The 103,025-nt window shown below is 59.8% G+C and overlaps 1 protein-coding gene across 5 annotated transcripts; it reads left to right on the forward strand.

The window, feature by feature from the left end:
• Positions 1-4,290: 4,290 nt before the first annotated feature.
• On the forward strand, positions 4,291-96,578 carry KIF1A (kinesin family member 1A). Of its 5 annotated transcripts, XM_082396470.1 has the most exons (50): positions 4,291-4,429; positions 27,419-27,586; positions 34,849-34,925; positions 36,024-36,203; positions 36,894-36,959; positions 37,360-37,538; positions 38,610-38,721; positions 40,031-40,108; positions 40,405-40,470; positions 40,943-40,960; positions 43,298-43,373; positions 44,610-44,688; positions 45,338-45,480; positions 45,857-45,883; positions 47,032-47,243; positions 48,165-48,244; positions 48,486-48,561; positions 50,838-50,917; positions 51,199-51,305; positions 52,203-52,286; positions 54,044-54,224; positions 54,307-54,379; positions 54,577-54,670; positions 55,422-55,570; positions 55,933-56,111; positions 57,509-57,646; positions 58,345-58,608; positions 65,149-65,267; positions 67,517-67,602; positions 68,321-68,459; positions 68,649-68,817; positions 68,952-69,042; positions 70,400-70,518; positions 71,498-71,553; positions 73,030-73,138; positions 73,406-73,472; positions 73,572-73,656; positions 76,293-76,398; positions 78,809-78,835; positions 85,730-85,844; positions 86,798-86,931; positions 87,956-88,017; positions 88,326-88,471; positions 89,008-89,202; positions 89,691-89,768; positions 90,468-90,592; positions 91,463-91,615; positions 91,894-92,086; positions 93,007-93,125; positions 93,501-96,578. In XM_082396470.1, the coding sequence occupies exons 2-50, from the start codon at positions 27,481-27,483 to the stop codon at positions 93,541-93,543; spliced, it is 5,460 nt and encodes a 1,819-aa protein (XP_082252596.1). In that variant the 5' UTR covers positions 4,291-4,429; positions 27,419-27,480; the 3' UTR covers positions 93,544-96,578. The 5 variants fall into 5 exon arrangements, with proteins under 5 accessions (XP_082252596.1, XP_082252597.1, XP_082252598.1 ...); XM_082396471.1 differs by lacking the exon at positions 45,857-45,883 and having other exon boundaries at positions 47,110-47,243; XM_082396472.1 differs by lacking the exons at positions 45,857-45,883; positions 78,809-78,835 and having other exon boundaries at positions 47,110-47,243.
• Positions 96,579-103,025: the final 6,447 nt, after the last annotated feature.

Raw genomic sequence — 103,025 nt, forward strand, 5'->3', positions numbered from 1 at the left:
TAGGATCATTTTAATGTCATTTAGATTACAAGCCATGTGTGGCTCCCAGTCTCTGAGTGTGGCCTCCTTTCCACACTGCAATGAGGTGAAAGCAAGAAGGTTTGTTATGCTGTGGACATTTCTGCAGCATAGGTCTTATCATCTTTTCAGGACCTGTCTGCAGGAAGAAAGAAGGGCAGCAGCCCCCAGCCAGAAGCAGGGAGACTCCTTGACCTCAGTTCTGAACCTGTCAAATTTACTGGTTTTCCTTTATCCATGAAAAAAAAAAATCCACAATTTCACCTGCTGCCCCCATCTTTCCAGAAGCTGTTTCGAGTCCATAGCGGAGTGACGCCCTTGAGTTGATACATTTGAAATGCAACCTACGTGGACATTTTCAAACCAGAAAGCATCAAGATGAGTGGTGACGGCGTGGAGCCCACAACTGAAGGCAGATGCCGACATGCACCTCAGAAGGGGGTCAGAGCGTGATTTGGAAAAGCACAGGGAAGTGTGCTGTGGCAGGGCTACAACATGAAGGGTTTGATTGTCAAGCTGGCCATTTTAATGGTGGGGAGGGGCACTGATGCTAGGCATTGCAAAAGAAGGAAAGATGTTAAAACAGAGAAGAGTAAATATCTGAAAAACAAAGGAAATGAATTTTCCAGAATTCAAGAAAAATAAACAACTTCAGATTGAAGGACTCACAGACTGTCAAACAGGAGACACAAAAAATCCACACCATAAGAAAATTCTAGAAGCATCCTGAGAGAAAGAACATGGAACTAGAACCCAACAAGTGTTGGACTTCTCAAAAGCATACAAGGGGACCACAAAGTCATATTTTTAAAGTATTGAAGGAAACAAACTTTGCACCTTGACTTTTACATCCAGTGAAATTGAAAGTATTATAAAAAATATTCTCAGAAATACAAGGTTTCAGAATGTTTCCACCCATGACCCACATTAAAAATACTTTGTATTTCATAAGTAACACAAATGAAGAAGACTCTTCAAGAGGTATGGACAATAAGGATGACCAAGTTTCTTAGAATGTGTATTAATTGTCTTAAAAGTGAGGACAAAAGAAAAGAAATAGAGTATATCCACAATAACTCAGAACTGTGTAATTCCACACAATCTCATTATTGCCAGGGAGTGAGGAATAAGTGACCAAACAGATGGGAGTAGGGAAAAAAGAAAAAAGAAAAAGAAAAAGAAAAAAAAAGAAAGAAAGAAACAGGGTTTTAAATTAAGGGCAATTGCCATAAAAATAAAAATAAGAAAAAGGATGAACCACCAGAAGAATATATACTCAAAGAATATATACTCAAAGAGAAACAGGAAACAATATATATAATAAATGGAAATTTTTAATAAGATGGCAAAACTAAGTCTCAATATAACAGTTCTATAAATGTGAGTGGGTTAAATTCCAAGTAAAAGGTGGAAGCAGTCTAGATTTTGAAATCCTCACAATGGGTTGCCTAAAAGATATACACTTAAAGATACAAAAAGTTTAGAATAAAAAAGTTGGCAGAAGACATACTAGCCAATATGGACCAAAGGAAACTGGGTTGACCTCTTCATATATGACATTCAAATTTAAAGCAAAAACAAGCAAACAAACAGAAAAAAAAACAACAACAGATGAAGGACATTACATGCATGCTGATGAAAGGGGCTGCAGAATGATAATGCACATCCATCAGAATCATTTAAATACCTAAGAGTATGCCTCAGTGTCCATCAAGCAACACCTGCCAGATTTGCATGGAGAAGTAGGTATTTCAACAATTGTAACTGGAGACTTTAACTTAAAAATAATAATTTAACAGCTCAAGCAGACAAAAATGAGCAGAAATCTCCAAATTCTGATCAATACAATTAATAATTCTGAACTTTTAAATACATACAGAACTTTACACCCATCATACAGAGAACACAACCTTTTGAGCACACGTAGAATATTTACAGAAATACACGATGTGTTAGGACATAAAGAAGCCTCAATAAGTTCCAGAGGAGAAATACACGCAGCCTGGGCTGCTGTCCTCCATTTGTGCTTCTAAATCCCCTTTGCCCGATGCTCTAAGAGACTGTCCTACATAGACCATGTCAGTGGGTGGGTTCAGCCAAAGGGAGCACCGACAGATAGCGGAGAGTGAGGTTCAGGGTCTTTTTCCCAAGTCCCTTCTGACGGGTGCTCAGGCTGGCTGCATTCCTCAACTAAGGCCTCTGCTCCCAGCCAGGGCACCTCCACCGCCCACCCCCGGGGCAATCAGGAGACAGTGTCACTCAGCTCTGTGGCTTCCGTACTTCCTACCCACACCTTTGTAAGTACTCCCTTTACCAAGCCCTGCTCAGTTTGAGTGTGCCATCTGCCTCCTGCCAGGATCCTTATAGAACACAGACTATGTTCTCAGACAATAATGCAATTAAATTAGAAATTGGTAACAAAAGTTTATCATAAAAGAAACACTATTGGAAAACAAATAACATTATTAAGTAATCCATGGGTTTGGGTTTAAAAGGAGATCACCAGGAATATTAAGAAATATTTAGATCTGAACGATAATGAAAACATTGCATGTTCAAATTTTGTGAGACCCAGCTAAGGCAGTGCTATAGAAGGAATTTTGTGGCTTTAAATAGATCAGAAATTTAGAAGAGTTACAAGTAAATGAGCTAAGAATTTACCTCGAGATGGAGCAACGGATCAAATCCAAAGAACCAAGAAGGAAGGAAATAATAGATAAGGACAGAAATAAATGAAATAAAGGGAAAGGTGAGAAGATTAACAAAGTACAAGTTTGTCCTTTGAAAATATTAAAAAAGAGAAAAATGCAAATAAGCAAAATACAGAATAAAAAGGAGAAATAAGTACAGAAACAGTAGGTATAAGAATAAATATGCTAGTATTTATTCTAAAACCTCAGTGAAATGGATTAATTCCTAGAAACATGTAAAATGTCAAACTTGGCTCAAGAAATAGAGAATTTGACCAGAGGGATAACTATGATGGAAATAGAAAGGATAAAAGACCCACCCTCCCTGGGGGGTCCACATAGTTTTATTGTTTCTACCAAAAGTTTGGAAGAACAATAACTTCTCTTTTATGCAGGTGGTGCCAGGGAATAGAAAAACAGAAGCTACCTAGGGGGCTTTGGAGGGTAGGGTGGTCTCCTTTGCAGAAGTGTATGTGTCTGTGCCCTTGCTACTTTCAAGGCACCAGCCCCACGGATGCTGCAAACTGAGGTGAAGCACCTCCCTTACTGCACAGTGTGAGGAGTAAATGGTTAACCGGGTAAACCTTGGGGGCAGCGCCTGGCACCCGCCCGACGCCACCGAGGCCCTGGGGATGCGGAGGAGGCTGACGCAGGCGCTGCGTGGGAAGGGGGTCCCGGCGCCCCGGCTTCCGGGCGGCAGGACGTCACCGCACCCACCGCAGTTCCGGTGGGTGAGCTGGCCAGAGGCTTTGTCAAAGTCGCCCAGCAATGGGGTATGCGGATGGACGTCGGTGGCACGCAAAGATGCCAGTCCGTCCCTGGTGGCCTGCTTTCCGGCTGGGCGATTGACAAAGGCTGGGGTTTGCCAGTGTGGACAGAGAGCCGCGTGTGGCTTGGTCCAAGGAAGTTAAGCTGGAGAAACAGGGTGTGAGGACGGGGGCGCTGACGACCTGCAGGAGTGGGGCGAGAGGATGGCGGGGGTCTCCACCCGAGGCATGACGGGAGGAGAAGCGGCAGGTCCACTGGCCGGCCGGGAGCATCATCCCTGCCAGGAGGGCTGTCTGCGATGCTCTGGGCTCCCTCCAGGGCTCTGGCCCAGACGCCAGGCGCGATTGCAAAACTCACCTGTTACACCTAGAAGTCAGTATCCCTACCACCCCCGACAGCCCCTCCATGGTGCAAGGAAGGAGGCCACCCGAGTTTTGTCCCTCCGCGTCGATGCGTTTGTACTGCTGGCATCGCGGGTGGGGCAGGTGAAGCTTTAGTGGTTTCACTTAAAAGAGGTCCAAGTCGGGGAGGGCCCGGCGCGCGGGATCCGTGGGTAAATTCGGGGGCGGTGGGGGGGGGCCCGGGGCTGCGCCAGGGGAGGGGGCGGCGCGTCCGGGCCCGGGTGTCGGTCCCCCACTCCCCCACCTATCGCACCGCGGTGTCAGCGGTGATGTCACAGCCCGGCCCCAGCCCCATCCCCGCCGCAGCCGCGACGCCCGTCCCTCTCCCCGCGCGACAAACCAGCTGGCGGCTGGGGCTTGGGCGCCGCGCGCAGCCAACCAGCGAGGCGGGAGGGGCGCGGGGCGGGCCGGGCCGGGCCGGGGGCCCGCAGCCGTCACGCGGTGCCGCCGTCAGAGCGCCGAGAGCAGCCCGGGAGCGGCAGCAGCTCCGCGCTCGGGGACCCGCGCCCATGCCCGTGCTCATGCCGGGCCGCCGCCAGTGACGCCGGAGAGGTAGGGCAGCGGCTCTCCCGGCCTCCCGAGCCCCGCGTCCCGAACCTGCACCCCGCATCCTGCACCTGCATCGACTGCGCCCCGGGGCGGGGAGCTCGCGCCCTGCGCTGGCGTCCTCTTCTCGGCCAGAGGCGCTGGCGCCGCGCGGCCCCTTCCCTTCCCCCGACCCTCCCCCGTCCCCGCGGAGAACAATGGTGCAGATTCAGGGGTGTCCGCCCTTCTTTAGCAGCTGAGCAGGGCCCTCTGGAAAGGCCCCTCCGTTGCAGCCCCGGCTGCAGGGGGACTCTCGTCTGGGATGGGCGGGGGTCGTTACGGGGAGGGCGCAGGCAGCTGGCTGCATCTCGAGCCGCCCTCCCGCCTTCCCCGATCTTCCCCGCGCCTGGAGTGGAGCCATTCCTAGGGATGCGGCCGGGATTGCGACCGGACCGGCGGGGGGAGGGGAAGGATGGAGAAAAGGCGAGAGGATGCGGATGGGGCATCCGAGAGGGGGCGCGACTGCAGCGGCCGGGCCGGAGGGGAGGGCACTCAGGGCGGCCGGGCACGAGCAGAGGCCCTGGTCCCCGGGGTGGGGGAGGGCGGATGCTGGAGCCAAGAGCCAAACAGGCGGGCGGGCGCTGCGGCGGGAGGGCTGGGCCGCCAGCTTGGTGCGCACCTCCGAGACTGCCCATCGCCCCACCCCAAGTCGCGTCCTCCTCCCAAGAGACCCCTTCTCCCTTCCAGAAAGACCCACGGTTTGGGAGGGGCCGCCTTCGGACGCGGCCTGCGTCCACGCAGCCAGCGCCCCAGTAACAGGTGTGGCCTGCAGGAGGGGAGGGGGCTGCGGGGCCGCGACGTCTCGGCTGGCGGCGCTCCCCAGGCGCCTGGGCTCGGATGACAGGGACACTGCAGCTTAGACCCTTTCGCTAGTCCTTTAAGCTGCCTCTCGCCCTTACTTGCCCTCCAAACCCACCGCGCAGCCCTCGCGGCGGGCAGGGAGGGTCCGCAGTCTGCCTGGCGCTGGGTGGGCTGGGGGATCGCGGGCCGCAGGGGCGGAGGGGGGAGGGGAAGGAGGGAATGCCAAGTCATGGGGCCTGCCTGGCGCGGGCGCGACATCGCCCCGGCGCGGACCCGATGCGCGCCCACGTTCCCGGGAAGAGGGACTTTCCCACAGAGACCCGCGGACCCCTCCCCAAGCGGCCGCCCCCTCCAGGGGATGCCTGCCTTGCTGGGATAAAGGCCTGTTAGAGCAAAGGATTGGCTCTTGCGGCTGCGGAGAGGAGGTGGTGCGGAGGGGCCCCTGCGGCGCAGGGCTGTCCCTGTCCTAACCCTGGGGAGTCAGCGCGACACCCAGCGCGCGCTTCTGCAGGACAGTCACACCTAACCCACCCTCCCCCTGCTCCCGAGCTGGCTGAGGGCCCTTTACCGGGGCAACCGTGCCCATCCCCCTCTCGGTCTGAGAAAGCTGCTGCAGGTTTGCAGGGAAGCTCTGGGGTCTGGAGTGGGGGCTTCGGGCTGTACCTGCGGCGGCCATTTTGCAGGTGTGGTCGGCCGGCCGCCTTGGCTGAGCCTGAGGGATGGGGGGAGTCAGGAATGAAGCAGGTGTGGCACTCGCCGTGGGTTGCAGTGTCTGCAGTGTAGGGTGAAGGGTGCTGCCGGGCCAGGGCCAGGTCTCAGGGCTGCACTTGGTTGGGGTCGAGATCCAGGAACCTTCAGGGGCTGATGCTTGCAAGGAGGCCACTGGCTGAGAGACCCAGACGGGGTGGAGGGGACAGTCAGTCTCCACCCGGGTGTGAAGTCTGGTGAGGGTACTGGGTCAAAGCCAGGGAAGGGACTAGAAACTCCATCCCATGCTCTGCCCGGATCTGAAGCTGAGCAGGGAGTTGCCTGTGGGGTGCGGTCCACAGGACAGAGGGAGGGTCAGGTGTGCAGTCAGGGCCCCTCAACCCCAAGGCTCCCAGCGAGGGCCCCTTTGAGGAGGGCCTGCCAGAGGCCTGCTGTATGTCCACCCACTGGGTGCTACCCCTACCGAGTGTCCTCCCTTCCGCCTGCCCCCGCTGGAGTGGCCCATAGACTGCCCGTCCTGGGGCCCCCACGGCCGGGTGGAAGCTGAGGCTGTGCCTAAAGCCCGGAGGTGGTGCGTAGCCGGGATTCACACCCAGACTCACTGGGCGCAGGGGGCGCAGCCACCCGGCCTTGTCCCCCTTCAGTCCCCCTGGTGTCACCACTGCTGACCCAGGGCTGACCACGTCCTTTGGACGCAGAGCAGCGAAGTCCTCCCATGGGCTCTGTGGAGGGTGGGATGGGGTTGGGGGAGGGACCGGGAGTGGGGGGACAGACATGGGTGGGAAGTGGAGATGGGGGGCGTAGCCTCAGGAGAAGGCCAGGAAGGGGTGGGGCAGTCTTCATAGGCCCATTCAGCTCAAATAGTCCAGCCAGGTTGGGTGAGCTGGGCGTGGCAGGGTGGGGGGACATTCTCATGGGGTCCTGCTATCACAGGATTGGGGCCCGTGGAAGGGTTACCAGCACCGGGAACCCCACCCTGGACTTTAGGATTGACTGACCAGGGCCTGTGCTCAGGCCTGCCAAGCCCTTCAGACCTGAGACCCTCCTGAGTCTGGAGCGGCCTGGGCTGCCTCCCCTGGGATGGAGAGTGGCTGGCCAGGGGTCACTCTGCAGCGAGTGACCCCCAGGACGAGTGCATGGCTGCCCTCCTGCCCAGTCCCACGTGCTCCCTAGAGCACTCCCCGTTCAGTGTTCTTAGGCCCAAAGGACCGGGCTCACCACCCCTACCCAGGTGTGCCACTCCCGCTGTCTCCCCTGCCCATACCCCGGAGCTCCTCGGAGAGTGCTGGAGGGGCTGGGCCATGCCCTCCCCCAAACCTCTCGGCTCTGCCAGGGTGCCCAGGGGCACCGCCAGGCTGCTGGGCCTGCTCGGTACTCTGTTCTGTCTAGTTAGCTGATGGAACTCTCCCCACCTGGCCTCACCCTGCACAGGCAGGCCCAGGGCAGGGGGCGGGGATGGGGTTGATGGCAGGTGTGCTTCACCGTCCCACCTGTTCTAGCAGGTTTGCTGAGCACCACCGGGGTCCTGGCTTCGGGCCGAGGGGCGCTGGCTGACCCCAGGCTCCCCCAGCGCCCCAGCCCAGAGTAATGGAGACGTTGGAAGGGTGGAGGGTACGGTCAAGGTCAGCTGAGGCTGAGCCTCCTGACCCCTCTGGGTTTTTTCCCAGCCCCTCCTGCGGGCTTTGCCCTCCCCGGACACACACCACCCTGAGACTGCTCCCTCCCAGCTGTCCCCCTGCTTGCCGGAAGCCGCTCCCCTTGCAGCCTCCTAGGTGTCACCCCTGGGATCGGGAAGGACACACCGCCTGGGTGGCTGGGCCTCGCTTCTGCCTGCTGCCTCTCTAATGCCTCTGCTGGATTTAATCTCCTAATCCTGTCCTTGTGTCTGGGCCGGCTGAGCCCTGGTTCCCCCGCCCCCGCCTCATCCCCTGCTCAGGAGCCCCAGGGTGGGGAAATGCCCCCCCTGTCCCTCCCTCTACCTGGGTTTCAGGGCTCCCTGGGGTCTGGGGAGGACAAGCCAGGACCCCCCAGCCCTGGCCTCCTGTTCTCACTCCTCACCCTTCCCCACTTGGCCCTTGGGCTGACTGGAGCCGCTACTCGGCTACACACTCACACAGACACACGCAGACACACACGCTCACACATTCACACACACACACATTCACAATCACACACATTCACACCCACAATCACACCCACTCACACATTCACACACACGCTCTCACACGCACTCACACATTCACATACACATACACATTCACAATCACACTCACACATTCACACACTCACACATTCACACACACGCTCTCACACTCACACATTCACATACACACACATTCACAATCACACATTCACACACACACACACTCACCCATTCACACACACGCTCCCACACACACTCACACACACAGATTCTGCAGCCCTCGCCCGGCTTGTTCCCGCCTGGTCCTCTCTCCCCTGGAGCACTCCACATGACCCCCCACTGTGAGGTTCCAGCCCCGCTCCAGTGCTGCCAGCACCTTGAAGCCTGCCGTAAGCACCCCTGAGGGCCACCCCACCCCACGTAGGTAGTTTGGGGGTCAGTGAGGCGGAGGTGAACCCTGATTAGGGGCAGAATGCATTGCACACCTCCGTGTGCCCCCTTGTCCGCGCTCCCAACCCCTCAACACGCAGGTGGCATTGCCCCCATTTTTCAGATTTGGAGGCTGAGGCTCCTGAGAAAGCATGTGACTTGTCACAGAGGACCTGGGATTCCACCCCAGCTGCCTCTGACTCCAGAAACGTTGCTCTTCTAGCACTTTCTGCTCCCCCCACCCCACCCCATTGCCACCCCATCCCGTGCCAGCACAGTGCCTTACAGGCAGTGGCCACTCAGTCAATGCCGGTTCCTTGTTGGGCCGGTGGCTTTAGCCCAGGGAGTTGGTTTCCTGTGGCCCCAGGGCGGGCAGCCGCCTCTCTGTCAGGGGCGGGAGTGTCTGTGCGTCTCTGTGCTTCCATCAGGGCTTCCGAAATGCAGCTCTGGGATCAGGGTGGGGACGCCCCAACTGCTCCTGTAGGCCCAGCTCCCTGCAGGCCCCCTCCCCTAGCCCAGCCTCTGGCCTGTCCTCAGGGGTGTCAGGAGCCCTGGCCCCCCACCCCAGTCTCAGCCCTGCAAGTAACACTCAGGTGGCCCTCAGTTTCCTTCCCCATCTGTCATCAGCTCAAGCCAGGATGGTGAGGGGCAGGGCTTGGTCATCAAGGCCCAAGGCCTGTGGGTCAGTGGGGACCATGCTTCTGGGGGGCCGTCATGGGGCTGGGGCAGAGGGTCACTCAGCTGCTAGTGTCATCTGGTCTTCACTCTCCACCTGCTTCTGGGGCCAGGGCTATACCACGGCCGAGGCTGCGCCCAGGAGGGTGGCAGCTCCAGGACGAGCAGTGATGCGGTGGGCCAGGCCCAGATCAGGGGCGATCTCAGCTGTCCCTTTCTTGTACTGAATGCATTTCTTTCATCCTCACCTTCCCCCAGCTTCTCAATCACATTCTCTCTTCTGCTGCGTCCCCTCTTTCCTGGCACTCGCACCCCCGGAAGCCACCTCCCTCCTGCTGCTCGCCGCATCCCCTGGGCTGGATTCTCTGTTCTCTGGGCCCCGGAGCAGCTTCTCTCTTAGTTTCCTGTCTTGTTTGGCTCAAGCACATCCTTGTGTGACATCCTAAAAAGGGTGACGAGTCCTTGGCTTCTTGAGAGTGTCTCAGCTCTGTCCTCACGCTGGGTCGATGCTTCGTCTGGGGGCACTTTTTGTTGGTAAATCACTCTGAAGCCTTTGTCATCATCACTTTCTGCATCCAGTCACCTATGAGAAGTCTTTGTCAGCAGCTCGACTTTCCTCCCTGAAATCTTTTAGGATCCTTTCTTCATCCGTGGACTCCTGACCATCCATGCAGTTGGGTTACGTGTAGGTTTATGTTTTTATTGGTGCTCAGTGGGACCTTTCAACTGAAGACAAGCTCTTTCTTTCATCTGTTCATGTTTTTTCCCTTTCATTTTTTCTGTTTTCCTCCTTGAGTTCAGGCATTGGTCTTCTGTGTCTCTCATTCTGTCTCCTCGTTTATGTCCTATTTTCTGGACAAGTTTTGGACTTCATTTTCGAGTTCTTTGGGGAAGATTTGTGTTTCAGCATTTACACTGTTTATCTCTAAAAGAACCATCTTCCTTGTCTCTAAGTGTTCCCGTTTCTTAGCATCCTGTTCTTGTTTTGAGAATGTAGCATCTTCTTGAAACATTCTGAGTAAGTTTATAAAGGCTTTTTGTTGGTTTGCTTTTTTTTGATTGTGGTTTAACTCTTTCTCACAGGGCTTGTTTTCTGCTGGTTTACTGGTCTTTCACTTTGAAGCCGTTGGGAGGTCTGCTGGGTAGTGGAAGGGTTCCTGCGATCTGGGTGGGATTCCAACTGGAGCCGAGTGTGGGGTGGGGGGGTGCCCAGTAGCAGGTTTGCTTTAGGCGAAGGTGTGGGAGCCGGATGCCAAGCTGTGCCCCCAGTGCCAGAGTGCAGGGGCCAGCGTCCACATTGAGGACCTCACTCTTGCTTGGTGTTTTCTTCCATTTCTGTAGGGAAGAGCCTCCTATCTTTTGCCTGAGGATTTGGAAGCCACGGCCCTCTGTGAAGAGGGGGCAGGGAAAGGGGTGAGGGTTTCACCATCAAAGTGGTGGTTCCACAGGCAGACTTGCACCCAGGGCCCCCTCTTCAGTCTCACTCCCCACTCCTGCCCACCGCTGGGTCCATGAGCCCTCAGCCTAGAGCCCCCGGAGGCCCCCGCTATTGTACTACAGAGGACCGCTCCCCTAATCCTCATGGAGTCGGGGGAGGGCCTGTCTTACCCACTTTGCACATGGGGCCACAGAAGCATGCAGAGTTCCGTCCGCGCTGCTGACATCCTGGAGGTCCACGTCGAGGCCTTGGCCCCAGTCGGTTGGACCCCTGACCAGGGGTCTCCCCGCCACCCTGAATTCGGCGTCAGCATTCTCAGAACTCCATTGCTTACCCCTGGGCTCTCAGTAGTGTTGCCAGGAGTGTGAGGCTTTACTGGCTAATCTCACCGTGTCCACTTGTCTGCACGTTGCTGCCTGAACCATGTTTGTGAGATTCCCTAGGATGCTTCATTCACTTTTATGTCTGGATGGAGCTCCTGTATGACTGACTGGTCTCCAGCTGGGGGGCATTTAGGCGTCTCCATTCCCTCCCTCCCAACTCCTGGGCTCATGCACAACATCTCTAGTTGCCAGCTGCTGGCCACGTGGTCTGCAGCCTTACTAGAAAATTGCCGTGTTGTTTTCAAAGCGGTTGAACCAATGAACTTTTCCCAGGTGATCTGTAAGTTCCTGTTGCTGTATCCTTATAACAGTTGGGGTTGTCAGAAGTTTTAATGTTGTGATCTGTCGGGTATGGTTTAGACAACACTTTGTTAATTACTATTGTGGTTCAGTATCTTGTCCTGTAATTTGCCTGTTCATATCTTTTTGCCCATTTTTTCTTTTGTGTCTCTTTTCTTTGATTTTGTCTGTTCTTTATATGTTCTGCACATGAATCCTTGTTGATCATATGTGCTACAGACATCTCTAGGTGGGTGGGCTTCTCTTCACCCTTTCAATGGTATCTTGATGCCTGGACTTTTCCTTTTGGTGTCTTCCATGGGCTTAGAAATCCTTCTTAAAGGTGAGCATGGAGATAAGTGTTCAGTTTCTTCCAAAACTTTGTTGTTCACATTTAGGCCTTCAGTCTGCATGGAATTTGTTTTGGAATGAAAAGGGATCTAATTTTGTATGACTGGCCAGTTGTGTTAGTCTGTCTTAGTCTGTTATAACAGAATACCACAGACTGGGCGGCTTAAAAACAACAGAAACTAATTCTCACAGCTCTGAGGCTGGAAGTGCAAGATCAGGGCACGAGCTTGGTCCGGGCGCAGCATGGTCACGGTACCAGTATGGCCAGGTTCTGGTGAGAGCCTTCTTCTAGGTTGCAGATGGCTGACTCAATTGTGTTTTCACATGGCTGAGAGCAGAGAGAAGGAGCAAGTTCTCTTGGGACCTTTATAAGGGCACTAATCCCATTCATGAGGCTCCATCCTCATGACATATAACCTCCCAAATGCCCCGCCTCCTAACACCATCACACTGGAGGGTAGGGTTTCAACATAGGAATTTGGGGGGGACACGGACATTCAGTCCATGACACCTGTTTTCTCAGCATCACTGGTTCAGCACCCCTTTCTCTTCTCATCAGCCTGTAAAGCCTCCTTGTCAGATGTCAGAAGGGCTGTGTGTGCAGATCTGTTTCTGGGGTCCCTTCTGCTACAATGGTGATGACTTACTTGTCCCAACCACCTTGTCTTAATTACTACAGCTTTATATTAAGTCTTGTTATTGGTGGGGCCTGTTGCCTTCTACCTCTTGTGTTTCTTCAAGCTTGTTATTGATATTTGTAGTATCTTATGCCATATAAATTTTTGGAAGCAATCTGTCCAGTTTCACAAAAAGACTTGTTTGTGATTTCATTTGAAATTACATTGAATGTTTTGATTCATTTGGGTGAAAATAAACATTTTTAAGACATTTAAATTTCATTTTCATGAACAGGTTGTAGTTCTTCATTTATTTAGATTTTCTATAATGTTTTTGTAAAGTTTAAAAGTTTTCTTCATAAAAGTTGTATGTATCCTTTGTGACATTTATTTCTATGAAGGTCCTTTGTATTTTTGGTTATTTTTTAAATGCCACCTTAAAAAATATTTTTAAACTCTTGTCTCTAGTGCATACTCACGTGGTTGGTTCCTAGCAACTGTGCTGGCCCTTCCCACTAATTCAAATAATATGTCTCTGGATCCTCTTGATTCCTGTGTAGATAAGCAAGTAGTCTGCAAATAATGACAATTTGTTTTATTCTTTTCCAACCCATATTTTGCCGATGTTATTCCTTTTTCTTGCCTTATCACTCTGGCAAGAACCTCTGCTACAGTGTTAAATACAAGTGGTGACAGCAGGCATCTGGAACTTGTTCCTGAATTTAAAGGAAATGTTCCTACTATTTCACCATTAAGTGTGGTATTTGGGTAGATTTTTACTAGATACCTATTATGAGATTAAAGAAGTTTTATCCTCCTATTGCCAAGAGTTTTATCACAAATGGATTTTGAAAATGACTGAATGCTTCTTCAGTATCTATGGAGGACCTCATTTGGCCTTTTTCTCCTTTAATCTGATATGTGGTGAATTGTATTAATAGATACCCTAATGTTAAACCATGCATTATATTACCATACTGGTATTCCTGAAATAAACCTACTACATTATCTTTTTTATTTTCTGCTGGACTGTCTTGCTGATATTTTGAACTTTTCTATCTATGTTCGTCAGTGAAATTGGTCATTTCTCAAATGTTCTTTGTCTAATTTGATGCCAAGGTCATATTAGCCTCAGTGAATGAGTTGGGGATATAATCTTTCTCCCTCTGTTTCCCTCTCTTTTTCCTGTTCTCTTAAAAAGTTTGTATAAGATTGGAAATATCTGTTTTTTTGTATATATGGTAGAACTCATAAAAAGTATCTAAGTCTTCTACTTTTTCCGTGGTTAATATTTTAAACTATTGAATCAATTTATTTAATGATTGTAGGAAAATTCAAGTTCCTACTGACAAATTTTTCTCCTGGTTATAGGTCATCTTTTCTGGCTTCTCGGCATGTGTAGTAATTTTTTAAATTGAATTCTAGACATTTCTACATTGTGGAGCGTCTGAATTGTGCTTTCTTCCTGTAAAGAATGTTGGGCTTTGTTTTGGCAGGCAGTTAAATTACTTGAGGACTTATTTGATCCTTCAAGGCCTGATTTTAAGCTTTTTTAGAGTTGCTCTAGGGTAGATTACACTTTGGGAATAGTTAAGCCCACCCTAAAGTATGATTTCTTTGGGGTCTCTACTGAATGTCTGGGGGCCTGGGGTGGAGGGATCAAGAGAACTGTATTCTGGCTGGTGGAAGCACAGATGCCTTCTGACTTTGTGTAGCTTTGGGAATTCTTCAGTCTTCAGTCTTCTTTGTCCAGTCCGTGGGCATGGGCTAGGAGTCTACAAAGATGCCAGGGTATCCCTATGCAGATTTCTGGAGCTCTGTTACTGAGCAACTGTTTCCTTTCCAGAACTCTGACCCACAGATTCCAGCAGCTGCAACCTACCCAAACTCTGACTTCCATCTCCCCAACTCATCAGAGTTGCTGAGCTGTTTGGGTCCCACCTCCCAGTGCCTGAGGTCTGTAAATTGCCTCTGGGAAGATGTGGAGTGATTGGAGGGAAGGGAGACTCATATGTTTCCCTTCTCTCAGTGCCTTTTGTGCCATGTCTGAAAACAGTCATTTTCATCTATTTTGTCCAGTTTGCTAGTTGTTGTTTACAGTGGGAGGTTAAGTATGGTCCTTGTAACTCCTTCATGGCTGGATGTGGACGTGCTGTAAATTTTGCTGGTAGTATTTGCATGATCATTTACTACTAAGTTTATTTATAACTCTATAGTGATTTTTTGTTTTTTGTGTGTTGGTTATTTAGCAGTTTATTTTTTAAAATTTCTAAACATATGGGTTTTAGTGATCTTTTATTGATTTTTAATTTAATTGTGTTCAAATTACATGATCATTTAATTACATGAACACAATTAATTGTGTTCACATTACATGATCATTACAGAGTCTTTGAAATTTATTAGGAGTTTCTTTATGGCCTACTACAAGGTAAAATAATTGAAAATGTTCCCTATGTGTTAGAAAAGTGTGTGTTTCTCTAAATTTTGAGGGCAAGGGAGCACATATGTTCATTAGTTCATGATAATTATGTTGTTCAAATCTTCTACATCCTTATTAATTATATGTCTGCTTGATCTGTCAGTTAGTGAGAGGTGTGTTAAAACTGCCATGGTAAATTAATGAATTATTCCTTGTTGCATGACTCCTAACCTTTGTTTTATGGTTTCATCATTTTGTCTCTCTGGGGCCATTCTGGGTAACTTTTTCTGACATATCTTCCAGTTCATTAATTCTCTGCTCAGCTCCATTTAATTTGCTGATTAACGTGTCTGCTAAGTTTTAAAATTTAAAGGATTACATTTTTAAATCTAAAAGTTCTGCATGGTTTTTCCCTCATATTTTACTGCATTATTTCCCATTCCTGCTTATTTCTGTAAACACTTTTTTTAAATAAATTTATTTATTTATTTATTTATATGTATTTTTTGGCTGTGTTGGGTCTTCGTTTCTGTGCGAGGGTTTTCTCCAGTTGCGGCGAGCAGGGGCCACTCTTCATCGCGGTGCGCGGGCCTCTCATTGTCACGGCCTCTCCCGTTTCGGAGCACAGGCTCCAGACACGCAGGCTCAGTAGTTGTGGCTCACGGGCTTAGTTGCTCCGCGGCATGTGGGATCTTCCCCGACCAGGGCTCAAACCCGTGTCCCCTGCATTGCCAGGCAGATTCTTAACCACTGCGCCACCAGGGAAGCCCCGTAAACATTTTCAGTGCACTTATTTTATAATCTGTATGTGACAATTGTAACATCTGAGGTCCTTGAGGATCTAATTCTGGTTTTCTTTTCCTTTTTTTTTTTCCTGATTCTCGTGGTGAATTTCATCTCTTGTGTTGGGTAATATTTCACCATCAGCTCCTATGTGACTGATCTTCATCTCTGGGAATACTGGGACCCCAAGGGTAGGAAGCTATTTCCAAGGAGGATTTGTATCTGCCTTTGTGAGGTGCTTTGGGTGCAAACACCCGAGACCTACTCTGAGCTAATTTCTCAACCTTGGGCTTCCCTGATCGTGCAGGTGAATTTTAGACCCAAACCTGCATGAGGTCAGGTCTGTGGCCTCAGATTCTCAGAAGCACTGGCTTGTTCACCACATGGAGCTGAGAATCATTCAGACCAATGCCCACATCCCTCTGATGGCAGATGGCTTTCCCCAGCCTTCCACTGCACGGGGGCTGTGACTTTGCAGGATCCAACTTTCTGTGATATTTGGTTCCAGTCCCGACTGCCTGTGTTTGAGGCTGTGTCTCCCATCCCCCCACTCAGCAGGTGAAACCCAATTCTCTGCGTTTCTGGCATCAGCAAACGCCTGCAGCTTCCTTCTGGGTGGGCTTGTGGGATGGGCTCCCCACTTTCATTTCAGCTCCTCCTTCCTCTTTTCCCCCCTTTTCCAGAATTCTCCTCTTTTATTCTTTTTTTTAAAGGAACTCCTTTATTTATTTATTTATTTATGGCTGTGTTGGGTCTTCGTTTCTGTGCGAGGGCTTTCTCTAGTTGCGGCAAGCGGGGCCCACTCTTCATCGCGGTGCGCGCGCCTCTCACTATCGCGGCCTCTCTTGTTGCAGAGCACAGGCTCCAGACGCGCAGGCTCAGTAGTTGTGGCTCACGGGCCTAGTCGCTCCGCGGCATGTGGGATCTTCCCAGACCAGGGCTCGAACCCGCGTCCCCTGCATTGGCAGGCAGATTCTCAACCACTGCGTCACCAGGGAAGCCCTCCTCTTTTATTCTGATGCTTGTTATCTATCCCAAATTTCTAGGTGATTTCTAATGGGAGGATATCTCATCCATCATATTGCCAGAAATGGGAGTCTCTCAATCACCTTTCTCCCCCCATCCGTTTTGAAATATTAATTTTAATGAGCAAAACTGATTTTTGTGTTCATGCACACCAGCGCTTGTCAACTGAAAGTGAGCTAGCTTTCTCTCTCCCTCTTTCCCTGAACCGTTTGGTAATTATTTTAAAAATAATTTTTTTTAGGTAAAATATGAACATTATTTAGAAGAGTCGAATGTATCTACAGAACTCATTTAGAAAATCAGCAGGTTTTGCTCTCTATCCGCAACCTCTTTCAACTCCCTTTAGCTGTTTGTTGTTACTTTTTTGTTGTTGTTACTGTTGTTATTTAGCTCTAGATTGGTAAATAATGTGCTATGCTGCTCATTTTTGGCCTGTTTCAGAAGTTACATAAATAGAATTATATAGAATTTAGTGTTTGGTTCATCATTTCTAATTTATCTTCTCTCTCTCCTTAAATGCCACTGAAATAACAGTAGAGGTAAACTAAGGAAAGACCTAAATGCTTCCATAAGGATAAAAAAACAGAAGACAAGGCTCAGCACCCACATTTTGGAAAATGAAAAGCAGAACCCATGTGGTAACTGACAGCAGGTCCAGGAAAGCCAAAGGCACGGAGGGAAATTGGGAAGCAGCAGGCGGACGTCCTCACAAGGCTCAGGAACTGGGCCCCCACCTGCCCTGGGCAGACGGGTCCAAAGTCTGCTAGAGAAGCAGCTAGATTCCTGAGAATTCTCCCCACCTGCTCCTTCCGCATTTCTTTCTTCCTTTCTAACCCTTCTCCCTCCTTGATCTCGTCCATCTCCATGACTTAAAGAGTCAGTGCTCACAAGCGACTGATGCATGTTTCCTGCCCTGACGCCTCCTCAAATGCTCACATCCAGCCTCCTCCCTGACATCTCCAGGCATCTCCTGCCGGCGCCAGGGTTAAGGGGTGAACAAGAGGACAATCCTGCTCTGGCAGAGCCTCAGCTGCTGGTTCACGTGCACCGGGTCCTTCTCAAGGCAAACCTTCAAGTCCCGAAGGTCCGCCTGGCAAACCCATGGCTCCCTGGGGGACGGTGGGTTCTGGATCGACCTGGGACTGCTGTGAAGGACTCCCCACCTCGACCCCCATGACTTAAAGCTATACATTTCCTCGTGAGTTCTGCGCGAACTGCACTCCACAGCTTTGATATGTTGTATCATCATTATTCAGTTCAAAATATTTTCTAATAGTCAATGAGTTTTTTTTCCTTTGACCCATAGGTTATTTAGAATTGTATTGCTTTATGTCCAAACAGTCGAGAGGTTGTAGGTTTTTGGGGGTTTTTAAAAATTAATTAATTTATTTTTGGCTGCGTTGGGTCTTCGTTGCTGCGTGAGGGCTTTCTCTAGTTGTGGCGAGCGGGGACTACTCTTCGTTGCCTTGCGTGGGCTTCTCGTTGTGGTGGCTTCTCTTGTTGCGGAGCACGGGCTCTAGGGTGCACAGGCTTCAGTAGTTGTGGCACGCGGGCTCAGTAGTTGTGGATCGCGGGCTCTAGAGCGCAGGCTCAGTAGTTGTGGCGCACAGGCTTAGTTGCTCCACGGCATGTGGCATCTTCCCAGACCAGGGCTCAAACCCATGTCCCCTGCATTGGCAGGCGGATTCTTAACCACTGCGCCACCAGGGAAGTCCTGGTTGTAGGTTTTTTTATTGCTTTTTTGTTTGGTATTGATGTATAGCCTAATTCTACTGTGGTCAGAGAACATATGAATTTAATTTTATGAATGTAATCAATTTAATTTTAAATTGAAATTCGTTAGCGTTTACTTTATGACCAGCATATGGCTAATTTTAGTAAATGTTCCATGGGCGCTTTAAAAGAATGTGCATGATAGACATTTTTCCTTTTCAGTAGCTGATAGAATAGGCAAACTAGGGACTTCCCTAGCAGTCCAGTAGTTAAGACTTCGCCTTCCAATGCAAGGGGTGTAGGTTCGATCCCTGGTCGGGGAGCTAAGATCCCACATGCCTCGTGGCCAATAAAGACAATAAAACAAAAAACATAAAACAGAAGCAATATTGTAACAAATTCAATAAAGACTTTGAAAATGGTCCATTTCAAAAAAAAAAGAATAGGAAAACCAAAAAATTTTATCTTTTTATTTTCAGCCTCTCTGTGTCTTTTTATTTAAAGATGTCTCTTGTCAACAGACTATAACTTTAAAAAAAAATCTGTTCTGACAACTGTAACATTTGACTTGGAGTAATGGTCCGTACTAATTGACTTGAGCTTTTATCTAGGGTCTTAAATCTTCATTTTCCATTTGACACTTTTTTTTTGTTCTGTTTTTCCTCCTTTATTGCCTTCTATTGGATTAATAAAAATATTTAAAATTTTTTCTGTTTATCTTGCTATTAATCTGTTAGTTATACATTCTTTCTCTGCTGTTTTGATGGTTACCCTAGCAATTGAAACAAGTATCCTTGACAGTCTAATATAAATGATTACTTTTCTACTTAACGTTGAAACCTTAGAACGTATCTTTTGGCTTCCATCATTTCTGTTGAGAAGTCAATTGTCAATCTTTTTTTTTTATATACATTTATTTATTTTATTTTTGGCTGCGTTGGGTCTTCAGTTGCTGCACACGGGCTTTCTCTGGTTGCAGTGAGCGGGGGCTGCTCTTCCTTGTGGTGTGCAGGCTTCTCATTGCGGTGGCTTCTCTTGTTGCGGAGCACAGGCTCTAGGCACGCGGGCTTCAGTAGTTGTGGTGCATGGGCTCAGTAGTTGTGGCTTGCGGGCTCTAGAGCACAGGCTCAGTAGTTGTGGTGCATGGGCTTAATTGCTCTGTGGCATGTGGGATCTTCCCGGACCAGGGCTTGAACCCTTGTCCCCTGCATTGGCAGACGGATTCTTAACCACTGTGCCACCAGGGAAGTCCTCAATTGTCAATCTTATTCTTGTTCCTTTAAAGGTTTTCTTTTTCCTGCCAGCTTTTAAGATTTTTCTTTTCATCTTTGGTACTCGACAGTGTTATTATGATGTGCATTGGTGTAGTTTTCTTTGTGTTTGCAGAGCTTCTTGAATCTGGATGGATATATATACTTCAGTAGTTTTAGACAATTAATGGTCATTATCTTTTAAAGTATTGCTTCTCTCCTATTCCATTATTCTCCTTTTAGATTTCAGTTACATGCATGTTCGACCATTTCACTGTGTCCTGTATTTCTCTGACTCTCATTTTTATATTTTCCATTCTTTGTTTTCTCTGTTCTTTAACATTCTGTTGACCTGTTCTCCAGTTCATGAACACTGTCTTCAGATGTGTCTAATCTCTTCAGTTCTTAATTTCAGTTATTGTGTTTTCAGTTCTAACATTTCCATTTGATTCTTTTTTACAGTTTCAAATCCTCTTGCAAAATTCTCCATTTTCCATTTATTTTCTCCATCCTTTTCTCTCTTATTTTGAACATATAAGTCGTGATTATTTTTTTTTATAAATATATACGTATCTAGCATTTTTAAAAAATTTTTGTTTATTTATTTATGGCTGTGTTGGGTCTTCGTTTCTGTGTGAGAGCTTTCTCTAGTTGCAGCAAGTGGGGGCCACTCTTCATCGCGGTGCGTGGGCCTCTCACTATCGCGGCCGCTCTTGTTGCGGAGCACAGGCTCCAGACGCGCAGGCTCAGTAATTGTGGCTCATGGGCCTAGTTGCTCTGCGGCATGTGGGATCTTCCCAGACCAGGGCTCGAACCCGTGTCCCCTGCATTGGCAGGCAGATTCTCAACCACTGCGCCACCAGGGAAGCCCCAGTCATGATTATTTTAAAGTCCTTGTTTGATAAGTCCTAGATCTGGATCATATGTAGGTTTGTTTCTTTTTTTCTTTTTACCTTTCTTTCCCAATTTGTTTTGAGTCATATAGCCCTGTCTCTTTTCATGCCTTGTGAGTTTTGATTAGTCTCAGATGTTGCCTCTGAATGCATATTCGAGGCTCCAGATGGCTCAGATTTTCTCTTCCAGGCAGATGGAGTGAAGGTCATCCCTCATTCAGTCAGAGACCAAGCTGAGTCAGGGCTGGCTGCAGTTTGATAAGGTGTAGCCTACGTGTGGTTCTGCCCTGCTTTTAGATTCTGTGCCTTTCAGGGCTTTCAAATAAGACCCTGGCGTGATTGCTGTGGCCCCTCCTCCCAGTGGACCCTGAACTCTAACCTCTGACTCCTTGGCACCTGAGACCGTGGAAGACTTCTCTTTGATTTCCAGAGGCTTCTACTTGAGTTTTAAACTTCCGCCCCTCATGCCCTCGGAGTTTGGCAGATGTCTTAAGGGGAGAACTGACCATTTGTTCAGCTTAAGTCTCTGCTTCTTTCTCCTGGGATCTTGACCTCTCAAGTTTTGTTTTTCTCGACCAAAAAGCTCTGCAGGTTCTCCATCCCTCAGCAATGGCTTTCTGCCTGGGAAAACTCTAGATTCCCAGCCTCGAGCCCGTGACCAGAATGCAAAACACTCAGGGAGAAAGTGCTGGGGAAAGTCCTCCCCTGCCCCGGTAGCCCCATCTCTGGAATCTTGGCCTGCCTGTCTGCGTGGCTTCTGTAGCTCTTAGACCTTCAAACAGATTTAAAAATTGTATGCAGCTCCTCTAGTTGTGCACAGAGGGGAGGGAGCAACCCTCTGCCGCCAGCCTTTCTGCCATCTGGACGCACAAGTCCTCCTTTGTTTTTCATGCTTGGTGTCAATGCAGAGTTTCTATCCAGAGCCATAAGCAGAGTCTCCTATATGTTCTTGTAACACATTCCAAGATAAAGTTCTAGCTCGATTTTTCAACATGGGATAGCCAATTGTCCGATACCAATCTTACCCAATCCCTGCAATGCTGCTTTATCATCTGTTGGATTTGTCTGTGTGTGTGTTTGTCTGTCTGTCTGTGGCCAAGCTTCATCTTTTCCATTGATCTCTCTGTTCTGGTGTCACTACTAGACTTTGTAAATTATTGTAGCTTTAGAGTAAATATGATAGCTGGTAGGGGATGCGCCCCTCTTTGTTCTTATTTTTCAAAACTCTCTTCCAAATACTTGCCAAATTCCACTGAAAATCCTGTTGGAATATTTTGCTTATTGGAATTGCGCTGAATTAATATAGCTAAATCTGAGGAGAACTGAAAATTTTGCAATGTCAAATTGAACATCTTTCATAAATATTTTCTTCGTTTCTAATTATTACCTATTTCGGCACTTGGGAATCACGTATTCAAAGGATACGGCCTTTATTTTTAAGACATACGGCCTGTTGCTAAAGGCTTGCTGGAAACCTCACCCCAGTTTGCGTTCTCACCAAGAATTCCTGACCTTGTTCCTGCTCTTCCCACTCCAGCCAGAATGGCCTAAGGCTTTTCTCAGTTTCGAAAGGGCAGAGATTTTCCCGCATAAGGAAACATGGATGCTCAGAGAGGTACATCCTCCACCCCACCCTGGATGGTCATTCATGGATGTAAGAAGGTGAAACAGTGTTGGAGAAAACATTCATGGTGTGTAGATGAGGGCGCATTCGTGACTGTGAGGGGCTGTGGGGTGGAGCTGGGTATGATTCCAGCCCCTGAATTCTGCCCCCACCCACCTGGGCTTTTGCTCGTGTCCTGAACCCGTTGGCCCTCAGTCGTTGGCTGGTCTGGCACTTCCCTCTCTCCCTGTGGCCTCTGGAAGAGCTGTGTTGCTTGAGGGGACGGTCCTGCTCCGCGCCAGCCTGCTCTGGGGAGTTCTTGGGAGCCTAGGAGCTGGCCCTGGGACTTTACAGCATTGACCTCAGCCCTGGCCATGTCCTCCCCCATCTGTAGAGAGAGGGGCCCCAGGGTCTCTGCAGGCCCCTCCTGCTCTTGGTCCTGGGGTCCATGCACAGAGGTCCCTGCCCCATTCTAGAAGGGGGTCTTTTGGCCAGATTCTCCTGAGGGTGTCAATTACAGGCAGGGAGACTGAGGCAGAAGATTCCCTGTTCAGAAGGGGAGATGTCATGGAACCTCAGTGTGGGAGAGTCTCCCCCCAGCCTCTGCTCTACTTGGGTGCCTCTGGTGACAGGGGGCTCACCACTTAACCGGCATCCAAGTTCATTTTAGACAGCAGTAGGGGGAAGCCCCGAGAGCTCCTGGCTGAATTCTGTTTCCTGTGACCAACAGCTCTCTGCCCTGAGCCTGTCCCCCTCCCTGTTCCCAGGAGCCCCTCCTGAGCCCCGAGTCCCCGTGGGTGAGCAGCTGTGGCATTGGCCGGTGCCCTGCAGCCCTGGGGAAGGCAGCGTCACAGTTTGCAGAGGCTGCAGACATTCCCCAGAGGCCCAGGACCCCAGAGGCGAAATCACTTTGGGACCAACCTCCTCAACCCTGTCATTTTGCAGATGGGTAAACCGAGGCCCAAGGGCTGAGTCACACAGCTGAGATAAAGGCAGGACCAGGACTGGTCCCCTGACCCCAGGCTTGCACCCGAGTCTCTGTGACACGGTTTGCTCCCCTCAAGGTGACCTGGGTGTGGTCTCAGGACTCGGACCCCGGGATCTGGCGTGAGTTAGGACAGGGGGATGTTGTGTAGACTTCTGTCCCATTGGTTAGGGCTGTCTGCCCTATCCTTTTGGTTTGCTGAATAAATCATCCCTTTTCCTGATGGCTTGGAGACCATATCAAGTTGTGGCCGCCAGCTAGACCCCAGGGGGACGGTGCGCATGGACATTCTACGGTAAACGTCCTTGACACGTTGGTGATTTAAAGGCCTGGCTGTGCCAAGGTCATGTTTCCCTTCACAGAGAGCCCGTCTGGTCACTGCCCCTTGTCGCAGGGGAGGGCACGTGCTCTGGGTCTCAGGCGGGGCTGGACGGCTGGGCTGGGGCTCAGGAGAGGGAGTCACAGGGCGGTTCCGGGCCCGGCTGAGCCCCTGTGGGACTGGCCCCATGTGGTCCCTCACAGCCCTCAGCCCGGGGCTGCCTGACCCTCTTCCTTCTGTGCCACGGAGGCTGCCTGGGCCACGGCCGTTGGGTACCGGCCTTTCTTGGGAGTCGCTGTGGCCCTGCCTGGGGCGGGGGCACCGTCGGGGCTCGAGGTGCTCAGGGAGGAGTGGAAACAGCTCTGCAGAGGCCGAGCCTCAGGACACACAGGACGGTGTTTTTCTGTGGACACGAGGGCTTGAGGAGCGCTCTGATCCAAGGACGCTAAAACCTTCCCTTGATAGGCAAGGCCCCGCAGTGGCCCCGCGGGGACAGGAGCCTGAACGCAGGAAGGGGCCTCTCAGCAGACCCCACCCAGCTGTGTGGTTCCGGGCTGCGGGCCGCCTGCAGGGCAGGGCGGGCTCAGCCTGCTGGGTCACGGGTTGTAGGTCGGCCGTGGCCGCTCAGGCAACATATCACCTGGTCTTCAGCAGCGGCAGCTTTGGTGGAAACAAGATTTTCTTTTACTTTTTTTTTTTTAATTTTTATTTTATATTGGAGTATAGCCGATTAACAGTGTTGTGATAGTTTCATGTGCACATGGACCCAGCCATACATATACATGTATCCATTCTCCCCCAGACTCCCCTCCATCCAGGCTGCCACATAACATTGAGCAGAGTTTCCTGTGCTCTACAGTAGGTCCTTCTTGGTCATCCGGAAACAAGATTTTCCAAGCCTTTTCGATTCCCATGGATTTTACCTTTCTGCCAGGTGAGGGTTGAGGCTCTGTGTGCCCCCGCGTTATGGACTGTCCCCTGTGCCTGTGACTGGGCTGGGCTGCTGCCCACGGGGACACTCAGCCCCCGTGTGTCCTTGCCTTGGAGCCACGGGTGGCACCTCGCCACGCCTCCCCTCCCCCTGGCCCTCCTGGGCCCCTCAGGCCGCTGCCCCTGGACATACCCCTGCCCTGATCTTGACACGTGAGGGGGTGGACCACTGCCCGCTGTACTGGGTGGAGCTTACTGTCCTTGCTGGACTCCGGGGCCCGCCTGGAGCCGGCTGGGAGAGGCGGGTGCCCTGTGCTCCAGGCCCTGCCCCAAGGCGGGAGGAGGGCTGCCACCTAGGCCTGCCCCTCTCCCCAGGGTTCCCTCTCCTGGGAGTCCAGGAGCTGCCCCACGCGTAGGGTAGGCAGGTGGATGCCCAGGGGCCACCCCTCTAAAGGGGAGGATGGGGTGTCATGTGGGCACCCCCTTGCCCGATGCAGGCCTTGCTGCCTGAGTCCCCACTTCCTTGGCCTGGATACCCCCCTGCTCCACCCCAGGGAAACCAACCCCCTCCTGCCCTGCCCGCCCTCCCGGCTCATCCGAGTCTCGTGGGCACTGCTCTGTCCATTCATCTTGGGCCCGTGGGCTTCCAGCCCAGGGAGGGACAGTCCTCTCGAGCCGGCACAGACCTGGCCTGGAGCCTGCCCGGGGCCTGCGTCCTCGGGGTGGGGGGGTGCCTCCTCCGTGTGAGTGTGACCTTCAAGTGGACGTGAGGGTCAGCTTCACATTCACCCCCGGGTGGTGGCCAAGCAGGCCCAGGGAGTGGCAGCCGCGTGCAGAGGCTCACTCCGTGGTGGCCGACAGCGGCCGCGCCCTCGCCCTCCTTCCTCAGGCATTTGCCCCGAGCCTGGCCGCACCGTGGGTTCCCCCTTGGCTTTTCCCTTTTGTTTGTTCTTAAAGTTTTGCCAAAGTAACATATGGAGACGTGGCATCGAGGTCCGTCAGGGCTGCGAGTCTCCCCGGGAGAAGCAGCCCCGCCCGGGCCTCACCCTCCCCAGTCCATTTTTGGTTTTCTCTGATCCGTTTAGATCCCACTGGGACAGAGTCAGCTTTTCTGCCCCATCGCACTGCTAACGACCCCGCCACATGCAACACCTCTCCCGGTCTTCCTGCTGTGTTTCCTGTGTGTTGATGTTTTGTGTTTACACCAGCAGAACGAGTGAGCATTCTTTCCTGCTGCTCTCAGGAGTGCACTCTGCTTGTATTTTCTTTCTTTGAAGAACATTGTATCAGGAATAAGTGATGACATAATGCCTGGGGTCATCACTGATCTCTCCTCAAACCCTCTGACGGATGCTTCTCCACGTGGGGAGACCACCTCCCGCCTCGCAGCCCGGTCTTCTCCCCGGCTGGTTCCCCTCCATTGCCCCCCAATGAGGGGCGTCCCCCCCTCGAGGCAGCCCCAGGGTCCTGCTGGGACCCCTTCACCATCCTCCGGGCTGGGCCCGCACCCATGTCTGCCCCACCAGCTACCTGCTTGGAGCTCAGGTTCTAGCCTCCTGCACAGTCTTCCTGGGTCTTCCTCTCACCCTCCCTCCCGGTTGTGGTGTGGCTGAGCTCAGAGTTCTAGGCTGAAAGTCGCCGTTCCTCCGCAATTTGAAAGTGTTTCTTCATCTGGTATCCATGAGATGCTGATGGCCATTCTGAGTCTCCATCCTTTCTCTCTGGAAGCTTCTGGAATCGTCCCTTTAGCCCTGAGGTTCTGAAATTTCACAGTTTGCTGTGGTTTCTGACTTTTTATAGCAGGTGGGGTAGGTAGACCCTTTGAATTTGGAAACTCATGACTGGCTGTGCTGGGAAGTTTTCTTGAATTATTTCTTTAATAGTTTCTTTTCATTGATCCCCAAGTTTTATTTCTCTCCTCACACAGAAAATTACTTAATTGTATTTCCAACCTTTTAATTTACTTTTGAAGGTTCTGTTTTCATAGTCTTAATTTCCAAGGACTCTTTCTTATTCATTAAATGGTCCTTTTAAAAAAAGCATCCTTCACTTGCTCATGGGTGAGTAAATTTTCTTTCTGAGGATATTAATTACAAGGTATTTAAACATTTTTTTCCTTCTCTTCCTGCTTTGTCTCTTTCTGTTGTGTTCCTTTTCTATTTGTTTTAGTCTCTGTATTGCTTGCTAGAGGGTGTGGTCCTGTTCAGTTTCCCCAGCAGAGAACCCTGCCCTCTTCCCTGGCAGCCAGCAGGTGGGGGCCCTGCAGCAGGAGGAGGAGGCTGGGGTCCCACTACTGGGCATCTTCACTGGGCTTTTCACACCCACCTTCAGCTGGTCCTCAGAACTCCAGGCTGGACGGAGCCTCACTCTCCCAGAGGGTAGCCTCTGGCCTCCTGCCTGATGGTGGCATGGGGCAGGGGGCAGGTCCTGGATGTTCACTAGGTGGGGTAGGTGGTCTCGGGGTCTTCATTACTCTGCTGGGGCTGCCGTAACAAAGTACCGCAGACTGAGGGCTTAGACAACAGAAATGTATCGTCTCACAGTGTGGAGGCTGGAAGTCCCAGGTCTGCAGGGTGGTTCCCTCCGAGGCCATGGGGGAGAACCACTGCCTGCCTCTCTCCTGCCTTTCGGCAGTTTACCCCCAGTCCTTGGCTTGTAGACCTCTGTCTTTGTCTTCACGTGGTACTCTCCCTGTGCGCATCTCCTTTTATAAGGACACTGGCCACCCTGGGCAGGGCCCACCTCACTCCAGTGGGACCTCATCTTAACCAGCTACAGTGCCAGGACCCTGTCTCCAAATAAGGTCACGTTCTGAGGTCCCGGGGTTTAGGACTCAGCATGTGAATTTCAAGGGATACAATTTAACCCATGACATGGCCTGACACTCCCTCTGCTAACTTTCCACAAACACACGTTTTCAGTCCCACACAGCCTCTGACCTTCAGAGGCACCTGGAGTCTTTCCGGGTCCCAGAGAGCGAATTGGCTATTTCCTGTTAGGTTCCAGCTTTCCTAGGCTCCTCTCATCCGGTTGGCTTTCTTTCCCAAAACTCGTGGCATTTCTCACCTGCAGCTGCCCTGCTCTGTTCCCCTTCCTTGCGGACTGGTTATCCGAGCAGGTGTCATTTAGCCCCTGTCATTGCCAGCCAGAAACATCTGTTCTGCCTTTTTGGATATTGTTTCTAACTCACGTCTCCCTTTTTCCCAAGGTGTCTCCTGTGCCTGCTGGGGCTCCTGCCGCTACTAGGAGTGACCCACAAAGGCCGCAGAGATGGCTGGGGCCTCGGTGAAGGTGGCGGTGCGTGTCCGCCCCTTCAATTCCCGAGAAATGAGCCGCGACTCCAAGTGCATCATCCAGATGTCCGGAAGCACCACCAGTGAGTATTGCGATGGGATTGCCGTTGCTGCTGGTCCCTCGGGGCCATGGCTCCTGGGCCTCCCGGCCCTGGCTCCCTCCTTGTCCACCCCGGGTGCTGGTTTCCTGGGACTGCGGTAACAAATGACCACAAACTGGGTGGCTTAAAACAACAGAAATTTATCCTCTCACAGTTGTAGAGGCCAGAGTTCAAAACCAAGGTGTTGACAGGGCCACACTCCTCTGGAGGAAGATCCTTCCTGCCTCTTGTGGCTTCCAGTTGCGGCCGCCAGCTTGGCCTGCAGCTGCATCACCCCAATCTCTGCTCTGTCGTCACGTGGCTTCTTCCCTGAATGTCTGTGTCTTTGTGTGGCCTGATAAGGACACTGACCATTGGGCATACCCTAATCCAGTATGACCTCATTTCAACAACTGATTACATCTTCAAAGACCCTGTTTCTTACATTCTGAGGTTCGGGGTAGACAGGAATTTTGGCGGAGGCCACTTTTCAACCCAGGGCACAAGGTTCCTGATTTCTTGTCTTGTTTCAGCTGCTTTTTACTTTGTCTGCTCTTTTGTTTTGTTTCTAATTGTAAGTCATCTCAAGCCTTGCTGAGAAGTAGGAGGCCTGGGGTCAACAGGATGAACAAGGAGTAGTAAGAGACAGAATGGCAATTTCGAGAAGGTCCGAAGGACAGGCATGGCCTCCAGGGCCGCTCTAGCGCACAGGACCTGGCTGCCGGGGCAGAAGGGACTTGGCCCCGAGCCTCCCCTTGCTCTTTCTGGTGCCGCAGACTTTGTCCTGAGTTGGGACACGTTTGCAGAAGAGTGGACAGAGCCCAGTGTGCAGCTCAGGGAGTTCTCAGCAGCACCCCGCTGCTGAGAACAGAGCGATGCGGCACCCGGAAGCCCCCCTCCCCGGCCCCACCCACCCACCCTTACCCGCAAAGGGAGCCAGCATCCTTGCTTCTAACACTGTAGGTTAGAGGGCTTGTTTGGGGTCCCCTGGAAGTCAAACCAGTGTTTGGGTCATCTCCTGCTGGTCAAGAGCCCACCTCCACGCTTGGTGACTTAGAGCAAGAATTCGCCGTCCTCTCTCCCAGCTGTGGGGTTGGCGGGGCTCAGCCGGGAGGTTTGCACTTAGAGCTGCTGCCGTCACCGCAGGCTCCGGTGGTGTGAGCCGCACCGAGCGGACCTCGGGGTGTAGGAGGAGGATAGGCCTCGCCCGCACCTGAGTAACGCCACCCCTTCTGTTATCTGCCAGGTTGGAGGGAGGGGCTGCCCCAGGGGAAGGGCGCTCAGCGCTGATGGCGGCTGCCTCCCTAGGCCTGTTGAGGGGCTGAGGCTTCGGGCGTGGCTGGGGGTCTCTGCAGGAGCCCCTGGGGCAGGTTGTGGAGGCCCCACTCAGAGCCTGTGGGGGTCTGTTGGGCATATCTGGGGGCTCACAGTGACTCTTGTGAATGGTGCTGCCTCGGCTTGGTCCCGGAAGCAGAACTGAGATGAGGATTTGGGTGCCGAGGGCTTATGTGGGAGGTGGTCCCTGGATGCACTGCGGGGGTGCAGAAGCCGCGAGGGGCCGTCGGCGAGCAGGTGGCCGCCACGGGCAGCAGGGGCTCAGCTCGCTGGGACCCTCTGAATACAGAGTGCACCTCTGGGGTGTCCGCCCCAGGAGGCTGGGGGTCTTGTTCAGCTGCTGCCCAACGCGGGCGGAGGGTCCGTCCAGGTCCTGGCTTTCTTGTATCTCCAGCCTGGCCCCCTCGAGGCTGGAGAAAGTGCTCAGGAGGTGTGACTCAAGCCTTAAGGTGGGAAGCCAGGGGCTGTGACCCCGGGCGGGAACGTGACCCTGAGTGGGAACGTGACCCTGGGTGGGCAGGGGGCATCCGCACGAGGAGCTGATAGGGTTGGCCACGTCACTGTTGGGTGACCCAGGACATCAGGAATGGCTGTGAGAATCGCCGTCCATGCTGGGCCAGGCCCCAGCGGCACAGTCGCCACCTTAGACAGTAGCTGGGGGTCTCGGCTTGAGGGGCTCACAGGTGACCAAACCCTACGGGAGCCTGTAGAATGGACAGAAAGAACAAAGGATCAGAGGCAGACCCCGTGTCTCCCCTGGGACTTGGGGGCGGCCCAGAACAGGGTGGGGCTCATGTCACGGAAGCAAAACAGCTGGAGGTGACGGTGGGCTGCACTCAGGGGGGCTTGTACCCCGCCTGGGGCCTGAGGGACAGAGAGAGACAGAGAGAGACAGAGACAGAGAGAGACAGAGAGACAGAGATACAGAGAGAGATATAGAGACAGAGACAGAGACAGAGAGAGACAGAGACAGAGAGAGACAGAGATAGAGACAGAGAGAGATAGAGACAGAGAGAGACAGAGACAGAGATACAGAGAGAGATATAGAGACAGAGAGACAGACAGACAGACAGACAGACAGAGACAGAAACAGAGACAGAGATACAGAGAGATATAGAGACAGAGAGAGACAGAGACAGAGAGAGAGACAGAGATAGAGACAGAGACAGACAGAGATAGAGGCAGAGATACAGAGAGAGATAGAGACAGACAGAGAGAGACAGAGAGAGATATAGAGAGAGAGACAGAGACAGAGAGACAGAGAGAGAAACAGAGATAGAGATAGGGACAGAAAGAGATAGAGAGAGAGACAGAAAAACAGAGAGACAGAGACAGAGAGAGACAGAGACAGAAAGACAGAGACTGAAAGACAGAGAGAGACAGAGACAAAGAGAGACAGACAGAGACAGACAGACACAGAGAGAGAGGCAGCCCTCAGCACAGGGAAGCCTGCCTGAGGAGTGGCGTCGGAGGGCAGGGTGAGCTTTATTCCTGGAGGTCCTGGGACAGGGGCTAGGGCAGGGCAGGCGGCTCCAGAGCCGACCTGAGGCAGATGCTCATAGGAGCTGGGTTTGGGCAGCAGCTCGTGGCCGTTTTGTCCGGGTGGGAGATGATCTGGCCAGCCCGGCCAGCGGGGGTGGTGACATACTCCTTGAATCTCAAAACGAGGGGCACAGCAGGAGACCCCAGTTCTCTGAACATGCCACCTGGACTCTCCACTGGGACACAGAAATTAGAAACACTTAAAAGTCAATTTAAATTCTTATCCTGTAATCATGGCCTGGATAACAGCACTCTTCATCTGAAACACAGCAAATCTAGCAATTCTGTGAGCCAACCAAATTGTACGTGACGTGTGCTTCTGTCCCTACAGCGGGGACCCTATTTCCAAATAAGGTCACAGTGTGAGGTTCCAGGGGACACTGTTCAACCCAGGACAGTGCCTGGAGGGGAGGGACCCGCCCAAAGCCACAGGGTGACGCCTTCAGGGCCGGGCCGCCAGCCTTCCTCCTGGACCCTGGCAAGCTGGGCCCGGTGTGTGCTTTCAGGGAATGGACCACCATCCTGGAAGGTCCACCGGGATCCGCCTGACCAGCAGCCCCCGTGCGGTCTCAACACTTAACCCATCCGAGAAGTCGGCCCCATTTGCCATCACTCTTCTAGAATGATCTGGGCTCCAAATACAGTGAGATTGGGCCTGGGAGTCCACAGAAGGGAGCTTGGTTTTGCCAGGAGGTGGTGACGCGGTGCAGGCCTTTCTAATAGAGGAATGGCTCTGCACACGTGTCAAAGGAGGGACCCTGGGGGCCAGCGGAGTCCTCGTCGGCAGCCTCGGCCGAGGGTGCTGGGGGCCTGCCGTCACTGGCTGGCCCCAGGCCAGGATGCCCCTGGCGCTCCCTGCCTTGAGCTGCCTCTCCCCGGGGGTCACCCGTGAGAGTCGCAGCGGGCTCTCCACTTGCAGGGTTAGGGTTAGGGTTAGGGTTAGGGCTGCCTGAGCCCCTCAGGGCTGAGGACGCTCCCACGGCCCAGGTGGGGAAACGAGGCTTGGTGGGGTCAGGTCAGCACATGTCACCACACGGGAGGAGAAGGTGGGGGTCCCTCCACGTCCACGTCTCACACATCACTGAGCTCCAGCCTGCGCCAGGCTCCACTGCTGGCATCGGGCCCCGGGGAGCAGGACAGAGGCTCTCACTGCCCTGGGGGTGACGTTCCAGTGGGGACACGGAGATGGAACTAGACGGGCTGGTGACAAGGGCCACCGATCGCAGTCAGGCAGGCAGTGACGGGCGTGGGGGGCCTTGCTGGGGGCACGGGGGCCCTGCCAGGGGCGTGGAGCATGGGAGCCAAGCCAGGTCAGTGGGAGGAGCCGTGCCATTCTCCGAGAGCCCCCACTGACGGTTCATGAGGACTGGCACGTACCCCGTGTTGGGAGAACGTCCCCGAAACTCCTGACACTGATGTCTTGGTCTCCATTTTAGCGAGGCCCCTCACTTGCTCTCTTACACACACACACACACACACACACGCACCCCTGTTCGCCGGTTTCCGTGGTGTCAGTGCTCTCCCCATGGACAGTTGCAAGCTACGCAGGGTTTAACCACAGAGCCGTGGAATTCCTCAGAGCTGGGCCACGGCGCCCGGAAGGAGCGGGCACGGCACACGGCTGTGGGGCTTCAGACCCTGAGAACACGGCTTCCCTTGCTTAGCGCCGTCCCTGCTGTGCCCGCCCCCCATGCAAGCTGGCCCCTCACAGCTGTCGCCTTTGTCCCTGTGTGCTCCTGCAGCAGGGGCGGAGGGCACGGAACCCCCCACTCAACAAGCCCGCGGTCCCGCCCCCCTCCTCAAACCCATGGGAGGAAGCGACCCGAGAGCTGCGCGGGAAGCCCCTCCCCACCCAATCGCCTCAGTGCTGACGGGGGGCTGCCCGTCCAGCCCTAGTCCAGGCAGGCCGCCCTGGTGAGGGCTCAGAGGCGTCGGTGGAGAGCAGGCCTGGGGTGGACCCTGGGGAGGGCCGTCCCCTCTGGAGCGCAGAACCCCATCTGTGATGACGGAGACACCACAGGACCCCCGCAGGACACCTGGGGGTCAGGACCAGGGCGGGAGTCAGAGCCGCACCAGGGGACCCCACCCAAGGGGGAGGGGGCAGGTGACAGCAGTTCCCGCGGGCCAGAGCAGCTCTGCCCAGTGGTCCCCACGTCGGGCTCTCCTCGTGGCCCACTCCGCATTCACTGACCCTCGCAGCCGGCTGTCCCCTGCCCACCCAGTGTTCCTTGAGCATATCCGTGCCCCGTCCCTGGTGGGGGGGGTCCTCAGGGAGCTCCCGGTCCACACAGGGTATACAGCAGACGCCCCGGCACCAGGACACAGTCAGAGCAAGGTCAGCGCCGGGGGGCAGGTGTCGCAGCCGGCAAGCGAGAGCCGCTGGGTGGGGTGGGGGGAGGAGGTGGACGGAGGTGGGGCACTGGTGGGCGCTGGGGGCCCTGCCCAGGCTGCGTGCGCTCAGGAGACGCTGTGATTGTTGTTTCCATGGCGCCGGCATTACCGCGCTTGGGTTCTGGCAGCCGCATCCCCAGGCCCAGCAGGAGTTGAAACCGGGATGGCTAAGTCTCCTCTCAGCCTCACTCCCAGAGCCAGCATGGACGTGACCCCCTCTCGGCTCCAAAGAAAGGGCTGTGATGGTCAGTCACCTGCTCCCTCCTGCCGGCCTCCTGAGGGTGCCGGGTCATCTCCCAGAACCCCTCAAGCCTGGGGTCTGGGACCCAGAGCCAGTCAGCTCCTGCCCGCCAAGCCGTGGCCCGGGGCAGCTGCCGAGTGGGGCGAGGCCAGTGGGGGTCCCAGCGTCCCAGGGCTCCGGAGCAGAGCACCGTGGACGGGACGGCTTAGACGGCAGTTCCCGAGGCTGTTAAGTCCCCGATCCGGGTGTCACCGGGTTGGTGCCTTCTGAGGTCCAGAGGGAGAATCCATTCCCTGCCTCTCTCCAGCCTCTAGTGGTTTTCTGGCAATGCCTGGCGTCCCGTGGCTTGTAGAAGCACCATCCCAGTCTCCCCTCCCCCTCACATGGCCTTCACCCTATGTGTGTGTCTGCGTCAAATTTCCCCTTTTATGAGACACCAGTCATGTTGGATTAGGGCCCACCTGACTCCAGGGTAACCTCATCCTTACCAGCTACGTCTGCAAGTATGTAAATAAGGTCACATTCTGAGGTCCTGGGGGTTAGGACTCAACATGTGAATTCTGAGGGGATATAATTCAACCTGCAACAGGGCCAGGGCTTGTTCTCTTGGTGTGAGTTACAGGTCACCCTGGACACGCGCTGGTGGGGAAGGGTGGGGGTGTCCTGGAGTCCAGAGAGGCGAGGCCCCCAGCCCACTGCAGCTGAGGAAAGCCAATCCAAGGGGTGGGCAGACATGTCCTTCATCTCCAAGTAGGTGGGGGGAATGTGGTCCTCAGATGGGATGAGGTGGGGCAGTGGCCTGGAGCCCTCTCCCACCAGGACGGCCCACGTTCCTGGTGGAGGTGAAAACCCCCGGCCAGGTGGGCCCTCGGGGGTCCTCGGGGTCCTCTATCAACACAGACATCGAGGGTTCAGACAGTGTCCCAGAGGGCAGCCTGGTGGGCGCGGGGGCCGCAGCCCCTTCTGCCCAGCCACCGAAGACCCGCCGCCTGCTGAGCCCGGGCCTCGGGGAGCCGAGACCTGTCCAGGGCCTGGGAAACATGGGGTGCTTCAGCCCTGCCTGGGGGGCTCCCGGGGCACTCGGCAGGCCCGGCAGCCTGTGCCGGCGGCATTGCTCCTCCTTCGATGAACCGATGTTTCGTGAGCACTGCCTCCCGCCAGGCCAGGTGCAGCTGCTGGAGGAGGGGGATGGGGTGGGGGAGGACGTGAGCAGAGGACAGTCCCACAGCCCCTGAGAGCAACCTGGATGGGACCTGCAGGTGCCTCGGCAGGAGGAGGAATATGTGTGGTGTCCCTGCGGGGGGACAGCCAGCACGCCCCGGACACGGATGAGCACGTGGGCGTGATGGGGCCCCAAAGCAGCAGGGACACGGCTGTGACTGTGCTGCGCCTCCTAGCACTTGCATGCAGAGCAGACAAGGCAGACCTGGGCTGGTGGGGCGAGCAGGGTGTGGACCCGAGAGGTGGGATGGGCCAGGGGCTCGAGGTCTGACCCAGTGCCTGCACCACGGGACCGCTCTGGGCTGCCTTGGTGGGGGGCGGGGGGAGGTCAGACAGAGGAGGGGGCAGAGATGGCTCGTCTGCCGGGAAACAGGGCCCTTGTCCCTGCCCATTGGCAGGGGGGCTGGCTTTGTCGGGGCCAAGGCCTCTGAGGACCCCACCTCACTGCCCTGGGGTCCCTCTTGGGCGGGCACATCCAGGGTCAGCCTGTCCCTGCAGCACAGCGCTGAACACCTTGCCTGTCCCCTCCCCGCAGCCATCGTTAACCCCAAACAGCCCAAGGAGATGCCCAAGAGCTTCAGCTTCGACTATTCCTACTGGTCACACACCTCGGTAAGCCCAGGGCTGGGGGTCCAGATGGGTGGGCTGCTGCCGTGTGGATGCCAGCTCAACCCTGCTCGCTGTGCGGCCCTCAGCCAATCCCTTGACCTCTCTGAGCCAATGGGGCGAGGGACCACCCTGCTCCTCTGCAGGGCTGATTGGGAGGTGGGGGCACAGGTGTGAGGCCTGTGGGGAGGGGCCTGCTTTCCTAAGTCGCCTTGTGTGTGGAAGGTCACCTTGAGCCGTGACACACACTGTGCCCAGCTGCGGCAGGGACCAAGGGGCCATCAGCCCACTGTGGACAGTTTCCCAGGGTCCTAGCCGTACAATCATTTGCCTGCCAGCATCTCCTGTTCCCCAGACACCCCAAGCTCGGTGTCCGAAGCTGAAGCTGCCCACCTGGCGCCAGCCCCTGCACGCCCTCCACCTCCCCCAGGAGCCTGGGAGACCCCCGGACTTTGTGCCTCCACATCCCCCATCTGGTCTACACCAGTTCTCCCATCCCCCAGCCTCCTGAATCCTAGAAGGTGTCCAGGCCCCCTGCCCCAAGGCCAGGGCCCACCTTGGGTCACACCTCTGAGTGCCTGGTCCCGGGACGGCCCCAGGGCTCCCCATTTCACCTTCCCCATCCAGCCCCTCCTCTCACGTCGTCAGGGTAACCCTGGGCCTGCCTAAAGTGACCACTGTCTTCAGGACAGCGTCCAGGGGTGATAGCCCGGACCATGGACTCCTTGGGCCCCTGCCCTGCTGCCTCTCCAGCCCCACCTCATCACTCCCACGGCTGCTACACTGAGCACCACGTCATGTACTCCCACCTCTGAGCCTTTGCACATGCTGCTCCCACTACTAAAATGCCCTTCCACTCTGTCTGGCCCTAGACTGGCTGGCTCCTCCCACCCTTCCTTCCGGAAGCTGCGGCCCAGGCAGGATTATTTCCCCTCTCCGGGTCTCCTGTGAGTGGATGGGCCGGGCAGGCGTCCCTCCCCACTGTGCTGGCCCTGGCGCCCGGAGGCCCTGGGTGCGATGCAGGCGCTCAGTGAACGTCATGGGCCGAGACCCCGGCACAGCACGCCCAGCCTCCTGCAGCTGCTCCCCCTCCTTGTCCTGCAGCCAGAAGACATGAACTACGCCTCACAGAAGCAGGTGTACCGCGACATTGGCGAGGAGATGCTACAGCATGCCTTCGAGGGCTACAACGTCTGCATCTTCGCCTACGGGCAGACCGGGGCCGGCAAGTCCTACACCATGATGGGCAAGCAGGAGAAGGACCAGCAGGGCATCATCCCGCAGGCATGTGGGGCGGGGGCAGGGGTGGGGGACCTGGTGAGGGCAGGACAGGCGGGGGAGCACAAGCTGAGACCCGGGAGAGCAGAGGGCTAGGAGGGAAGGCAAAGCATGAAGGGGGGTGGAAGGGCAGGGCAGGAGGGGCAGCGTGGGGCAGACGAGCTGTGAAGAGGCTGGAGACCCAGATCCGCGGATGGGGAGCTGCGGAGGGCCCCAGGCCTGGGCAATGCCCACCATGGTCACACCCATAAGACAGGGAGGCTGGGACAGCCGCTGGTAGGGGCAGACCTTCCCTGGGAGGGCTGTGAGGGCTGGTGGTCCCGGCAGGGAGAGGCCCGGGACAAGGGGACGCCCACTGGGTGGGTCTCTGAACCTGAGCTGGTCAGTACTTGACCTGGTCAGGGCAGGGGAGAATGCTGGGTGGTCTGTAGCATGGTAGACCCTTCACCTCATGCAGGCAAGGATGGTGTGAGGAGCAGGAGGGGATCAGACATCGGCTGGGGGGACCCCCGAGTTAGCAGAAGACAGGCTCCTTGGCTACAGACCGTCTCAGTGCCTTTAAGGTGGAGTGGGAGGGTGCAGGAGAGGCCTGGGAGAGCAGAGTCCAGCCTGGGTTGCAGGAGCCACAGCGCCTCGAGGGGTGAAGCTCGGGGGACAGCCCAGCCTCACGTCTGGTGGTGTGCTCTGTCCCTGCAGCTCTGTGAGGACCTCTTCTCCCGCATCAACGACACCACCAATGACAACATGTCCTACTCCGTGGAGGTAGGGCTCTCCGTCATCTGTCCCTTGGAACGTGGCTTTACTGATTTAAAGCCAGTTCCCGCCACTGGTCTGTGCCCTTAGCTTGTCATTCACGCGTGCACGTTGCAAACATGCCAGCCCGCGCTGGGCACAGGAGCGAGGGGCAGTGTCTGCTCTGCGGTGTCTACTGAGCAGCTGTTCCGAGCTGCGTGGCCCAGGCTGAGCCGTGGCCCGGGTGGCCCCAGTGTGACCGTGCTGGGTGAGCCCCAGGCATGGCTATGTGTGGGGAGGGCCAGGCAGGGGGTGGACTGACACCCCCACTGGCACGTCCGTGCGGGGGGCCTGGCCGCACCGGCTGGCTTGGAGCGCACTGTGTGCTCCCCCCACCTCAGAGGTCCCCGATGTCATCTCTGTCCCGCAGGTCAGCTACATGGAGATTTACTGCGAGCGTGTCCGTGACCTTCTGAACCCCAAGAACAAGGGCAACCTGCGCGTGAGGGAGCACCCGCTGCTGGGGCCCTACGTGGAGGACCTGTCCAAGCTGGCTGTCACCTCCTACAATGACATCCAGGACCTCATGGACTCAGGGAACAAGGCCCGGTGTGTGCGGGGCGACGCCCCCACCCTCCCTGCCCTCCCCCTACCACCCACGCAACTCCGAGTCTGTCCGAGGGACACCTGTCCTTGGGGCGCCTGTTGGTATCCCCATGGGGTCTGTCCAGCGGCCCCCATGGAGGTGTGGGCCTTGTGGGCCTAAGGACATCCAGGGCACATGCCAGCCCATGGGGGCCTCCAGCTCCCCCGGGAAGGGGACGCTGTCACCTACACAGGGTCTGCTCCTCCTGGGGGGTCAGGCTGTGCGCCCTGGGGGGCGGTGGCTGCCCTGGGTGGGGCCAGGCTGTGAGGACCAGCCCTGCCTGCTTGGAGGGCAGATGGCCCTCTGGACGGGGGCACGTGGGGAGGGTCGGCCACAAGGTGCTGCCGGCCATGAGCTATTGGTCTCCGTGACCACGCTGCCCCGGGCCTCCCAGCCTAGGAGGGTCTGCCCTGGTTGTCATGGCAACAGTCCCCCGCCTTCTGCCACGCAGGGACTCCCGGGAGGGTGAGGATCCCTGGCCAGTGGCCTGCCCTGCACTCAGCAGGGGTCCCTGGGGGCTCTTCCACCTCTGTGGAGGCAGCTGTCAGGCAGGAGCCCAGCCTGGGGGCTTCCCTGGGGGCTCTGCACGGCAGGGACATCGGGACCAACCACTGGCCTCCGCTCGGCAGCCTCGGGCCTTCTCCCCCAAGGCCGTGCTGGCCCTCCCCGGATCGGCAGTGTGGATGGACAGTGGAGCCCCCTTTCCCTTCTGGGGGTCTTTCCACGTCACAGCCTGCAGGCCTCCGCCCAGGGGGCTCTGCTCAGCCCCTGGAAGCAGGGCACCCCCAGTCACGGGGCCCCGAGTGCCAGGCTCGAGTTGGGGGCCGAAGGAGCCACAACGGACGCAGTGGGCAGGCAGTGTGGGCCCCGCCCGAGCTCTACAGGAGGCACGGTCGCCACCAGGCCGGGCAGGGCGGCCCCGGGAGCCCGGGGAGGTGACGTCTAGTGACCTGGTCGAGCGGGCCAGCAGCACCAGCGGCCCCCACGCCTAACCACGGGACACTGGGTGACCGCGTGTGGCTTCTGTTCCCCAGGACCGTGGCAGCCACGAACATGAACGAGACCAGCAGCCGCTCCCACGCCGTCTTCAACATCATCTTCACGCAGAAGCGCCACGATGCAGAGACCAACATCACCACAGAGAAAGTGAGTTCAGCCTCGGCGGGCGGGGCCCCCGGCCGGGGACTGGGTCGGGCTGGTCAGGCGGGCGAGGAGGCCAAGCCGGATGCCGGCCCGTGAGGCATGGGCGCAGACCATTCCCTGCCCAGCTTGGGCCTCGGTGAGGGGCTGGCCAGGCCTGCGAGGCCACCTCCTCTCGGTGTTTGGTGCCACGTGGGTGTGGAAGGGACTGAGTGGAGGGGCCGTGGACCCTGGAACAGCCTCCTGCCAGGCAGTTATGGTGGAGACTGTAGGGCCGAGGAGGGACGTCTCCAGGGCAGCCCCACTGGCCGGAGACGCCTCGGGGGCCCTTGGAGGGCGGTGTCGAAGGCCGCAGGTTGTGAGTGCCCGTCACAGGCTGACCGTGGGCCCTGGTGCAGGCTGGGGGTGCCCGTCACCCCGTGGGCGCCGGCATCTGTGAGCACAAAGGAGAGGTTGTGCTGAGCGGCCCCGCCCACTGCCCCCGCCCCAGATGCCTTTCCCACGAGCCTTGGCCTTGTCAGTGGACCCAGGCAGGGGCCTCGTCTCCTGGGGCCTTTATCCAGACACGCCTCCTGTGGGCGCTGCAGGGGCAGTAGGGCGGGCGCCCTCCGTGGCTGTGACCATAGGCATCTCGATTTCTGACTGGGCAACCCCCATCGCCGCCCTGCCAGCCAGGCCCTGCTCCCGGGGGCAGCACCCTGGGGTCCGCAGAGTGGCCGGGGGGAGTTCTGGGTGCTCAGTCCCTGATGATGCCGGGTCACCCCGGCCTGGCGCCGTCCTCCCGGGGGCCTGGGAGGGCGGGGGTGATGGAGCTGGACCTGAGCCGGCGGCCTGGCTGCGGCTGCCTGCTGCTCCCACCCCTCGGGCTCAGGGCAGCTGGCGGTCCCACCAGGCGGCTCCTGCCCGCAGCCCTGGGCTTCGCCGGGTGCATGCGGCTGCCCAGCCCGGGCTGTGCGAGTGCGGGGGAGGGGGCCCCTGCCCGGGGCCCGGGCGGCTCCGGGGGCAGCGGGCAGTGGGGGAAGGGGCTCCCGGAGCCAGGTTCAGATCCCACCACACGATGAGCCTGGTCTGTGGCACGGGTGATAGCGACAGTGACATGCGGGTGAAGAGCGGCCAGCAGGCAGGGCACAGCAGGCGCCAGCTGCTGGGGGCAGGCCGTGCAGCCTCCCAGGGAAGGTGGCCTCCTCCTCAGAGGAGAGCGGGGAGAGCTGAGAGCAGAGGTCGCTGTGCTCCGCAGGGCTGGGCGCTCCGGCCCCGGGGAGGGGGGGCCCACGCAGCGTCACAGCTCCTGCACGTGACACACGTGTCCCCGCAGGTGAGCAAAGTCAGCCTGGTGGATCTGGCCGGGAGCGAGCGGGCCGACTCCACCGGGGCCAAGGGCACGCGCCTCAAGGTAGGGCCGCCCCCCACCAGGGTCCCCTCCGGCTTGCCGGCGGGGCCTGACGCCCAGCGGCTCCAGGGCCAGGGGGCGGCGGGGAGCAAGGACCGAGACCCTGGGGGCGGGGGAGGCGGGCCGGCCTCGGGTGGGCGCCCCCTTTGCTCCTGCTCTCGTGGGACGGGGAAGCGGGGAGGGTCAACGGCGGAGGGCTGGGCGCTGGGCCGCCATCAGGGCCGAGTGGCTCAGGCCCGGTCCTGCCGGAGCGAGGGGCCTGAGGCCTCCTGACACCCGGTCTCATCTTCCCTACGCAGGAAGGAGCCAACATCAACAAGTCCCTGACCACCCTGGGCAAGGTCATCTCCGCGCTGGCCGAGATGGTGAGCGGGCTCCAAGTGCCGCGACAGCTGGGCTCGGGGTGGGGGGACAGCGGGCGCCTCCGTCCTGCCCTGCTGGGGGGATCCGGGAGCGGCCACCGGTCCCTGCTGTGGGGCCAGGTTCACGGAAAAGCCCAGAGGCTTGGAGGTGAGGGGGGTCCCCGGGTTGGAGATGGAGCCATGACCCTGTCACTCTCCCGAGCCTCAGTTGTCCCACCTGTGAAATGGGGATGTGCCACCTCCCCACAGGGCCGTGGGGGTGGCCTTGGGCTGCGGGCGGGGCAGTGACCTTGGGTGGCCCCCCGGGCTGTCTGTCAGGGGGAACCGGGACCCTCGGGGTGAGGGGCTGGGCCTGGTGGGCGGTGGAGGGGAGGCAGTGTGGCGAGGGGGGCTCGGGCTGTGCTTGGGCTCCTCCCACCCCTTCGCCCCTGGGCCCAGCACGCTCCGTCCTCAGACTCTGCCTTTGCTTTTGCAGGACTCTGGGCCCAACAAGGTAAGCACCTTCTTTCCTCGCTTCTCGGGGAGTGGGGGGGTCTCAGCCCTCTCGGGCGGGTGTGGGGGGAGCCTGAGAAGCAGCGCAGCCGCGGGACACACCAGCCCCGATCAGAGCTGGGCCGGTGCCGGTGCGGGGAGAGCAGCGCCGCGGGGGTGGATGAGAGATGGCGGGAAATGAGGTCATGATGAATGAACGGGGGTGAGCCTCGCAGAGGACAGAACTGGGCTGTGAGGGTGACCCTGAGCAGGACGGCGGCCTCTCGTCAGCATGGCTGGGGGCCGGGGGCGTCACGGGAGCGGTGGCTCCAGGGCGGGGGCCTGGGGGCTGAGGAGCACCCGGTGGGCACTCACCCTGCCGTTGGAAAGCCCGCCGAGAGGTGTGAGGTGCCCAGGTGGGAGGAGCTTGGTTTGCGTGAGCAGCGGCGGGAGGAGTCGGGCGTCAGGGGCCGCGAGGAGGCGCGAGGGGAGCCGCGTGGGGGCCCGAGAGGAGCTAACCGTGCGGATGTGTGTGAGGAGACGTGGGGGGACGCACGTGCGGAGGCGGGGGTCCCGGGAGGGGCTGTGAGGAGCTCTGTGAGGAGGTGAGAGAGTGCGGAAACCGCGACGCCGGGTGGCACTGTGTGAGGAGCCGTGAGACGCTTCGGGGGCAGATGCACAAGGACCTGTGAGATGGGCTGTGTGGCGAATTATGGGCAAGTGTGGACCGTGTTGGGGGAAGTGAACGGGTAACTGTGAGGAGACGGAGGGACTCCGGGGACCGTGAGGAGCCGTGTGAAGACTGAGGGGCTGTGCGTGAAAGGCGCGGGGACTGTGTGTGGGAGCCGGGGCCCTGGGAGGAGTTGTGCGCACGGCTGTGCTGCGAGCCTGGTGCTCTGGGCAGGCACTCTGCGTGAGGAGGTGCAGGAAGTACTGCGGGACCGCGTGATGAGCCGCGAGGGCAGCTCGGCAGGGGAGTGGGAGGAGCTGCGCGGAACTCTGGGCAACGGTGTGGGGAACCGTGTGAGGGAACAAGGAAGGGACCGTGAGGAGCTGTGATGGAGGCTTCGTAGGAACAGGGCGAGACCAGTTTGGGGGTAGCGCCGGGAGCCGGGAGCGGGGGGGCCCGTGGGTGATGAGGCCAGAGGGCCGGGCCTGACCTGCTCCCCAGCGCCATCAGGAAGCAGCTGACCGTGAACTAGCGGAAGCGGCCATGGGTTGGCCGCGGGCTCAGGAAGGCTGACTGCAGCTGGATGCGCCCGCGGTGTGAGGAGCCGCTGGCGGGGGGGGCGGCCGGCGGGACGGCGGAGGGTCAGGGTGGCGAAGGTCCTGGAGCTGAGGCACTCGAGGCCGGGCAGGCGGAGTGGAGGGCGGAACGTGTGAGGGAGCCACCGAGCCAGAGGCGCCGCTTGGGCTCCTCGTGGGGTGACCGGGTGACCGTGGGGCGTTTAGTGTGGGAACGAGAATGTGACAAACGTGGCAGGGAATTCACTCTCAGGAGTTAAGTGATCAAAACACGCGATACAAGTAGAGTCTCTTCACCCACCAAGTCTGCAGTGGGAAAGAAGCTGCGCCCTGGTGGCCCGACGCTCCCACACCTGCCCTCTCGCGGGGGAGCCGCGCGGCATTTCCTCCCGCCCCCCAGTGGCGGGTCCCGGGAGCGGCCGTGACTCGCGGGCCCTGCAGGCTCCCCTCGGGGATGCCGTGTCTGCACCCTGAGGACACCCTGCGGGGCCCTGGGGGCCGCTGCGGAGCGGACGCTCCGGAAGCAAAAATGTGCACGAACGAGGGACGTGGGGAAGTTCCTCTGCCACGATTAGTGGCGCTTGAGGGGGCCTCGTCCTGACGGGGGGAGGGGGTGGGGAGGGGGGCCAGGTTGTTGGGGGCTTTGGAGCCGCTTAGGCGGGACGGGCCCGGGCCTGGCGGAGGCGGAGGCGGCTGCACGTGCACGGGGAGGGTGCCCCGCAGGGCTTCCCGCAGGCGAGGGGTCTCTTCCCCTCAGTCGGCAGAGCTGCTGGCGGCGTCTGTGGGCCGATGGGCTCGCGCTGGTCCTTCTGACGGCGCGGAGTGTGGAGGCACTGGTCCTGGCCGCTGGCATCAGCCTGCCCGGGCTCGGCCGGCCGTGTGGCCCAGACACACCGTGGTGACGGAGGAGGGGGAGGCCAGGGAACGTGCTGGCAAGTCCCTGAAGCAGCCCGAGCGGAGGCACTGAGGCTTGGGGTGGGCTGGAGAGGCCTTGGGAGCGGGCCCCGCCCTGATCCCCAGGCAGCCTGGACCTCGGGGACCCACCTGTGCTTGAGCCCCTCTTCCTTGCTCCTCGGTGGGCTCGGGGCTGACCTTGGACGCTCCTTTCCTGCAGAACAAGAAAAAGAAAAAGACAGACTTCATTCCGTACAGAGATTCGGTGCTGACCTGGCTTCTCCGGGAAAACCTGGGTGAGGACTCGCCCGACCCGGATCCGACACCCGGCCCGGCCGCCGCCCTGTCCTCCCCGGCCGGGGAGGGTGCCCATCCTTTCCGGGCGGAGCAGCGAGCCCGGGGGCTCCTCCCGGGGGCCCGACGCAAGCCGGGGACCCGGGTGGCCCTCGGGGCTGCAGATGAGCAGCCGCTGTGTCGGCGCTGCTGGCTCAGGGTTGTGACGCCCAGACCGAGGCCACCCTCTGGGCCTCGGTGATTCTGGGGAGCCCTCTGGCTGGCTCTTGGGGGGCTGCCTTGGTTCCCCCTCCTCCCCTCCACCTGAGCTCTGAGCCAGTGGGACGGATGGGGAGACGGAGCCGGAAACGCCCCAACTCCGATGTCTTCCCACCCAAAATGGCCTTGGGGTCCTCCCCACCTACACTTACAGTGGGGGCCTGACACCCAGGAACGTAAACTGAGCCCCGGGCTGACCCAATGGACGTGGACAGCTGGGGGTCTCCAGCCTTCCTCGGCTGCATGGCTGGACCCTGCACCCCAGAACCAGCCTAGTTGGTCCCCGGCTCGGGCCAGCGTCGGGTGCGGTGTCAGGCCACCCGGTGGAGGAGAGGGCAGATGGGAGACCCCGGGGGCAGGTGGGCCCCCCGAGAGAGGACACGAGAGTCACAGGAATGAGGGTCCCTTCACCTGAGACGCGGCCGGGAGGGAGGCCTCTCCCCCAGGGCCACACCCAGGTCCCACCCCAGGGTGGGTTGGGAGGCCCTTCACAGCATGGCACCTTGAGCCCTTCGCAGTGTCACCTCGCAGTCTGTGTGGAGGCCACACCCTGGGGATGTGGTCCCCGGGACACAGGTCCCTGAGGTCTGTGGGTCCGTGCGTTTCCTGATGGTGGGATCCATGTGACCCGAGCTGGGAATCTGATATGAAACATTAGGAAATGTGTTCCAAATAGGAAAGATAAAAGTGAAATTTTTATGGGACAAAAACAGTCCTTGTAGTGAAGGCCATAAAACTCTCCACAACTTTTCTCTTTATTATGGGGAGTGGGAGGCCTGCTGGTTGTAATGTGACCCCAAATGTCAGAGAAGCATGGTTTTATGTAGACGAAAAGTGAGCAAGGTGCCCGGCTCGGTGAGGGAGGCCGGCCGCCTGCTGTCTGCTCACCTCCCAGCTACACCTGTGCGGGGGGAGGGCGGGGGGGGGGGTGCAGCAGTGGGGCTGACCCTCCGCTGGGACCACCTGCTCTCCTCCCACAGGCGGGAACTCGCGGACAGCGATGGTGGCGGCGCTGAGCCCCGCAGACATCAACTACGATGAGACACTGAGCACGCTGAGGTGTGTCCCGAGGGGGGTGGACCCTCCCTGTCCCCCACCAGCCGGCTTGGGCAGTAGTGGATCCTCTAGGTACCTCCTTGCAGGGCTGGCTCACCTGGACTTCTTGAGGCTCCAAATGGCTGGCAGGGTACCTGGCGCTTCTCGGGCCCCGTTCCGTTTCCCACCGCTTGTGGCCTCGAGTGGCCCAGGGCCCTGCCATCTGACCAGGAGAGCTGGGCTCGCGGGCTGAGCGTTTCGCCCCCACCCATGGTCCATGGAGCCACCAGGGTCTTTAACAAGCCACGGGGGGGCAGGCGTGTCTGAAGGTCCCTCTGGCCAGGGGCCGTCCCGGGCTGCGGGAAGCAGCTTAGCGGTCTGGCTCGGCGCTCTGGCCTCTTGGCTGCCACCGCAAAGGGCTGGAGTGCAGGTTAGATTCGCACCGTCCACCTGGGACCACAAGTCCAGGTGCGGAGGCCTCGTCGTGCAGAGAAGTTTCCACCCTGTCCTTTCCCCTCCCGGGGCCTCGGTTTCCCCAAGTGGCAAGCCCCCCTGTAGGTCAGTGGCCCTGGTGACTCCCTGTCGGAGATGCCCCTGCAGGTGCGCGCAGGCGGGGCTCCGGGTGCCCTTGGCCGCCGGGCGGCACAGCCCCCAACCCCCCTCTGCCGCCCAGGTATGCGGACCGGGCCAAGCAGATCCGCTGTAACGCCGTCATCAACGAGGACCCCAACAACAAGCTGATCCGCGAGCTGAAGGATGAGGTGACGCGGCTGCGGGACCTGCTGTATGCCCAGGGTCTCGGTGACATCGCCGACAGTGAGTGTCTGCGCCCGCCCGCCCGTCCCGGGCAGGGCAGCGGGACTCTGGGGCTGGGGCAGGTCCCACTGCCCTCGCGGCCCCTCTGGCCCGAGGCCCAGGCTCTGCTCCGGGCTCCAGGCGGAGCCACCTCTGGGTGGGGGGCCGGGGTTCTGGGCTGGGCCTGGGGAGCTGCACGGTTTGGTTTTGCCGCTGGCCCAAGCAGGCTGGTGACGGTTTCCCGGAAGCCACAGCGGCCAGCCGCGGTGCCGGGGTTGTCCCCCCGTCCCGCTGAAGACCACCGCCACCCTACCTGATGCCTGGCCTGCGACGGCGCCCTCTGGAGACAAACCTGTTCTTCTGTTTCTGTCTCTCCCCCTCGCCTCCCCCCCCTTAGCCAACACTGTGCCCGGAGGACCCAAATGTGTGTATCCCCTCCGCTGCTCTCTGCGCATCCCTGCTTCGGCCCGGCCCCGCGGGGCGTAGGGCAGCACGGTGGGGGGGCGGGGCGCACGCACCCCTCCTTGGCCTTCCCCCTCTGGGGGCTGGGGGACCTGAGCCCTCTCTCTCACGGCACCCTGCGAGCCGTGATCCTGGTTCACCCCCGCGTCTGCTGGGAAATTGAGGCAACAGGGAGGCGCGGGGCAGTCAAGGCCTCCTCTGGCCGAGCGTGGCTGAGGTCAGGCTCTCTGCCTGCCGTGCTCCTAGAGGCCTGAATGTCAGCACAGGGGCTGGGACAGCTCACAGGGCCGGGTCCATCCCCGGCTCCTGGCTCCGGCCCCCCTCTGACCCCACCCACCCCAAGGCCCCTTCCCCTGGAAACGCCAGGAGTGTGAATGCTGCCACGTCCTCCCAGCCTGCGTCTCCCGCTGGCTGTGGGCCCGGCTCCCTGGGCAGGGGCACGTGCTGGGGCCTCCCCACCCCAGGGGCCACAGGGCGCCCTCAGTTTCCCTAGTGCCCGTGCTGTCCTACGTCTGCCGCTGCTCTGCTGTGTGTCTGCTTCTGCCAGGAGGGGCCTGGGCACCTCCCACCCCAGGGGGTGTGGCAGTCCCAACTCCCGGGCCTTGGGGGGCAGGGAGGCTAGGGCGGCGGGGGGCCCAGAGCAGCTTCTTGGGGTGGAGGAGTGGGGGCTCCCTCGGAGGTCCCACAGTCCACGGCTCGGCCAGGGCGCTCAGCGGGGTGGACAGCACCGCCCGCGCCCACAGCTCAGGGTGCGTGGTGGGCTGGTGGGTGGCGGGCGCGACGTGGGGCAGAGAGGATGAGGAGGAGCGTCAGGGCCTGGGTGCAGGGGGGCCGCTGGGCAGTGACAGCAAAGGGCGGTGGGCAGGAGGGCAGGGAGGCCGGTGGCCCGCAGGCTTGGCATGTGTGCGGGGGGAGCGCAGGCCCTGGGCGGGGATGCCGAGGGACCTGGCGGCGCAGCCGCACCGTGGCGGGGGCAGCATTGCATGTGCTCGTCCGGGCGCCCAGCTCGTGGTCCCTGCTTGCTACCTTCTCTTTTCCTGCCTCTTGGTTTTTCCCAACTTGGTCTTTCTTTTCTCTCCTCCCGTCTGTCTGCCCCCCTTCCTCCCGTAGACGTGTCCGACCTTGAGAACAATAACCGTAACCGTGGCGGGGCGGAGCTGAGTCCAGCCCCTGACAATCTCTCCACAGTGACCAACGCCCTGGTGGGCGTGAGCCCCTCGTCCTCGCTCTCGGCCCTGTCCAGCCGTGCCGCCTCTGTGTCCAGCCTGCACGAGCGCATCTTGTTTGCCCCGGGCAGTGAAGAGGCCATAGAAAGGCTGAAGGTGAGGCAGGGCCGGGCTCGGACCTGGTGGGCGCTAGGCCAAGATCCCTCCTCTTGGATGGTCGCAGGCGGAGGGGCTTGGTCAGAGGTGAAGTGAGCCATGCAGGGGGACGCGGGGTGCGTCTCGGCCCCCAACCCCAAGCACCCCATCCAGGGGGTCGGTGCGCCCTGTCCAGGACCATGGGGCCCATCTGCTGATTAGGGCGGGGGTCCTAGGGCATCTGTGTTCTCCTTCCCGGGTTTCCGTGCTTATACCTGCTCCTGCGTGGTCTTCACTCTCCTGGCTTGGCCACGGGCAGCTGCATTTAGGGTTTGGGTTACTGGCTTCCTTCAGCGAGTGGGAACAAGTTGTGGGTGTGAGCGGTGGACGGCGAGCCCAGACAGAGGGGACAACGGCACAGGCGCCAGACCTGGGCTGATGAGGGGTGGGCTGTGCGGCCCGCCTGGGGCCACCTGAGGTGGGGGGCTCCACTGGGGGGATAGGGTCCCACTTGGGGTGTGGGAGGCGTCCACCCGGGATGGACCTGGGGTGCAGAGGCCCACTGGAATGTGGGGACTGGGAAGGAAATGGGGAGGCGGTGCTGGTGTGGGAAGTGTCGTCTGTCTCACCCGTGGTCCAGGGCATCCGAGCCTCAGAACCGGTGTCAGCGTCTCCCCACGTGTTTGTTTCTCCCTCTGGGTTTATTCTGCCTTTCTCTCTGTCCTCTGGGTGTGTCCACAGGAAAGACACGCGTCCTTTGCACGTATTAGCTCTCAGCCCTTCACCTTGATCTTTCAGACTTCGAGCAGCCTGGATGGACCTGGAAATTGGGGTGTTGGGCCTTGCAGGCCCGGCTACTCGCCTCCTCTTTGCCTGGCACCCAGGCCTCTGCCCACTGCCTGCCCCCTGCCCTGACCTCGCTCTGCTCTGTCTGCTCCCCAGGAGACGGAGAAGATCATCGCTGAGCTCAACGAGACCTGGGAGGAGAAGCTGCGGCGGACGGAAGCCATCCGGATGGAGAGGTGGGCGGTGCGGGCGGGGGGCCGGCAGCAGCCCTGTGCTCAGCTCTCGGCTCTTGTACCCAGGGGTGGCCGCGTCCAGTGCAGGACATACCCGTCCCCTCTCATCCAGTGACCCCCCCCCCCCGTCACCAATGGCCCCATTGACCTGATTCCCAGTCGGGACCAGTCCCTCAAGTGGGCACCTGAACTCATTGACCAGATGAAACATCATGTGGGTGCTGACCCCCGCTCTGTCCCCCAGGGAAGCGCTGCTGGCCGAGATGGGCGTGGCCATGAGGGAGGACGGCGGCACCCTGGGGGTGTTCTCTCCCAAAAAGGTAGGAGCCGGCCATTCTCTGGGCTGCCCCGATGTGGACAGGGCTGGGGGACCTGCGGCCCCTGGCAGGGTGTCAGCTCCTGGAAGGCCAGCAGGGTCCTCCTGGGAGCAGGGAGAGCGACTCCAGGCACCCGGCCAGGCTTCCCCGCAGCCATCCCTTCCCTGTGTGGAGCCTAGAGCCTGCCTCCTCGTGGTGGTTTGTCTCTATGGCCTCAGGGCGTCAGGGAGGTCACTTAGCTGCCTGAGGGGTGGACTGGGCCCCTCAGGTTGGGGTGAGACCGGGGTCCTGAAACAGGTGGGGCCTGGACCCCCCAGGAGCCTGCACCCCTCATGGGCAGGGCTTGGCTGGACACGAGCTGGGAGCCAGCTGCCCTCTTGGAGATTGGCTAAAGTAGGGTTTGGCTGTCCCAGCAGGGACCCCTCTTCTCCCACCCAGGCCCAGCTTGCCCATGGCCCCGGCCCTCCAATGGAGCAGAGCACCACCCCCTGTTCAGTAGCTCAGATGGGGCGAAGCATGAATATCAGGGAAAAAGTCTCTGCATGATTCTAGGGCCCAGACCCACACACCCATGCACCCACCCCAAAGATTGCCAGACCCTTAGAGCCCTTAGGAGCTTAGCTTCAAGCCCAGAAGCCTTCCTGGAAGGCAGTGGCGGTCTGTTCTGACCCCAGCATGGGACTCTGCAGGCCTTGCCCCTGCTGCCTTGTTGGTGAGGAAGTGCCTGGCTGACTTTTCACCCCAGCAAAGCGTTTCTTTGTTTGCCAGTCTCCGAAGCTGGCGGCATGTAGAGCCCCCGCTGAGCCATTGGGGCCCCAAGGGAAAAGGAGCACGGGGCGCTGGTACGATGGGCACATCCGCTAGGGTGGCTGCTCCCTGGGGACAGGGACAGGCTCCTCAGGCTCCTTCTGCACCCATGCACTCCGGCCCAGGGGGCACCTGAGGCCTAGAAGCAGGAAGGAGGGGTGCCTGGGAGGACCTCGGCAGGGCGGGGAGCAGGTGGCACCCTGGTGGGGTCCTACTTCACTCCCTTTTGGACAGGCCTTTGGTTTTCGTTTAGAATGCATTGTTCTTGAGCCGTTGCATTGCCTCTGGGCACAGTGCCCCGGGGTGGGCAGGCGAAGCTGGGGTACAGGTGTCCTCGGGAGACTGGCTGTGCAGTCTTTTGGCTTCATTGGTGGCAGAGGGATTTGCTGGTGGCCCCGGGTCTGGACATTGTCCAGGAGTGGGAGGACAGTGAGGTCCCCAGGACTCTGGAGAAGCACATGGGCCAGCTGGGTCCCCCGCTTGGCCCCGTGGAGGGAGCACAGGCCCTTCCTGGCTGGACGCCTTCTGTGCTCAGGGGAAGGGGCCGCTGTGGATGGTCTGTCCTGTGTCTGATGACCAGGTGTCCACAACCCTGTGCAGGGGTGTTAGAGGGGTTTGTAGCTCAGGGTGGGGGCAGCTTGCCCCAAGGTGCCAGGTGGGAAACAGGAAGCTGTTCCAGCCTCTGGCATGTTGCAGAATCCTTGCCCGGGACCGGGTGTGAGGTCAGGAAGTGTCGGGGCCCAGAGACCCCGGGTGAGAGCAGCGGAGAAAGTGAAGATAGGGGATGCTGGTCCAAGGCCCAGTGGACAGAGCCTGCAGTGGCTGCCCTGGGCACGGGATGGGGTGGGGAGCCGAGGGCAGTGCTTAGACGGGGCAGCTGGCGAGAGGTGGTCACCTTGGCTTTGGGTCATGCTTTGGTAGACCCGTGGTTAGGACAGGTGTGGGCGTCTGACCTGGGGGGCTCAGGGGGACTTTTTTCACAGCCTCTCTGCTCCCTGGCACCCAGGGCCCGACCCCTCCCTGCCCAGCGTCCTAATCCCGGGGCCCTCAGCTCCTGGCTGCCCCGGTTGGAATGGGGACCTGCAGCCCTGTTCTAGGATGGAGGACCAGGCCCAGGCCCCATGGGACCCAGCCTTGCCCTGCACATCCCAGGGCCTACCACAGCCTCCAAGCACTCCCTGGGCCCTCAGGTGCTCAGAGCTGGGGTCCCAGCCCCTCCCGAAGCCCAGCCCCTCAAGTGCCGCCTGGCAACTGTCCTACCAAGACTCTGGGGTCCCCATCAAAATCTCCTCCTCAGGAGCCTTTTCCTTCACATCTCCTCTCCTCTCTGCCAGGTTGGGAGGATATTGTGTCCCCCGAGAGGCCAGGCCAAGGGCAGGTGGCGGTAAGGTCCTGGGGAGAGAGAGGGCAGCAGGCAGCCCGGGCCGGGCTCCCGCTCCCCGCAAAAACAGGTGACCCTTCTATCTCCCCAGACGCCGCATCTCGTCAACCTGAATGAGGACCCGCTCATGTCTGAGTGCCTTCTCTACTACATCAAGGATGGGATCACCAGGTGGGGGTCGGCGGGGTGAGGGGAGGGGTGGGCTCCCCCACTGAGGGGTCGCTGAGCCCCCGGGCATCTGCTGGCAGGGGTGCTGTGGGCCCCTCTGGGCAGTGTGGCTCCCCCAGGCCAGGCCGCTTGGGGGGCTGTCCCCCGGAACCCCGCTTGTGCTCTCCAGGCATTTCCCGTAAGAGCTGGGCATCCTGGGGGCTGCAGGGGGACCAGGCAGGCCAGTGGGTGGCGTCGTGGTGCTGTGGGTCCAGCCGGCGCTGATGACCGCACCACACACACAGAGTGGGCCGGGAAGGCGCAGAGAAGCGGCAGGACATAGTCCTGAGCGGGCACTTCATCAAGGAGAAGCACTGCGTCTTCCGGAGCGACTCCCGAGGGGGCAGTGAAGGTATGGCCTCCCCCGGCCCCGCCCCTACCCGGCGCTGCTGGTGTCGCCCTCCTGGCTCCCCACTCAGTCCCGGGAGCCCCCCCGCCCCCCCCGAAAGGTGCTCTGAAGGCTGGGCTGGGGACATGCAGCTCCGTCCCTGCACAGGGGGCTGGTTCGGGTGCTCACGGGCGGGAGGGCACTGAGCCTGGATCGAAGGGACGGTGATTCTTAGGCCACGCCTTCCCGTGGGCTGGGAGCGGCCATCTGTCCATCTCCCTGGCCGGCCTGCCCTCGGGCCTCCGTCCCCACTGCCAGTTCTGGGCATGACCCTTCCTTCTCGAGAAGGCACCTGCTGGGCTGTCCCAGTGCCCACGGCCCCCGAGATCAGGGCAGGCGTCTGGACAGCCTCTGGGATGCAGACCAGTGACCAAAGTCCCCGCTGTGACCAGGCCCCTTCAGGGTGGTGGCCTTAAACAGTGTTGCGGACGTTGGTTCTCCCAGAATTCTGTCCCCGAAGCTCTCTCTCCCCTCGGTGGGTGGGCACAAAGCCAGGAGGGGCTCTGGGACTCCTGGGGACATGTGAGCCACTGTTTTCCATCCCACCTGGAGACCCTGCAGGACGGGGCGGTCACCCAGCACGGCCTTCCCACCTCTGACTTGGGCCCGTGAGCCTCCCAAATGGGCATCACTTTCCTCATCTGTGAGGGGCTGAGAGGCCCCTCCGGCTTCTCGAGGCCCAAGCCAGGTGCCACAGGGAGGAGAGGGGCCTGGCGGGGGCCGCGCCTGGGTGGCAGGTGGCCAGGTGGGTCGTGCCCCCTGCCCCCGACCCTGAGTGGGGCTTGCTGGGCTCAGACAGGGACGCGGCCAGGAGGACAGCCCCTCACGGTCCTCCTCTCCGTGCCCCCATCTGTCCTGTAGCCGTGGTGACCCTGGAGCCCTGTGAGGGGGCAGACACCTACGTCAACGGCAAGAAAGTCACGGAGCCCAGTGTCCTGCGGTCAGGTACAGTGGGGGCAGGGGTGGCCCCTGCCCCGCCCGCTCTGCACACGCGCCCCTCCTGCTCGTGCGGCACCCCAATCCGCCCCCCACCAGCCGGGCAGCACACAGGCCCGGGGCGCTGGGGGGAGAAGGCTGCTCCAGCGGCGCTGAGTCGACGCGGCAGGCCAGCCGAGGCGGGATTCCGGGCGGTGGGGCGCCTGTCCCAGAGCCCCGGTGGGACTGGCGCGGTGTGGAACGGAGGAGCAGCCAGCGGGGTGCGCGCTGCACCGGCCTCCGGACGCCGGCCCCCGGCTTCGTATCCTCACGTTCTAAAACACACCTGGAGATATGTCTGTCTGTCCATCTATCCAGAGATTTATTTATTTAATGGAATTGGTTCAGGAGGTGGTGAGGGCTGGACAGGCACGTGTGAAATCCACAGGCGGGACTTTCTCCTCAGGGAAGCCTCAGTTTAGCTCCTGAGGCCTTTCACCCGACGGGGGGAGGCCCACCTGTGTAACGGTGGGTGGTCTCCTGTCCTGAGGTCACGTGATTGTAGGTGCACCGTTGGGCTCCCCAGCCCGGCCAAACTGACACACAGCACTGACCATCGTGTCAACTTTGGCTGGGGTGACTTTTTGCTGAGATTGAGGGGGACCCTCCCCTTCCCCAACTGGAGGTGCAGAGGGGATGGGAGGCCTAGGAGGTAACGCCTGGCAGCCTGACGTCCAGACCTCTCCGGCCACCCTGAAGGGCCTTGTTTTTAGCTTCCAGGACTCAGGGTCCTGCCTTTGGGGTCCCGAGGGATGTTTTGAGGGAGGGACACACCGCGCGTCCTGGATTCATGGGCCTCGTGTGGCTACCAGTGGCTGGCGTCCTCGCCTGGCAGCCAGTGTGGGGAGATGGGGCGGTTGAGCTGGGCAAGGGCAGGTCCAGAGTTTCCTTCTCCCCCCTGTTGTTTCACGATGGGGCCTGGTGTTTGCGGGCTCGGGGCAGGGCCCAGGCTGGGAGGGGAGGCCTAACTCGGGAGCTGGAGGTGGAGCTGAGGGAGGCCTGGGGAGGACCAGCCTGCAGGCCTGGGTTCTCTTGTGGGTAGAGGGGCTGAACCAGCTCTGCAGGCCTCAAGGCAGAGCTCAGGTTCCTGGAGAAAGTTGGAAAGAAACTAGGCCGTCCAAAGAGACCCCCACCGGCAGGACTATCCAGAGACAGCAGGCACTGCCCTCGTGGGACAGGTGTGCCCTGGAGGGTCCTGCAGACAGGGTGGACCCTGGCTCTGGAAACACGCAGACCCCTGCCCTGCTTCCGTCGGTGGGACAGATGGGAAGGGAAGCTCCCGGCAGGAGGGGGCCCTGCAAGAGGGGGCCAACCCCAGCCCTCGGGTAGGGGAGTGCCAAGGCCCAGGGCACAGGAGCAGGAGGCCAGGCTGGCCCAGGGGTGGTACCTGTGGGGCTGTGGAGAGGACGGGACCGTGGAGAAGCCCCAGGACTGTGTTTTGCCAACATCGCTGCTACTGAAAGGGGAGGGGCCGAGGGGTGGAACCAGGGAGAGTGAGGAGGCCCGCTCAGGTCCTGGTGGAGGAGGTGGCCCCCCGGCGGGGGCGAGGGTGACAGTGGGCACAGGACCCAGGGGGCCGGCTCCTGGCAGCTGGAGGCCCTCCCAGGGGTGGGCAACACTAGGACCCCAGTTGCATTCCTCCTCTTTCCCTTCTCCTCCCCTCTCTCACCCCCGAGACCACCCGAGGCCAAAGGTCCACCAACTCTGGCCTCGCCTCCGTCCCCCAGGAAACCGCATCATCATGGGAAAGAGCCATGTGTTCCGGTTCAACCACCCTGAGCAGGCAAGGCAGGAGCGTGAGCGCACGCCCTGCGCGGAGACGCCCGCTGAGCCCGTGGACTGGGCCTTCGCCCAGCGTGAGCTGCTGGAGAAGCAGGGCATCGACATGAAGCAGGAGATGGAGCAGAGGTGAGGCCCCAGGGGCTGCCGCCAGGGCGCCCCCCGAACCCGCCATCGCCCGGCCCGTCCTCACCCCCGCACGCTCTTACAGGCTCCAGGAGCTGGAGGACCAGTACCGCCGGGAGCGCGAGGAGGCCACCTACCTACTGGAGCAGCAGAGGCTGGTGAGGGCGGCCCGCATGCCAGGCCCCTCGCGGGGCTCAGGGCACCCAGGGTCCCTGCTCGCCCGGCCCTGTGCTTGGCTGCCCGAGCGCTCGCTGCGGTGGGGCTGCGTCCGGGCGCCCTGGGCCCAGGCCCGGGTGGGAGGGCTGGGGACGGTCTGGTGTCCACGTGGCACCACAGGCCTTGCGTCTGTGCCCAGGACTACGAGAGCAAGCTGGAGGCCCTGCAGAAGCAGATGGGCGCCCGGTTCTACCCGGAGGTGAACGAGGAGGAGGAGGAGCCGGGGGATGAAGGTGAGGGAGCTCGTCCGGCGTGGAGGTGGGCTGGGGAGGGGTCTCAGGGAAGAGGCGGCCCCGGGCCGCTCCCTGCAGGTCAGCTGGTTGGCAGCTTTGCCCTGGGGTCCCTGGCCTGAAGGCAGGATTTAAGAGGCTGTGCTGCAGCAGGAAAGCACCTGTGCATACGCACACGTGTGTGCACACGCCTGCTGGTTGTGGCGGGGGCGGCCTGGAGCACGAGGAGGACGGGGCGGGGTGGGCGCTCCCAGGCGGGTGCCCTGTGTCCACTCACCCCTGTCCTGCCCGATGGAGGCTGGTGCTCCTCCCCGGACAATGTCTCTGCTCCACACCTTGGGACCCGCTGTGGGAACGTTTGCTTGGGCGGCCCACTGGCTGACCTCTTGCTGCCCGGGGCCCGAGGATGGCTTAGGGGCAGGGTGTTCACGTCCAGCTCGGCCTCCGGTCAGCTGGTCGGGACCTTTGTGCTAACGTGACCAGGCCTCCCCCGTCTGGACTCGTCCACCCGAGAGGGTGTGTGGGACAAGCCCCAGTCTGCCCTCCTGCCCCCGCCCCACTGCTGCCCCCCAGGTCCTTGCTGAGCTCCAGCCCGACTCTCAGGACCCTGGCACTCACACTGGTGGAGCTGGCGGCCTCTTTCGGGCACAAGGGTCGTTCCCTGCAGCAGAGCTTGCTGCCAGTTAGTGTGAAAGTGGGGACCCGAGCCCCGAGCCCCCAGCCCCGTGATGACCACGTGCGCCTCTCCCCACAGTCCAGTGGACGGAGAGGGAGTGTGAGCTGGCGCTGTGGGCCTTCCGGAAGTGGAAATGGTACCAGTTCACGTCCCTGCGGGACCTGCTGTGGGGCAACGCCATCTTCCTCAAGGAGGCCAACGCCATCAGCGTCGAGCTCAAGAAGAAGGTGGGCCCCTGCCGCTGCCCCTGCCCCCACTGTCTGCGCCTTGGAGGGCGGGCGTCACCCATCCTGCTTCCTGCCGGGCCTCGGTGCCAGGCTGCTCTGCTTCCCGGGAGGGCGGGGCGGACCCCCTGACCTGCAGCCCCCAGGAGGAGGGTGGGCAGTTGGAGGGGGGGCCCGAGACTGACAGAGGGGGACACGCAGGCAGGCCGGTGGGCAAGTGGAGCCTCCTCTTCGGCGGCCGGTGGGAAGGTTCCGGGAACAGTTGAGGGACAGGCAGTGGGATCTCTCGGAGCGGGAAAGAGGCCCTTCCAGGGCCAGGCTCCGCCCTCTCTGGGGCTGACGGGCGTCCTCCTCACCGGTCACAGGTCCAGTTCCAGTTTGTCCTCCTTACGGACACACTGTACTCCCCACTGCCGCCTGACCTGCTGCCCCCAGAGGCCGCCAAAGACCGAGAGACTCGCCCTTTCCCCCGAACCATCGTGGCTGTGGAAGTCCAGGACCAGAAGAACGGGGCCACCCACTACTGGACGCTGGAGAAACTCAGGTGCAGCGGGTGGGCCGTGCGGTGGGCAGTGGGGCGGGGCTGCTCCCGGGCCTGGGCTGAGGCCACTGAAACGGAGGTGGACGTGGGATGCACGGGGCTCACGTGTCCAGGCAGCTTTTTCTCCTGTTTTGATATCTTTTAAAATCAGACGAAAAAAAATAAGTTCCTACTTACTCCAGCCTCGTTATAGAATCCATATTCTCCTCGACCAGAGCAGTGGCAAAGTTTGGAGGAAGGGGTGGGTGAGGCGCTGCAGGAAGCTGGGGGCTCCTCCACCTGGGGGGGTGGAGGAGGGCTGGGTGGGGGCCCAGGGAGGACGGCCAGGTGTCCTGGGAGGTGTCTGCCCTACGGCTCTACCTCAGGTCCCACACGCTCACCCTGACGTGCGCTTGGCTTTTCCTGGGTGAAGGTGACAGGACGGCTTTTTGCCACTGAAGACAATTTTAATGTTGCTCAAGTGCCCCTAGAAACGAGAGGCGCGTGGGCACAGGGATGTCCGGGGGCAAAGGAGGGAGGGGAGGGCCTCGCCACGGCCTCTACGAGGTTTTCATGGGCAAAGCGGGGCAGGGTGAACAGCGAGGAGTGGCTGGTCAGCGTAACGCCTGCGGGCTTCAGGCCCGGCTGTCCCCGGGCGATTTAGGGCTGGGGAACCGGCTGGCGTGCGAGTCGGCTAAGGGGCGGGTGGGGTGGCTTGTGTGGAGGTGGGCTCACCCACAGGCTGTTCACTGTTGGGGCAGGCCCCAGAGATGTCGAAACGTCATGAGAAACAGAGAACGAAAAACGTGGTCAAGACGCGCTCACGCACGGAGACACGTTTATACGCACTCCGTCCCACTCACACACCCTCACACGCAGACGCCTTCCCTTCTTATGAGGTCCCCACCCCCGGCACGTGCACTGACCCACGCGCATTCACGAACACGCGCCTGCCCCTGCCCCGTCCTCTTGGGCTACCGTCTGTTCTTGGAGGGCGGATGTCCCCCCCACGTCCCTCCTGTTGTACCTGAGCCCCCGAGGGAGACGTCTGCGTCTCTCCCACCACCTGCCGGTTTTCCGGGGGATAGCTTCTAAAATGCTTTGTTTCCTGTGTCTTCTCACCACTCATCCTTTGCTCCCCGAGCTTCCGGGGCTCCGTGCCCTGACGCCCCATCCTGAGCGTGGCTGGTCACTGACCCCCCCGGCTGACGTCCCATGGCCATCACGGGGGCTGAGAAGAACGTGTGGCGAACTGCAAGCCCCTTGGCCACAGTCGGCCGACTCCAAGGACCCCAGAGGGTCCGCCTGGCAAACCAGCTTGAGCCGTGGGTGACCCTGAGCAGGATGCTGTGGCCTGAGCCGGGCTGGGCCTGAGACCCCAGGATGCTCCGCCCGGGCCCACGCTGACCTCTGCCCTGCAGGCAGCGGCTGGACCTGATGCGGGAGATGTACGACCGGGCGGCCGAGGTGCCCTCCAGCGTCATCGAGGACTGTGACAACGTGGTGACTGGTGGAGACCCCTTCTACGACCGCTTCCCCTGGTTCCGCCTTGTGGGCAGGTAGGCGCCTCCCTCTCCCTGGGCTGAGAGATGGAGAGAAGGTGGGGGGCAGCGAGGGGTTGGGCCCCGGCCCTGACACGAGGAGGGGGCCGGCCAGATGCCTTTCTCCATCCCGACTCCCCGGCCCTGGTCCTTCCTGGTCTGAGCCCCCTGGCCAGTCCTCTCCACACACCAGTGGGCCCTGACCAGGGAGGGGGTCTCAGCATCGCCACCCACCCCCACTTCGGGACCACGGCCGTCAGGTGACAGCTGTCCGTGTGTGTGAATGTGAGGCTCGGTTAGGCTTTCAGGTGGGGTGCGAGCAGGAGGCAGAGCCGTGTCCTCCCAGAGCTGAGTCCATGCCTGCTGTCCCCAGTCTCCTGGTCCGGGGGCTGCACCCGGCCCCTGCCCCCCACGGGGCATGGTTTCTGAGGCCTCGACGCGGCCAGGCTCCCGAGGCCCTCACCGACCTCAGCCACACCCGGCCAGGATCATACCTGCCGGTGCCCTCCGGAACCTTCCGGAGCTTTACACTGACCCCCCATGTGGTGTCTTCCCACGCCTGGGGACCGGGCATTTTGGCTCTCTTGCCCGTCGAGGCAGCATTCTTGACGGTCTGTGTGTTTGGTTTGGGATCTCCTCGGCAGCCCCCCCCCCCGCCCCGCCCGCCCCCCAGGAGCTGGCGTTAACCTCTCTCTGTCTTGTCGTACTAACCCCAGTTCAGTCATCTCTGGCTGCAACAGCTACCCTCTTCTCAACACATGCATGAGCGAGCGCATGGCTGCTCTCACCCCCTCCCCCACCTTCTCGAGCCCCGACTCCGACGCCACCGAGCCTGCTGAGGAGCAGAGCGTGGGGGAGGAGGAGGAGGAGGAGGAGGAGGAGGAGGAGGACCTGGAGGACGACGTCTTTCCGGAGCACGTGCTGTGCGACGGCCGGGACCCGTTTTACGACCGGCCCCCCCTGTTCAGTTTAGTAGGAAGGTTGGTGAGGTCGAGGACAGCATGCTGGGAAGGAACCAGCTCTTTTGCACAGGAGCACTGCTGCGGGCACAATTTGACCGCCTTCAGGGCGTGACCCCCGGCGAGCAGGGCCTCCCCGAGGAGCGGGCGTGAGGGAGCGCAAGGGCTCCTGGCCTTCCTGGAGGGGCCCGGCGGGGAGAGGCGGGCCCCAGTGGTGGAGGAGGGCAGGGTGCCCTGGGGCACGGGCTCCGCACAGGTGGGCCTGTTTCCGCAGAGAGGCCTCCGGGACCCGGGAAGAGCAAGGCCCCCGCCCGTTCAGGGCCCGCGGGGGCATTTGGAAAGGTGGAGCCATGCATCTAGCCAGGGTGGCTTTCTCTCCCTCCGCTGTTTTCCAAAAGAGATGGCGGGTCCTGGTCTGCTCCCAGGGCCCCTGCCCTCTCTGTGGGAGGAGCAGCAGAAGCTGGAGCCGGCCGGCCCGGGGGGCACGGAAGGAAGGGCAGGCGCCCGGGCAGTGGAAGGGCCTCCTTCTGAAGCCCTGGGTCCCGGGCAGCCCGGCCTCTCTTGAGCCAGTCTCTGTCTAAAGGTGAGGGAGTCCTGTCCCTCCTGACCCCCAGGCCGTCAGTGCCGGAGACGGTGCCAGTGGCTGCGTGCCCTCATGGGAAAGTGCCCTTTGCAGAGGAGCCCATGATTCAGTTTCCTGGACAGAGGAGAGAGGTCAAGTTCAGGGGGGGAGCGGGGTCCCCCGCCCTGCAGGCAGGTTGGGCGTATACAGTCCATCCTTATGTCTATTACTATGGAATGGAATGTAAGCGAGAAGGTGAAGGAAAGGCCTAGAAACCTAGCTGTAGTAGGAAATTCAGCTCACAGAAACTGAATTTGCATATACGCAAAGGTGTAAGATAATTTTAACAGCAACCTCTTTAGGAGTTTGAGATTGCTTCCTTGGGCTAGACTGATGGAAGTTTTTGGAAGTCTTGACCTTGGAGCACCAGTACTGAAAGCTGAAGACAGAGGCTGGTCCCCAGATAGCGGGGTTTGCACTGGGAGCCCTTGGGTGCGGGTGATGGAGTGAAGGCCCCACTGGTTCCTCTTGGAAGGAAGCAGGTTCTCAGCTGGCGCGTCATGGATTTATTCTGATTAGTCTTCCCTGAGTGTGAGATGCTGGCCCACTGGACAGAACCGCGTGGCTCTCTCCGAGACGCCCCGGCCGGGCTTCCTGCTCTGCTGAGCCCGAGCGGGAGGTGCGGCCCCAGGGCCAGCTCCACGCAGGCCTCTCGGAAAGCCCGGCCACTAGGGCCAGGGTTGCCGGGTGCCAGGCAGGCGTGGGGTCAGGGCACACGGGGGCGAGGACACCGGGAGAAATGGGGGTGGGCTCTTGCAGTCTCAGCCGGAAAGAGCTGGGTCCTTCCGACATTCCCCCCTCTGTGGATCTGGGATGTGACAAAACCACCAAGCCAAACCAAAGCCACGAGTGAGAGGCCAGCTCCCCACGGCGGCCGTCTGCGAGGGGCTTCATCTGGAAACGTCCTGATCTTTTTGGTTTGGCAAGAATTGGCTTTTCCCGCGCAGCAGCTGTGCAGGCCCAGGCCCTGAGAAGGACCCCGTCTTTGGTTTCCTTTTCTCCCTCTGGTAGCTGCTGGCTCTCTCTCCAAAGCTTAAGCAAAATTGGGGCGCCCACTCTTGTCTCCCTTCGGACAGGCTTTCCGGGCCCCAGCATGCGTCTGCACCTCACCAATCTCGTGGTTAGCGCTGCCCCACACTCAGCCCCGGCTCTGCCACCTCCTCTCTCTCCGGCGGGTCTCAGCCTGCTTCAAGGTGCCCTCACCTCTGTGAACAGGGCCCCTGGCAGGGGCCTCCCCCGTCCTGACCCGGGGCTCCTCACCCAAGTCCAGGGTCAGCCCCCCAGGGGGCCTCTCCCTCTGGCGGTCTGGGTGCCAGTGAACTGGGAGGTGAGATGGGCCAATCCAGGTGGAGGAAGTGGGCCTGGGGGCTCAGTTTTCCCCGATGATCCTCCCTGCTCGGGCCGTGACTTTCAGAAGGCGGGTGGGCTGCAGAGAGAGGAAGGCGAGGGGGTGACTGTCTGGGATGGAGGGGCCCGGGGAAGGGGGACTGGCGACCGCCCAAGGGATGTGTTCAAGACTCTGGGTGGAAAAGCACTGACCCGCCGTGTCCGCTCTGTGCCATCTGGGCTGGCGAGGCCGAGCCCTCAGCTCCCAGCTGGGTGCGCTCTGCGTGCCGAGCCGCTCAGCCCGAATCGTCACCCGCGAGGCTCCGAGCCACCCCGTGTGCGGGTAGGTGCGCCGTGGCCGGCAGGGTCCTCTGGACAGGGCTGGGCTGTTCTGGCCCAGGGGGGCGGGTGCTGACGTCAGGTTGTTTCCGGCACCTGGTGGGCAGTGAGGGGGAGGCCCAGCTTCTGCAGCGTGGGCCCCATCCCCTCAAGTTCTGGGGCTGCCGGGCGGGGTGGGCCTGGGGTCTTCCGGCCCCCGCCCCCTGCCCTCGAGGCTGGTGCTGCCAGCAGGGGCCGTGGCTGCTAGGCCCCAGGGGTCCCTCCTGGATGAGTGCACCGGTCACTGTCACCGGTCAGACGGGGACCAGGGGCAGCAGGAAGGAGAGAGTATGCAGTGTGGCTTCCTCCGCCTCTGGGAGCACCGGCCCCAGAGCCGCAGCTGGATTTGCACGCGAACCCACCTGGGCGCCCCAGTGAGCGTGAGAGCAGGCCGTCCACAGGCGAGTAACGAAGTTCAGAGAGGGTGGGCATGGCCGTGGGTTCCAGGCGTCTTTTTCATTGTAAAACCCAACCTCCAACCAAGGGGTCCCTCGGGGCCCCCGGCCCTGGCGGTTTTCAATGCCAGAAGTATCTGGGCTTTCTTGCCCCTCTCACTTGGGGAAATCCTGAAAGATCAAGAAAGGCTTGATTTACTTAATTAATGAGCTGCATTAATTAAGCCGGTGGGGAATGGAGCGTGGTGTCCACACGGTTGGGAGCCGCACAGGAGCCAGCCTGTGGGGTCTCATCCCAGCTGGGGCTCTGCTGCCAGCAACTTCCTTAATGTCCTTGAGCCTCCATCTCCTCACCTGTGAAATGGGGCAGGAATGGCGTATTTCACCAGCTCTAGCATGACGTCTTAGCTCTCCGGCACCGTAGTTGTGCCCCTAAGAGAGAAAGACGTAGCCAATCCAAATAAGATGTGTCATTGGAGGGGGCCCTGGTCTCTGTGTTGGGATGTGAGCGGAGGAGACGCGGGCGCACCTGCCGCCCAGGGTGCTGGGGGCTCCAGTGCCTCCCCCGTGAGCTTGGAGGGGCAGGCGCAGACGGTTTTTTCACCAGAGTTTTCAGTCTCGCGGGCTGCCAATGGGATTGTTTGAGCCTTGGGACACGAGGGGCGCAGCCCCCTCTGATGTGTGGGACCCTGGCGTCTGTGCCCACGGGTGGGTCATGTGGCAGAAAGCGCCCCCCAGGAGACCACAGTAGGTTGGTGGAGCAGTGAGGCCCTGGGGGGGAGCCAGGAGGGGGCCCACCTGCCTTGGCCTCGCCTATGACCTGGGCTGGGTCTGGCGCCTGCCTCAGTTTACTTCTCTGTGCAGTGCCTCAGATTCCCTCTGGCCTGGCCTTTGCGGACTCAAAAGGGGAGGGATAACCTCCTGCCCCTCCGTTACTGCCCCTCAGGGGCGGTCCCGGGTCGCCTCCAGGGTACTGTGAGTGGCCTTCTGGGAGCTTGAAACCCCTGTGGAATTGCCCCCTGACCCTTCAGGAAGGCAGCCCTGGGTGGGCCGGGGGCTTTGAAGCGGCCCTGAGCCTGGCTTTCCCTTCTGGCCAGGTGGCCCTGGACAGCCCTTAAACTCTCCCTTGAGCAAGCTGTGCTGATTAAGCACCCCCATGCCTGGCACCATGCCCTCACCTAGCCCACAACCAGAGGTGTCCCCGCCTTTCCTGAGGGTCCTCCTGTGGGTTCCCTGTAGGCTGCGGGTGGAGTGGGCAGGCCGCGGCCCCTCCCTTCGGCCGTGCCTGGGGCTCCTGGGAGCCTCCCGACACCCAGCTTTCTGCAGCGGGCAGTGCCCCGGGGAAGGGGTCCTGCCCTGGGGAAGAGGTCCTGCACCTGCTGGAGGGTGGGTGCTGACTTGGCCGTGCAGCTTGGGGCTGTCCTACCTAGTTCCCTAAGCGCTCTCAGGCAGGGTGGGGTGGCTGGGCGGTGCCCCAACCCAGGGGACAGGCCTCCGGGTGCAGGGGCCGAGCAGGGTCTGCACCTCTTCCCACGGCCTGAGTCCTGGGCCCCCTCCGTTTCCCCTTCTGGACCTCATGACTTTGCTCGTTTCATGGTAGCCCCCTTCCCACTCCCAATGTCAATCAAAGGCCCTTGGCCAGGAGCCCAGGTGCCCGGCAAGGGAAGGCCACCGCCGTCCCGTCCCGAGGCAGGTGCTGGGCGAGGCCAGCAGCCCACCCCGGTCGGCCCCTGCCTGCTGGCGCCCTCTGCTGCTGTGGCGAGGGCTTCCGCTCTCTGGGCCTCAGTGTCCTCTTGGGACCAGGGCTGGGGCTCGCCTTAGTGGGTGGTTGGGGCAGTGGAGCCCCAGGCCCCCGCCAACCGCCGCGCGATCCATCTACACGCTGCCCCCAAAGAGTTGGTGGAAGGAAGGGGCACTGTGCTGGGGAAGAGGCCCCCGGAGGGCGGCCCGGATAACACTCAGGCCCGGGAGGCAGCACACCCTCCCCTGACTGGGGCCTGCCTTGGCCTGTGGGTGCCCAGAAAGCGAAAAGCGGTCAACAGAGATGGGCCTACTAGTGAATTCAGACAAACAGGGAGAGCCGTGCAGAAGGCGGACTGGATGCGGAGATGGGAGCGGCTGGGGGCAGTGGCAGGAGCAGGGAGATGGGCGCCGGGGGCCAGAGCGGGGCTGAGCGGGGCGGGCGGGGCTGCCGCAGGGGCTCAGGTGCCTCTTGGATGCAAAGAGCTTGGGGGCCACGGCGGGTGCGGGTCTGGTCGCGCCTCGAGTCCCCTCTGGCGGCTGTGGAGGCCGTGAAGGAAGCGGGAGGGAGGCCAGGGGTGATGGGCTGGGTGGCGGATCTCAGAGAGAGTTTTGAGGTAGAACTCATAGATCTGAGATAAAAGCCAGGACGGTGCTCAGATTTCCGACCTCCTGCGGGGGGAGGGTGGCGGGAAGACACGGCAAGATCAGGAGCCCAGCTGAGAGGGGACACCAGGGCCTGTAATCAGGGCCCCCGGGGAAGGGCCCCTCCCCGTGCCTCTCACCACAGGGGGTCCAGAGTGGGGACCCTGGAGCTCTCAGCGTGGGGTGACACCAGCGGCTCAGCCTGGGAGAGGGGCAGGGTGACTGGGATGACACGCTTCTCCTCCCGTCCTCCCAGCTCCGCCTCCCCCACCGGCCATGCACCTGGTGCCAGCGCCCACCTGGCCAGCAGACTCCCACCTCCCCTCCACTGTCCTCCCTGCTGCTCTCACCTGTGTTCCCACCTCCCCCCATCCCTGGCCGAGGCCCTGGGCCTCCCTCGCCCCACTCTCTGCACTTCCTCCCCAGCGCCTCCCACCCTTTTCTGTCCAAATCCTGCCCAAGCCGTGCCCCTCCCCCAGGACCACCCCCTGGACCCCCAGCCCAGAGAGCTCAGGGCTGCCGAGGTCTGCTCCTCTGGGCTGGAGGGGAGGGCAGAGCAGGGTGGGAGGCAAGGGTGCCCCCCGAAAGGAGGGTGCCCCGAATGGTGAGGAGCTATGCTCACAGCAGACCGCCCACCCGGCGGGGCAGCACAGGCTCTTCCAGGGACCCCCCTGTTCTCCTGGCTGCCCATGTGACTCCCACTCGTTGGCCGGCTCAGGGAGAGGGGCACCGCCGGGGTGACGTGGCCTCTGTCCCGTCTGTGCTGGCACTAGCTGGGTGCACAGCTGAGCTGCACAGGAGAGGGGGCGCTCTGGGCACCCTGGAAGCTGGTGGGGCCGTGCCAGGCAGTGCCACGGTTTCTGGGGTGTCCTCAGGGCTCCGTTCAGCCGGACCCCAGGCCCCGGTGAGGGGGGGGTGCCCTGGCTTTGCTGACATCATGGAGCTCCCACCCACTGTGTTCCTGGAGGGGCTCAGAGGGAATCATGAGGCGTATTCCGTCGTGGGGTCCGTGAGCAAGCGTCAGGGGCCACTGGGAAACGGGTGGGGAGATGGGGGCGGGGGGGACATCAGCACCAGCGTGAGGGTCGTAGGTCAGCGAGGCGGGTCCCAGGTCCTCCTCCTTGAAGCAGGCTGAAACCTCCCTCCTCGGCTGTTCTCTGCTCAGGCCGTGGGCTTCGCCCTGGCCCACCCCCTCACCACAGCCTCTGCTCCCGCCGGCGCCCGTGCCCCCTGTCCCTGCGCCTTTTCCTGTCTCCTCTGCGGCCGAGGACCCCTCTCTCCCCACCCCGCCCAGCGCAGTGCCCTGCCTGCCCACCCGCCCTGCTGCTTGCCACCCTGGCTGCCCGCTTCGCTCTGCTTTGCAGTGTTGTGTCGTGAGCCCGGGCCGTGCAGCCGCTGCCGCCTGTCACAGCGCACAGCGGGGTGGCCCTGACCGCGGCCTCTGCCTCCCCCCAGGGCCTTCGTGTACCTGAGCAACCTGCTGTACCCCGTGCCCCTGGTGCACCGTGTGGCCATCGTCAGCGAGAAGGGCGAGGTGAAGGGCTTTCTCCGCGTGGCCGTCCAGGCCATCTCAGGTGCGTGCGGGGCAGCCCGGGCTGGCTCTGTCCCTTCACCGATGGGGCCCCTGGGTGGGGAGACCTCTGCGGGCCTCACATGGTGGTCCGCGTGCATCCAGCCCCACCCAGGCCCCTGGCCTCCTCTGTTTCTCCCCGTGGGAGAAGCCCCTGCTGCCCGGCTCCTGGCTCTGGCCTCCTGGACTCTTCCTGGTCGGCTGGGGCCTCCGGGGCTGTGCAGGCCGAGCCCAGGGCTGTCTGAGCACACTCTGGCTTGGGCCTCCCACCAGGCAGCCCCAGGTGGACCCACGGAGCCAGCCTGGCGCAGAGGTGCCCCCCGCCACTCCCCCTCCACCGCCATTTCAGCCCCAGGGCAGGCGCACAGACTTGTAGCCCTTAGCTCCGGCCCTGCCCACTGCAGCCCCCCAGCCTTCCTGACTCCCCAGCATTGCCCCCTTTAGACCCCTTGATCTCTTATGTGCTGGCCTGTGTCCCCAGAGGCCATGAACACCCCCCTCCACCGTGGGCCTGGCGATACAGCCCCCCTCACTGCAGAGGCAGACCCCCCTCTCACTGCCTAGTCACCTTCCCAGCACCCCCTCCTGGCCGTGGGCAGCCACACAACGCCTTTGAGCCTGGGTTTGCTCCCTGGAAAATGGCATCCACTTTGAAGTTTCTTAGCGGCAGGAATGTGGAGAGATCATTGGAGAACACAGATGTGGGAGCGCTCGGCCAGAGGGCCAGGTGCTCGCACTGTAACGTCCGTTCCTCCCTTCTCTGCCCTCGGGCCCCTGGCGCCTCCACAGGACTCTCTTTCCTCTACACGTCTCAGCAGCCCAGGCACCTTGGGGCCAGAACCGGGCAGGACAGACAGAGTGTGTGGCAGCGGAGTGGCTCCAGGCCGAGACAGGGAGGCTCGGAGTGTGAGCAACCTGGGTGGCCTGTACTCCCACCGGACAGCTCACGCGACCCCACTCTGGATGTCTGGTCCCCCCCTCGCCAAATTCTCACTACCCCATCATTCCAGGTGCTCTTTCCAGCACCTCCCAGTCATGTCACCATGGTGCCGAGGCCCCTGGGGACCCAGCTGAGAAGGGGGAGCTTGGGGTGGGGGGTGAGGGTGGCTCTAGGGAAGAGCCAGGTGACAGGGATGCTGGGAACATCTAGTGCCACCCTCATCCCTCCGGGGACACTGCCCCTGCAATCTCCGGGGGCTCTGTCCTCCCTGGGTTCTTCCTTGGCCCTTCCTGACCCGCTCAGCCCTGTTGAGTGGATCCCACTGAGCTGGCTGCTTTATAGGTCGACAATGTCTGTGCTTGGGCCACACCTGACGTCCCCTGTCTAGTGGCTGTGGTGGAGGAGAGGGAACTTTACAAAGCCACAGGGTGTTGTTTCAGCGGTCTCAGAAGTCACACCTGCCCCTGCCCTCGACCATGGCAGGGGTCGGCTGATCCAGTCTCCCAACACGGAGCCCTGCTGTGCACAGGCCCTGGGCCAGCCCTGGGTGATGGTGGGACAGAGCCACGGCCCCTCGGGCAGCCAGGGTGGAGAGCATGGTGGTGTTAGCACCCTGACAAGGCCGCGGAACAGAGAGTTGGAGCCCCCTGGGGTCTGTGAAGTCTGCTGGGGTGGCATTTAGCCAGAGTGGCTGGACTTGGGGGCCAGGGAGTCTGTGGGAAGTCAGATCTGGGGTCCTTTAGGCAGCAGGAATAGGGTTGGGTTAGGGTTTTGTCCCAAGCACAGCGGGGAATCCCAAACTCTGTGGAGGAGGGGGTGTGAGAGCGTGTGGGACACTGAGTGTCCAGATGGGTGACGGTGGCGGCAGAGGGACAGGTGCGATTCCCAGAGGAAGCCAGGAGGACCTGGTGGGGCAGGCCCTGCTGAGGGGGAGGTAGGGCCCGGAGGGCCCCTGGGTTCTGCTGGAGTATCTGAGTCTGGGCCAGGACAGGTGGGGGAGGGTGGGCGGGGCTGGGGGGGGGAGAGGGGCAGGGGTTGAAGGTTTTGTTTTGAAAATGTGGGGTTCGCGGGCCCATCAGAGCAGGCTGTGCCGAGGACGTGGCTGCCTCTGGCCCCTGGGCTAGCACAGGCTGGGGGTCAGTGTGCCCAGGGTGGTGCCCTCGTTCTTCCAGAGCCAGTTGACAGTGTTGGGGTTCCCCCCAAAGTGGGTCAGAACCTGTCCTGGTTCCCGTGCCCTCCCCGCACCGGGCAGCTCTGCCACTCCCACCGGGGGGCAAGCTGGGCCCTGACCACCTGCTCCATTCCCATTTCAGCCGACGAAGAGGCCCCTGATTACGGCTCCGGCGTCCGCCAGTCGGGAACCGCCAAAATCTCCTTTGACGACCAGCATTTTGAGAAGGTAGCGTGCAAGGGTGGTGCAGCCGTGGACGCCACTAGACAGGCCTCCAGCCCGACCTTAGCACTCCGGGCCTCACTCGGGGGAACAGTAGACAGTATCTTTCTTCCAGGGCTCCCCTTTCTGCTCTCAGGCGAGAGGGCAGAGAGGGGGGTCCCGCTCGGTGCTCCCCGGAGCGGGCAGCTCCTTCTCTCTCCTCTAGGCCCTTTCCTAACCTGACACCACCCGGCCACCCACCGCCCCACCCTGAACCTCAGTGCTTCTGAGGTCTTGGGCCCAGAGCCCCCCAGCAGTCCCTCTTGGAGGGGTCGTCAATGCTGGGGGCGCACAGGAGGGGCAGAGGGCATCGGGCAGAGAATGCGGGGGCACGGGGGGCATGGACGGGGCAGCAGAGGCTATGGGGGCACCTGGTGGCGGGGTACCTGGCCAGGGCCCTGATAGCCAGTGGGAGAGTCTCACTGCGTCCTGCCCACGGCGGGGAGGAGCTGAGGGAGGGGTACTGGCTGGGGAGAGGGGACAGAACTTAAGGCCAGAGACCGTTTCCCACCTTCCTTTTCCACTTGGTAGACTAACATAGGCCATGACAGCATGGGAGACAGGTCTGGGGAGGTGGCTGCCGCCCACGGCAGGGCAGGCCTGGAACGAGGCTCCCGGTCCTCGACGCGGCTCTAGTGGCCGCACCCAGGCCGGCTCTGTCTGACTCTGTCCCCTGCCCACACAGTTCCAGTCCGAGTCCTGCCCCGTGGTGGGGATGTCCCGCTCAGGGACCTCCCAGGAGGAGCTGCGGATCGTGGAGGGCCAGGGCCAGGGCGCTGACGCGGGGCCCTCGGCCGATGAGGTCAACAACAACACCTGCTCAGGTGGGTCCCCGCAGCTGCTGGGACAGGCTCTGGGACACGGCCCAGCCCCGCGAGGGCCTGGAGTTCCTCCTCGTCCCCCCCACCCCCTCCCCGCCTCTTAGCCGGCACGGGTGGTGAAGCCCAGCCCTTGAGCCCGGGCTCTAGCCCCTTCGGGTCCCGCCATGCCCCTCTGCCCTTGGCTCCCAGCAGCGGTGACCCCGGAGGGCCTCCTGGACAGCCCCGAGAAAGCCGCCCTGGATGGACCCCTGGATGCCGCCCTGGACCACCTCGGCCTGGGCAGCACCTTCACCTTCCGCGTGACCGTCCTGCAGGCGTCCAGCATCTCCGCCGAATACGCCGACATCTTCTGCCAGTTCAAGTGAGTCTTGTACCGGGGCCGGGCTGTGCGGGTGGGTCTCGGCAAGGTGCGGGGGGCACCTGCTGACCCCCTGGAGGCTGTGGGTCCCCGTGCTCAGGCCCCACACCCGCCAAACATCTCCTCCTCGTTCACAGCTTCATCCATCGCCATGACGAGGCCTTCTCTACGGAGCCCCTGAAGAACACGGGGAGGGGGCCCCCACTCGGCTTCTACCACGTCCAAAACGTATGTCCTTAGAGCCCCCCTCTCCCCTGCCATGATCGGCCCCTCCTGGGGGCCGGGGCTTTGTGCGGGCTCCCTGAGCTTCATTCATTCTCTTTGTCACTGCTTCTCTCTCTTTTGAGCACCAGCCCTGTCCTGGGCACTGGGGGCCTTGGTGGGTTTAAGACTGGGGGTGGGGGCAGATCAGAGCCCCCGAGGGCTCCCTGCAGTGAGCCTTGGGCAGATGTGGATGAGCAGTTTTTGGGGTGCCCGGCGAGGCCACCCTGGCCTGGTGCTGGGGCTGAGGCCGGGGCAGGGCACGCGGAGAGCTGCAGGATGCCCGGCCAGACGCCCGAGAGGCCAGGAAAGCTCCAGGCCGGGGAGTGTCTCCAAGTCAGGCTGTCAGGAGAGCAGGGACTTCCTGGTGTGAGGCAGGAAAATGGGGCCATGACGGAAACTGTCAGGTGGCAAGGCCTCAGGGGCCAGGCCAGGGAGTGTGAGTTTGACCCTGGGCTGCCCGGCTGTGGGGGTGTGGCCTAAGCAGGCACAGGGACCTTGCTCAGAAGGGCCTTGCGGACTATAGCCTGTCCTGACCCTCAGGGAAGAGGGGCTCCCATGGTTTCTAAGGCAGTGAAGTGACGCCAGGTCTGAAGGTGTGCTTGGTGGATTCCTTTCCTGGCTGCTCCAGCAGAGCCCCACACCCTGGGGGCTTCAACAGCAAAGACTTAGCACCTCTCAGCCCTGGAGGCTGGAAGCCCAAGATCCAGGTGGGCAGGGCTGTTCCCTCTGAGGCTGTAATGGAGAATCTGTCCCCGCCTCTCTCCTTGGCTCGTAGACGGCCATCTTCTTCCTGTGTCCTCACGTCATCTCTTCATCCGTGCCTGTGCCCAAACGTCCCCTTCTTACAAGGACACCAGTCATGTTGGATTGGGCCCCATTCTAACTTGATCACCTTTGTGAAGACCCTGTCTCTAAACATGCGTGCGGGGGGCAGTTAGGACTTCAGCATGTGAATCAGGGGGGACACAATTCAACCCATAACTCTTGGTGAGTGGGCGAGGGCCCGAGAAGGGTCAGAGCGGATCACAGACGCCCCTCCAGCTCCATGTTCTGAAAGAGCAGCTGAGCCTAGTGGCCCCCAGCCCCATCTGTCCTGGGGAGCGAGCCCTAGGGCCGCTGCCCGGTGGCCTGTCCACTGGGAGTGTGACGGTAGGAGAGGTGGGCTGGACAGACCTAGGCAAGGAGCACTGCCCCCCCTCGTGGGCAGAGGTCAGCCCGGCTGGGGGTCTCCAATTTGGGCCTGGAGTGCTGGGTCCTTTGTGGAGGCTGGGCACTTATCTCTGTGCCTCTCCTTCCCCCGCTTGACCACACCTCCCTCCAGATCGCAGTGGAGGTGACCAAGTCCTTCATCGAGTACATCAAGAGCCAGCCCATCGTGTTCGAGGTCTTCGGTCACTACCAGCAGCACCCATTCCCGCCCCTCTGCAAGGACGTGCTCAGGTCAGCGGCCCCGGGTCAGGGGGGTCAGGGTGTCATGGGGGTCAGGGCCTCTCCACCTCCTGGCCAGCAGGGTTGGCCCGTGCCCTGGACGGGCCTGGTGTGGCGGCTGCAGAGCCGTGCGCCTCCCAACACCTGTCTCCCTGCCTACGGGCGGCCGGTTTCCCGGGTCGGCAGGACCCAGAGCGGGTCAGAGATGACCCCTGAGGACTGAGGAGGGGTTTCTTAAAGACCGTCGCTGTCAGAACCTCAGCCTAGGCTGCGCACAGACTGCATCCTGGGGACGAGGGGAGCCGGGTGCTGGGCTGGAGGAGGCCGGGGTGGCCCACGGGGAGATGGCTTCTGTGGCCCCCCGAGAACTCCGCCGAAGTGTCCCGGAGTCCTCAGCTCCCCAGACTGAATGAGGGCCCTTCGTCTGCTCCCTCGTTGCTGCAGCCTGCCGGGGGCTCACTTGATGGGTCGGGCGAGTCCCCTCTGAGGCCACCCCACCCGGAGCTTGGGGGGAACAGCCGACGGGCGTCAGGGACAATGGGACCCCCTGTTGCCACCTCCATCTCTCCTCTCAGCTGACATGAGGGACCCAGAGCAAAGCATCTGGGGTGTCGGGGAAAGAGAGGGCCCAGCGAGGAGCTGGTATCGGGGCATTTGGCCCCAGGAACCTTGTCTGTCCTTGGGAGTGCCAAGGGGGCCCTGTCCTGGGAGCCCCTGGCCCTTGCCCCGCTTCTTGGGGCCTCGTGGGGCCTCCCAGGTGGGCTCTAGGGTCCTGCAGGGCCCCCCTCTCACTCCGAGCTGGTGGAGGGCCTGAGACCGGGCCTTGCCCAGGCCCTGTGGGAGGGAGGGAGGGAAGGAGGGAGACCCGGGCTTGGTGTCGGCAGCCTGCTAGCCTCCCCAGCCAGCCCCTGCCCTCGGCTGCCCGCTCCTGCTTGGAGTCCTGCAGGCGCCAGTCTCTGGTCACCTCACACTGGTGCTTCTGTCCCCGCAGCCCCCTGAGGCCCTCGCGCCGCCATTTCCCGCGGGTCATGCCACTGTCCAAGCCAGGTAGGCGGGGCCCTCGTGGGTGCACGCCTGGGCAAGTGGGTGCCCGTGTAGGCGGCCCCTCCAAGGCCGAGCGCAGTCCTGGTGATGGGTCGGTGCTCTCCCGGCCTCCTGGGGCCACCCTGCCCCTGCTGGGCCTCATGGGGTCCCCACGGAGGAAGGGGCTCACACTGGAGCGGGGGGCACAGGGCGAAGGTACAGGGACGTCCTCTACTCCTCGGCACACACAGGGCAGCAGGGCAACGGTCAGGTGGTGCCTGCCCAGAGTCCCGTGAGGCTGCCCGGCGCCGACGGTGGGGGGCAGGGGCTTCAGTGGTGCCGGGACATCTGAGCTGACTCTCGCAGGATGGACAAGGTTTGGGGTGGAAGGCAGACCAGGAAGCTGGTCCACGGGAGGCTGAGGCTGGTGGTGGGCAAGCCAGTGGGGCCCCTGGACGAAGAGCACCGGACGGTCAGCACCCTTGCCTGGCACCCAGAGCCCCAGGAGCAGGTGGGAGGAGGAAGAGCTCTTGAGATCGGGTGGATTTTAGTTAAAAGGGGCTATAGGGTGTTTTCCTGCCCTCACGACAAAAGCTGAAGCCCAGGGACACAGTCACTAGAAGGTTGGAGCGTCAGCACTGGGGCGGGCGGTGCAGCTGAGGCCCTCGCAGCCCAGGAGCCCGCCTTGAGGTTGGGGGGCATTGTCCCCGGCATGGGTGCCCAAGGGGGGCCATGCAGGAGGTGCGTCTGCTGCTTCCTGGGCCGCGTCCGCGGTGACCCTTGCGTTACCGCCCCCGAGTCCCCGTAAGATGGTGGTCTGTGGACTGAGGGTGCCTCGGGGATGCACGCCAGCCCCTCCAGGCCTGCTGACCACTTGTGGACGTTATTCGTGGCCTCTCTGTGGGTCTTAGGTTGGCCCCTTGTGTTTCCTGGGCTGTTGAGCCTTCCCTGCAGCCTCCAGGGGGACACCCAGATGCACATTTGTAGTGGAGCAGTGGGGCTCAGGTGGGACTTGATGGAGGAGCGGCCTCTGGGCTGGCCCAGAGGAGGGGCTGTGGAGGGCAGTGGGAGCCGAGGGCCGGGGCCCCTTGAGCTGGAGGCAGGTGCTTGGGCTGGTGCAGTGGCTGAGGGTGAGGGTGGTGTAGCAGAGGATCCTGGGCGGGTCGTGTGGCCTCCGAGCAGGCAGGGCTCCTCTGTCCTGCTGCTTCTGTGGGGCTCAAGTACTGCCCTCTTCAGAGGCCTGTGCCCAGGTGTGTGTGGCTGAGTGCTCCTCCCGCTGGGCACAAGGAAGCCCACGGTCACGTCTGTTCCCAGGTCCATCGGTACCCAGAGCGGGGCGTACCCTGGGGCCGGGGGAGGGGTCCGCTGGTGGTTTATCTTGGAGGGCAACGACCTCACTGCTTCTGAGGCGTCCCCTCCCTGGCCTCCCCTCTGAGCGCGCCCTCGGCACGTGGCTTCTCAGTTTCCTACCAGTGTGTGCTTCTCCCCTGTCGCCCCCAGTGCCCGCCACCAAGCTCAGCACGCTGACGCGGCCCTGCCCCGGGCCCTGCCACTGCAAGTACGACCTGCTGGTCTACTTCGAGATCTGCGAGCTGGAGGCCAATGGCGAGTAAGTCCCAAGGCTGGTGCTGCCCACGCTGGGGATGGGCTGGGGTCCTCTGGGGTTGTGGAGCAGGGTGGGGTCCAGGGGCGGGGCCAGGTGGCACGTGGTGGCACTCTGGTCTCCCCGGACCGGGCCACCCCACCTTTGCTGGAGGGAGCAGCTGATCTGTTTTCCTGTTTTCACCCCTTCTGCTCCTGGGGGCCGGGTGTGTGTGCTGTGGGTGGGGGGCTGGGAGGAGGGGCACGGCCCTCAGCTCTCACATCTCTCTCCCAGTTACATCCCTGCAGTGGTGGACCACCGTGGCGGGATGCCGTGCATGGGGACCTTCCTGCTTCACCAGGTGCGAAGCGCTTGCTGCTCCCACCAGCCTTGAGCACCCCCCCCCCCACCCAGGGACCCCAGGACATCTGACCATGTCTTCTCTCCTGGTGCCTCGCAGGGCATCCAGAGACGGATAACCGTGACACTGCTGCATGAGACAGGCAGCCACGTCCACTGGAAGGAAGTGCGAGAGCTGGTCGTGGGTGAGTGGCGGGGGGGCGGCCTCGGGGGAAGAGCACAGACGCCCCGCTCACCCCCGGCCCCTGGCCAGACGCCTGCGTTCTAACCACGGCTCTGCCCCTGTTGCTGTGTGCCTTTGGCTCTCTGTGCCCCAGCCCCTCACCTGAAAACAAGGGCTTGGCCTCAGGTGATGATTCCAGATTTCTATTTAATCACTGTACTAGCTTGCTAGGGCTGCTGTAACAAAGTACCACAAGCTGGTGGCTTAAAACCACAGAAATGTATCCTGTCACAGTTCTGGAGGCACAAGTCCTGTGATAAAGGTGTCAGCAGGAGCCACGCTCCCTCTGGAACCTCAGGGGAGAATCCTTTCTTGCCTCTTCCAGCTTCTGGTGGTTTGTAGGGAATCCTTGGCTTGTAGACACATCACCCCGGTCCTCCGTCTTCACAGGGCCTAGATACTTAGATGACGGCCCACCTGACTCCAGTGTGATAGCATCTCGACTGATCACGTCTGCCAAGGTCCTATTTCCAAATAAGGTTCTGGGGGTCAGGGCTGCAACACGTCTTTTTGGGGGGACACAGTTCAACTTACAGAGATCACCCAGGAGCTTAGACGCTTTTCTTCTGTAACTTCATGTCATGAACTCTTTCACCTACTGGAAACGTTTCCTTTGCTGATTCTTTGTAAAGAATTTGTCTTCCCAGTTTCCATTCAAGGATAGGGACCACTGTCCATTCCAGCGTGTCATCAGCATGAAGGCGCCCACGCCACCCTGGCCTGGAGCTGAGGGTCCCGTGGAGGGCCCACCCTGGGGCATTGCTGTGGCTGGTGGGCAACAGCTCCAGGGCAGTGTCCCTGGGGGCTTGTAGGGGGGGTTCTGAGGGTGTAGTAACAGGACTGTGACAAGGGACCCATCGTCCTGCACCCGAAGTGCAGGATTGTGGGCAGGGAGGTTCTGGGGGCCCCAGGACAAATGCTTTTATTTTAGACGTTTCGTATCTATTTTCACACAAGTCAGAAAAACGGTAGAACAAGCACATACACCCCCATTTCAGATGTTGTTTAGGGTGACTCTAAAAACTCTGCATCAGTTTAAAGAGAAAGATGAAGCAGACACCCAACTCGCTCACGGACGTACTGCACGTGGGTGGGAAATGATGCCGCCTTCACCCCGAGCCTGTTCTGCCCAGAGGGAAGGGTCTACACCGCCCACTGACCCAGCTCTGGTCCTGGTGGAACCTCTCCCTGCCGCCCCACCCCATCACCCTCACCCCTAGGGTAGTGACCAGCACCCCTGTGTCTGCACAGAGGCTGCACCCTCGCTGGTCTTGGGGAGCCAGGCCCTGGTCCCGGGATCCCACCTTTCTCTCTGCTCTCCCGGCCACATCCCATTTGAAAATGCAAACAGGGGTGTTCGCGTATGTGTGTGGTGAGGGGATAAGGGTGCTATTGAAGGGGATTCGGGGAGATGCTGGCAGGAACACCAAGGCCCCCACTTTTGGGTTAAGGGGTTTGGGCTTGCCCCTCTGGGCTGCATCAAACTCGCAGACCTGTGAGTGGATGTCTCGGCCTGACCGGGACTCCGAGGGCATCAGTTTTGCAGGTGGAGCGCCTGGGCGGACTCGGAGAGGACAGAGTCCCTCGGAAGAGCCTCCGCTGAAGCCCACGCCCGGGGGTGAGGAGGGGTGAGGCTGGCACACGGGCCAGGTCTCTTCCTGCAGCTGAGCCTCCCCAGCAGGGGCCGTGTGGCCCTCCCCCCGCCTTAGCCTCCAGCCATGGGGGACACACCCTGCGGGGACACGTGGCTGGAGGCTCACACCTGCCTCCTCCCAGAGCTCAAATGTTGCAAGAGACTTCCAGGAAGTGGAGCCCCAGCGTGTGGGCTCAGAATTCTGGCCTGGTGTTGGGTCTTATTTCATCTCCGTGCATGGGGGGCGGGGAGGAGGGGAGAGGCCAGGGATTCCTTTCTGGCTTAACACAAAAAAGTCAGTATTTGTTTATTCCTCGAGGAAGCAGAGCAGTGAATTTAAGGATCTCTACAAGAGCACGAAATTATTAATGAAACCACCAGGAGGGAGTTCTGACTCATAGCCGTTCTGGTGCCGTTTACAGAGTCACTCCTGCCCCCCACCTAAGTGCGGGCGCCTTAGAGGGCTCTGATAGAGATGCTTCTTACAGAGAGATTTTTGACGCAGATAGTGTTTCTTTTCTTTCTTTTTTCCTTTTTTTAAGTGTAAAGAGAAAAGGGAACATTTTCTCTTTCTCATCTTGCTAAGATTTCCTTTTCCAGCAGGTAGGAGAGCCTGTGAGTCCTAGGCTGAGGGATTGGAATCTTATCAGTTGGGGTGGGGGAGATAACTGCGAGAGTTATCGACGGCTGAGAAACTGAGGAACTCAGAACTTAGGCTGCAGGAGAAAGATGGCAGGACGCCCACTGACAGGTGGCACCATGTGCAGGTGCAGATCCTGTGTAGGCCTCCCTGTCCCCCACCCCCCGGTGTTGCCTTTTGTCAGGTGCTCTTGTGGCCACGTGGGGAGCCACATGACGTGGCCTCACAGGTGGAAGCTCCGGCCCAGGCAGAGGCGGAGAGCAGGGACCCAGCCCGCCGCCTGTCCTCCTGGGAAGTGACACATGGCCTGTCCGCTTTCCTGTAGGTCGCATCCGAAACACCCCGGAAACCGACGAGTCCTTGATTGACCCCAACATCTTGTCCCTCAACATCCTCTCGTCTGGATACATCTACCCGGCCCAGGACGACCGGTGAGTCCCCTGGGGGCGGCGGCAGGGCTGCTCCCCAACTCCCTGGAGGAGGATCCGAGTCAGGACCCAGGGTGCATTCTCAGCTCGCCCACTTGGCCCAGCAAAGGGCCCAAAGCTTTCCAAGCCCTCCTTTCTGAGCCCTCCAGGAAGGGGTGCAGGGAGGGGTGCCTGTGGCCGCGACTTTCCCCGGCAGGATTGTCTGCGCACCATCCTGTCGCTAGCTCACTTGGTCACCCGACGGAGGGGCCGCGTGGGAGTTGCCGGTGGATGAGCTGGGTCCCGTCCTCGGGAGTTTCGTGGGTGGGTGGGCGGGATGGGGCAGTAGGCAGCATGGGGCGGACAAACAGGTTGGATTTCCCAACCACGCTGCTGCGGGCAAGTCTGTACCCTCTGGCAGGGGTGCTGGGGCCAAGAGTCCTGGAGGAGTTCAGGGTCCAGCTGGGTCGGCAGTCTGGTGTCCCAGGGTGGAGGTCTGCCCAGCGGCACAGCTTAGCCCACACTCCTTGTCACTGGGCTGTTCCTTTCCAAGCTCCCAGGTGATGACCGAGATCTCTGCAACCTGGGCAGTCTGAGCTTGACCGCATCAGGGCGGGTGGATGTGGCCCCCCGGCAGCCCCTGACAAAGCAGGCCTGTCGGGGTTTGCCAGGCTGGGCGGGGATATGAGGGGGAGGCGTCTGGGGGCCATGCCGGGGCAGGCAGCTCATGACTGCTGAGAGCCGCCCTCCGGGGAATGTCGGAGGGCTTGGCTCTGTCTGAGATGCTGCTTTCTGGGGCTTCGGGGACACAGGGAGGGTGCTCCCGAGTCCCGAGGGCTCAACCTGGCCCAGGAGGAAGAAGCCGAGAGCCGACCCTGAGCTTGAGCCATGGGCGTCTCCACGGCCTTCTGCGGCTGTTTGCAGGAAAGATGTCTTGAGGGCTGGGTGTGCTCAGAGCGGAGTGCGGGGACCCCACACGTGCAGGGAGAACTGGATCCATAAGGATAAAGGGTCCTGGGTCCAGACGGAGCTCGGTTTCCTTATAGACTCCCTGGAGAGTGGGCTGTAGGGAACCATCCCTTGGTGCGGGCAGCTTGGGGGGTGGGGGCAGAGACCCTGACAGGGGCAGGTGTGGCTCTGGTTCCAGCCCTGCCCCAGAACCTTCCAGAAGAAACTCACCCTGCACTCATGTCCAGAGGGGGGAGGGGTTGGGTGAAGATTGCTGGGGGGTGTTCTCACGGGGGCGGGGGGCACCGTGACAGGCTGGCTGGGCTTACCTCGGGGCAGGGGACAGTGAGGCACGGTGTGGGGGGCCTGTCACCATGAGAACACACCCTGGGGACATGGCAGAGAGGGCCTGGTGCCCACCTGCAGGGGCTGCCTGCAGGGACACGGGCCGCTGTGCCCGGGCCGTCAGGGATGGGGACCCCGGGGGAGGTGGGGCCTGGGAGGGCTCTGTCTGCCATGCTGAGTGCCGCTTTGGACCTGGAGAATGACCTCAGCATTCCCCTGACCTCTGACCCTTCCTTTGCCCCGGCAACTCCTAGATTCTTGGGGCGAGAAGGGGTGGGGGGGGAGAGAAGGGGGCGGGGGTGCCTCTGGGCCTCCCGCCCTGCACGGTCTCCCTGCTCTGAGGACTGCGTTTCTGGGTTCCCGTCCTCCGGCCAGCGCGGCTGCTGCAGGGCACAGGGGACCTCGTCCTGGGCTCAGTCCCCAGGCAGCGGAGGGGGCAGCTGCTCCTGGCTGGACCCCAGGTCAGTGGGGCTTTGGCTAAAGAGGTTCGCCCTGTTCCTGGAGGCCAGAAGACCCATCGCTGATGGGCTCTGTCCTGTTCCCTGGGGGCTGTGGGAAGTGAGGCCGGCCAGCTGTGGGCCGGTCAGGGCCCTCAAGGCTCAAGGACGTCCTTGGGCTGGGGCTGTTGTCCTTGCCCGTAGCTGCTTTGGCCCCTGCTTGGCTCCTGCCCTTGCTGTATGGCCCCAGGACTGCCGCGACCCCAGCCCGGCCTGGAAAATCTCGGGGACGCTCCTCAGGGGGTGGCCCCAGGCAGGAGACATTCTGAGGCTTAGCTGGCCAGGCCGGCAGCTCCTCCTGAGGGCCCTCTTCTTCCCTGGACCGTGGCTGACGTCCTCGGAGCCGCGATGGGCCCGGCTGCCCTGTGGGTGACCCGGCAGGCCCTTCTGCCCCCAGAGACGCTGAGGCTCAGAGACCCAGGTCTGGCTTGGGCCTCGGAGCCTCAGCTGCCCACCTGCTTTGCCGCGGCCTCAGCCTCCTCCCCGCTCAAAGGCCCCGCGCTTTGCAGCCTCCCCGGCTCAGAGTGGGCCTGTCGCCGCGGACGGCTTCTCTCCGCGCTGCCCCTGCCCTCGCTGCGGCCGCCCCTCTGCCCCACTGCCCGGCCCCCGCCCCTCACTAACCTGTGATTGTTTGTGTTTTGCAGGCAGTTTCTTGATTCGGACATGCCTAGGTACCATTTGTGCCCCTTGGTTTCCTTTCAGCCTCTCCTCCCACTCCCACAGCCCTGAGATTTCATTTCAGCTTTTTGGATTCCTTTCACACTTGCTCACCTCTCCCTCCTGTCTCTCCCATCTTCTCCTTTCATTTTATTTCCTTTTGTATTTTTCTCTTCCTATTGCTTCCTTCCCCATCACCCTCCCTTGGCTGAGTCCCTTCTGCCCCCACTCTTGATTTTGCCTGCTTTGGTAGTTTCCTGCCCTCGGTAGACAATGGCTGACCTCCTGCTCCCCCCTCCCCCCCCGCCCCACTCCTGAGCCTTGCCCATCCCCTGTACCCCAGCGGGAGCAGGCACCCGCATGCAGGCTGGCCGGCCAGGCCCACTCCCCGCAAAGTGAAAGAGAAAAGAGGGAGGGAGGGAGGGAGGGAGGGAGGGAGGGAGGGAGGGGCTGTAGTGGGCATAGGCCGAGGGGCAGACAGGAGCAGCCCGGCTGAGATCTCCTCTCTCTGCACCTCCCAGGCCTGGGTGCGAGCCCCTTGCCTGGCCAGGTGGGTGGCTCCAGCCATGCTCCTGCCGTGGCCACCGCACACCCTTTTTGGAAGTAGGTGGGTGGTCAAGCTGTGAAGGGCCCAGGCTCTGGACTCGCTCGGGTGGCCCCAGGTCCAACCCCCCGAGGCACGGGCTCCTGGGCCGGGGACAGCAGATCCCTCCCGACTCGAGTGAGGCCCTGGCATGCAGTGACCGGGTGCAGGGTCCTTGAGACCCTGGGGGTGGACAGCCTCACGGTCCCTAATTCAGACTTTGTCCGTGAGAGTCTAGTCTGTTCTGAGTGGAGGGTCAAGGCCGTAACCGTCTTGCCAGGCTGGGCGGGATGTGAGGGGGAGGCTTCTGCGGGCCAAGCTGGGGTGGGCAGCTCGGGGGTCCCTGTGGATGGTGGCCAGAGCTTGGTGGCCCTGGGGGGTCACTGTTTTGAAGGATGAAAAGAGCAGCAGGAAGGCTTCCAGGGCGGATGTTTGAGGCTTTAAGCTGCAGGGAGGGGAATGGGGTGGTGCCTGCCCCTTTATGAGGGGGGAGCCCGAGGACCAGGTTGGGGGCACAACAGGACCTTCTGAGGCCGTGTCCTTGTCAGGTCATGGGGGTGTTGTGTCAGGACAGATGGTCACTGTGAATGTGCCCCGGGCAGCTGTAGCTGAGGCCCCCTGGGGCAGCGAGCAGACTGGTTCCTTTGGGTGTGTGCCTGAGGACGTGTGCCCGCACTCCAGGGACAGATCCTTGCCCTCCCTGGGGACACGCAGCTGGGTGGGGCAGAGACCTGGTCAAGGAAAACGGCAGTGGAGGCTGTACCAGAGGAGGGTCACAGCCCTGCAGGGCCCAGAGCAGGGACCTGCCTCTCGGGCAGTCCGGAGGGCTTGCTGGAGGTGGCAGCTTGCCAGCTGGTCCTGGAGGCGGACTGGGCTGGCCGAGGCGGCTGCAGCCTGCCCAGACAGTCTCCCGGTTCTCAGAAGGCTCTGGGGCGGGATTCCATCGGCTCGGGTTCATCCCTGGAGGGGACCCGATTTAGGGGCTGTTTCCCTGATGAGTGGAAACTTCCAGGCCCATCAGTACGATCGCATGGGGGTGTGTGGGCATTCTGTTCAAGTTTGCGTTTCCACAAGCAGCCCAGCATGATAGAGGGGTGCTCAGGCTGGTCCTGGACACCCCCCTACAAGTACCTCATGCCTCCAGGAAGGTTTGGGTAAAATGGAAACATACCCTCCGGCCAGGAGGAGACATGGCACCAGGAAAGGAAGGGAGAGCCCCTCCTTCCCAGCAGGGCCTCCTTCGCCAGCCCCTAGACTTCAGGAGGACCTCACCCCTGCACCTGAGCAGGGGGCCCCAGCCCCCAGTTTCAGAGGTGGGCTCATCAGCCCCCAGTGGACTTGGCCTGCAAGAGGAGGCTTAGGGAGCTCAGAGGGGTGAGGGGTCAGAGCCCCAAGACTCGGGCTGGTGCCTCTTTTACGGGGCTATGTTTTGCGGGGCAGGAAACCACTGTGGTGGGTGGTACTGGGGACAAGTAGAGGGTCCCGTCCCCAACATCTGGAGTGGGGTGGGGGCTGGGGGCTGTACCGACTGGGCTGGGGCAGCCTGGCTGTGAATGTGGACAAGTGGCAGAATCTTCTGGAACCTTGGTTTCTTTCCGCCTCAGGAAGGGGATTTTATTAGGGCCTGCCTAAGGTTGTGATGTTAAATGAGATGAACATGAAAAGCTCTTAGCAGGGGTCTTGCATGTGGAACTTTATTAATGTAAGTTGTGTGGTTTTTTCACTACTACCTTGTTAGTATTTAATTTAAAATACTTGTAATCAATTTAAAACACATACCTCCTGAGCAAAAGCCTGGGTTTTGTTTTACTAACCACTCCAATTTTGCCAAAGGAGCCCCACTTAAATACCAGGGACTCACGCCCACCTTGTGGAGCCCCTGAGACGCGCAAGAGGGGTTGTGACACAGCCTGTGATCCATGAAGAGTTGGGTCAGACCTTCCACCCTGTCCGCGCATCTTACCCCAGCTCATGCTCCTGCCGAGGGCTCGGGTTTCCACCTGCCCGGAGCAGAAAGGGTCCTCAAGACCCTTTAAAGCACAGAGGTGTTGAGGAGAAGGCTGGGAAGCAGGGCAGTCCACGGTGACCCTCACCCATCCCACCAGGCGCGGGATCTGATTTCTCCAAACAGGTGGCCCAGGTGCCCCAAAGGCTACTCCAGCCTTCCCGGGAAGGGCCCAGATGTGGGATCTTGTTGAGTTTCCCCTTCTGCCCTGCCATGCTGCGCCATTTATGGGGCCATGACCCTCACTCACCCATTCATTCATCTATCACATGTGAGCCACGTTCTTCGGGGTGTTAGAAAGGGGGCTTAAAGACTAAGACAGGAACAGGCAGTCCCCAGGAAGCTCAAAGCCTGGCCAGGGAGTTCGCTTGTCCCCTCATCCCCTCGATCCTCCATCCCCTCTGTCCCTCTGGTCTAAGCTCGCTCTGCGTGGTGGGTGATGCCGCTTGGCCGAGCACGTGTGGCATCCAGACACTGAGCAGAATTCCTGAGTTCGAGGTCGTTCCCTGCTCTTAGCCGTGTGAGCACGTCTTGAGATCACGGTTCCCACCGGACACGAGGGCTGCCCTAGTTGCAGTCCGGGGGCTCAGTCCTGGAAGCCTGCCCATCAGACCACCTTCCCCAAGAACCTGGGCCACTCCTGAAAGTGACACTTTTTCGAGAAACATAGTTCCCAGAGCATAACGAGTTTATGGTTGAAACCTCGAGCGTGGGGTTTAATTTTCAGATTCTTGACAGACCCATTCGCCTTAGGATGCCCGCCATGCCGGCCCGTTGGCACACGATGGCTGTGACGCATGTCAGAAGTTGTCTGAACGAGCTCTGATGGGCCGTCGGCAGCAGGCGTGGTAGAGTCCCATACAGAATGACCAGGCGCTCGTGTTGAGAGCCCTGAGATTCCATCACCTCCCACCCAGGCAGCCCAGCCGAGATGAGGACCAGCCCCACCTGGGCCTCTGGGCAGCCCAGGGCCTCCCGCGGACCCACACGTGCTCACAGGCAGGGCCAATACGGGTTCCCGTTCCACCAACCCCAGGGAAAACGAAACAGCTGCAGCCTATTTGTGGCAGGACAGAAAAGATGTTTACAACATGTGACATTTTGTCAACAAAACTTTTTAACTGAGTTTTCAAGTTTTCCCCATGTGGGTCCTCGCTTGTTTGAGCATCACACTCCTGTCCCAGAGCTGAATTTGGGGCGGTTCTGTTTCCGGGCCCCTGCTGCCTGACCCCTTTGGCTGGAGGAGAGCCGCCAGACAGGCCTCCCCATCCAGGAACCACCCCCTGCCAGGCTTGGAAGGCTCGCTTGGAGTCAAGATGTCGGCTGGAGGCTCCTGGAAGTGGACCGGAGGTGTATGGGGTGGGGGGACTCCTCGATGCTGGGTCCCCACTCTGCTGCAGAAGGACTGTGCTGATGGGCGTTCTCCGTCCGGCTGGGGGCCCTGCAGGAACCCCCGGGGCTCTGCTGTGGGTGCAGGCTGGCCTGCCGGTGGCCCCTTTCTTTAAAACGGGGTCCCAGGGCACGGCACGCAGATGGAAGGGCAAATGACCAGGATCCGTGGTGGAGCGTGGCACGGCCTCGCTGGAGGCAGGGACTGGCCACTTTCCCCAGGATGGGCTGGGTGCAGAGGGTCCACAGTACGACGGGTGCTGAGCCGGTGGGGAAGCTCTGATGCTCTGCCTTAAGGTGGCCCCACCCCAGCGGTTCTGCCTCCCTGGGTGCGGGGTCCCCGGAATCTGCGTTTCTGACCAGTTCCCGGTGGTGCAGATGCTGTGGGTCCCGGGACCCCAAGTCTGGGCCACACATTTCCCTTAAAAGTGTACCTGGGGGGTTGACTGAACTTCGCTCGGGTAGAGTGGGCAGTGCCGCAGGGGAGGGGGCGCCCTTCCGGGTGACCTGATGCCCAGAGGGGTCTCCTGGGCCTGCTCATGAGCCGGGGTCCTGGTGTGGTCTCCCCGCCTGCCAGTCACCTCCTGGGTGCACCGTGGCTCCCTCTCAGCCCGCTGGGTCTTAGTTTCCTGCCATGTGACACCCTGCCCAGCAAGCTCAGGGCCTCCTGGGTGGCTGCTTGGGTCCCATGTGGGTGGGCTGCCACTCTCCCGCCCTGCTGGGGTGGGCTGGGTCCTCACGCCCTGAGCACTTGCAGCGGGAAGGAAGCCGGCAGCGTCCTGTAGCGACATTTTAGGCAGGTGGACAGAGGTGGCAGCGCTGAGCCAGGCCCTGGGCCAGCGGGAGGGTTTGGGGCTGGCCGGCCTACCAGGGCCGGGGCCTCAGGCTGGGCCTTGCCCAGGGTGCGGTTGGGCCTCCTGGGGTGAGGACTAGTAATAACAATAGTGCCTCCCAGGCCCTGTCCTCAGCTCCGCACTGGCTTACTTAACCCACAGGACATCTCAGTGAGGTGGGGCAGTGACTTCCCGTCATTGGTCCAGGAAGCAGGGCACGGAGATGTCTGCTGTCAGCCTGAGGTCACATGCTGTGAAGTGGCATTTGGAGCTGGGCTGTGAGGGGGGGCATTTGTTCTGAGCTGCACTGCAGCAGGCTTCTGGCTCTGTCCGCAGGCCTGGCGCCTCAGAGCTGGGGCATTTGGGGACCCCTGGGACAGAGGGCATCCTTCTGGGTCTGGGTGGTGGCACCAGGTGCGCCCAGCTGGTCCTGCTGGAGATGGACCCAAGGCTCTCCCTGCGGACACAGGGAAAGGGGGTGTCTGCAGTGCCTGGGCTGGGGGCTTAGAGTGGGCCCCACCCACAGGGAGCCCCCCACCCCTGTGGGCCGCGTCTGGGCCCCATGAGAGCGGTCAGCAGCCCTGCGGCTGGTGTGGCACGGCCCCGCCTGCTCCGTGTCAGTTAGCTGGTACCTGGCCGGGTGACAGTGCTCGTTCTGACATGTGAATTTCTTCTGTGTGTGTACGTGTGTGTTCTGGCTGCCACCGCCTTTAGCGTTTCGTTTGGAAATGACACTAGGTACAGCTCACTTTTCTCTTCGGCGCTCGCTCGGTCTGTCCTTTCTGACTTTCAATTTCCTTTCTCCCCCGATGTCTCCCCGCGCTCTCTGCCCATTCTCTGGTTACCCCGCTGTTCTCACGTCCTGCCTCTGGATCTTTCTCCTCAGTGATGTGTCCGGCAGTGGCCCTGCCCTGTCCTGCTGCTTCTCCCGTGCCCCTGGACTGCGCCATGGAGAGAGGGGGTGGCCGTGGCGCTGTCCCTGCCCCTACGCGGCTTCTCTCCTCTTCCCTCTGCATTGCCGGGTGGGCCCGGCTCCTCCGAAGGGGCCGGGCCATGTCAGGGCGTGTGCTGTGGCCGGCTGCTTGTGTTGATGCGTTTCTCAACTGTGTCTTTGTGAGGATGCTTGGATGGAAACCGGGTGAGGCTGGGGGCTGCCAGGGCCCACAGAGCGGCCACATTGTGCCTTGAGGCAAAGCCCCAGCTCGAATACGAGGGTCCTCAAAACATGTACCCGGCCTGAGGCAAGAGTTTAGGAGCTCTGCCATCAGATGGTTGAAAACAGAAACTGTCCTATACCAGGAAACCCTGCCCTGGAGTGGAGGCCACCAAATTGTCTGGGCCCTGGGGCTGTCCTGAGTTGCCCTCAGAGGGGTTTCCTGGCCACTGGCTCATGCTCTGGTCATTATTTTCTGGGTTACAGACTGGGGACAGAAAGAAGCCACCACTGCCTGCTCTGTGCTACGTGGGGCCCTGCCTTTCCACGGGGCCTGGCTGAGGTGGGCGGAGGCCATGCTGTCTGGGAGAGGGGCCACTACGGTTTTCACCCCCAGCATCCTCCCCCAAGGGCAAGTCGGTTGGTGGAGGAGATGGCCATGGAGAGTTTTGGCAAAGCCGGGCGGGCTCCCTTTGAGTCCAGGGAGAGGCCAGGGTGCCTCCTTACTCAGGCCGAGACTGAGTGGAGCCGGTCACCCCTTCCCACGGTCTCCCCACCACCACCGTCGCCTCTGCCCCCTTCACCCCCTCCTCTCACCCTCCCTCCCCTTTGTCACAGCCCCCTCCCCTTTCCTCTCCTCCCCTCTCCATCCTCTCCTGCCTCAGCTCCAGGGGACCTCCCCCTCCCCCTCCCCCAGGGTGGAGCTGAGAGAGCTCTGCACTCATCCTGGAGGGCGCCTGGAGCCCCCCACCTGGCATGGTCCTGAGTAAGGAGGGCTCCATCTTCCCTGGACACCAGCACCTGGGCCTCTGACCTGTGGCCCCAGTGGCTCTCCCTGCGGGTGGCCCACACGTCTGTCTGTCTGTGTCTGTCTGTCTGCATGTCCCCACCCCCACCAAGAGCAAGCCGCATCCGACCTTCTACCTTGTCTCTGCTTCCATCCAGGACCTTTTACCAGTTTGAGGCCGCGTGGGACAGCTCCATGCACAACTCCCTCCTGCTGAACCGGGTCACCCCTTACCGAGAGAAGATCTACATGACCCTTTCTGCTTACGTTGAGGCAAGAAGCCTGCCCCCAGGGCACTCCACCAAAATCATCCGTGCCCCAAGCCTCAGCTGCTTGCCAAGGGGCAGTGAGGGTGCTTGTTAGCCCTGGACAAACCCAGTCAACCCTATTCTCTTCTCAGAAGGCTTCTTAAGTCCTTGAATTAAATCTATGTACTTTTAATGGCTATGCTCACAATTAACTAACGCTGCTATATTTAGTGTATGGGTTTGTCCTTGGGGTTGCAAGATGGCTGCAGCACCACCAGACATTGCATCTATTTTCCAGGCAGCACAAAAGCAGAAGCCTCCCCTTCTCCATCCCCAGGGTCTGAGGCCATGACCTCCCTTCGAAGCACAGGAGGAGGCTGGGGGCATGGGCATTTCTTGCTGTGCACAGTAATGAGGAATGGGGGCGGGGATTTGGGGCCTGCAGCCAGCGGGATGGTAGAGACAAAGGCATCCACCCCCCTAGAGCCTAACTACTCCAGCTGTAATATGGGGACCTACCTGTGTGACTGCCCCATGGGATGAGGTTTGCTCAGGCTGAGAAAACACTTGCAGGGCTTTGCCCAGACAAGACCCCAGCTTTGTCAGCAGTTATCTTAGAGCTTCGGGAAAACCAAAGAACTGGCTGTTTAAGACAGCACCTCGCTCGCTGTGCAGTAATTTCCTGTGGCGTCTGAGAGTTAAACTGTGGGTGCACAGACAGGGTCCGGTCAGATCCTCACAAACGTTTTGGGGACAGTGTCGCCCCGATTTAATGGTGAGGCAGCTGAGGCCCGTGTCCGGGGCACTTGGGGCCCCTGCACGGACACCGGCCCCCGGCAGTGGGTGCCCGGCTCTCTCTCCCGCCTGGCTGTGGGTCGGGCGGAGGCTCTCGTGCCCCGAGGGGGAGATGGCTAGGTGCAGCTGGAGCCGAGCGCCCTGGGCTGTCCTTGGGTCCGAGCCCCTCCCTGCCCTCCGCAGCTGGAGAACTGCACACAGCCGGCCGTCATCACCAAGGACTTCGGCATGGTCTTCTACTCCCGCGATGCCAAGCTGCCGGCGTCGCGCTCCATCCGTAACCTGTTCGGCAGCGGGAGCCTGCGGGCCTCGGAGAGGTGAGCCTGCAGTGGCGCCCTGGGCGCAGCGAGCACCAGACTGGGCTGTGCGCGGAGCGGTATGTCACGTGGTGCGCTCCGGGCCGGCTGGCCCGTGAGACGGAGGACGCGCCCCGGTCCCGTCGGGCCTCCGGCTCTGGGGTCCATCGCACTCGGACCGTCAGTGGACGCCGCCGGGCACTTGTGGGGACACCGATGTCATGTTGCGGGGTGTGAGAGAGCCAGGCTCTCCCCACGGCACAGTGGGAAGGCCTGAGGTGTGCACTCTGGGGCCTCCCTGGGAGGTGCCGGTGACCTTCGTCCCTAGGGGCCATGCGGATCTGTGCTATTGGGACTGCTCCCCCCACTCCGTGGGAGAAGCTGGGTAAACACGGGGCTGGGCAGGAAGGGGGACTCTGGACAGCACTTCCTGAGGACTTGTGCTGAGCCAGTGCCTCTTGGAGGCTGGCGGCATGTGGGGGAGTCGGACACCAGGACCAGCGTCCCTTCTTGTGCTCCGACCACTCCCTGCATTCTTGGGGGTAGGGCAGGAATGGCCGAGAATGTCAAGACAGTAAGAGGGGGCCCTGCGCCAGCAACAGGGACCACCAAGGGTGCCAGGTCACCGCTGGCCGCCTTCAGTGAGGCTCCCCGTGCACTGTCTCGTGGGCCCCCGTGTCCAGGCTGCTCTGGCACAGCCGGGAGGAATGGGGTGTGGAGGTCCTGGGCTGGCCATGATCCTGTCGTCCAGGAGGTCACCGCGTGCACGTGAGCCCCTCTCCATGAGCGGATTAGTGGGGTGCCCTTGGCAGAATCAGTGGTCCCAAGAGAAAGGGGGGCCCAGCGGGAGTCTGGGATGGGAACCATGTACAGGGACTGCATCGCGGGGAACCTAGCACCTCAGCCACCCTGTGCCAGGCCGCTTGGCGTGGGCGGCTGCAGGACTCGCGCCCAGTGTGCGTTTGATGGTGGCGAGAGTCGGTGCCTGGCCGACACGGGGCCAGGTGACGACGTTCCTCCTCCCACCCCCCACCACTCCTGGCAGCAATCGCGTGACGGGCGTGTACGAGCTCAGCCTGTGCCACGTGGCCGACACGGGCAGCCCAGGTAAGCGTCTACCCTGGGCTCTCTGGTCGGGGGTGGGGTGGGGCACCGTTGGAGGTCAGGGAGCCCGGTTCCCTGGGATCACCTGGGTGACTTCAGCCACGCTGCCATTGGGGGCCCCTCACCTGGAGACTCAAGTGCCCACCTCGTGCCCCCCGGCGTTGCTGGGGGGCTGGAGGGGAGGGAGGAAGGGAGAAGAGGGGCAGCCGAGACCCCGCGGGACACCTGGCTCTGGGGGCCTGGGGCGGGGGTCCCGCCTCCCTCGGTGGATAAGCCTGCAGCTAGGGCTGCGTCTGACGGCGTCGCTCCAGGGATGCAGCGGCGGCGCCGGCGGGTGCTGGACACGTCCGTGGCCTACGTCCGGGGTGAGGAGAACCTGGCGGGCTGGAGGCCGCGGAGCGACAGCCTCATCCTGGACCACCAGTGGGAGCTGGAGAAGCTGAGCCTCCTGCAGGAGGTGAGAGGGCCGCGCCTGCCGGGCTCTCACCCCACCCAAGATGGGGCACGTGGCACTCAAGCCGCCCGGCTGCATGACGGCCACCGGCTTAGGGGGGAAGGTTCATCCTCGACCCAAGCGCAGACTGTCGGGCAGTAGATGAGACAAGAAAGAGACCGGGCGGGAAGCTAGTGGGCAGGGCGAGGCCCTTCTGTCGCTCGGGCCAGGACGGCCAGTGTCCAGCCGCGGCGCTGACTGCGGGCCAGGGCGCGGGTGGGAAGCGGCCATCCGGGGCCACGTCCACCCTCTGGGCCCTTCGCCGGGCCACGGCTGCAGTGCGCACGGCCCCCTGGAAAGCGGCTGCGGGAACGCAGTGTCCGTCCCGTCGGCTCACGGCGGGCGCACGGGCGGGTCTGTTGGCGCCACGTCCCACGCCACAGCCCGGCTGGGCGGCCAGCTCTCCCGGGCCTAACCGGTCCTGAGGCTCAGAGCAGCCGCCCACCCTCCCTGCCCTGGCGGGAGCAGAGGCAAAACCACGCTCGTGCTCCTCTGTGCAGGTGGAGAAGACCAGGCACTACCTGCTGCTGCGGGAGAAGCTGGAGACGGCCCAGCGGCCTGCTCCCGAGGCCCTGTCCCCCATCTCCAGCGAGGACTCTGAGGCCCATAGCTTGTCCACCTCCCCGCTCGCGGCTGCGGGCCGGCCGTCGTCCCTGGAGGCTCCCAACAAGAGGCAGCGGGAGCTGGCAGTCAAGGTGGGCGGCAGGCGGGCGGCGGCCGTGCTCCTGGCCCTTTCCTGGTGCCAGTGTCTTGTCATGGCCACCAGGACCTGGGAGAATGAGTAGGGTCACCTTGACCCCGCCCCCACCCCACCCTACCCACATTGGAACCCGGGGACCTCTTATAGCCGCCTCCCCAAGGCAGTGCCCTGCTCTCTCTTGCATACCTATGCTGATGGGGAGCTCGCCCCCTACACCAGAGCTGGCCCTTTCTGCTGCTGGGTGGGCCACGGGGAAGGCCTCCCGCACTTCAGGGGATGCTGGCCCCACCCCCAGCCCCGCCCAGGCCCCAGGCCTGCCCCGGGGGCTTCCTCAGATGGCCGCATCACCTGGGAGAGGTGAGGGTGCTTCCCACCTTGCCCTGGGGTGCCTGGCCCCTCAGCCAGTCTCCCGTGTCCCGGGCCTGTGTCCGTGGCGGAGCCGGGTCCCGGGAAGCCCCTGACCAGGCGTCTGCTCTCCGGCAGTGCTTACGGCTCCTCACCCACTCCTTCACCAGAGAGCACACCCACGGCCACGTCTGCGTCAGCGCCAGCGAGAGCAAGGTGGGCGTGGAGGGCTGCCCGCGGGGGCTGTTGTGGCCGAGAGAAGGGGATAAGGGTTTTCTTAGGAGCATTCCTCTCCCAGCCTAAAGGGATGCCTCAGAGCTGAGGGCTGGCCTCCCGGGGCCTGAGGCTGGGGTCCTGGAGGGCAGGGAGCGAGGGGCCCGCCGGGTCCAGGGCTGTCCGCTCGGTGTCCTCCCTGGCTCCAGTCTTCCCAGTCCCCAGCCCTATCCAGCCTGGCCCTCACCCAGCTGCCTCTGTCCCGGGCTGGTCAAGCCCCCTCTCCTCGGCGTCCTTCCCTCCTTGGCGTCCTACCTGGGGGCCCACCCTGGTCTTGCTGCCTTGTACCCATGCCCAAGGCTGGGGCGGCTCTTGTGCTGCCCTCCGTGGAGCCGCTGGAGGCTGGCCCTGCCCCGCGTCAGGCTCCAGGCTTCCCTTCCGGCGCTCTGGCCCATCACCGGTACCCCACCCAGTGGTCCTCGCTCTGTCTTTGGAGCTCTACAGCCTCGAGGACCTCCTTCGGCAAGGCAGAGCCTGAAGCGCTGGGAGAGGGTGGGGAGGCTGGGAAGAGAGCCCAGCCCGCAGCTGGAGTGGGGTTGCCCTAAACAGAAGGTAAAATGCAGGCAAAGGTGCTGCGGCAGGGATGCCCCCACCCACAGAGGGCCCTGAGGCTGTCCCCGAAGAACCGTCTCTCCTCCGCAGCTCTCTGAGATGTCTGTCACCCTGCTGCGGGACCCGTCCATGTCCCCTCTGGGAGCGGCCACGCTCACCCCCTCCTCCACCTGCCCCTCCCTGGTCGAGGGCCGGTACGGAGCTGCTGACGTGAGGTAAGTGAGCGCCAGGCTCCCGGCAAAGCTTCCGCCTCCACAAGCTGACCGACGACAACCGCTGGGACTCGGGCACAGAGCAAGAAGGCAGGGCTCGAGGGGCTGGGTGTCCGGGGACAGCCACACACTAGGGCAGGGCCGGGGGAGGGGGTCTGTTCTGCCGGCTGACGGGCCCTGTCCAAGGTCATTTTCTGCTAAAGAGTAGATTTAGAATACAGTCGTGAATAAAACCAGGAACGGGTCAAAACACTAAACAAAAAGCCCTATTCAGTGGCAGCACTCATAAAATACTCAGTGGACAAAGTGGTGACAAAGCAGAGCCTAGAGGCCACTTAAGCCCACCTGACACCTGCTGAGCGGTGTTGGGGGCAGGGGACGCGTTGCCGGCAGTGCTCGTGTCTGATCCATCAGGTCTCATAACACCTCAGGCTTTCCAGATTGTCTTCTTGAAAGAAAAAGGCATCAAGCCCTCTGGGCACCATCCGGAGTCAGGCCTCCTTGGCCACCGGGTCCGTCGCTTGGGCCTGGTGTCCACAGTCGACTAGCAGCTCCCTCCATGCACACGGTCCCTGAGAAAGTCGGGTCAGCTTCAGTTTAACTTTGGAGACAAGAGATGCGGAAGCCGCTTTCACGGGGGGTGGAGGTGGGGAGCCAGAACGTGCCACGAGAGAAGGTGCCGCGTCGGCGTGGACCCTGCCCGCCACACGGCGCGGCGCAGCGGCGGGCCGGCCGGAGGTCTGAGCCGGCGTGGGGGGCAGGCCCAGGCAGGCGCCCCCGGCGGTTCTGAGGGGATAACACTGGCTGTCGGGGAAGCCGGGCCAGAGAGGCACCTCCTGGCAGGAGTGCAGCGGCTTCACTCTGCTTTCCCAGGACCCCACAGCCCTGCTCCCGGCCGGCCAGCCCAGAGCCTGAGCCCCTGCCGGAGGTGGATTCCAAGAAGCCCCCTTCCCCTGCCCGGGCAACGGAGACCAACAAGGAGCCCCAGCGCCAGCTGGTTCCCGACATCCAGGAGATCCGGGTCAGGTGCGTGGGGGCCCTGCCCCAAACGGGGGCCCTTCTAAAGCACCGCCCCGCCAGTTCTGCCCCTGCAAGGACAGGTGGGCTGCCCCTGGCCTGGAATGGAGACAGCTCTGTGCCGGGGGGTCGGGCAGGGCCCCCTGACCTAGGACAGGGGTGGAGAATGAGCAGACATAAAGGGCAGGAGCGGGGACCAGAGCCAGAGCCAGGGCCAGTGCCAGGTGGGGGCTGGGCAGCTGGTGGGCAGCTGCAGAAAGATGGTTTCGGTGCGTCCCCGCCCCCAGCCCCATCGTCTCCAAGAAGGGGTACCTGCACTTCCTGGAGCCGCACACGGCCGGCTGGGCCAAGCGCTTCGTGGTGGTGCGGCGGCCCTACGCCTACATGTACAACAGCGACAGGGATGCCGTGGAGAGGTTCGTGCTCAACTTGTCCACGGCCCAGGTTGAGTACAGCGAGGACCAGCAGGCGATGCTCAAGGTGCGACACGGCCGCGGGCGGGGGCGGGCGGGCGCCGGGCCTGGTCCTCCTCCGCGGGCCCTGCGTCCGCTCGCTGCCCGGCTAAAGCCAGGCCCGTCTGTCACGGGCCGGGACATGGGGGTCAGCCTCCCTGTCCCTCTGCCTCTCGTGTCCCGGGGTCGCTCTGCCCACCCATGGGGCTGGTAGTCCTGGTGACAGCAGCGGTGATGGGTGGCGCAAGCGTTACTCCTCTCCCATTCGATGGCTAACGACACAGTCCCCTCCTCCTGGGGACGCCCACAGTGGGTGTCATGGAGCCCTGCAGGGCCAGCGGGGCAGTGGGCCCAGGAGTCCAGCCCCCTGCGCCTGGCTTTGCCCCTGCTCGTCTCTGAGCAAGCGGTGGCCCTGGATGTGAGGAGCCCTGACTCCTGGCTGGTGGCCACGGGGCCCACTGGGCACTGATTCCCTCTGGTGGGGGAAGGGGAGGTGTGAGCTCAGCCTGCCACCCACGCCCCCACGTCGAAGGCTTGGGCCTGAGAGAAGATGCCAGGATTAACGGGCCCCAGAGGATACATCTGGGCCAGCAGCTGAGCCAGGGTCCCCGGGGGAGGGACCTTGGCCTGTGAGGGGTTGACTCATCCCACGGGGACACAGAGCAGTGACAAGGTAGCCTTGGGCATGGCCACGGGGACATGAGAAGATACCGGTGTCCTGACTACAGAGGCTTCCAGATGGGAGCCACCGCCTGCAGGGTCAGGATGGGCTGTGCACACAGCAGCGCCGCCCCCTCCTAGGGGTCTTCTTTTCTGCTTCCTCGTCCTTGACGCTCCCCCTGGGGGTGGAGGGGCCTTTCCCCGCCCACCTGGGCCCCGGTGGAGTGGCGACCGCCCCTAGCTGACCGCGGGAGGCCTGGCGCCCCTCACGGCAGCCTCCCTCCACAGACCCCCAACACGTTCGCCGTGTGCACGGAGCACCGGGGCATCCTGCTGCAGGCCAACAGCGACAAGGACATGCACGACTGGCTGTACGCGTTCAACCCCCTCCTGGCAGGGACCATACGGTACGTCCTGCCTGCAGAGGGCGGGGGGGACGGTCTTGAGGACGTGAATTCTTGTTTTCGGGTCGTTGCTCCTCACCGAGTGTGTAAATCCCCAAGATTTTCAGAACTGACACTCAACCAGGGCGGGCCTCGATGTTGGGGACATACTGCAGCCAGGCTTGGGGACAGGCAGGCCCTCGGTGGGTGGAGCCTCGCCCCTAGTCAGTGACTTACAAAGGAGGCTGGGGTGGGGGGATGGGACTGGGAGGAGGGCTGCTCCCCCCGAGTCACAGGGCCAGGAGACAGGGGTTACGTCTCTCGGGCGATCGGGGAACCAGAGACACTAATGCCGGCATTCTGGCGCCCTGACTGCCACTTCTCTTCCGCCCTCGGCAGGTCCAAGCTCTCCAGGAGGAGGTCTGCCCAGATGAGGGTCTGAGCCGAGCCCTCCTGGACAGCCAGCAGGCCCGGCCCCGCTCTCCCACCCTCGTCACCATCTGTCATGTCATCCGCCGCCCAGCCCTGCTCCCAGCAGACAGCCAACGCGCCCCCTCCTCCTGGGGATGCCCACGCTGGGCCCCGAAAGCCCACCTCTGGCCGGGGACCTGCCACACGACCTGTCGTGCTCCCAGCAGAGGCCGCGTTTGTTGTCCTTTCTTCATTCGGAACGCGCCCTGGGTGGGAAGAGCTGGGAGACGCCAGGAAGGCCAGAGGACGGGAGCCACGGGGGCATTGCTGCCCTTCTAATATTTTTTTAAGCATAGACAGACTATAATTAACATACATCAGTTAGTGACACTGAAACAGTCCACTGAGAAATTAACTGTAAGACTGTATTTTATTTATAAGTGTGCATCTCTTATGCCCTCACATAGACCCGCAGGGCTCAGGTGCACCCACCCCGCTTGCTCCCAAACGCACCTCCCAAGCTTCTTAAGGACACACAAGGCGGGGCAGCCGCCTGGGAAGACCACAGGTGGCGTCTGGACAGGCCAGGCACCTCCTGGTTGGCACCACGGGGACACCTGCCCGGCTGGAGCTGAGGCCTCTGCCCAGCGGCCTGTGGGGAAGGCCCTGGTCCCAGGGCGTGTGTGTGCGTGTGTGTGTCTGGGGGGCTCTGATGCCTGAAGTCCGAGCAGCGCAGAAGGTGGGTGCACTCCTCCTCGCAGGAGGGAGGACCCACGTCTCACCTGGACAGCAGCCACCTGAGGTGCGACTGTCCAGGTGACGCCGGCAGCCTGTCCCTGGCAGCACGTGGGAGGTGAGGCAGCAGGCGCCTGGCTGGGGGCCGTCCTGGTGGGAACCGAGCGGGAGAGTGGTCAGGGTCCCACCGGGTGTATCATGTGTCCAGGCCGGCTGGGCGCGGGGAGCTGTGTTTAGAGGTGGTCTAGGCAGCGAGGGGCTTCTGGTGCGGCATCTCCAGCCACTGTGAGACCGGGGTGAGCTCCAGGTCGCTCCAGGGAAGAAATCGTGACTTCCCCTCTTTGTCCCAAGAGAGGAGTTTCTGTGAGTCCCAGTGAGAAAACTCCACGGGGTCAGGTGAGGGCAGCCAGTGCTGGGGTCATCTGTCATCAAGGGGGCTTCCTCCTGTATCCGAGGGTGTCACCCTTGTCTTGTTCTGCCCTCTCGTGACAACATCCATTTCGTCCCCTTTGCAGACCCCATGCCTGAGGGCTGCCCGGGACCAGGCAGGAGCCAGCCCCGGGCTGAGAGTCTGGCCGTGTGTCATGCCCAGGCCATAAACCCTTCAGAGAAACCAGGGCCTGGGGTCTTCAGTGACCTGTTCCTACACTCAGAGGCACATTCAGCCTCTTTTTAGCTCGAGGGAAAACAGCAACCGCAGCACAAGACCCGTCCCTACCACGTCCCCCCAGAGGGGGTGACGGAGGGTTCACATTCTGGACTAAAGTCAAACATTGTCCGGAAACCAGCAGGCCTCTGCTCCCCCCACAGGGCTTCCCTGGAGGCAGAGGTCAAGACGCAGAGAGCAGAGGGGACAGCACGCTCTGGAGCAAGCACTGACGCTGGCCTTCGTGATGGCCTTGAGGGCAGGGAGGAGAGACGGGTGGGGTGAGTTGTCCTAAGATGGGTCCGTTCCGAGAGCCCCTCCTTCCTACAGGGAGACTGGAGGTGCAGGGCTCAGGCCACGGCCACTCAGGTCAGCCAGCCTGAGGCCGTGGCCTCCGGAGAGTCTGAGGCCCTCTCACCCCGGGCACAGGTGTCTGGGGCCAGCCAACCTGCAGAGCACCCGCTGAGTGGGGCAGGGGGCCCCCGGGAGGGTTTCTGGGAATCGCCCCAAATTCAGGGGCCTCCACGGCCATGGAGGCCTCCAGGGCTGCTTCGTCTGGGCCTTGCGCTGCCTTGGCATCTTGGCAGTAACTCGGAACCAGGTGTGGACCGTCTGGTGTCCCCTACCCGTCACCACTTCCTCCTCTCAGGCCGGCTCCCACGCGAGGGCCTGGGTCCGAGAATTCCATCTGTGAGTCGGGAAAGCTGCTCTCCCATGCCCGGTGCCATGTAAGCCAGAGACAAGTGGTTTGGGACTCAGTTGCCACATCTGTGACATGGGAGGCTGGTCTGGAGGCCCGTGAGGGTCCTCAGGTTGTGGGGTGCAGACAGGAAAGTCAGGTCTGGCTGTGGCTGCTGTGTCCTGCGAGTGGGGAAGGAGAGAAGGATCCAGAAAGCCATCTCTCTTGGACGGTTTTTGTTCCAGTGCTTGCTGCCGCTCAGGCTGCAGCCTCATTGTGCTTGGGGCCATGCTTGCCTGGAGGGGGCTCTCTGTCCCCCAGGGAGGGGTGGGCTCCTTCCGCTGTGGCCCTAGGGAGGAGCCCCAGGGAGGGAGATGCTGGGCTCCCGGCTGATCGGCCCGGCTCCAAAGCGATCCGGCTGGTGCCCAGGGCCGGCTGTTGAGACGCTCGTAAGTTTCAAGGCCTCTGTTCTGAGTAATCATTGTCTCGCTCACCGACAATGCGCGCACACGCGCGCACACCCACACACACACCAGGGCGGCTGCAGCGACGTGGTCTCCCGGCAATCCTAGTCCCCCCTCGACGCCTCTGGGGCGGGTGTCGCAAGGCACTCGGGGAGGGTCCCCAAACGTCGCCGATGCTGCAGGCACGAGCAGGGTGGCCACACTGGTCCTCCGTCAGCTCTCCTCAGCGCGGGGACCCCGCAGGCACCCTCCTGTATCCCTGGGGCTGGGCCACGCGTTCCCCTGGGAGAGACGACAGGCTGTGGCTCCTTCCCAGGTCCCTGCGTCCCGCGGCCAGCTGTCCCCTGAGTTCCCCCGTGGCTTGTACATACGTGGTTGTGGCACACCCCAGCCCCTGCACTGTAAGTGCCATCCTGATGTAATGACTCTAGTTCCCTGATGTCCGAAACCCAAGTGTTAGGCTCTAGGCTCCTGTACCGTGTGTGTGCACTTAAGGCTCTGTCCAATTAAGAAATAAACATGGCTCTTTATGCAACACCAGACCCGCGGGTCTCTGCTTGGCTTTATTTGTGTGTTAGGTCTGTTTGCTGGGGCCTTAAATAGCCACAGGGCCAGGTGTCCAGCGCTGTCTGGGGACAGCACGCATCTCCCAGTGGCGAGGTGGGGAGGGGAGAGAGCCTTGAGGGGTGGGAGGTACAAGACGGTGTTTATCGTGGTCGCATCCACCTGCTTCCCTCAGTACCCGGCTGCACCTGTCTGAACAGCTCCAGGTGCCCTTGGGTATGCCACCCCTGTACTGCCAGCCTCATGCCCAGGCAACCCCAAGTCCTTTTATGTGGTCAGCATTACCTCATACCAAAACCAGACAAAGACATTCCATGAAAATAAAACTACAGACCAATATCCTTCATCAACATAGAAACAAATATCCTCAATAACATTTTACCAAATTGAATCTAGTAGTACGTAAAAAGGTTAATACCTCATGACCAAGTTGGGTTTATCCTGGGAATGCAAGCTTGGTTCAAGAACTAATCAATGTAATTCACTATATTAAACTAATGAAAGAAAAATCATGTTATCCTTTCTATAGATGCAGAAAAAGCATTTGACGAAAATCCAAAATCCATTGCTAATCAAAACTTTAAATAGAAGATAACTTCCTTAACCTGATAAAGTGTGTCTACAATAAATCTGTAGCTAACACCATACTTAATAGCAAAAAAATTAATACTTAACCCTTAAGATTGGGAATGAGACACAGATGCCCTCTATCATCACCCCAATTCAACATGGTAATAGAGATCCTAACCAGTGCAGTAAGGCAAAATGAAGAAAGAAAAGGCACACAGATCAGAATGGAAGAATGGCATAATAGGTAGAAAATTTAAAAAGACTCCCTGGCGGTCCAGTGGTTAAGACTCTGTGCTTCCATTGCAGGGGGCACGGTTCGATCCCTGGTTGGAGAACTGAGATCCCACATGCCACGCAGCCAAAAAAAAAAAAAAATTTTTTTTTTAAGAATATACCAAAAATCTGCTAGAATTAATACATGAGTTAAGCAAGGTTGCAGAATACAAGGTCAATATACAAACACTAATTTTATTTATTTTTTTGTTGAAGTACAATTGATTTACAGTGTTTCAGGTGTACACCAAAGTAATTCAGTTATATATATATATATATATGTACACACACACACGTATATATATATTCTTTTTCAGATTCTTTTCCATTATACATTATTACAAGGTGTTGAATTACAAACAGTAATTTTATTTCTATATACTAGCGATAAACAGTTGAAAATTTGAGTTAAAAAATGTACCACATGCAAGAGGGAAGAGATATGGGAACATATGTATATGTATAACTGATTCACTTTGTTATAAAGCAGAAACTAACACACCATTGTAAAGCAATTGTACTCCAATAAAGATGTTAAAAAAAATAAAATAGCAAAAATGTGAACTATGTATGTATAAATCTGACGAAACATATGAAAAATCAGTATGCTGAAAACTACAAAACATTGATGAGAGAAATCAAAGACCTAAGTGAAATGAAGAGTTACACTGTATTCATAATTAGAAGATTCAATATTTGTTAAGTGGTTATCTCTCCCCAAATAGATCTATAAATTCAACATGATCTCAATCAAAATTCCTGTAGATATCAACCACCTGATTCTAAAAGTTATGTGAAAAGTAAAGGAACCAGAAGAGCTAAAACAACTTTGACACAGAAGAATAAAGTAAAAAGAGTCACACTACCCAATTTTGACTTACCATAAAGCTACAGTAATCAGGACAGTGGGGTGTTGGTAAAGGGACAGACGCATAGATACAGGCAACAAAAGAGAATCCAGAAGTAGACACACACACAAATATAACGAACTGATTTTTCTTTTTTTTACAAAGGTGCAAAAGCAATCAATGGAGAAAGGATAGACTTTTCCACAAATAATGTTGGAACAATTGGACATTGATATGTTTTTTAAAATGAACATCAACCTAAACCTCACACCTTATACAAAAAGTAACTCAAAATGTTATGTAAAATCTAAATCTATAAAATTTTTGGAAGAAAACATACAAGGAAATCTCCAGGAGACAAAGCTAGGCAAAGTGTTGTTGGACATGACACCAAAAGCTCTATCCATGAAAGAAGAGAAATGCAAGATTGAACTTCATTACAATGAAAAAACTTTTGCTCTGTGAAAAAAAATGAAAAGACAAGCTACAGATAAGGAGAAGACACTCACAAATCATACATCTGGCACAGGACTTGTCTCCAGAACACAGTAAGAATTCCCAAACCTCAATGATAAGAAATAAAACAACCCAATTTTAAAATGCTAAATGATACCACTACACACAAATTAAAAAGGCTAAAATTAAAAACAAAAAACAAAACCTGACAATATCAAGGGTTGGTGAGGAAACAAAGCAACTGGAATTCTCTATTGTTTGTGAAAATGCAAAAGGCACAGCCACTCTGGACATGAGTTTGGGAATTTCTTAGAAAGTTAAACATACACTTTCATATGACTCAGCAGTCCTACTGCTGAGTATCTACCCTAGAGAAATGAAAAACTATGCCCTAGAAAACTGATATTCATATGTTTAAAGCAACTCTACTCATCATTGCCCCACATGGGGCGATATAAAATAAAAATGAAAAGAAAAAGTCAGTGACTTCCCTATATACCGGAAACAAACAGCTAGAATTTCAAATTTTAAAAACACCATTTACAGTAGCACCCAAAAAAGGAGAGAAATAAGTAAAACAAAAACAAAAACACAAGGTAGGTAAAAATCAAACAAAATATGTTCAGAATCTGTATGCAGAAAACAACAAAATTCTGATGAAAGGAATCAAAGATGTAAGTAAATAGAGAGACATTCTGTGTTCACCGATTGCAGGACTGACTACTGTAAAGATGTGAGTTTTTCTGGTTGGACCTACAGATTCCATGCACCCCAATCACAGTGCCAGGACACCAGATATTGACAAACTGATTCCAAAGTTTGTACGTCAAGGCCAAAGCCCCAGAAGAGCCAACACAGTACTGAAGAAGAACAAAGTTGTAAGACTCACACTACCCGACTTCAAGACTTACTATCAGCTTTCAAAAGTCAGGATGGTGTGGTGCTGGTGAAAGAGCAGATAAATAGATCAACGGAGCAGGACAGAGAGCCCAGGGATAGACCCACCCAAGCAGAGTCAACTGATTTTCACAAGGGAGAGAAAGCAGCTCAAGGGCACGAGGACAGTCTTCACGACAAACGGTGCTGGGGCAATGGGATGCCCACAGGCAAAAAAAGTATTTTAAAGAATCTGGTCACAGATCTTACACTTTTCACAGTTAAGAAGTTGAGCCAAAATGGATCTTAGACCTAAATGTAAAATGCGAAACTGTAGAACTTCTAGAATTACGTATCCGAAGACCGTATCGAGAAAATGGACCAGGACCTGGGAGGAAATACTTGTAAAACAATTATAGGACAAAGGACTTGTATCCAGAATATATGAAGAATTATTATAACTCAATGATAAAAAAGATATACAGTTCAGTAAAAAAAGAACCAAAGGTATTTGAATGACCAATAAGTAGGCTCCTGACAATGTGTGTAACATCACCTGTCATCAGGGAAATGCAACTTCCCACCACCGAGAGAACTAAACACCAGGGAGAACAGGAAATGTGTGAAAGTCTTCACAGCACCGACTTTTACAGACACCATGCATCTCATACATTGCTGCTGGGAGTGTAAAAACTATAACCATCCTGCAGAAAGTAGTGATGGTACCTTACAGAATTAAGCATTCACTTGCCCTGTGGTCTAGAAAAATTCTTTAGGTATTTACTCAAAAAAAAAAAAATTTTGTCTACAAGGACTTATACGAACATGCTGATAGCAGCTTTATTTGTATTAGTGAAAAAAAATGGAAGAAAACCTAAATGTTTGTTCATCATCAGGAAAAATGGATTAACAAGTTGTGGTTCATCCATGAAACAGAATTCCATTCGGCAATAAAAAGGAGCAAAACTCTGACACTGGAAACAAAATCAGTCCACCTCCCTGCTGGCCCCCAGGTGGAGACGCGGGAGTCTGGTTACATTTGATTGTCCCCAAGCCTGTGATGAAGTAAAGCAGGAAGCCAGACGCCTCTGATTAGGGGCAGGGTCGACTGGGAAGGGACGCGAGACTTTCTGGGAAAACGTTCCTATCTGGGTAAATGTGTGGGTTACCTGTGTTTGTGCACTTGTCACACAGGTGGAAGTCCACTATTAAGACTGGTGGGCTCCGCACCACTTAAGTTTTATCAGAAAACAAAGACTGGGCTTCCCTGGGGGCGCAGGGGTTGAGAATCCACCTGCCAGTGCAGGGGACACGGGTTCCAGCCCTGGTCCGGGAAGATCCCACATGCCGCGGAGCAACTAAGCCCGTGCGCCACAACTACTGAGCCTGCGCTCCAGAGCCCGCGAGCCACAACTACTGAAGCCCACACGCCTAGGGCCCGTGCTCCACAACAATAGAAGCCACCGCAATGAGAAGCCGGCACACCACAATGAAGAGTAGCCGCCGCTCACTGCAACTAGAGAAAGCTGGTGCACAGCAACGAAGACCCAACACAGCCAAAAATAAAAATAAATAAATAAATTTTTTTAAAAAACTTAATTAACATTGATTATTCAGTGTGAATGACCGTGGAACTCCAGTCAGGAGGTCTGTGCGGTCATGCGGTTCTGTGTGCTCTGACCTGAGCAGGTGTTGGACACCTGGAGACCAGGCCCCAACTGGTGGGAGTGGGGTGACAGTTAGGGAAGGACGAAGGCCAGCAGCTCCCGAGGCGGACAGGAGGTCTCCCCATGCACTCATTCACCGCGTGGGCCCTGAGGGGAACCCGCTGTCAAACAAAATAACCGATAATCTGTAATAGGAACAGAAGAGTATTACTTAAGCCAGACTGAAGACTATAGTCCGGAAAACAGCTTTCCAGATGACTGGGAAACTGCTCTGCAGAAGCAGAGTTTTCAGCAGTTTTATAACCTGTCAGAACAAAGAACATCAACCAAGTCAGGGTTACATTCCTTCAAGGTTTAAAAAAAAACAGACCAGCGGGTACACAGCGAGTCAGCGTGACTTGGTGCCTGGGAAGGAGTCTTGTCCTCAAAACAGCACCAGCATCGGCGTCCCAGGAAGGGAGGCATTGCATCTTTATTTTTAACATGGACATTCTTTACTTCTGGTCAATGTGCCCTTTTCTTTAATCATTAAAGCAGAGGTATCCGTACAATGTGCGTCTGATAAGCCACAAACAGGCTGCTCGAGTCAGCATCAAATTCAAGCTAACGCATGTGTAAGCCAGAATGACTTCCCCAGACCTCAATAGGTGAACATTTCTTTTATCACCGGCTTCTGTGCACCCAGCCGTCAGGTCTCAGTGGCTTCCAGATTGTTCCCAGCTCCTCTGAGAGGGCGGGGGCCTCGTACAAGGGAAGGACAGACACACACACACACACCGCACACCCCAGGCTGGAGTCTGGGGGCTTGTCCGCCTTCCAGGGCGAAGTCGGGGGCCAGGGGACAGTGGGTGGACTTCTGGCAAGGCTGGCCCTGGGGGACCTTCCTGCGGGGGCAAACCTCACCCCTCGCCCTGGAGGGCTGGGGGGCCAGTCGCCTTCCCCACCTCTGGGAAAGTCCTAAACCTCCAAACTGTGTACCGGGGCAACCGAAAAAATCAGCTCCTAATCCTTCAGGCTGCGGGTCCCCATTCCCTGAGTCTGAGCTCCAGGAGGGACAGATGTTGGGTGGGAAAAAGAAAACAAGAGGGCCTGTAAGGGGTGGAGACATGGCCCTCCGAGCAGCAAGACTGTTTCTGGTGGCAAGGCTGGAAGCCTTGGCTGGTTTTGGGCCCCAGCGTTGAAAGTGCCGTGACCTGCTCGGGGATGCGGATCCCCAAGCCGGGGCATCGCCAGGAGCAGGGCGTCTGGTGGGGAAACCAGGGATGCTGCAGGCGACAGGTTCCATCTGGGGCGTAGCCAGCCGACGAAGGTGGCCAGGCCCTGCTCTCACCCTCCACGCTCAGCACCCTCCGCAGCGCTGGGCCCAGCTGAACTCCTTGGAAGGAAATTCATACTGGTTTTGACGGCCTTTTTTTCTTTAATCTTTGGAATCGCTGCCTGGGAAGGAGGGAGGGGGGAGGTGGCGGTGAGGGGTGGTCTTGCCGTCCACCGAGGGGCAGGTGGAGGACAGCAGGACAGGGATGGGACGTGGGGGAGAGAACAGCAGCTGCTACGGGGCCTGGGGGTCCTCCAGTTGGGCACGAGGTGGGGGCTGTAGAGGTGTCACCTGTGCCCCTTTCCCGGGGGGTCCCCTGGCGGTGTTTGGACGCCAGGCCTTTGCCCTGCAGAGACCACGGCTCCTGGGCTCAAAGCCACCTCCCCTGCTCTGTCCACCCTTCTGCAGGGGTGAGGGTGG

This window comes from Balaenoptera borealis (genome assembly GCF_965194805.1).
Source record: "Balaenoptera borealis genome assembly, chromosome: 6".
Lineage (NCBI taxonomy): Eukaryota > Metazoa > Chordata > Mammalia > Artiodactyla > Balaenopteridae > Balaenoptera > Balaenoptera borealis.

Excerpts from the sequence above, each read along its gene's own strand:
- KIF1A (XM_082396470.1), top strand. The coding sequence starts at position 27,481 with ATGGCTGGGGCCTCGGTGAAGGTGGCGGTGCGTGTCCGCCCCTTCAAT. Across the intron at positions 40,109-40,404 it reads CCAAGGGCACGCGCCTCAAG|GAAGGAGCCAACATCAACAA; the intron begins GTAGGGCCGCCC and ends TTCCCTACGCAG. Across the intron at positions 48,245-48,485 it reads GAAGCCATCCGGATGGAGAG|GGAAGCGCTGCTGGCCGAGA; the intron begins GTGGGCGGTGCG and ends TCTGTCCCCCAG.